The sequence below is a fragment of the Oncorhynchus masou genome, chromosome 28 (genome assembly GCF_036934945.1).
Source record: "Oncorhynchus masou masou isolate Uvic2021 chromosome 28, UVic_Omas_1.1, whole genome shotgun sequence".
NCBI lineage: Eukaryota > Metazoa > Chordata > Actinopteri > Salmoniformes > Salmonidae > Oncorhynchus > Oncorhynchus masou.
In genome coordinates, this window is record NC_088239.1 from 36,093,875 (window position 1) to 36,238,053 (window position 144,179).

General features: G+C 42.7%; 3 protein-coding genes, 1 long non-coding RNA gene, 7 other non-coding genes and 1 pseudogene across 16 annotated transcripts; 3 read left to right on the top strand and 9 right to left on the bottom strand.

Moving 5' to 3' along the window:
- Positions 1 to 35,528: 35,528 nt before the first annotated feature.
- LOC135516977 (poly(A) RNA polymerase, mitochondrial-like) lies at positions 35,529 to 52,720 on the bottom strand (annotated as a pseudogene).
- A 2,813-nt stretch (positions 52,721 to 55,533) lies between these two features.
- Positions 55,534 to 64,341, top strand: LOC135517539 (mitogen-activated protein kinase kinase kinase 8-like). Its single transcript, XM_064941937.1, has 8 exons — positions 55,534 to 55,950; positions 56,344 to 56,727; positions 56,953 to 57,126; positions 57,707 to 57,968; positions 58,580 to 58,686; positions 60,213 to 60,365; positions 61,834 to 62,080; positions 62,311 to 64,341. The coding sequence occupies exons 2-8, from the start codon at positions 56,374 to 56,376 to the stop codon at positions 62,439 to 62,441; spliced, it is 1,428 nt and encodes a 475-aa protein (XP_064798009.1). The 5' UTR covers positions 55,534 to 55,950; positions 56,344 to 56,373; the 3' UTR covers positions 62,442 to 64,341.
- On the bottom strand, positions 59,027 to 61,820 carry LOC135517540 (uncharacterized). Its single transcript, XR_010452044.1, has 3 exons — positions 61,791 to 61,820; positions 60,905 to 60,975; positions 59,027 to 59,210 (listed from the first exon to the last, which is right to left on the bottom strand). It is a non-coding gene; the product is annotated as an uncharacterized LOC135517540 (long non-coding RNA).
- Positions 64,342 to 83,615: 19,274 nt separating the features above from the next.
- On the bottom strand, positions 83,616 to 83,687 carry trnat-ugu (transfer RNA threonine (anticodon UGU)). Its single transcript has one exon. It is a non-coding gene; the product is annotated as a tRNA-Thr (tRNA).
- A 2,123-nt stretch (positions 83,688 to 85,810) lies between these two features.
- trnaa-ugc (transfer RNA alanine (anticodon UGC)) lies at positions 85,811 to 85,882 on the bottom strand. Its single transcript has one exon. It is a non-coding gene; the product is annotated as a tRNA-Ala (tRNA).
- A 1,308-nt stretch (positions 85,883 to 87,190) lies between these two features.
- trnat-ugu (transfer RNA threonine (anticodon UGU)) lies at positions 87,191 to 87,262 on the bottom strand. The gene has a single exon. It is a non-coding gene; the product is annotated as a tRNA-Thr (tRNA).
- Positions 87,263 to 87,644: 382 nt separating this feature from the next.
- trnaa-ugc (transfer RNA alanine (anticodon UGC)) lies at positions 87,645 to 87,716 on the bottom strand. The gene has a single exon. It is a non-coding gene; the product is annotated as a tRNA-Ala (tRNA).
- Positions 87,717 to 89,027: 1,311 nt separating this feature from the next.
- On the bottom strand, positions 89,028 to 89,099 carry trnat-ugu (transfer RNA threonine (anticodon UGU)). The gene has a single exon. It is a non-coding gene; the product is annotated as a tRNA-Thr (tRNA).
- A 382-nt stretch (positions 89,100 to 89,481) lies between these two features.
- trnaa-cgc (transfer RNA alanine (anticodon CGC)) lies at positions 89,482 to 89,553 on the bottom strand. The gene has a single exon. It is a non-coding gene; the product is annotated as a tRNA-Ala (tRNA).
- Positions 89,554 to 90,384: 831 nt separating this feature from the next.
- Positions 90,385 to 90,456, top strand: trnaa-cgc (transfer RNA alanine (anticodon CGC)). The gene has a single exon. It is a non-coding gene; the product is annotated as a tRNA-Ala (tRNA).
- Positions 90,457 to 117,248: 26,792 nt separating this feature from the next.
- On the top strand, positions 117,249 to 133,346 carry LOC135517541 (uncharacterized). 6 transcript variants are annotated; one of them, XM_064941940.1, is made up of 11 exons: positions 117,249 to 117,351; positions 117,573 to 118,037; positions 118,132 to 118,206; positions 118,569 to 118,839; positions 122,488 to 122,646; positions 122,876 to 123,043; positions 125,896 to 125,947; positions 126,167 to 126,356; positions 126,472 to 126,508; positions 126,785 to 127,029; positions 127,226 to 129,080. In XM_064941940.1, exons 5-11 carry the CDS (start codon positions 122,545 to 122,547, stop codon positions 128,352 to 128,354), a joined length of 1,923 nt encoding a protein of 640 aa, XP_064798012.1. In that variant the 5' UTR covers positions 117,249 to 117,351; positions 117,573 to 118,037; positions 118,132 to 118,206; positions 118,569 to 118,839; positions 122,488 to 122,544; the 3' UTR covers positions 128,355 to 129,080. The 6 variants fall into 6 exon arrangements, with proteins under 6 accessions (XP_064798012.1, XP_064798013.1, XP_064798014.1 ...); XM_064941941.1 differs by having other exon boundaries at positions 117,767 to 118,037; XM_064941942.1 differs by having other exon boundaries at positions 117,249 to 118,037; positions 118,644 to 118,839.
- Positions 133,347 to 137,828: 4,482 nt separating this feature from the next.
- LOC135518464 (uncharacterized) lies at positions 137,829 to 139,166 on the bottom strand. Its single transcript, XM_064943639.1, has 4 exons — positions 139,041 to 139,166; positions 138,812 to 138,909; positions 138,185 to 138,669; positions 137,829 to 138,076 (listed from the first exon to the last, which is right to left on the bottom strand). The coding sequence occupies exons 2-4, from the start codon at positions 138,880 to 138,882 to the stop codon at positions 137,829 to 137,831; spliced, it is 804 nt and encodes a 267-aa protein (XP_064799711.1). The 5' UTR covers positions 138,883 to 138,909; positions 139,041 to 139,166.
- Between the last annotated feature and the right edge of the window lie 5,013 nt (positions 139,167 to 144,179).

The window sequence follows — 144,179 nt, forward strand, 5'->3', positions numbered from 1 at the left end:
AAGTTGTCAGTAAAGTCACCATGGCACAATGTGTGATGAAGTACATTTTCTCTTGATTTCCCACCCCTGCAGGTCACCCAACCAAAGGACAGTTCTAGCAATAGCACTTGCAAAAATATTACAAAGTAAAATGTTTAGCCTCCCACCTACGTTCACTGCATCGAAGCCTCCTAATTCTTTACTCTAAAAAATAATAACAAGACATGACAACCCAACCAAAGGCGCCTCCTGGCGCACTTGCAAAAATATCTTGCTAGGTACTGATGACCACGGCCCCGGCGCATGTAAATCTTTTGTTACCTTCCTATTGGAACCCCATATTAACCAAGCACATGCCTTATTGATCCTTATGACGCAATCATCAGTCAGGGGGAATATAATGCTTAGGAACATTAATTTAGATAAAATACACATCTTAAAAATATTAATTCTACATTATAAAGCTGAGAGAAAATGTTGCCATTTTATGCAAATTTCCTGCAATTCGACTCATTTCGACATGGCTAATGCCCATGAAATGGCTACCCAGTTAAGTTCACTGTTGAGGTGTTCTTCTCTTCACCACAGTCCTCCTACAGACCTATACCACAACTCTGGAACAGTGCTCCTTCAGTCCTTCCACAGAGCAAAACAACATCCATGTTTGGAGAAGTTAGATTCCATCAGGATCAGCATAGAGAAAAACAACAAACTCTTTAAGACATTTTGGCTTGCCTTCCATGCCCTCTGTCTTTACCTTTGCAAACCAAAGCACATGCATTCATTGTAGCTCAACAAAAAATAACATTGTCATATTTTCCTCCCGAAAAGTGATTTAATGTTCAATTGAGCCTGAAAACCCTGGTGGGCTTTTGTTTTTCTATTCTCACACAGCACGTCTCCCACTCGCTCCCTAACTCATACCTCTCCCTCTATCTGGTTCCTGCAGGTCATGGTGTTGTGAGATAAATTGAGGCTTTGTGGTACACTTGACCTGCAAGATACTGTGAGTGTTGTGGGGGTCACAATGGAAGTGCATTTCATGCTAAGCGATAGCCCCTGTGTGTTAAATGACAAGCTTCCATAATTGCAGAGCATCACCTGTGTTCAAATAGTATTTCTTTTCTTTCAAATACTTCAGATGTGTGTGTTTGAGTTTGCATGTCGCAAACCCTACCTGATATGGCACTCCAGGCATGCTCAATTAAACGTTGTAAGTTGTTTGAAAGAGACAAAAAAAGTATTTGAACCCAGGCCTGCTGCTGCAGAGAGTACAGAGCCAGACTACTACTCACAGTTATAAACCTCCACATCTGGCATGTAGAGGGAGGACAAGGACTCACTGGTCTAGACTGGCCGGGGGGGTGCAGATAGGCTGACACTATAATTAGTCACCCCAAGGATACTGGGAAAAGCAAATAGCGACCTGGGAGAGTCCTAAGAGTTCCTAAGAGGCCAGGCGGACAGAGTGTCTCCCTCCTTCTATCAAAGGAAAACATGGTGTGTGTCCCAAATGGCACCCTATTCCCTACATAGTGTACTACTTGTAACCACTAGCAATATGGCTCTGGCCAAAGTAGTGCACTAATAGGGTGCCATTTGGGACACAGAAATGGTAAAAGTTAGGGAGAAAACGGACAGAGGGAGGAATCCCAACCATGTCTCATGTGTACTGTACCTTGGCTCTAACCCATATGGGTCATCAATTTACTGTATGTGTGCTTTTTGTCAGCCCATACGGAGTGAACAATGCCCCTAACTACTTTTGACCAGAGCTATGGGCCGTAGTTAAAAGTAGTGCATTGTAAAGGGAATAGGGTGCCATTTTGGCCACACCCTGTGAGTGACGGGAGAAAGGGTCTATGGGGCGACTACCTGGGCTCTGTCTAGCAACACTATATATGTTGGATGACCACATGTCCCAGATTGTGCAGGACAGTCCCGCATTTGGCCCTTTGTCCCGCAACAAAGGGTATGATATAAGGTTATGATACTGATGATAAACACATAATTTTGCACGCCCAATTTTTCAGTTTTTGATTTGTTAAAAAAGTTTGAAATATCCAATAAATGTCGTTCCACTTCATGATTGTGTCCCACTTGTTGTTGATTTTTCACAAAAAAATACAGTTTTATATCTTTATGTTTGAAGCCTGAAATGTGGCAAAAGGTTGCAAAGTTCAAGGGGGCCGAATACTTTCGCAAGGCACTGTAGACTTTTTTTCCCTAATGTTGGATTAATTGTACGTTTGTTTATTCCATGTGTAACTCTGTTGTTGTTTGTGTCGCACTGCTTTGCTTTATCTTGACCAGGTCGCAGTTGTAAATGAGAACTTATTTTCAACTGGCCTACCTGGTTAAATAAAGGTGAAATAATTTTTTTAAATAAAAAATACTATAAATTCCACCCTCTAACCCTTAAAGATTTCCTTAAAAGGTTTAAATGTTTTTTGTTTTTCTCTCAGCATGGTACAGACTATTATTGCATATGCACTATGCAGAAATCGGTCCGCCATTTCCTGGTCGTTAAAATATATATTTTTGCCTAATTTCAGTTTATGTGACAAAACAAGCAAGTGTAGAGAGTCATATGGGCCATCTAAACCGCTGTATTTTCCATAAGCAAAATATTGTATTTTCAGCTGTTTAAAGCTTGTGTACAAAAGCAGAAGTAAAATACGCAAAAATGTAACATATGAATTGGTGGCATAGAAATAGTGCACATAGAACAGTTCTACCGCTTCTTAGACTTGCTTTGACAATGACAGATCTATAATACATATTTCTATGTGAATTTTGTTGGGTTGCCCAAAAAGTCCATGTGAGTTGATTTATGTCTGACTGTTGTTGAGTATTATGGTAGTGATCTCTGTAATTATTATGTTAGTGAGCCTTCACCATTAAATGGTCTTCATCTGTCCACCCTGTTGGGTGTTGGAGTGAGGGGGTGTTACCAACCATCACAATAGAATTGACTCGCTTATGTTGTGTTGCCCTAGTCAGTGCTGTATCGAGTTCTCTCATCACATGTCAGTGGTGCCTTAGTACACTGTGGGGCTGAAAGGCTGGGCTTCACCAGCTCACCACCCTCCACCCTGGTTCGGGCCTGGGGATCGGGGGCTGTGCCTATTACCAACTAGGACAGGGGTGACATCACTCACAGCACAAACATCATTTTAAACATCAGTTAGCTCCCTTTTCTCTCCCTTTCTCCTTCTTCTCTCCTTTGTCTCCCTCCTAATGTTATTATGTTGCCCCATCTTTCCCTCCTATATCTCACTTTCTATGTATCTTTAAATGTTTGACCCATGTGGATACCGACATGCATATTCAACCACATACACTATATATACAAAAGTATGTGGACACCCCTTCAAATACGTGTATTTGGCTATTTCAGCCTCACCTGTTGCTGACGTGTATAAATCGAGCACACCGCCATGCAATCTCCATAGACATACATTGACAGTAGAATGGCCTTACTGAAGATCTCAGTGACTTTCAACGTGGCACCCTCATAGGAGTGCCTCTGGAAGCAACGTCAGCACAACAACTGCTTGTAGGGAGATTCATGAAATGGGTTTCCATTGCCGAGCAGCTGCACACAAGCCTAAGATCACCATTCATAATGCCAAGCGCTGGCTGGAGTGGTGTAAAGGTTGCTGCCATTGGACTCTTGAGCAGTGGAAATGTGTTCTCTGGAGTGATGAATCGCGCTTCACCATCTGGCAGTCTGAAGGACGAATCTGGGTTTGGTGGGTGCCAGGAGAACGCTACCTGCCCCAATGCATAGTGCCAACTGTAAAATTTGGTGAAGTAGGAATAGGGGTCTGGGGCTATTTTTCATGGTTCATACATGGGAAATCTTAATGCTACAGCATACAATGACATTCTAGACAATTCTGTGCTTGCAACTTTGTGGCAACAGTTTGGGGAAGGCCCTTTCCTGTTTCAGCATGACAATACCACCGTGCACAAAGCGAGGTCCATACAGAAATTGTTTGTCGAGATCGGTGTGGAAAAACTTGACTGGCCTGCTCAGAACCCTGACCTCAACCCCATTGAACACCTTTGGGATGAATTGAAACGCAGACTGCGAGCCAGGCCTAATCGCCCAACATCAGCGTTCGACCTCACTAATGCTCTTTTGGTTGCAGTCCCTGCAGAAATGTATTGTTCTAACATCTAGTGGAAAGCCTCCCCAGAAGAGTGGAGGTTGTTATAGCAGCAAAAAGGGGACCAACACCATATTAATGCACATGATTTTGGAATGAGCTGTTCAATGAGCAGGTGTCCACAAACAGTACATGGCGAAAGGTATCTCTCCATCAGCATATGAAATAAAGCTGACGACATAACTCAATGAAAGGTCACAAACACACAGCTACATCTCATTGGACTTTTGCTTAGTTAAGTCCAGCTCCCATCCATCCACTCCAGCCATGGGTATGTGAACACACACCCACATAGTTGGGGTTTTCCCACCCAGATGCCAGTGGGGCATAACAGCCCTGTACCACTTCAATCTGCCTTTGGAAAACTCTGACTAGACTGTATCATCAAATCTGAGCCAAGCAGGACCACCAACATAGTGCTTGGCCTTCCTTTGTAGTCCAGTTTAGTGGTTTATACTCCCCCATTTACTGAGAACTACAGGGTTTTCTGTCCGGTGGTTTACTGGGCTTCTTACGTCTGCGGCAAACAGTGTAAAAGACCTTTGAAAACGTTGAAACTTACACCAAATCAATGTTTTGATTGTAAGGTTAAATATGGTAAAAGGACATTTCATTGAGAACTTCATCTTGTCTCTGTTATGTAGTGTTATGTGGGTGATGCGCCAAGCACAATGTTGCAGGTCAATAAAAAGACAAAGAAATGGCCAAAGACAATGATGCCATTGAAGTATCCAAATTAGCTTAACAAAGCAAGAGCTCTCTCTCTCACTCTCTTTCTCATTCTACCCCCTCTCGCGTCTTCTCTCTCTCTATTAATTAGGGTCTCCACAGGTTGTTGTCAACAACTGCTCTTCATTACAGTTAAACTGTGACTTTTAACTGTGTATCCCCGCCTCCCTCACACTGGACAGAATCTACGACCACACATACACACAATCTACGACCAGATACACCCATTCCCTCCCTGTGGGAGCGGAGCCAGCAGCGATTCCAAGCCACATTCCCAAAGATAAAGTAATGGGGAAAAGAGAGAGTCCTATCTGAGCCTTGTGATACCACCACTACAAACAGAGTGGTGATAACAAAATACTATAAATGCTAGAGCTCCAGACAGACAGACAGACAGACAGACAGACAGACAGACAGACAGACAGACAGACAGACAGACAGACAGACAGACAGACAGACAGACAGACATAAGCATCCTCTGTTGTTCTGCAAACCAGTCTGTCAATCACATTTTTCCTGATTTTTAAACCTTGTTGACTTGTGACTTTGACTTACTGACTTAAGCCATTTTCCTCTTTGAGGTTTGTAGGTCATTCTCAAACTTCCTCTTTCACTTAACTTGCGACATCACAGACATTCTATTTGGTTCAACTCACTCCTATGTAGGTTTGAGAGACTGTAGGAGTAATGCTGGGTTGTAGGACAGTCTGATACAGTAATTACTGTTCTTAGAAGAGCACACCTCCTCCACAACATTACTCATTTAAATATGACTGATGACTAGGAGAGTTCATGCAAAGTGCTTCTGAGCCCTCAGTTGAAAACACAATCTCAGCCGGACATTGAACCTTCAACCATGTGATAATGACAAAAAGTGCATCCCAAATGGCACCCTATTGCCTATTTAGTGCACTACTGCAGGGCCTATAGGGCCGCCGGCCAAAGGTAGTGCACTATATAGGGAATAGGGTGCCATTTGGGACATAGTCAAAGGCAAGTTACCCTAATCACTGTTCTGTTCCACTCTCCACCAGCCTCCCCATCACCCCGACCCCTTAACCCTCTATCTCCTCCAAAAACAAGCCACCCAGCCATCCATAACAAACAATGTTGTGCTCCTTATTTGGGTGGAAAATCAGATCAAGGTTGTGATTTGGGCCTCTGATAAGTTAGAAATGAGTGAAGTTGTCCCAGAGGTAGAGCATGTACTGCAGGAGTAATGCATTGCTAAGGGACAAACAGCCCTGATTCATATCATATCTGACACTTCAGCTCATGCGTTCATTCACTCACTGTTAGGCTACATCCCAAATGGCATCCTATTCCCTTATATAGGGCTATCAGTCCTGGTCAAAAGTAGTGCACTACATAGGGAACAGGGTGCCATTTGGGAAGCATGCTTAGTCTGAAAACAATTTCATAAGCCTATAGTCAGCTAGTGACAAAAATAGACAATCTGAAAGGGTCTGTAGTGTCACACACACGCCCACACACACACATGCACTTTCTCTATATATTTATGCCCCAAGGGGTCAGGGTATAATCTCGGGGGCAGGGTGGTCACTCTCATGGGTCATTGCTCAGAGAATCCCCAGGCCTCACAATACTAATTCTGGGGCGAACAGGGTCACTTGTTTGTGTGCTTGAGCAATGACACACATTACACTAATCTGAGCTTTACGAACCAACAAAACAAACAAACAAAGGTACTTTTTAATGAGAAAATGTGGTGGGTGTCTTTGTATAAGTCGTGTTTGAAGTAGTAATTAAAAGAGATTTTAGTCCTATTTAGTCTGCAGCCGATAAGGAAAATAAACGGAGAGCTGCAGCTCAGATCTCAAATCAAGCTCATTGGCAGAAGGCTGGACCTCAAACCCAAACCACACATCATAGATTTAAAAGTCCACGATTGTATGCACATGATTATATATGTATGCTGCTATATGCAGAGCACCAGGATTAAAGTGTGCGATTAAAATATGTGACTAGGCAGGTAATGGTATGTATACATTCACACAAACACATACAGACTCACAAACATTTTGTTATGCTTGTGAGTCTGTATGTGTTTGTGTGAATGTACACATACCATTAATCCCAAATGGCACCCTTATTCTAAAATGGATTAAGTTATTTTTTCCCTCATCAATCTACACACAATACCCCATAATGACAGAGCTTGCTTTGAGACTCGAAATTGAACTCTGGTGTATCCTGTTCCATTGATGTTTCTACAACTTGAGTCCACCTATGGTAAATTCAATTGATTGGACAGGATTTGGAAAGGCACACACCTGTCTATATAAGGTCCCACAGTTGACAGTGCATGTCAGTGCAAAAACCAAGCCATGAGGTCGAAGAAATTGTACGTAGAGCTCCGAGACAGGATTGTGACGAGGGCACAGATCGGGGGAAGGGTACCAAAACATTCCTGCAGCATTGAAGGTCCCCAAGAGCACAGTGGCCTCCATCATTCTTAATTTGAAGAAGTTTGGAACCACCAAGACTCTTCCTAGAGCTGGCCACCTGTGTAAAAACTGTGCAATCGGGGGAGAAAGGACTTGGTCAGCGACGTGGCCAAGAACCCAATGGTCACTTTGACAGAGCTCTAGAGTTCCTCTGTGGAGATGGGAGAACCTTCCAGAAGAAAAACCATCTCTGCAGCACTCCACCAATCAGGACTTTATAGTGGAGACCGGGTTCTGGACAGATGGATGCCACTCCTCAGTAAAAGGCACATAACAGCCCGCTTGGAGTTTGCCAAAAGGTACCTAAAGACTCTTAAACCATGTGAAACAAGATTCTCTGGTCTGATGAAACTAAGATTGAACTGCTGTAGAGCACTCAGGACCTCAGACTGGGACGAAGGTTCACATTCCAATGCAACAACAACCCTATGCAGACAGCCAAGACAACGCAGGAGTGGCTTCGAGACATGTCTCTGAATGTCCTTGAGTGGCCCAGCCAGAGCCCGGACTTGACCCCAATCGAACATGTCTGGAGAAAGCTGTGCAGCGACGCACCCCATCCAACCTGAGAGGATCTGCAGAAACGAATGGGACAAACTCCCCAAATACAGGTGTGCCAAGCTTGTGGTGTCAAACCCAAGAAGACCTGAGGCTGTAATCACTGCCAAAGGTGTTTCAACAAAGTACTGATTAAATGGTCTGAATACTTATGTAAATGTGATATTTAAGTTGTTGTTTTTTTGAATAATTTTTTTAACATTTCTAAAAACCTGTTTTTGCTTTGTTATTGTGGGGGTATTGTGTGTAGATTGAGGAGGGGGGAAAACAATTTAATCACTTTTAGAAAGAGGCTGTAACGTAACAAAATGTGAAAAAAGTCAAGGGGTCTGAACTTTCCAAATGCACTGTATACTGTATACTGTCTGTATACATGTACGCACGCACTACGACGCACTGTATCTCTTCTGTATCCAGTAATGTCTGATATAATAAAATATAGTATGAATATGAGTATATGAATATGAGTATGAATGAGTATGAATATATGAAATAAAATATAGTATGGAGAAGCGATAGTAAACAGTCACCTCACCGCAGGATGTGTCCCAAATGGCACTCTATTTCTATAAATAGTGCAATGCTTTTGACCAGGGCCCATAGGGTTCTGGTCGAAGGTAGTGCACTATATAGGGAATAGGGTGCCATTTGGGATGAAACTATAGTCTGAGTTCAGTGAGAGGACATAGATAATGAACCAGCTGCTCACTCCTCAAATCAACCCACTGTATACTGCTCACTTACTTCTCAACTCTTATCTCTCAAAGTGTAGGGGTCTCTGAGGAACTAGACACTTTCTTTCACTTTATCTTCCCTCCTCTCTCTCCCCTTCTCTTCCTCCCCCTCTTTCTCTTTTCCCCGTCCCCTTCTCTCGCTCTCCTCTCCATCTTCTCACTCTACCCCTCTCACTCTCTATCACCCCCCTCTCTCTCTGTAATAAAACCAGATTTGTAGGGCAGGAACAGAGGACTGGGAGGTTTTTGGTGCTCTGGAAATCCTCAGCAGCCAGATAAGAAGAAAAAAACTCTCCCTCTATTTATTCCTTCCTTTCTTCAGCACACACCCATGTTTTAATTTGCTGGCCAGTGGAATGGAAGCTGGAGAGAGTGTGAATGGGACAGGCTGCAGAGAGAGGTGATTTACATGTAACCGAAAATTGTGCAAGTTATTCCCATTCACATCTGGCTTATAGCTCACTGCAACACAGTAATACTTTAACATCAGAAGGACATTTAGACTGCCACCAGTAATACAGCAGTGTAAACTCCTCAGAGGAGGAAGGGGAGGACCATCCTCCTCAGTGAAATGTCATAAAAATAGAAATAGTGAAATATTAAAGTTATCCTTTTTAGATAAAGCTATACTATATTCATATGTCACCAAATAATGTATTAAAATACACTGTTTTACAATTAAGGTCTACAGTAACTTCAACAGCTCTGTCTGGGGTAGCACCATGGTGTACCCGAAGGACAGCTAGCTTCCGTCCTCCTCTGGGTACATTGACTTCAATACAAAATGTATGAGGCTCGTGGGCCTCACCCCCTTCCATAGACATACATGGTAATTATGACCCCTTCCGGAGGACGTCTTCCAACCAATCAATGCTTTGTGTAGTATGAACTGACATGTTGTCCATCCAATCATAGAATTAGGATCAGAGAATTAACCTAGTTTTGTATTGGGATTGTGCCACAGAGCATTATGGGGGTCCTATGTGTTGAGAAGCTTGGTGACATTGTTGGATAGAGATTAAGAGTGAAGATTGATAGTTGAGCATTTTTTAGATATTAAATTCAAATTAGTTTTTTCAAATACAGGAGACTGAGGAAGTATATTATAAATTGCTTTCTTGGTTTTAGAACTTTATTTTTGTGTCCAGTTAGTGCAATTTATTGAAGTAGCATTAGCTAGCAGCGTGAGGGAGCAGTTTTCTCCGCCAGAATGACTAACGGTACTGATAATGTTGTGGACATTTTGTTCATTCTCTGGGGTACACGGAAAAGGTGCGAATTAAAACCGAGGGTCAACCTCTGCCTGAGATTAGTTTCATGAAGAAGGATGAAAAGGTGAGGGCGTTCAGTACCAATTGGTATCAAAAGTATAGCTGGTCAACAGGGAGCCTTTCATCAAGCCATCTGTATTGCTGGCCTTGCTTGCTCTTTGGAAAGGCTGAGCCTTGAGGGAAAGGGGGGCAGCAGGTAGCCTAGTGGTTAGTGTGTTGGGCCAGTAAATGAAAGGTTGTTGGATCAAATCCCAAAGCTGACAACTTTAAAATCTGTTTTTCTGCCTGATAGGCCATCATTGTAAATTAGATTGTGTTCTTAACTGACTTGTCTAGTTAAATAAAGGATACATAAATAAACAAACAAAGAAAATGCTGTGACATGAAGAACATCAATCATTCAGGTAAATGGCATCACAAAAGCAGGGAGCATATAAACGCGCACATCCGATTCAAGTTTCTGGGAAAAAGCCACATCGATCATGTAATGGACGAAGGGCTGCGTATTCAAATTGCACAACACAATGAGAAAGTAAGAAAAAACAGGGATGTACTCAAGTGGATTATCTACACCACTGCATTTTTGGGAATGAAAGAATTCAAATCAAATTGATTTATAAAGCCCTTCTTACATCAGCTGATATATCAAAGTGCTCTACAGAAACCCATCCTAAAACCCCAAACAGCAAGCAATGCAGGTGTAGAAGCACGGTGGCTAGGAAAAACTCCCAAGAAAGGCCAAAACCTAGGAAGAAACCTAGAGAGGAACCTGGTTATGAGGGGTGGCCAGTCCTCTTCTGGCTGTGCCCGGGTGGAGATGTTCAAATGTTCAGAAATGACCAGTATGGTCAAATAATAATAATCACAGTAGTTGTCGAGGGTGCACCTCAGGAGTAAATGTCAGTTGGCTTTTCATAGCCGATCATTGAGAGTATCTCTCTATTAGTTTTTAGAGGACACGACCAGAGGGAAAGTTCCGCAACTACAATGAGCTTGCAGAGGTAATAGCGCGTTATGATGTGTTACTTGCTGAACATATGGAACTTTCTACTGTCTTTTCTGGTACTTTGAAATCAATTCAGAATGATTTGATAGCTTCCACTCGCATCATCCATTAAAAGTGAGATTAAAAGAGAGGTGGATGCGGCGCCGTTTTTCGAGTGGCAAATAGATGAAACCACAGACATCAGCTGTTGCTCGCAGTTGTCAGTTATCGCCAGATTTGTGGATGATCAGGGCTTTTTTCAGGAGCGTGTCTTGGGCTACTTTGATGTGTGAAGTTGGGCGAGATGCGTAGTCTGTGTTTGACTTTGTGAATTCTGAGATGTCTGAGTTGAACTTCATGGAGAAACGTGTTGCCCAAACCTATGATGGTGCTGCTGTAATGGCTTCTGCCTTAAAATGGCCTGCAGGTAAAAGTAAGAGAAGTAGCTCAGAGTGCCACTTTTTGTGCATTGCTATGCACACCGGCTCAATTTAGTTTTGAGTCAGAGCACCAAGTTCATTCCCAAAGTTAAGGTTTTCTTTGCGACACTGGGCGGCTTCACCACTTTTTTTTGCAAGTCGACAAAGCATGCATTTTTTGCAAGCATGACAAAGGATCCAGAGATCATGCACAGGAGGAAGTGCCTGCAGGGTACTCAGGATGTAAGGCATACCTACAAGGCACTGTATGACTCAATTCAGGATAACTGCAAGTCTCAGAGAGCACAGAGGTACAAAAGCCTGGACAGCATGTGATTCCTGGAGTTGTTAGATGGTAGTAAATTTGGTTAATTCAAGAGGAAATTCCCAGATGATGCTCTGACAAGCCTATTGCAGACCTATGGCAATTTCTTTGATCAGGAAAGACTGAAAAACAGAGCTGCAAGTGTTTTACTGTGACGAGGAGATTGAAGGGAACATTGCAAAGCTGAGTGACACAATCCTGCACTATAAGAGCAGTGGACTTGATGAAGCGATGCCTGAGCTGTACAGGCTCATGTGCCTTGTTGCTACTATGGGCGCAACAACAGCTGGGGTGGAGCATAGTTTCTCCTGCCTCAAGTGGCTGAAGAGCTACTCTCGGAACACTATGGGACAAGAGAGACTGAGGAACCTTGCAATCCTATCCATTAGGGGTGAAACGGTTCACAAAACTCACGGTTCGGTACGATATGGTACAGTGGTGTCACGGTTCGGTACGGGTTCGATACATCGACAAAATAAATGCCTGAGAAATATGTAATTTGTATTTAGATTTTCCATTTATTATAATAGTTATCATGGGTAGCTTGAATTCCCAGGAGCATATGGAAACAAGGGGACAACAAAAAAGCAGTGCCTGCCTTACAACATGAAATAAAATAGTCATTTAAAACATAACTTCAGCAAGAGTTCATAGTCCCGCAGCATATATGACAATTAAGTCACATAGCAGTGTCTTAAACAAAACAGGACCACTTGAGACTGGTTACTTGAAAAAAAAATGGAAAAAAAATCAGATTTTCACATTTGTCTTTAAGAAGATTAGTCTATCCACATTATCTGCAGTGAGCATAGACAGGCTTGCTGTGACAATATCAGCCGCTGTGGAGAAATACCCTCTCGCTAGGGACAGAGGTCCCAGGCACAGCCAGGTATCGCCTTGCTAACATGGCAACATGAGGGTATATTAACTCTTTTGGTCTTCCACCATGTAAGTGGATCAACATCCAGGGGAATACAGTCCACTTCACCTCCTCCTCAATGACCTTGACATTTGACTTGGTTCCCTTCTCCTGGGTCGTGAACAACTCCCCAAAAAGCTCAGCCATGGCAGACTTCTTTCCTGGAGGAGAACCCCTGTCGTCTGCCGTCTCTGGAGAGGGGTTGGCTCCTGTGGTATCTGTGGCTTGACCCGGCAGAATTCAATTAGATGAAAATGACTATCTCTGAAGTGGCTTTAAAAATATGATTTGTTGTTAGAAATATATATCAAACACTATTATTACAATTATTACTTTATAATTAATTGTTAAATCACTAATTAATAAAATGAATTGTTAAATCACTAATTAATAAAATAATAAATGTCACATTAACAAAATGAATACAATACCTGTTGTATATTGGTCACAATCTCTGCTGTGAGGTCATCGTAGACTCTCAGACGAGCAGCAGCATCCAGATGCAGTAGGGACTTGAACCGGGGGTCCAGAGCGGTGCTCTTGTGTAAGAAGTCTTGGACACCAGGGTCAGCATATCTAGGCTCCAGATTAACTCTGACAGTAGTCTTGACATCCCTTATTGCAGGTTCATCTTCATCAGATGTCACCATTGATTTCAGGATCATTGTTTTCATAGGCAGGACCATGGAAACTGATGGAATGCTCTCAGTGCATGTCAGTGTTGAGACTGTTTTGAGAGGTTTGCACACTTTGATAACTTCCTCCGCTAGTCTTATGTCATTATCAGACAAAGTCACAATATCTTTGGCATTCCTCCACACAGCTTGATCAGTCAGTGTAGAATACACCGCAACTTTCTTCTCAAGGTATCTCTCAACCATGTCATGGCTTTAATTCCATCTAGTAGGAACATGTTGGATTAGTTTGTGGTTTGGCAGCTCCAGCATCTCCTGTTTTGTCTTGAAAACAGGTGCAGCAGTTGTGCTTTTGTGAAAGGATACCACCTTCCTGATCTTTGCTAGGAGGCGAGAGATTGGATTCACTGACATTGCTTTTTGAGATGCTAGATGAATAACGTGAGCAAAGCATCCTATCTGTGGCCCCAATCTAGCTAGTGCAACTGCATTTAAAATATTTCTAGCATTGTCAGTGGTCACAGGAATTGTTACATTATCCCTCTCCAACTTCCACACTGCAACTACTTCCCTTAGCTCTTCCCCCAACTTTACACGGTGTCACTCTTAACGTGTTTGAAAAACATGGCTTTTTATCTCCCACTCTGCCGTAATGAAATGAGCCGTTACAATAAGGTAGCTCTAGACGTCCAACTGTACTGTCCGTTGTTAGAGCAACAGACCGCGTTTCTGACAATTCGCTCTCAGGGTGTTCTTTAGTTTTTTTTTTGTAAGGCAGGTATTAATGTCTGGGCAAAATGTGTATGGGAAGGAATAGTGAAGCGCGGCCCGACCACTTTAAACATATTTCTGAACCTCTACCACAATTCTGAATTCTCTACCACAGATGAGGGTCTCATATCTGCCGCTATGAATTATTTTGCTATCGCTGCGTTGAAGGCTGTGGGGAGAAGTGGTTGTCGTTTCATTTTTTCACCTAGTCATACCGATTGGCCCTTTGGGGTGATGTCGGCGCAAATGAGTAGTCATGTCACCCGAATAGGCTATTTGCAATGAACAGAGCCTACATGTTGCAAAGGTTTTATCCAACACTCGTTGGCAACCCCTGTTGTAGTTTACAGGGAAACCAAAATGTTCCCAGACGACAGACCTGAATGATACTGGGGCGTCTTCTAGTTCTGGCTCGCCAATGCTTGCCATGTTGCTCCTTTGCATTTAGCTAACTGCTAATTCCTTCATAAACTAATTGCTGCTACGACGGTCTCTCAGCTCTGTTCTCGCTGGAGTGAAATAACTAATGACTAAACAACTATTTTTTTTAAAGACAACTTTACAACTTTTTTCCCACGTTCATTTATACGCCATTGGTTTATGCAATAATATTTTGTTTTACAATTAAATATACAGATATTTTCTAGCTATAATATATGATTAATGTATTGTTCGGTTAGCAGTGCGTACCTAACCGTGCACCGTGGACCCTGTACCGAACAGTTCAATATGAATACGCATACAGTTTCACCTCTACTATCCATAGAGAATTCTTAAATCACTGCATACAAATCCTCACTATTACGAGAAGGCCATCGAACAGTTTGTCAACCAGACTATGAGAAGGACTTCATCTTTAAAGTAAGGCTTTCACATGTTTTCCCCCATTATAATGACATTTACATTAGTTTAATTGTTAATGAAATTATGTTACCAATTTTGAATTGATATTCATTTTAATTTTGTTTTCAACAGTAATTCCCCCATGCTCCACCCATGGCCCTCTGAAGAACTAAACAGACCTGTGCCCTCTGGAGATCAGAAAAGCCATTAACCCCTTTGAAGAACTGAACAGTCTGTGCCCATCTGAAGAACTGAACAGTCTGTGCCCATCTGAAGAACTGAATCCCCTGGTTATTCCCCATTTCCCATATGCTCTTTCATCCACTGGAACATTGAATGTTTCCTGCCCAAGCACTGTGAGTAACCCTATACATTTTCTTTCTTTATTATGTAGAGTCAATCACATACACGATCACATTATTACACATCAATATGATTTTACTCCTTGCTTGGACAAACTCATTCTTAGCGCTTTTGTCTAACCGTGTGTTATTGTTTTTTGTCTTCCCAGTCAAATCCTGTCCTGCCCTTAGTGGAGGAGTTGGGCTCTTCTCCAACACCATCCATCCATCCATCCATCCATCCATCCATCCATGATGAACCTTTTTCTGCACTGAAGCCTCTGAACACCTCAACCCTGTCCTGCACTGAAGTAAAGCCTTTGAACAGCATTTGAATTTTACTTAAATGTCTTAATTAAACGTTTTAGGTACAAATAATTTGTCTTTGATGATTTTTTAAATGTACTTTGTTGTTCGGTCCGCAGCTATACCATGGGTATTCTATCCTCCTCAATTATTAAAGTCACAAGCCTCCACTACAATACAGTAATAGTAATGCCATCAACACAGTATTGGTAATGCCATCAATACACTAATGGTATAAATAAATGTACAGAACATTGCTACTTATATTATAAAATCATAAATATCTCAGATGTAGTTATGGAGCTGTCTATGTGATTTATTTAGAATGCATTGTTTTAAATGATAATGACCCAAACGAAGCCAGGCGGGCGGGTTGTCGACTTTGATGCCTCGCTCAATTAGAACGTGTCTCTATTTTTGCGTTTTATTGCTGACCCTGTAGTCACACAGAACAATACAACTGTTGTCATTATTCACTTTTTATTCGCATTTGAATTGGAAGAGGTATTTAAGTGTTAAGGGGTTTACCATGCATGCTAAATTAGACCATTTCATCCACTTATGGAAACACAACATTGCTATCAGCAAAGATAAAATTGGAGATATGGACTATCCTACTTGCATACAGTCAGTGCTCTGCCTGTCCCATTCTTTCCACCTGCATCGCTCTGCTTGCTCCGCCCGCCCGCCCGCTTCTGGTGAGTCTTTTTGTTTTACTGTACATTCATGTCATGAAAAGGTCTGTCATTAAAGATATTAGTTAGCGCTTTCAAATCTCACCCCGTTTCTGAACACAAAAAAAATGAAAAGAAAAGCCTCCTTTAAATCCATCCACTTTCTGTCTTTTACGGTAATTTGAATTGGAAAGATGGAAATCTATCTCAAAGATCAGTGTGGTTATTAGAGAGGAACAGGACATTCTCTGTCTATGTTCCAAATGGCGGCACACCTATTCCCTTTATAGTGCACTACTTTTGACCAGGTGCTTTGGTCAAAAGTAGTGCACTATAAAGGGAATAGGGTGCCATTTGGGACACAACTTCTATTACCGCAGTGTGAATACTAGGGTTTACCCTACCGACTGTGTGCCTCCAGTATCCAAAATATCAAAGCGGTTTTTGTAATTACTATTTCAAGTATTTCAAGGGACTCAACCATTTCCCCAATCTCCTCCTCTCCTCCACACAAGTTATTCTCTAGAACTTCAAAGTCGGTAATATTATTTAACCCAGCTTTTCGTCTCCGTTCAACAAAAGGGGAGCAGAAAGAAATCAAACCAAGGACAAGAAGACAGAGTATGCATCCAAAATGGCACCATATTCTCTATATTGGCCCTGGCCAAAGTAGTGCACTATAGAGTGAATAGGGTACCATTATAGATGAGACCAGTGTGCAAGAGTAGCAGATTATGTGGTGCAGTGGTGGAAAAAGTACCGAATTGTCATACTTAAGTAAAAATAAAGATACCTTAACAGAAAATGGGTCAACTAAAAGGAAAGGTCACCCAGTAAAATCTTACCTGATTAAAGGTCTAAAAGTATTTGGTTTTAAATATACTTAAGTATCAAAACTAAATGTAATTGCTAAAATATACTTAAGTATCAACATTTAAATATTTGTTTCGTGAAGAAACTCGAAACAACAAATTTCAAATTCCTTATATTAAGCAAACCAGATGGCACAATTATTATTATTTTTTATATATATATATATATCCAGGGGCACACTCCAACACTCAGACATTATTTATAAAAGAAGCATGGGTTTGGTGAGTCCGCCAGATCAGACACAATGACCAGGGATGTTCTCTTGATAAATGTGTGAATTACACTATTTTCCTGTCCTGCTAAGCATTCAAAATGTAACGAGTACCTTTGGGTGTCAGGAAAAAAATTATGGAGTAAAAAGTACATACTTTTCTTTAGGAATGTAGTGAAGTAAAAGTTATCAATAATATAAATAGTAAAGTACAGATACCCCCAAAAACTACTTAATTAGTACTGTCAAGTATTTTTTACTTAAGTACTTTATACCACTGATGTGGTGGAACACTGAGATAACTGATCTAACAGATCTGTCAGACGCATCACAAAAGATGCATTTACCCTCTGGTCAAAAGTAGTGCACTATGTAGGAAATAGGAGGTAATTTGGGACTCTCAATGTGATAATGTGACATGATGCAGTAATCAGGTTCACAAACAAACAAAAGAAGAAGATAGTGATGGATGATGGGTAAAATAACGACATTGTGGGATTGAAGAATAGAATAGGAGGAAATAATGTCAGACTTATTCACTGACTGAAACATCACCATCAGAACTCATTTGAGCAGGGTCTATTACCCAGGACTCATTGTGGATTCCGTTCAAAGCACAGTGGGATGAAATAGAGAGAGAGAGAGAGTATCCTACCCCAGTCATAACCGAAGGAGAAACATCTAACGAGGCAAGGAGAAGAAAGTCAATCAACTCCAGCAAACATTCTTCATCAGAACTAACCAAGGACTCCCTGGAAAACAGTGGCAATTGTTACCGAGTGGACGATCCTGGCAAAAAAAAAGAAAGATCCAAACTGTAGTACTGATTTCCTCCTCTTACTCTTCTGCAGTTCTCTGTGTCTGTCTTGTGTGTCTGCTGAGTTGTGTACTGTACAGATGGGGAGGATCTGGAATTCTGGATACAGTAAAGGCGCCCACATAGTAGGTTCAATTTGCTCCTCACAAAACTCGGCTAGGCAAAGCAAACGTCTGTGCCTCGCATAATCCCTTAAAAGACCTTCACTTGAAGATTATATGTTTGTCCCTCTTTAGAAGCCGTAGCAACAACATATAGTGGCATGCAAAAGTGCTCACCGACCTTGGCATTTTTCCTATTTTGTTGCCTTACAACCTGGAATTAAAATGTTTTTGGGGGGATTTGTATCATTTGATTTACACAACACTTTGTCTACCAGTCTACAGTTTACCACTTTGAAGATGCAAAATATTTTTAATTGTGAAACAAACAAGAGATAAAACAAAAAAACATAACTTGAGCATGCATAACTATTCACCCCCTCCCCAAGTCAATACTTTGTAGAGCCACCTTTTGCAAAAAATATAGCTGTAAGTCTCTTGGGGTATGTCACTATAAGCTTGGCACATCTAGCCACTGGGATTTCTGCCCATTCTTCAAGGCAAAACTGTTCCAGCTCCTTCAAGTTGGATGGGTTCCGCTGATGTACAGCAATCTTTAAGCCATACCACAGATTCTCAATTGGATTGAGGTCTGGCCTTTGACTAGGCCATTCCAAGACATTTAAATGTTTCCCCTTAAACCACTCGAGTGTTGCTTTAGCAGTATGCTTAGGGTCATTGTCTTACTGGAAGGCGAACCTCCGTCCCAGTCTCAAATCTCTGGAAGACTGAAACAGATTTCCCCTCAAGAATTTTCCTGTATTTAGCACCCTCCATCATTCCTTCAATTCTGCCCAGTTTCAAATCAAATCAAATTTATTTATATAGCCCTTCGTACATCAGCTGATATCTCAAATTGCTGTACAGAAACCCAGCCTAAAACCCCAAACAGCAAGCAATGCAGGTGTAGAAGCACGGTGGTTAGGAAAAACTCCCTAGAAAGGCCAAAACCTAGGAAGAAACCTAGAGAGGAACCAGGCTATGTGGGGTGGCCAGTCCTCTTCTGGCTGTGCCGGATGGAGATTATAACAGAACATGGCCAAGATGTTCAAATGTTCATAAATGACCAGCATGGTCAAATAATAATAAGGCAGAACAGTTGAAACTGGAGCAGCAGCACGGCCGGGTGGACTGGGGACAGCAAGGAGTCATCATGTCAGGTAGTCCTGGGGCATGGTCCTAGGGCTCAGGTCCTCCGAGACAGAGAAAGAGAGAGAGAAGGAGAGAATTAGAGAACGTACACTTAGATTCACACAGGACACTGAATTGGACAGGAGAAGTACTCCAGATATAACAAACTGACCCAGCCCCCCGACACATAAACTACTGCAGCATAAATACTGGAGGCTGAGACAGGAGGGGTCAGGAGACACTGTGGCCCCATCCGAGGACACCCCCGGACAGGGCCAAACAGGAAGGATATAACCCCACCCACTTTGCCAAAGCACAGCCCCCACACCACTAGAGGGATATCTTCAACCACCAACTTACCATCCTGAGACAAGGCTGAGTATAGCCCACAAAGATCTCCGCCATGGCACAACCCAAGGTGGGGAGCCAACCCAGACAGGATGACCACATCAGTGAATCAACCCACTCAGGTGACGCACCCCTTCCAGGGACGGCATGAGAGAGCCCCAGCAAGCCAGTGACTCAGCCCTTGTAATAGGGTTAGAGGCAGAGAATCCCAGTAGAAAGAGGGGAACGGGCCAGGCAGAGACAGCAAGGGCGGTTCGTTGCTCCAGAGCCTTTCCGTTCACCTTCCCACTCCTGGGCCAGACTACACTCAATCATATGACCCACTGAAGAGATGAGTCTTCAGTAAAGACTTAAAGGTTGAGACCGAGTTTGCGTCTCTGACATGGGTTGGCAGACCGTTCCATAAAAATGGAGCTCTATAGGAGAAAGCCCTGCCTCCAGCTGTTTGCTTAGAAATTCTAGGGACAATTAGGAGGCCTGCGTCTTGTGACCGTAGCGTACGTGTAGGTATGTACGGCAAGACCAAATCAGAGAGATAGGTAGGAGCAAGCCCATGTAATGCTTTGTAGGTTAGCAGTAACACCTTGAAATCAGCCCTTGCTTTGACAGGAAGCCAGTGTAGGGAGGCTAGCACTGGAGTAATATGATCAAAATTTTGGGTTCTAGTCAGGATTCTAGCAGCCGTATTTAGCACTAACTGAAGTTTATTTAGTGCTTTATACGGGGAGCCGGAAAGTAGAGCATTGCAGTAGTCTAACCTAGAAGTGACAAAAGCATGGATTAATTTTTCTGCATCATTTTTGGACAGAAAGTTTCTGATTTTTGCAATGTTACGTAGATGGAAAACAATCTGTCCTTGAGATGGTCTTGATATGTTCTTCAAAAGAGAGATCAGGGTCCAGAGTAACGCCGAGGTCCTTCACAGTTTTATTTGAGACGAATGTACAACCATTAAGATTAATTGTCAGATTCAACAGAAGATCTCTTTGTTTCTTGGGACCTAGAACAAGCATCTCTGTTTTGTCCGAGTTTAAAAGTAGAAATTTTGCAGCCATCCACTTCCTTATGTCTGAAACACATGCTTCTAGCAAGGGAAATTTTGGGGCTTCACCATGTTTCATTGAAATGTACAGCTGTGTGTCATCCGCATAGCAGTGAAAGTTAACATTATGTTTTCGAATAACATCCCCAAGAGGTAAAATATATAGTGAAAACAATAGTGGTCCTAAAACGGAACCTTGAGGAACACCGAAATTTACAGTTGATTTGTCAGAGGACAAACCATTCACAGAGACAAACTGATATCTTTCCGACAGATAAGATCTAAACCAGGCCAGAACTTGTCCGTGTAGACCAATTTGGGTTTCCAATCTCTCCAAAAGAATGTGGTGATTGATGGTATCAAAAGCAGCACTAAGGTCTAGGAGCACGAGGACAGATGCAGAGCCTCGGTCCGATGCCATTAAAATGTAATTTATCACCTTCACAAGTGCCGTCTCAGTGCTATGATGGGGTCTAAAACCAGACTGAAGCATTTCGTATACATTGTTTGTCTTCAGGAAGGCAGTGAGTTGCTGCGCAACAGCCTTTTCTAAAATTTTTGAGAGGAATGGAAGATTCGATATAGGCCGATCGTTTTTTATATTTTCTAGGTCAAGGTTTGGCTTTTTCAAGAGAGGCTTTATTACTGCCACTTTTAGTGAGTTTGGTACACATCCGGTGGATAGAGAGCCGTTTATTATGTTCAACATAGGAGGGCCAAGCACAGGAAGCAGCTCTTTCAGTAGTTTAGTTGGAATAGGGTCCAGTATGCAGCTTGAAGGTTTAGAGGCCATGATTATTTTCATCATTGTGTCAAGAGATATAGTACTAAAACACTTGAGTGTCTCTCTTGATCCTAGGTCCTGGCAGAGTTGTGCAGACTCAGGACAATTGAGCTTTGAAGGAATACGCAGATTTGAAGAGGAGTCTAATTTGCTTTCTAATAATCATAATTTTTTCCTCAAAGAAGTTCATGAATTTATCACTGCTAAAGTGAAAGTCCCTGCCGATGAAAAACATCCCCACAGCATGATGCTGCCACCACCCTGCTTCACTGTGAGGATGGTGTTCTCGGGGTGATGGGAGGTTTTGGGTTTGCACCAGACAGCGTTTTTCTGTGTCTAAGACCAAACGTGTTTGCTTATTTTTTTCTTTAAACCTCTTAGGGATCCCTTATACCCTACTGCCGTTCGAATCCCATTAACGGGATTGATTTGACAACATCCAGTGAAATTGCAGTGCACCAAATTCAAAAACAGAAATACTCATTAAAAAATGTCATAAAACATACAAGTGTTATACATCAAAATAAAGCTTAACTTTTTGTGTCAGATTTCAAAAAGGCTTTACGGCAAAAGCAGACCATGAGATTATCTGAGGACAGCACCCCACATACAAACACATGAAAATCAGATTTCAACCAGGCAGGTGCGCGACAAAAGACAGAATAGCTATATAATTAATGCCTTTGAAGATCTTCTTCTGTTGGCACTCCAAAATGTCCAGAAACATCACAAATGGTCATTTTGTTCGATAATGTGCTTCTTTTTGTCCCCAAAATATCAATTTATTTGGCGCATTTGATTCAGAAATACTTTGTAGGCATGTTGGGTGAGTTGTATCTAATAAGTTACCTGTAAACTTGGTCCAAACATTTCAAACAACGTTCCTAATCCAACCTTAGGTACCCTAAAATGTAAATAATCTATCAAATTTATGACGGAATGAACTGTTTCTAATACCGGATAAAAACAACGTGAAGCGTGATCCAGGCCACGCGTGCCAAAAGACTTGAGTCCATCTGAGGGACACATGGAAAGAATAGGACTACTTCTTAATTTCTCAAAAGAAGAACATCAGCCAATTTCTAAATATTGTTGTTAAATATCTAGTGGAAGCCATAGGAACTGCAACCAGTTTCCTAAAAAAAAGGGATTTCCCATAGAAAACTAATGGAAAACACACTGACCTCAAAAACATTTTTCCCTGGATGGATTGTGCTCGGGGTTTTGCCTGCCAAATCAGTTCTGTTATGCTCACAGACATTATTCAAACAGTTTTAGAAACTTCGGAGTGTTTTCTATCCAAATCTACTAGTAATATGCATATCCTAGTTTCTCGGCCTGAGAAGCAGGCAGTTTACTTTGGGCACGCTTTTCATCCGGACGTGAAAATACTGCCCCCTAGCCCGAAGAGGTTTTAAGCAATGGCTTTTTTTCTGGCCACTCTTCCGTAAAGCACAGCTCTGTGGAGTGTACCGTCTTAAAGTGGTCCTATGGACAGATGCTCCAATCTCCACTGTGGAGCTTTGCAGCTCCTTCAGGGTTATCCTTGGTCTCTTTGTTGCCTCTCTGATTAATGCCCTCCTTGCCTGGTCCATGAGTTGTGGTGGGCAGCCCTCTCTTGGCAGGTTTGCTGTGGTCATAATAAAAAAATTCATAAAACATACAAATGTTATACATCAAAATAAAGTTTATCTTCCTGTTAATCCAGCCGCTGCCATATTTAAATAATTGATTTAATGGTGCACTGTGGGATGTTCAAAGTTTCGGATATTTTTTTATAACCCAACCCTGAATTGTACTTCTCAACAACTTTGTCTCTGACCTGTTTGGAGAGCTCCTTGGTCTTCATGGTGCCGCTTGCTTGGTGGTGCCGCTTGCTTAGTGATGTTGCAGGCTCTGGCCTTTCAGAACAGGTGTGTGTATATATACTGAGATCATGTGACAGATCATGTGACACTTAGATTGCACACAGATGGACTTTATTTAACTAATTATGTGACTTTTGAAGGTAATCTGGTTGCACCAGATCTTATTTAGGGGCTTTATAGCAAAGGGGGTGAATACACATGCATGCACCACTTTTCCTTTTTTAATTTTTTAAAATGTATTTTTAAACAAGTCATTTTTTTCATGTCACTTCACCAATTTTGACTATTTTATGTGTGTCTGTTACATGAAATCCAAATAAAAATATTTTTAAATTACAGTTTGCAATGCAACAAAATAGGACAAACACCAAGGGGAATTAATACTTTTGCAAGGCACTGTAGCCAGTATACACTTCCTCAAAATAATCAGAATTAATCTACAAGAAATCCGTAAATAACTGACATTTTTGCCAAGCACGTCTTAGTCGCACAATTTTACATCTAACTACGTTGTATAATATGTTCTGTGCAGTATTTCTCAAGTGAAAAAATGTGCATGAAAACTTGTTGAATGACAACAAACACTTAATTGAAGAATCTTGTCCATTGTTCCCACTCCTACTAGGAGTAGTACCAAAGATTTGTATAACTTACCCATGATAGACCACAGCTTGTCGTTTCCAATGGAAGCAAATTAATCATAGTGCGCAGAACAAGCAAGGAGGTGGGCAAGCCAAGCACGAGCTAGCAAGATCCTATTGGTGCGTTCTAGCATGTATTTACATATGTCCTTTAGCCTGTGTAGTGCACGTGCGCAATAACTAAATTCGCCCTTGCACTCATTCTAAAGAGCGCAATGTCTTAAAACTTTGGCAAAGGGTAAAGTCTACCAAACTTAGTCCGCTCTGTTTGTAAAAGATTCTCGTTTTGGAAACAGAAAACTGTATTGAGGTCAATTGTTTCATAGTTGCCAAAATTAGCAAAGTGTAGGCCAAAATCCATTTTGGTCCATCTTCTCCCACTGCCGGCCACTGGGCTCCTCTCATCACCAAATTTGGTTGTAAGTGGATACGCCAACGGGATGCTGAACATTTATACATCTGGTGAAATATCTGGCTCATTGTTCTATCTGTGGTAGTACTGTTGATCAATTACCAACGAATGGGCGTAAATTTCAGCTACCGAACTTCGAGTTGCCTCACGAAACAAACGTGTGCGTGCAAACAGCCAGAAAAAAAACCTGCCGAACACCATAACAAACAAAAACATAAAAACTGTCTTGTTATAATAACCTTTCCAATGTTATCTGCCCATCCGTTCACTCTCACACCATTCAATTCGGACAGGCTAGAACAAATAGACAGAGTGACAGACAAACAAATGGGACAGATTTTTGAAAGAGGTCCATTTATTTCACACACAACCGTTAGTTAGGCACCCCTCTTCCAATATCCCCACCCCATCTACCCCCCTTCACTCTAATTGCATCTGAGTTAACAGTGTAGGTAGGCGAGGGGTGGAACATTCCAGAGTAGTAAGATAACTTCACTCTAGGGCTCCTTTCTCTCCAAATGAAAGGCGTGTGGAATGTTGTGCCAGAGCTCTGACAGGTAGAGAAGAAGAGGAGCAGTACGGGGAGAGGGAAGAGAAGTGGGGTGCTGTTACACTACCACGATACAAAACACATGTGCTCCTCCTCCCCCACCTCCTTCTCAACCCACCTCATCCCCTGCTCCACTTCCTTCTCAACCTCCTCCCCCTTCTCCACCATCCTCCTCCTCCTCACCCCACCCTCCTACCCCTCATCCTCGCCCTCTCCTCATCCCCCCCTCAGCTCCCTGCTCCCCTGTTAGGGTCTAGGAGCTGAATAAAGGCATTAAAGAGTTTGTCTAAAGCCTGACTGCACCAAATGCCCCAAATGCCTATTTAATCAAAAGAAAATAAACCTGGCCACATTCAAATATTGGGTAAATCAACCTGCCCATATTGGCTGAGCCGCAGAATTATAACCTGCTGTCTGAGGTTTAGGTATGGAGACTCAGGGTGCTTCTGAAACGGCACCCTATTACCTATATAATGGACTACTTTTGACCAGAGCTCACATAAAAGTAGTGTACTAAATAGGGAATAGGGTGCCATTTGGGATGCAACCATGGAGTCATGCTTCTGGCCTGGTCTGTGTCTTCAGGCCCCCGCTCCTGTTACCTAAACACACTGAGGAAGGAAGAGACACACCCAGACCCAGCACTGGGGATGAATGGCTTACCATAGATACACATATCACCTGGAAGGAAATTAACTAAAAAAGAAAAGGTTATACTGTTTTATCAAGTTACATGTTTGAAACAACAAATTCTGATAAGTTGCGTCAGATTTAGGCAGAGTAAGAACTTCATAAGCTTAAATTGTTAGGTGTAAGGACAGGCCCATTACTCCGTAGTAGTACAACACTCAGGCTACCTCTTTGGAAAGTTGTGCAAAGAAAGCCCTACTAAGTTATGTTGTTGAAACCTATGTTGTTGTGTTGTCAGGTATAAGAATAAGGACATCTCCTGACAAGGTTAATTGAATAAACATGGTATAATGGCCAAACTTCCCCAGAGTCACAAGGTCAGCCAGGTCATGGGGTCAGCATCCTCAAGGTCGCGTGGCATGCAGTAACCCATGGTTACACACACAGCCTGTTGTTTATTATGGACCACATTACTAATGCCATTTAAATTAGCCTGTCTATCACCCCCCCAGCCCGAAGCAGACCGTCCCGCGTCACTGTCCTTCTTCCCATCTTGAGGGCCCCTTAAAACAGGCCATCATTGTCTGGCGCTCTAGAGAAAGACGGTCTGCGTCTGTGTTTTCACTCCTCTGGGGTGGGGTTCATTAGGCTGTCAGACAGACAGGCGGACAGTAATGTGACCCAGCAACCCAGCCAGCCAATGGAGCTATGGGAGCATGGGACAGCTCAGATGGAGGGATGGGGGAAGGATGGAGAGCACAGAGCAGCTCCACCGGAGGACCAACAGAGATTACTCTTCCTAATAGGGTTCATTAAGGTAACACGATAGCTCTGTCTGCGTATAGTAGTAGAGGAAGAGGAGAGTAGGCTATGCAAAGAATCAGCATGATGTTGATGTTGTTTTCCTGGCTCAGTCCTGGGCCACGTTGCGAATTCCAGAATCCAAATACTTGGTAACAGGAGCTGCATTGTGAGCAGCTGAAGCCCTGCAGCTGATGGTTGGGATAGGATGGACTGTTTGTATGGGTCTCCAAAATGTTCTGTCTGGCCACATAAAGTCTTAGCACAACTTTTCAAAGCAGTAGCTGTGGGCTACCACAGTAGCTAGCTCCACCTAGGACATCACAGGATCACAGACCTGATTCTCCAGCACAGCCTGTCACGCTTGAAGCCCAATAAGTCTTGTCACTGGGACTGGGCTGCTGCCACAGATGCCCATTTAATGAGCCACTAACATCTTTAAGGAGTGCTGATCTACAATCAGTTTCACCTTTCAGATCATAATAAATAAGATTACACTGAGTATACTATAACATTAAGAACACCTGCTCTTTCCATGACATAGACTGACCAGGTGAATCCAGGTGAAGGCTATGATCCCTTATTGATGTCACTTGTTAAATCCACTTTAATCTGTGTAGATGAATGGGGAGGGGATAGGTCAAAGAAGGATGTTTAAGCCTTGAGACATAGATTGTGTATGTGGGCCATTCAGAGTGTAAATGGGCAAGACAAAAGTATCAGCGTGTCGTTGATCTAGAGGATATTAGACGTGGAGGTGAAGAAGAAGAACAAGGATGTATCTGGGGAAAGAGGAGAATGACTTGTGAACATCATTTAACAGTCATTTACTTCGTATTTTCATACTCTCGGTTCTGTCAGCCAATCAGGTCTTGTAGAGTGGACACAAAACATATTACACTGTGGGGGAGTGACCAATGATCAATTACTGTATCTACACCACTGAGACAATGCACAGCTGACAATAGTTATGTCTCCCAGACAGAAAAGCCACCCTACTACTGACAAAGGCTGTGAAAACAGCTTCAGACAGGGCCTCTTTCGTACCACACCCACCCTTACTGCTCTGTTCTGTCTGAGCTAAGCTGATCAAGATAAGAAGTGCATGTCTACACACACAGACCCACACACACACAGATGTACGTATGCATACACAGGCACAAACCTGTTGATGCACACACAGACAGACACACACACACTCACAGCTCTTAATGCACACAGCCAGAACTAGACGTGGGACAATTTTGTCTTGAGCGGATGGTCGGGGGGCCGGAACAAAATTCCAAATCATTTGTAGACTGCAAATTGACCGATAGAAGCTCAAACAGACATGTTTGACTAAAACATAATTTCAAACCTTGCTTATATCATGTGTCTCTCTACTAATTGTGGGAAAACTTGGGAACACATTTCTTAAATTAAAATCACTTGGGGCTGATTTCCTGGTGTTTTTACAGTATTTTATGTGCAACAATGAAAATGCTAAAAAAAGTATCTTTTTGTAATTTGTTTTGCTCAGAAAACTTTGTGGGTCAAATGAAATCACCCCCAGGCCAAATTTGCCTTGCGGGGTGCCAGTTAGGGAATCCTGGCCTATAGCCTAGTTCTACTCTATGCTATACACACTCAGCCATGCATTGAACAGACTTTTTGTGAAAAGTAATTGAGTTATATTACTAGCCTAAATTATGACTATCCAATCTACTTATCACATTATGAAAGTAGTATTCACCCACCTTGGCATTTGTCCTATTTTATTGCCTTACAACCTGGAATTAACATGGATTTTTTTGGGGGGGTTGAATCATTTTATTTACACAACACGTCTACCACTTTGAAGATGCAAAATATTTTTTCTTGTGAAACAAACAAGAAATAATACAAAAAAACAGAAAACTTGAGTGTGCATAACTATTCAACCCCCAAAAGTCAATACTTTGTAGAGCCACCTTTTGCAGAAATTACATCTGCAAGTCTCTTAGGGTATGTCTCTATAGGCTTGGCACATCTAGCCACTGGGATTTTTGCCCATTCTTCAAGGCAAAACTGGTCCAGCTCCTCCAAGTTGGATGGGTCCTGCTGGTGTACAGCAATCTTTCAGCCATACCACAGATTCTCAATTGGATTGAGGTCTGGTCTTTGACTAGGCCATTCCAAGACATTTAAATGTTTCCCCTTAAACCACTCGAGTGTTGCTTTAGCAGTATGCTTAGGGTCATTGTCTTACTGAAAGGCGAACCTCCGCCCCAGTCCTCAAGAATTTCCCTGTATTTAGCACCATCCATTATTCCTTCAATTCTGACCAGTTTCCCAGTCCCTGCCGACGAAAAACATCCCCACAGCATGATGCTGCCACCCATTCTTCACTGTAGGGATGGTGTTCTCAGGGTGATGGGAGGTGTTGGGTTTGCACCAGACATAGTGTTTTCCTTGATGGCCAAAAAGCTACATTTTAGTCTCATCTGACCAGAGTACCTTCTTCCATATGTTTGGGGATTCTCCCACATGCCTTTTGGTGAACACCAAATGGGTTTGCTTATTTTTTTCTTAAAACAATGGCTTTTTTTCTGGCCACCCTTCCGTAAAAGCTCAGCTCTGTGAAGTGTACAGCTTAAAGTTGTCCTGTGGACAGATACTCCAATTTCCACTGTGGAGTTTTTCAGCTCCTTCAGGGTTATCTTTGGTTTCTTTGTTGCCTCTCTGATTAATGCCCTCCTTGTCTGGTCCGTGAGTTTTGGTTGGCAGGTTTGTTGTGGTGCCATATTAATAATGGATTTAATGGTGCTCTGTGGGATGTTCAAAGTTTCTGATATTTTTTATAACCCAACCCTGATCTATACTTCTCCACAACTTTGTCCCTGACCTGTTTGGAGAGCTCCTTGGTCTTCATGGTGCCGCTTGTTTGGTGGTGCCCCTTGCTTAGTGGTCTAGGGACTTTCAGAACAGGTATATATATACTGAGATCATGTGACAGATCATGTGACACTTAGATTGCACACAGGTGGACTTTATTTAACTAATTATGTGACTTTCAAAGGTAATTCTTTGCACCAGATTTAGGGGCTTATTTAGGGGCTTCATAGCAAAGGAGGTGAATACATATGCACGTACCACTTTTTTGTTTTTGAATTTTTCGAAACATTAAAAAAAAATCAATTTCACATCACCAATTTGGACTATTTTGTGTATGTACGTTACATGAAATTCAAATAAAAATCAATTTAAATTACAGGTTGTAATGCAACAAAATAGGAAAAACGCCAAGGGGGATGAATACTTTTGCAAGGCACTGTAGGTTTTGCAAGGCACTGTAGGCAAATGCAATGATGCATGGAATGCCTTATTATAATGGTGAATTTTTATGGGGAGAGTTTAGCTTCCTTAAACTAGAAACTCATGTGCCGTCAATGCACTCTACCACATGGTATTGCAGAGCAGCTAACTAACAGCCCCTTGTTATTCAAAGTACTATAACTCTCTACCCTCATTCTGCTGGTCTAAAGAGGAGTTGAGTAAAAGGCTGTGTGTTTGGCTAATTGAAGTGATATGGTACAACAGAAATTAGGTTAACAGGATGAATAGGTTTCAGAAAGGCTATATTTGGTGTGGTGGTAATTATGTCCCCTGATTGTGGCAGTCAGATGGTCTTAAAGCCTGGTAGGGCAATGGGAGGTGGAAATGGGGTATGTGTGTAGGGGAGCCAGGAGTTAGGCTCTCTCACAGCTGATATGGCTAGTTCTGGCTGCTAACGAAAGAGAGGGAGGATTTTGGGGGGTGCTGATCATCTCTTTGGCATAGAGCCATACTCCATCGGTCTCCATCTACCTACCCTCAGCCCAGGTACAGACTGCTCCAGCCTCCCTGGATGCATCATGGATCCTGACAGTGTCCAGTGCCAACCACATAAAGGCCCACACTGGACACACAGAGCTTTGCTTTGAGACCATCCAGGGGGGACCAAACAGTTGGCTTTAATAGGGCATCCACATGGACAGTGCAGTAGCCTACCAGTCCCAGTCCTTATCCCAAACAGTGCTGGATTTAACCAGACAGGATGTACAGTAACAACGTTGTACAAACGTTGCCATCTCATCCTTTTCAAGTGAGCAGCTGACCCCTACAGTATAAGAAGCCCATCCCCAGGCCAGCCTCCCAGCTATGGAAACGAGACGACTGGAGGGAGGAATGGACATTGAGAATGCGTCCCAAATGGCACCCTATCCCCTTTATAGTGCATTACATTTGATCAAGATCCTTGTAAAAAGAAGTGAACTATATAGGCAATAGGGTGCCATTTGTGAAGCAAACCAAGTTTTCTGAAGGGTGTGTTAACATGGGAAGGACTCACCCCTTGTCCTTCATTCCGGTGGGGTTGGAGGGTATATGGTACAATGGAATTGGGTATGTCTGTGCATGGCGTAGGACCGCAATCCAGTTGTTTTATTAATTAAAGCCATACAGATATTATATCAATAGAGGATCCATGGCCCATAGCCTACTGAAATGGGGGAATTCTCACTCATCCATCCTAGGTGTGCTATAACGGATATAAAGGATGTGCAAACCACCATAGTGCCAACATTCAATTGAATCATCAACCCTGTGCCAGGCACCAATTAGGCAGCAGATCACCCTGAACCCTGACCTGAAACAATGGATATTCTGGTACAGTACAGTGACACTGAGGCTTCCCCTTACTCCACACACTGCTTACATTATTGGGCCAGTTGCTTCCCCATTCTGCTTTCTTTGGGGTTTTCCGATATGTAAACTGTGATAGCTTGTTTTTGTCAGACCTGGCAGATTTCAGTGACTGAAAGTGGAAGCCTGACGTGCCACTGTAACTACAGTGAATGTAGGATAACTCTAGAGGAGAGATACACACACTGATAATCTCAAGGGACTTGAGCGTGTGTCAGGATCATTCCTGCTCCAACTATACTACTCCCACGTGAAAGAGTGAGAGAGATAGAGGGGAGAGAGAGAGGCACATATAGAAAGAGGGGAAAAGGGAGAGGGAGAGAAAGAGAGGGTGTTGGGATTTTGTCAACTCTGCTTATGTTGACGGATAAATGGTTGTAGTGAGATTGGGGGAACTACACTGATACACTGCCCGGGATAGTTGTCCCTAAACTTACGGAAGCTGCATGGTGTTATAACCTCTCACAATGTTGTCAGGACAATTCATGGAACTGGGAGGGGAAGTGATTGGAGATTACTTTCCCCACTTATGCACTGGTCCTAAATGGCGCCCTTGTCCTACTTTTAACCAGAGACCTATGGGCCCTGGTCAAAAGTAGTGCACTATATTGGGGATAGGATGTCATTTGGAACATACCATATGTGTGGAGCCTGGGGAGGTACGTGCTAGTAGCATGGATCAGATGGTTTGCTAAAAGAGCATGTAAAAGTGGTCTGAGAGATAAGGCCCCCTGGAAAGACCGCACTCAACGAGCGGTATAAGGCCATAAGCAAACAAGAAATTGCTCATCCAGAAGCGGCGCTCCTAGTGGCCGGGGACTTAACTGCAGTAAAACTTAAATCCGTTTTACCTCATTTCTACCAGCATGTCACATGTGCAACCAGAGGAAAAACAACTCTAGATAGACCATCTTTACTCCACAAACCGAGGCACATGCAAAGCTCTCCCTCCCCTCCCTTTGTCAAATCTGACCATAATTCTTCTATCCTCCTCATTCCTGCTTACAAGTAAAAACTAAAGCAGGAAGTACCAGTGACTCGCTCAATACGGAACGCGGATGCTTCGCAACAGAACTGTTTTGCTAGCATAGACTGGAATGTGTTCTGCGATTCATTCAACGGCATTGAGGAGTATACCACCTCAGTCACCACAGATGACGTAATCTCAATCGCACTCCACACTGCCCTTACCCACCTGGACAAAAGGAACACCTATGTGAGAATGCTATACATTGACTACAGCTCAGCGTTCAACACCATAGTGCCCACAAAGCTCATCGCTAAGCTAAGGACACTGGAACTAAACACCTCCCTCTGCAACTGGATCCTGGGCTTCCTGATGGGCTGCCCCCAGGTGATAACGGTAGGCAACAACACATCTGCCATGCTGATCCTCAAAACTGGGGCCCCTCAGGGGTGCGTGCTTAGTCCCCTCCTGTACTCCATGTTCCCTGTTCAACAAACTATCATGGTCCAAACACACCAAGACAGTCATGAAGAGGGCAGGACAACACTTTTTCCCCCTCAGGAGAAAATATTTGGCAGGGGTCCCCAGATCCTTAAAAGATTCTACAGCTGCACCATTGAGAGCATCCTGACCAGTTGCATCACCGCCTGGTATGGTAACTGCTCAGCATCCGACCGTAAGGCGCTACAGAGGGTAGTGCCTATGGCCCAGTACATCACTGGGGCCAAGCTTCCTGCCATCCAGGACCTATATACTAGGCGGTGTCAAAAATTGTCAAGGACTCCAGCCACCCATCATAGACTGTTCTCTCTGCTACCGTACGACAAGTGGTACCGGAGCGCCAAGTCTAGGTTCAAAAGGCTCCTTAACAACTTCTTCCCCCAAGCCATAAGACTGCTGAACAATTAAACAAGTGGCCTCCGAACGATTTACATTGACACCCCCCTGCTACCTGCTGTTTATTAACTATGCATAGTCACTTTACCCCTACCTACATGTACAAATGACATTGACTAACATTGACTCGGTACCGGCACCCCCTGTATATAGCCTCGTTATTGTTATTTTGTGTTTTATTTTATTTTTTACTTTAGTTTAATTAGTAAATATTTTCTTAATCAACTATGCAGTTCAATAAATAGAGTTAAGGGCTTATAAGTAAGCATTTCACGGTAAGGTCCACCTGTTGTATTCAGCGCATGTGACAAATAAAATTTGATTTGAAATATAGGTATGTAACCTAAATGGCACCCTATTCCCTATATAGTGCACTGCTTTTGAAAGGTAGTGCTGGTGCACTATATTGGTGATAGGATTACATTTGGCGGACACGACTTGGAACGCTGGAATGTTTTCTTCTAGCAAAATAGAATTACCATAAGAAATGGCCTTCCTCGGTCCACTATTTCACGGCAGGTTTTAAAACGCTCAAGTGCAGAGTTGTAAAAGTAGAATTCCAAATCCAAGACCAAGACCATTTTTATATCTTCTTTATCCTTAGTTTCTTTTTTATGCAATCCCTCCCATTTTATAAACCCCTCAAGCCACCTTTGTAAATTCTTTCAAGGCTCTGAAGGGGGAGAGACTTGGAGCCAAGGAAAAGCCCCAGCAACATAAACTATAATCAGACCTTGATTCAACTATATGAAATCAATCCAAATACGCTTCCTGGGCTTGATTGAGCTTGCCTGGCGCAATAGAACCAAAATAATAGTCGCAAAACTGAAACCCCCTCCTAGCTGTCACTTCAGGCATGCTAAAGCAAATGCTGAAAGCACTTGAAAGAGTTCAACTTTATTTGAACCCAGGTCTGACAAGGTCCACAGCGCCTTTGTCTCTAAAACCGCCAGAATTCCTCTGAGTGTTGGCTCATAAATCAGATCCTATGGTTTGCTGCCCGGAGACACTGAGGATGGGGGTCAACGCAAGCAGGTTAGCCAAACACACCCCTGGAGAGGTGCTAGACCCACTTCAGGAGGAGTGCCCCTCAGCAGAGAGCGAGGGTGTGTCCCAAATGGCCCATGGGGCGCTGGTCAAAAGCAGTGCACTGTAAAGGGAATAGGGTGCCATTTGAGACAGAGACACTCGGGTGGGCTAGATACTCATCTCTGGTACGGAAGAACTGTTACATAACATAGGTAGACATTTAGAGAAGGTATAACATTACTTTTACCCTGACCTTGCCACCTCTCTCTACAGGAAGTCTTGGTTCATATCCACAAACGGTCAAAACCTAGGATTGTATTACACATGAATACCTACAGTACCTACCTAGTGATAAATACAAGAGTAGAGTTTGTCATGTTAAATCATTGTTCCCTTGTATGAATAAATGCCTAATAGTAAACCATAGCCATATTTAGGTACAGGACAGAATCAGATCAGTTCTGTTCTACATAATTCATTTATTTTAGAGTGTTTGGTACAGTTGCACCCTCCTGAACCAACCTCTGACACACAAGCGCTCTCTTAACCTCGTTACTCAGAGGGTAGGGGTAGAGAAGAAATATTTAAAGCCATCATATAATGTAATGTATGTTTTTTGAGGCGGCAGCGGGCGCTCCTCTCCTTCCCGTCGCTGTGCCCCCGTGGCAGAGGAGGAACTTTTCAAACTGGATCCCTTCACCCCCTGACCTCATGCTGCATAGAGTGGAATAACAGCTGTGGGGCCACCACACACTCCTGCTCCTGAACCACCTTCTCCTGGGACGCTCGCTGCTAAAGCCACTCATACACGCATATTCTGTCACTCGCTCAAAGACAAACACTCGCTCACTCTCTCAAATATACCCAAACTTTTGCTCCCTCAAACATACGAGCACAAATGGAAAGACCGACAGTAGTACCTTTATGGTTTGAAGAACTGCAAAGGAGGCATAAACTTACCATAAGTGGGAAAGGCACTCATTCCTTCTCCCTAACGGCAAACTATTCAGTGGTAGGGTTCATTCACAGAGAGTGCTTAGGTGGCAAGAAGTTTTGATTAAAAAAATAACTTACATTATCTTGGCCTTGTGTACTCCGTTCACTGAACTTATCATTAAGGTTTGGGTTGGAAATGCCTAGTGCCAAATTGGCAATAAAGGATTATGAGCAGATCTGGAAATAAAGTTAAGGCTCTTGTCTCTTTCTTTCAGTCTCCACCGAGAAAACTAAAGACTTGTGTTTAAAATGGAATGTGCCTACTCTCTATCCAAATATTTGACATGTTAGTTCAACGAGTAGCCGGGAAGAGGTCCATCCATTTTACAGACTAACCACACCGCTGGCTCCTCTCTCCTCCAGACAACTGACTTGATGAGCAACGGTATGGACTGTTTAAATATGGACTGACTAGCAAGGATGCATCGTTGTTTTTGGACAGTTGACGGTAAAAGTTGAATCTTGAAATAACAAATGTCAGACTGTTCATTATCCACCACACATTTCAAAATACTGTTTTCATTTTGGTATAAAAGTCAATTTTGTGACACTGATTTAATGAAAAACATCTGAAAACATTTGATGTAACGTAAACAAACTAAAAGATGTATAGTCAGATGCTAGAAGTTAATATCTTCTTTCAGTACATTATTTGCAAAGGTTGGCATGGAGAGTAAATAAGTCCTTTCTTATCAAGAGCATCTGGTCACGGAAACATTTATACCCCATTTCACACAATCATGCCAATCCAAACCATACTGCGCCAGCTTCTATATTTTCGTCAGGACAGTTCCAGCTACCATAGCGGATGTCTAAACAGGCCAGCTCAGTACAGCTTGGCTCGGCTCATAAGTCCACTAATGTGATGTCTTTAAGGGTAGGACTTTAAGTGCGTGTTGCCCTTGGACTTATACCTCACCAGTGCCATCTAGTGGTGATGGTCTGCAAAACCGTGTGCAGAGTGCACAGTATGAGTGATCTACAAATCATTTTGCAACCCAATTGACTACTGATCGAGATAAGTGATTCTGCATCTTGCCTGGGCTCAGACTGATCCCCACAAACACAATGAATCTTCTCCTCTAGCTCTTCTTCCTCGTGGTGTTGATACTGTTGCCCGTCTTCTTCTCCTCCCTGTTCTTTAGAGACTCCAGCAGGCTCTTGATCCTCTTGCTGGCCGGTTCCCTCTTCCCCTTCTTACGATCCTTAACCTCGGCCGCCTGGGAGACGGAGTGCATGAGGAGCACAGCCAAGCCCCAGGGAGCATTGTTCCCGGTACCGGTCCCGTTACTGCCCAGGCTGTGCGGTACTTTGAACTCCCGCTGCTGCATCATCCAGGCGCTCTCCCGACTCAACGCCACAAAGTGCTCCGGCTGTGTTCTGTTAACGTGCTGACTGACGTTCAGCGCTGGCTTGAAGGGGTTCTGGATGCGAAGGGAGAGACCTCAGGTTTGTTCTGCTCTCTGCCCTGTGAGAGAGCGAGCAAAGAGAAGAGTGAGGGTGAACGTAAGAGATAAAAAGAGGGTGGGAGTGAGAAAGAGAGGGGTGACAAAACATAAAAACACACTGGCTTTATAAATGGTCCATCTATCTTAGGCGTTGTTGCTGTTATGTAGGCCACCTGGACCCAGTTATCTCATCTCTTCATTCGCTAGCAGGCTCTGTCCCAAATGGCGCTCTATTCCCTACTACTTTTAAATCAGGCTCCATAGGGCTCTGGTCAAAAGTAGTGCAGTGTGTAGGGAATAGGGTGCCATTTGGGACGCAAATAGTGTCAGCCTAGCTGTGGTGAACGGGCCTGGGGGCAGCACCAGCAGGGTAGACACAGGTTCAATCATCAATCATACCACAACATCACTAGCCTGGTCCAAGATCTGTTTCTGCCATCTTGCTAACTCTTTGGTGATTCCAGTGTCCTAGGCTAGACCATTGCTGCTTTGGAAAAGTAGTGCACTATATTGAATTGGGTTCCATTTGTGACTCTGTACTATTCTGTAACTGTCACACAGACAATAAAAACCTCGGTAAAAGATCTATCTCTAGAGCCCTCCAAGGTTCCATGCAAACAACAGATGCACCTGGGTTCAACTAGCATTTGTTCTCTTTTAAACGCTTTAGCTGCGCCTGATTGACCTTGCCTGACGCAATGGAAACAATGAAATAGTCCCAAAGGTGTAAACGCCTCAAATCTAAAACCCCAGGCAAGCTCAATTGTACCCCTCAAAGTATTTGAAATAAATCAAATACTATTTGAACCCAGGGCATGCATGGCATGCAATACCTAAATACTCTATCCCCTAAGCCGGGGGTTGTAAAAAGGCTGAATGGATGGAGAAACAGAGATGGAGCCTCCAGCTCCATGGGATGGAGAGATGACCATGGACCATAAAGCCATCAGTCAGGGCAGAGGGAGAGTGCCAGGAGAGAGAGGGAAAGGGGTAGAGAGAGGAGAGAGAGGGTAAGAGGGCAGGAGAGTGAGAGGGCCAGGGAGAGAGGTAGAGAGGGAGGGAGAGGGGCAGGAGAAGGAAAGAGAGAGGAAAAAGGTAAAGGTGCAGGAGAGCGAGAGGAGAGCGAGAGGGTAAGACTGCCAGGGAGAGGGAGGTAGAGAGGGAGGAGGACAGGAGAGGGCCAGCTCTGACTGCTGATAGCTACTTTGAGGAAAAATGTACTTACTATGACATGTGGTTGTCCCACATAGCTATCTTAAGATGAATGCACTAACTAAGACGTTCTGGATAAGAGCAACCTGCTAAATGACTACAATGTAAAATGGTAGGACACAGAAGACAGGGAATAGGAGAGTGTGGGAGAAGAGGGAGACGGGAGAGACGCAGTACACAGTAAAGATGATTAATGGTGGTTTCTCTACTGGTGAAAGATTATATGCAGAGGCCATGACCACAAGTCTTCCTACAGGCCTTCCTTTAATACTTCAGTCCTGACCCTGGGTTCTCTCTCACACACACACACACACACACACACACACACACACACACACACACACACACACACACACACACACACACACACACACACACACACACACACACACACACACACACACACACACACACACACACACACACACACACACACACACACACACACACACACACCTCACCCTGGGTTAACGTCCTTACAATATTTTTACTCTTAGGGGCCATGAGGAGATGATGTACAACAGAGGCCTGCATCCTAAATGGCACCCGATTCCCTATGGGCCCGGGTCAAAAGTAGCTCACTATATAGTAGGGATGTAACGATTACACATCAGCCTGCGATTCAAATGTTTAAGATAAGACTGCTTTGGTCCACAGACCCCAGATTATTTTTCAAACATGAATCGCCGATAAACTAACATGTTTTGCTCATATTACTTTCTTTCGACCTTGAGACAACACCTAATCCTTTGTGATAACTGATGCGTCTTTTCCTTCAGTGTCAAACTAAAAGCATGCAACTGTGTTGACAGTCATTGATTTATACTGAACACGGCTAAAATGTGGAGAAAAAAAGTTCACCAGAATCTTCCAAAACGGTCAAAACCCTTCGATTTTGAGATGGGGGTGAAATCCAAAATGGTGCTATATATTAATTGGTTATGTCATAGTTCATTTGTAAATGATGAATATTGATACATTGCTAGCTCAAACACTATCTGCTAAATGTACAAGTTAATTAGTGGGTGATGGTGATTTCAGAACCAAAGGCTACATAGTCCCCCTGAATCTGATAGTGGGGTGGTAAAATGCCTTGTCTCCCCCTATGGGTCAGATCAGGTACATACATAGTATACACCATAGACAAACATAATTTACACACACAAGTCAGCTCAGACCGATCCAGCTCAGAGGATTAGCTCATGAGCTCCATCAGCATCAGACTTATATTTAGAATGGAAAATGAGTGTGTTTATGCAACAAATGTTAGTGCATCGAATCATATCATATCGATTCATTCTCTAATCAAAGAGAATCGCACGGAATCATTTCAAACTAAAATGTATCGTTCCTGTATCATATCGGAGCCCATCTATCTAGATACATATTGAATCGTCTTGAAAGGGAAAGATGCACATCCCTACTAAACAGAGAATAGGGTGCCATTTGGGACAACCTTGGCCTGCAAAGGAATTAAATGAAAAACAAACTGGGTGAACTGTAACTAAATGAACACGTACGTGTCTAAGATTGAATAAACGTGTTGATTATGTTTTCTTATCGAGTGTGATGAACTGCTGATTGTGTTCATTGGAGATGGGTAGAGGGGAGGAGCAACTATCAATCACACAGTCCTCTAACAGCTGTAGTCTAAGCTGGCACGGAGAGACATTCGTGCGATGCTGGTGTGTGTGTGTGTGTGTTTGATCCACCAAAAACCCACTTTATTACCAACAGCTTCCCCTCTTGGCTCTCAGCCCTGCGACTAGGGAGAGCTAGCCAATGAAAGATCTCAAACGCCGTTAGCGAACTCTCCAATCTGGTTCTGATAGTATCTGCAGTCCTTTTTTCCCCGCCAATTATAAACTACGACCATGAAACAATGGCAATTATGCACAGGGGTGAAAGTGCTGCTGGATTCCCTTCTGAAAGGATTGGCAATTTACAGTTTACAGATAAAAGGGTTCCAGAGAAGGCTATTTCTGTTTAAAGCTCTCAGCGCAGCACCCTCATCTTGTGTCCAATCAACATAGAATGACTTGGCACTAATGAAATCAGAATGGGCTGTGTGTGCCTGTTACCTTTCTGCTGTGCATGGACATGCGGTCGAATGTGAAGGTTCCGTAGAACTCAAAGAACTCCTGCAGCAGTTGCTCTGAAAGGAATCCCAAAGAGTATGATAACAAATACCACATTTATAATGATCAATAAACCCGTTTTAATGTGGAAATAAAACGTATACAAAATATTAGTATGTATGCTCTGGTTAAGGGACAGGGGCTCAGACCTCAAGAGGCCGATAAACAAACTTGGGAACCACTGCACCTTCTTGCTCCATGTGTGAATTAATTGTAATGTCTGCATACCATGGTCATCTATGGCAGTGGTTCCCAACCTTTTTATAGGCCCATACCCCTTCAAATATTCAACCTCCAGCTGGTACCCCCTCTAGCACCAGGGTCAGCGCACTCTCAAATGTTGTTTTTTTGCCATCATTGTAAGCCTGCCACACACACACATACAATATATTTATTAAACATAAGAATGAATGTGAGTTGTGGTCACGACCCGGCTCGTGGGAAGTGACAAAGAGCTCTTATAGGACCAGGGAACAAATAATAATATATTCATAATCAATAATTTTGCTCTTTATTTAGCCATCTTACTTATAAAACCTTATTTGTTCATCAAAAATGGTGAATAACTCACCACAGGTTAATGAGAAGGGTGTACTTGAAATGATACACATAACTCTACAATGTTGGATTGTATTGGAAAGTCTCAGTCTTAAATCATTCTCTACACACAGTCTGTGCCTGTATTTCATTTTAGTGAGGACAGAGAATCCACTCTCACATAGTTACATGGTTGCAAAGGGCATCAGAGTCTTAACAGTGTAATTTGCCAAGGCAAGAAACTCTGAGTGCAGCCATATTCAGAAATCTGACAGTGGCTTCTGATTAAATTACATTTTCACAGAACTGCTTGTAGCAATTTCGATGAGGTTCTCTTGTTCAGCTATTGGTAAGTGGATTGGAGGCAGGGCATGAAAGGGATAACGAATCTAGTTGTTTGTGTCGTCCGTTTCAGGAAAGTAGCCCACTCCGATGCATCGCTATATCACATTTGACATTGTTCGTAAGCTGGAGTTCATTTGCACACAAAAAAATCATACAATGAAGGAAAGACCTGTGTGTTGTCCTTGTTAATGCAGACAGAAAATAGCTCCAACTTCTTAATCATAGCCTCAATTTTGTCCCGCACATTGAATATAGTTGGGGAGAGTCCCTGTTATCCTAGATTCAGATCATTCAGGTGAGAAAAAACATCACCCAGATAGGCCGGTCCGGTGGGAAACTCGTCATCATGCAAGCGGTCAGACAAGTGAAAATTATGGTCAGTAAAAAAAACTAAGTTTGTCTCAATTTTTTTTTCCCAATACTTTGCCCCTTGATAACCAGCGCACCTCTGTATGTTGTTAAAGTGTTACATGGTCGCTGCCCATATCATTGCATAATGCAGAAAATATACGAGACTTCAGGCACCTTGCTAAACTAAGTTAACCATTTTCACTGTAGTGTCCAAAACGTCTTTCAAGCTGTCTGGCATTCCCTTGGCAGCAAGAGCCTCTCGGTGGATGCTGCAGTCTACCCAAGTGGCGTCGGGAGCAACTACTTGCACGTGCGTTACCACTCCACTATGTCTCCCTGTCATGGCTTTTGCACCATCAGTACAGATACCAACACATCTTTACCACCAAAGTCCATTTGATGTCACAAAGCTGTACAGTATTTAAAAAATATCCTCTCATGTTGTCCTGGTTTCCAGAAGAGAATGTCTTCCTTAATTGACACCCCATAAATGTAACGGACATATGCCAGGAGCTGTGCCAGGTCCGCCACGTCTGTTGACTCATCCAGCTGTCACGCATATAACTCACTGGCTTGTATGCGAAGCAGTAATTGTTTCAAAACATCTCCTGCCATGTCACTGATGCGTTGTGAAACAGTGTTGTTTGATGAAGGAATTGTCTGTATAGTTTAGGTGGCCTTTTCTCCAAGCATTGTCCCAGCCATATCCATGGCAGCAGGAATAATAAAGTCCTCCACAAAAGTTTGGGGCTTGCCTGTCCTAGCCACTCGGTACCTTACCATAGAAGACGCTTCTAGCCTCTTCTTATTAATGGTATCTGTTGCTTTTATACGTTTTACTACTCGGAAGTCGTCTTTATTCTCGCACAAACTCTCCTGGCTTATTTTTCAAATCGTCATGTTTCGTTTCTAAATGTCTGCACAAGAGTGAAGGTTTCCCGCGAGAGAGTAACGGTTAATGTGATTGGATGTTCATTTTTTGACAAGGCTACCTGTATGTGACATTGTGTTGTTACTTCGCTGAACACTAGATGGTTTCATTTTATTTTTGGCAGTGAAACGAAGCTACTCAGGCGAGAGAGAAAAAAGTCACCCAAATGTATGGAAAATATAAATGTACTGTTTGAAAATGTGAAGATTTAAAAATATATATTATTATGAATTGTTTTGAATGGGATTCACTTTTTTATTTGGCGTACCACCGACGGCATTGCGCGTACACCAGTTTGGGAATACCTGATCTAAGGTAATTATTCAATTGGTCCAAAATAGATTCCCAACCATGTGGAGACCAACAATTATTCTCATCAGCAGCCTACACTTTAGCCTAATGCACCAAATGTATTTGCCTATCTTAAGGACATTATCAACAAATATTTAACTTATTGTCTTTTATCAACATTATATGGGAATAAGAAAACGTAGCCTATTTGCAAACAAAGTAGCAATTTTCATTCGCTATAGCAAAACATGCAACAAAGTCAATTCTGAGGATATGGCTTTTGCAAGCTCCAACATCTCTCTTGAAAAAGTTGCCAATCCCAAAATGCGTGCATTCATTAAAACATGTAAAGAACAGAGGAGCAGTCTGGTAATTAAAAATAAATATGCCAATCTGTTCTGAACATATTGTAGGAGCTGGGTGAAGACGTTAAAGTTGTTCTGGCTGATATATTCTTTTTCAGATGGCTGTCTATCCTGTCTTTCCGTTTATAATGTAATGCTAAATTGCAGAATATATTGTTGTCTGCAAAGAACGTCCAAGTGGGGTATTGGCACACTGTTTTTTCAAGCATAATTTCAATATTGTGTATTTGACCCATTTTTATAACCTCTGATGATCAGGGATTGAGAAAAGTGAAGAATCACTGATCTACAAATACTATTCCCTGCCAAATAATAGGCTTTGTGCAATAAAGATTCATATTCATATTCATTTCGGCGATTCCCCCCCCCCCACAAAACACTCATGCACAACCAGACATTGAAAGATTAGAGACCGCTTGTGTCAATTAGAGACCGCTTGTGTCATTTTCTAAGATTTTCTGCCTGCAGCAAACCTAGTGGTTAATGCTGGAAATACCAGACAAAGACAACAAAACCCACAAAAAAAACTCCCAAAACGTGGCCCTAGCTAAGGGCCCACCTAATGTCTCCATGTTGTCCTGCACTTGTATTTTAGTGAAGTCGCTGACAAACGTGCAGTCGGTTCCCCCGATGACACTCTTCTCCAGAGGGCCTTGTAGGAGAGGGGGGGGGTCAGAGGGGGAACATAATGTTAATGACATGGTACACACATACACTACACACAAGGTAAATGACTTGTATTCAGACCCCTTCCCCTTTTCCACATGTTGTTACGTTACAGCCTTATTCTAAAATGGATGAAAAAATAAATAAATCCTCAATCTACACACAATACCCCATAATGACAAAGTGAAAACAGGTTTTTAGACATTTTTGCAAATGTAAAAAAACTGAATGTAAATATCACATTTTCACAAGTATTCAGACCCTTTACTCAGTACTTTGTTGAAGCACCTTAGGCAGTGATTACAGCCGAGTCTTCTTGGGTATGACGCTACAAGCTTACGTAACGTAACATAACGTAGTAAAAGTCAAGGGGTCTGAATACTTTCCAAATGCACTGTAGCTCGGGCCTTGTAGGGGAAAGAGGGGAGCACAAGGTAGATTACATACAACATATGTTTATGTACACAGCGATGATGTCCATAAACAAAACAAAGATGGATGGTGTCACAAAAAACAGACAAGCAAAGAGAGAGAGGGAGAAGATAGAGAGATTTCAAACAAAACTGGGATGGATAGAGCAAAAAAAGAGGAAGAGGTCAAATAAGAGAGTGAGGGCGATTACAAACTGGAAAAGGTGAGCGAGAGGTAGAGGGAGGGAACATAAAGGAGGAAGAGACAGTAAACAGAGTAGAGCTGGGGGATATGGACAAAATACATATTGTAATAAATTGCCTGAATTGATGTGATAATGATAAATAGAACAATATGTTTATAACATTAATGTGCACAATATTCTAAAAAAAGTATCCTTTAATCTTCCCATAGTGTCCAATTTTACAAATTTTACAGCGAAAACACAACATATATTTATGTTGGATCACCACCAAATCCAAAAAAACACAGCCATTTTTCCCAGCCAAAGATAGTCACAAACCTTTGATAATCTTCATCTCATATACACATATGACATCCTGTTACACAATAGATTTATGTTTTGTTCGATAATATGCATATTTATATCCACAAATCTCGGTTTACATTGATGCCATGTTCAGAAATGCCTCCAAAATATCCGGAGTAATTACAGAGAGCTTCGCCAGATAACAGAAATACTCATCATAAACTTTGACGAAGATTCATGTTTTACATATAATTAAAGATACACTGTTTCTTTAACCTCTTGGAACTCCCCATCCCGGATCCGGGATCGTGACTAAAGCCTCAGGCTCATTAGCATAACGCAACGTTAACGATTTCTGAAAATCGCAAATAAAATTAAAATAATGCGTCTGCTCTCAAGCTTAGCCTTTTCTCAACAACACTGTCATCTCAGATTTTCAAAATATGCTTTTGAACCATAGAAATTGACTAATTTGTGTAAGAGTATGCAAAGCTAGCATAGCATTTTGAGTAGCATTTAGCACGCAACATTTTCACAAAAACCAGATAACCAAATAAATAAAATCATTTACCTTTGAAGAGCTTCTGATGTTTTCAATGAGGAGACTCTCAGTTACATACCAAATGTGCAGTTTTTCCTGAAAGCGTCTGTGTGTAGGAGAAATCGTTCCGTTTTCTACATTGCGTCTGGCTACCGAAACGACCCGAAAATTCAGTCACCTACAACGTAAAACTTTTTCCGGATTAACTACATAATATCGACCGAAACATGGCAAACGTTGTTTGGAATCAATCCTCAAGGTGTTTTTTCACATATCTCTTCATTGATATGCAGTTCGTTCCTCTCTGTATCCCATGGAAAAATACTGGCAGCTGAGTTTTGCGCACCAATTTCGGCGCAGGACACCGGGCGGACACCTGGTAAATGTGGTCAATCTTCCAATGATCTGCCTACAAATACGTCACAATGCTGCAGACACCTTGGGGAAACGACAGAAAGGGCAGGCTCATTCCTCTCGCATTCACAGCCATATAAGGAGACAATGGAAAACAGAGCCTCAAAAATCCTGCTCATTTCCTGGATGCCGTCTCATCTTGGTTTTGCCTGAAGTTCACGTTCTAGGGCACGCACAGAAAATATCTTGGTAGTTCTGGACACGTCAGAGTGTTTTCTTTCGAAAGCTATCAATTATATGCATAGTCGAGCATCTTTTTGTGACAAAATATCTTGTTTAAAACGGGAACGTTTTTCATCCAAAAATGAAATAGCGCCCCCAGAGCATCAACCGGTTAATGCAACTGCTGTGTCAGATTTTTTTTAAACGTTATGAAAAAAGCATACCATGCAATAATCTAAAACGGCGCTAAGACATAAATATATTTCTCCGCCATGTTGGAGTCAACAGAAATACGAAATTACATCATAAATATTCCCTTAACTTTGATGATCTTTCATCAGAATGCAGTGCAAGGAGTCCTAGTTCCACAATAAATCGTTGTTTTGTTCCATAATGTCCATTACTAGTGTCCAATTAGCTGCTTTTGCTAGCACTGTCAATGTCGAAAAGCTGGTGCTGGACGAAAACTTCAAAAAGTTATATTCCAGGTCGAATAAACTGGTCAAACTAAGTAGAGAATCAATCTTCAGGATGTTATTGTCATATATATGCAATAACGTTCCAACCGGAGCATTCCTTTTTGTCTACAGAGTCATGGAACGCAGGCGATATCAACAGTAATGTGCGCAACCAGGAACTGGCATTCTGACAGATCACTGACTCAATCCCCTCCCATCCGGTCATACATCACACTAGAGGCTTCATTCCACATTCTACTGACTGTTGACATCTAGTGGAAGGCATAGGAAATGCAAACATATCCATATCTAGTTTGGATGTGAATAGGCGATGACTTGAAATTCAACCAGACCCAGAATTTCCACTTCCTGTTTGGAAATTTGCCTGCCCTATGAGTTCTGTTATACTCACAGACATAATTCAAACAGTTTTAGAAACTTCAGAGTGTTTTCTATCCAATAGTAAAAATAATATGCATATATTAGCATCTAGGACAGAGTAGGATGCAGTTCACTATGGGCACGCAATTCATCCAAAGTGAAAATGCTGCCCCCTATCCCTAACAGGTTTTAAACTGCTACTACTAAACTCAGCAAAAAAAGAAACGTCCTCTCGCTGTCAACTGCGTTTATTTTCAGCAAAGTTAATGTGTAAATATTTGTATGAACATAAGATTCAACAACTGAGACATAAACTGAACAAGTTCCACAGACATGTGACTAACAGAAATTGAATAATGTGTCCCTGAACAAAGGTGGGGGTCAAAATCAAAAGTAACAGTCAGCATCTGGTGTGGCCACCAGCTGCATTTTAAGTACTGCAGTGCAGCTCCTCCTCATGGACTGCACCGGATTTGCCAGTTCTTGCTGTGAGATGTTACCCAACTCTTCCACCAAGGCACCCGCAAGTTTCTGGGGGGAATGGCCCTAGCCCTCCCCATTCCGATCCAACAGGTCCCAGACGTACTCAATGGGATTGAGATCCGGGCTCTTCGCTGGCCATGGCAGAACACTGACATTCCTGTTTTGCAGGAAATCACGCACAGAACGAGCAGTATGGCTGGTGGCAATGTCATGCTGGAGGGCCATGTCAGGATGAGCCTGCAGGAAGGGTATCACATGAGGGAGGAGGATGGCTTCCCTGTAACGCACAGCATTGAGATTGCCTGCAATGACAACAAGCTCAGTCCGATGAGGCTGTGACATACCGCCCCAGGCCATGACGGACCCTCCACCTCTAAATTGATCCCGCTCCAGAGTACAGGCCTCAGTGTAACGCTCATTCCTTCGACGATAAATGCGAATCCGCTCATCACCCCTGGTGAGAAAAACCGAGACTCGTCAGTGAAGAGCACTTTTTGCCAGTCCTGTCTGGTCCAGCGACGGTGGGTTTGTGCCCATAGGCTACGTTGTTGCCGGTGATGTCTGGTGAGGACCTGCCTTACAACAGGCCTATAAGCCCCCAGTACAGCCTCTCTCAGCCTATTGCGGACAGTCTGAGCACTCATGGAGGGATTGTGCATTCCTGATGTAACTCGGGCAGTTGTTGTTGCCATTCTGTACCTGTCCCGAAGGTGTGATGTTCGGATATACCGATCCTGTGCAGGTGTTGTTATACGTGGACGATCAGCTGTCCGTCCTGTCTCCCTGTAGCGCTGTCTTAGGCGTCTCACAGTATGGACATTGCAATTTATTGCCCTGGCCAAATCTGCAGTCCATGCCTCCTTCACGCAGATGAGCAGGGAACCTGGTCATCTTTCTTTTGGTGTTTTTCAGAGTCAGTAGAAAGGCCTCTTTAGTGTCCTAAGTTTTCATAACTGTGACCTTAATTGCCTACCGTCTGTAAGCTGTTTGTGTCTTAATGACCGTTCCACAGGTGCATGTTCATTAATTGTTTATGGTTCATTGAACAAGCATGGGAAACGGTGTTTAAAGACATTATAATGAAGAGCTGTGACGTTATTTGGATTTTTTAAAATATCTTTGAAAGGCAGGGTCCTGAAAAAGGGACGTTTCTTTTTTTGCTGAGTTTAGTTTGATGGTTGTAGCCATCAATTGTGCCATTACGAATCACCCATATTAACAAACGTATTTCATGTCAAAATTATCGCAGGCATTTCAAACACATTTCTGTAGTATAGACTACTTCTCAAAAATGAACAATATCAGCAACATTCTTGCGATAAGTGATCGCTCTGGATCATTTTCAGCTTATCGTCCCAGCTCTAATAGAGGGAGCCAATACAGTTCATCATGAGGAAAAGAGAGCGAGAGAGAGAGAGAAAAAGTGAGAGTCCTGAACAGAATCCTTGACCATGTCAGCTGAGGGTAGTAGAAGAGATTGGTTGTGTGTGTATGTGTGTGTGTGTGCACAAGGTTAAATAGTGCTAGGAGGGTCAAAGCCCTCTGCCAGAGTGATAGGGCCTTTATTGTGATGAAGGCCCTATGATGCCTGGGATAGTGTCTCTGTCTGGGCTAAGATGGTGGGAGGGGGGATAGATTGCTTTTGGAATGCAATTATTTGAGAGCCAAGGTGACAAGGGAAGCAGGAGTACGAGCGGTGGGAAGAGAAGCATGACTGGACTACACCAACACAGATATTTTTGTTGCCAATTAGGATCAGCAATCAGATCTATTCAATAAATAATAATTTAATAACCCAATTGCCACTCGCTCAGTGGTCCATTGCTACCGGCTGAACATTTCCAAATTTCTGAATAAAACTAGGAAGTGTAGCAATGCAAGACTACTACCTGCCAGCTCTTTGAGATGATACTGATAGTATAGATTGTTGTTAAAAGAAGTTGCTGCTCAGTGCTCCATTTTTCGCTAACTGCTTTGAGGCAGTCCATGGTGGGCAGTATGGGCTTGCTTGTGGGTGTGGGTGTGTGCGTCTGTGTCTACCTGCTAGTTCCTTGAGGTGGTCCAGGGTGAGAAGTATAGGAACAGTCCTCCTTTGCAGGAAGAACAGGACCGTGACAGTGAGAGAGAAATTGGTGATCCAGGCATAGAGCTGGTGATACTGTGGGCCCAGGCAGGCCCAGCACTGAACACTGAACACCAAGCAACGCACCCGCCGATCCAGCCGCCCATACAGGTACAGAAACTCAGAGCTCTTCATCGCCACCCTGCGGACACATACAGAATGACAGTCAAGACACAGTGCAGTACGCATTCACTGTAGCTGAAACACTTGATACAATCTGGGATTTTTGAATTGATGTTTCTGACACATTCATTTCTATCACCATTCCTAAGCATTTAATATGATGATGATACACAAAGAATGGTAGTCAAGACAACATATAGGATATTAAAGCAGAATAACCTCATTATCTGAGAGACTTGATACTGTCTGGGACTTTTGAATTGAACAACATTTATAACATGCTAGAAGCAGAGAAAATGGAAAAAGTCAGTGGCACACACTATCCACCAGGGGGCAACATTTAGCTGGACATCGTAATTCTCACTTACAAAATACACCTCTGTTTTGCAAGGATGACAAACTGTGTATAACCATACTCTTCAATGTTTTTAACATAAACACACAGTCAGGGTGTCTCCACTCTACCCTACTCGATTTCATTACAAACTGAGGCGTGGATGTGTTTGTTTCTAATCATTAGCAGGTGTGTGTATCTGGCTGCTTCATTCTCAGGCTAAATTTAGAGACCACAGAAACCCTTAGTCCCAAGGAAAGAAGAAGTGAAACACATGACCCATCGATCTTCTGCGCTCTCTCCCTTTCTCTCCTGCTCTCTCTCCTACGCAACTCGAGTTTCAGTTTGCTTTGTGCAACACCAGTAGGTTTTGAAAGGCAACAGAGTTTCTATGACGCATTAGAGCAAAATGACAAACAGCAACTGACATTTAAACGGTGACTATTAGTTATGTGGACAGGTGAACTTTAAACAACTTCAACAATTCAAAATCCTAATAAATTGGTCACTTATATAGAAGTAGAACTAGGCAGGCAGAAGTATGTTTGTAGGCTTTAATGATTCACAATTGTTTAACAGGAACAGGTCAAGCTTTATAGAAGGCTTTCTGATATAATCATACTGATGATGTATTTGAGACGAATTACACCAATAAAGGAGTTTGCTCAATGACTCTTCAATGTGTGTGTGTGTGTGTGTGTCTGCGTGCTACCGTGCATGCGTGCGTGTCTGTCAGCATGTGTGTATCTGTGGAAACAAGTCCATATGTGTGTCTTTGTCTTACCTATTGTTGGCTGTGAGGTCACACTGGAACCCCAATGGTCGGTGGGTGAAGCGGACCAGGGGACAGCGAGCGTTGAGGATCTTCTGCGCCCCGACACAGCCGGCTCCCAAACTGGTCTACACACTCCCCAATCACAGACAGGATACTCTGGGTCGCCGCCCGCTCAGACGCAGACCTCTTTGTCTGGTACCTGCTTTTGGCCGGGCAGATGGGACAAGACCATTTATTGAACAGCATTTTTAATTACGGAAACATAGGCTCTAAATGCATAGGATCACAGTGAGTATGCGAGTGAAGATGGCGGGACAAGGCTGAAAAAGATATGCCGACGGCGTATACACGAAAATACACGAAAGTGCATAACCCTGCATCTTTCAATCTCCTAGGCCTTTGAGTACATTTTTGGAAGTCAGAGTGGCACTCAACATTCACATAGAAAAGATACAACTTTGACAAGCTCTGCAAGCGCTCTTCATACACGAGGGTCTTACATTTCTACTGAACAGCCTTGTCTACAGAAGAGGAAGTGGTGATTTGTGGCACTGCGTGCATCTCTCACCTCTTTTTTTATCAGCCTGTTGTTTACCCAGAGAGTGAGAGAGAGAGAGAGAGAGAGAGAGAGAGAGAGGGAGAGATAGAGAGACTGATAAGGACCTCAGGCTCAGTGGGCTTCCCCCTCGTCTCCCTCTCTGAACAAATGTTCTACAGCACAACAACAGAGTGACAGTAGTGGTCTGGTTTAACAAGTTGCTTGATCTCCTCTCGTACATGAGTTCTTGTAAAGATGTAAACAAAAGGACATGTAATTAAAAGGAGAGTGTATGCAGCAGAAACACGAGACCAATCTCTCAACAGCTGTTTTATGATATGTAAACAACCCTAGGTCAAAATTGGTAATTAAAGGAAGAGACCCCTTGGAGTGAGTTTCCTAAAGCTTTGTAGGACTAGGCATATATTGTCCATATGATCAGTGCTATAAAGCTCTTGGGAAACACCCCTAAAATGATTCTATCTTAACCCTTCAGACTTGTGGAAATTGTCAAATATGGGTTGGGAAAATATGGGTTGGGAACTATAAAAACATATGCATGACCATGGTAGCAATTGAAAGAGAACCAAAGGTGACAACAGTTCACCTGACAAGACTGAATCCAAACATTACACTGTTATGTGTAATCCAAACATTACACTGTTATGTGTAATCCAAACATTACACTGTTATGTGTAATCCAAACATTACACTGTTATGTTATGTGCATTTTACATTTACTGTACTTTTCGCAGCATTTGTCAATAACGAAATCTGAAAATACTCTGGATTTATTCAGTAATATAATAAGAATATTCATGGTAATGTTGGGGTAGGTGTAACATAAGAAAAAAATATTACAAGGCTTTTAATGAGAGGTCTAACTGGTGTCTCCAAGTGGCCACACGCCTCTCCAAACTGTGACAGTTCCTACGTAATTTCCATACACGTTTATGACTCAAGGAAAGAGCCTTCAACAATAAGGTGCTTTGCATGTGAGGAACTGAAGCAAGCACACTTGTCGTTTTTTGTTTGGAACACATCTCTGCCACACCATCACAAAATTACTGTTGTTGTTTATGCAATCCAAAAACTCTCCATTATAAAATGGAAATCTGGATCAGATTGAGCATCATTTGAAAGCTTGTTGTATTACCAGCTACGTTATATAAAAAAACAATTTTACAGTGTTAGGCTTTCACAAGGCTCTTCACACAGATGTGGGTCATCCTTGTAACTGTACATCAAACATAGTGATCATATGTATCATTGTTGATATTGTTAAATGACAGTTTTCAAATGCACATTTGGACTGATGCACGTGCGGTTTGCTTTTACAACATCAAAGTGGTATTTATTATAATCTTCAACGTCTCATCCTTCATGTCTCATCCTCACTCAGAGAACAAAATATTTCCAAAAGTAGCATATTTTTGTTGTGCATGGAACACACGTTTCGAACGGCTGTCAGTTGAATCCCATACAGCGCTATAAAGGGACGTTATATATACAGTATGTTACAGTATAGCCAGTAAGTTCCAATTTAGGCACTTATCAGTGACCAAGAATTGTAGGAGATTAACTTAAAAACTCTCTCCACTGTCAAGAGGGGGGCCGCTAAAATGTTTTGCTTCACTTACGGCCCCCCAAAAGACTAGGGCTGGCTCTGACTGTGGCCCCTCATGATGAGTTCAGATTTTCTGTGGCCACCACCCCCATCAATGTTGCCCACCCCTTGTATAAAGGGTTAAAATGTCCTTCTCCTTTAGATTCCTACCTGGACTTAGTTCAATAACAAAACTGTTTTTGTTTTCCGTTGCAAGACCTTTTGCTACGTTGTGCCCTACTGAACATGACCCTGATGTGGTTCCTCCATCCCCATCCTCACCTTAAGATTCCTTCCATTGATGTCATCCAGGTCGTGAAACATGTCTAGTTCACAGCCCAGCTTCCGGAAGCTGTTCATGGAGGAGGGCAGAATGTTGCATTCTGGGAAATATGCAGCAGCTATGTCGTTCAGCAGCGAGCAGACCAGGAAGCGCAGACATTCTCTTCTGTTAGCTGGTATGTCTCTGTAAGGGAGGTGATTTGTTGGTCTGAGATAAAGAGAAGACAGACACAGCGTTCTCATTGGAATGAAAAATATTTGTGCTTAAAGCAAGGGATCTCTTGAAATCTCTATAATTTATATTCAACTTTGTCTTGGTATAAATGTTTGTGACCTAAATTAGCAATAAAGCTGACATTGTACCTATGTGTGTTCCCAGGGACATCATATATGTTGCTATGTTAATCTGCATTCTAGCAATCTTAATTTAGTCAGTTAGACAACTTCAGACAGCCTAGTATTTTAGAAACGAGTCCATGTCGACTTACACTGTCCTCTTTGGACAATCTCTGTATGAGGTCGTTGATGAGGATGGTTGTCTGTGGTTGGCACTGACTGGCAGACTAGCGGTTAGACAGGTCTACAGGACCCGTTTTTTTGAGGGACAGCAATCTGGACTCGAAAGGCACTGTAGCTTCATAGTCGATGCTGGGTATAATGTTCATTTCATGTAGTGAAGTGAGGCTCTCCTTGCTGGTAAACTCCACCAGTTATCTTTGACAACCTCCTTTCAATAATCATTAAAGATAGAGCTTTTTTTAAATGTTAGTTAGATTTTATTTTTTGTTTGACACAGATGAAAAAATAATACAATAATTAATATTGAGGACAATTGACATTATAGATTGTTGTTCTTACATAATCGTACACATTTTTGCACATTTAGCAGAATGTGTTCATAAATATATAAAATATACTTTGCAAGCGTTCTTAAAATTATGTACACATTATATGGTCGATTAGTCCAGCTGTATACAGTATATTTGATGTAGCAACTTCCTTCCATTTTCAGAAAAACTGTTTTTTTGGCAACTGCTAGGGCCAGGGTTACACTTGTTTTTGTGGCTGTTCAGTCCAAAACCTCCAGATGTTTTTCACAATCCCATACCATATGTAGATAAGTCCCCTCTTCAGATGAACATCTGCAGCAGCAGGCGTCTGTGGGCTTCAGACCGACCCTGTGAAGCTTACTAGGAGTCGAATGGTAAAGGTGTATCGTTTTCGATTGTGTTAGCTTTAGAGACATCTGCCGAAAACCTCATTCCATTCTGCCTTGGTGATTTCACGGCCTGGAGTCAGATGATATTACTCCAAGGTTCACTCTATAGACTCCAGGAGTTTTATTTGATAGATGGTGGGAAAACGATTGGAACCATTTCCCTGTTTGACCGCTAGGTTTTATGGGTATTATGACACCTGCACTGTGGGGCTGTATGGAGCCTGAATTGCTTAGAAATAGTTCCATTGGCGGTAACTGTGGCACTGGCCCCCGAAATACAGGGTTTTGATCCATCATATAAAGTGGGGGCTAAATCCATCGGACTCCAGGGCTTTAAAAAGGAAACCCCACTCCACCCTATCAAATGCATTCTCAGCATCCAGGGGCAGAGCTATGGCAGGGGTTTGGCAGGTCCTCATAGCCCATTTTATATACTTTTATTTGTTTGCTATCAGCGCCGTACCGGTGTTGGAAAAAGCCAACCTGATCAGGGTAAACCGGGTTGCTTATAAAGCGTTATAGTCTTTTTTGTTAAGACTTTAGACAATATCATTAGGTCACAGTTTAGTATTGAGAGGGGGTGGTAATTACCACATTGTGTAGGAGAAAAGATAGATCTCCTTATAAATTACTCCCTTAACAATACAATATTTTGAATTAATTTAATTATGTACAGTTATTTTTGGATATGCTATTTCCCATCATACCGTAGTTACATACAAACAGCATTGCTTTTGTTTCCATACATTCGTGTTGATTTGTAGATTCATATCTTAGCACAACTGAAATACTTACATAGCTTATATAAAATGTGTTGATATTTCCATGTCTGGATAAATACTTCAGTAACTTTTTGTTGTTGGTTTTAGCAGGGCAGCTGATTAGGACAGATCTCTCTGCCTGCTCTATCCTCGCTTCTTGTAATGTGTAAAAATATTTGTCTCCCTCCTTTAGTTCCAAAATCAAAAAAACAGACCGACACTTCCGTCTTTGACATGGAAATGTAGGCCTAATCCATCTAGGTAACTACACAGATGCCATGCTAGTATGGTGTTTTCGCGAGCTACTTGCCACAACTTTGTGGCCCCTATGTCTTTAATGTTGAGCATGATCAGCTAAACTACATACATTAACAAGTGGCAGGGAGCTTGAACTGGAGTAGTCTTGGGGCAACTGCCAGCTAGCTAGCTAACGTTACCTACAATGAATGGCTAGCTCATGTTACTTACAGGATGCGTCTCTATCGTTGGATGAAAAACATACCGATTTCATGTTTCTTTTTGAGTACATTGGTCTTCCTAGCAGCAGTACTAGTTCCGATCTTTCTTTGAAAGCATGAATCTAGTTATTGGAAGCGTTTTGAGAGGCTACCGCTTCCTCTCATACATAACCTACACGCCAAAGGAGGACACCATTGATGCCCTGAGAGTGGCATTAAAGCGCATAAGCGTGTTCCCCCTGTTCAGAGACGGCTCAAACAGAACAAAGAAGGCTCAGTCAACTGTAATATTAAAATTGGGTTTTTACTCATGTGCAATACCAAACTGATCAATTTAATTGTTTGTATTGAAATGACTTTGTTTGCTCTCTGTAATGCAACCACCTGCGTTTAGTTTCATTACACTTCTATCACTTAAGTAATTTCTCATATAACTGTTATTGAACTTCAACAACACGAGACATTGCGAAACACAGTATTGTTATTGACGCACATAGAGCGCAAGGATTGAAAAATCGGAGAAGGGTTAAATTGCGTTCCTGTATGTGGGAATTAATGCACAATCATGTTGGATGCCAGCAACGGATTAACCCCGCCGGGGCGCAAACGGTAGATAGCTAGCCATACACCAGTACGTTAGACAGTGTCCTTCGTCCCGCTTGTTGGGCACTGGTTTCCCCCAGTTCTGTTTTAACGACGGTAAAGGAAGCTTTTTAGTAGTCGGGAGCGGACACTGGGTGCTAGCTTAACCAGCTGGAGTATAATGAAAGACTGCCCACATGCAGCAGGAACGCCCCGAATTGCTGGCTGCAGTTTCACACTATTGGAATATACCGAACTATTCTATTGAATCTGATGAACGGCAAGTCTTTCTCTGAGCTTCTGAGCTGAATACGTTCGCCTATGGAAAACAAATATTACGGGGAAATTAAGGAACATGAAAAAGAAAAACGGAAGTACAAAGGAACCCTATGACTGTAACACACAGCATTCGCATAGTTTTTCATTAATACAGCACTACACCTGCACACGGAGACTGATATGGACTTCCTCTGTTGACAACTTCCTCACTGGTGAGGGTCGGTAGGCTTCAATGAGCAATAGAGTTGACTGCATACAGACGCAAGAATGGAGTGAGCGCAGTCAGACCTGACCCTAAGTTATTACAAAGACTCAGGTAATCATTTGATATTACGCTTTTATAAACTAATCCTGATTCGCCTTATTTGCTTGCAACCTTAGTTTTCCAAAACGTGTCAATTAATTTAGTTGCACTTCTTCTTCACTTGGTTACAATGAGAACACATCATGTGATTTAGGAGAAGTGGAAATTTAGCCCTGTTATGTTTTCATCACTTTATTAAGGCTTCTGAAGTCCCTAACATGAGGGTGCAATTTCACCAGAGGCTTCCCAGCTAATTGTGAAATTACCTTTATCTGCAAGGAAAATGGGTTCATCTATAGATTAGATTCCCCCCCCCCCCCCTTTGCTCTGCTTCCCCAACAAGCTGTACCAGGATCAGAATAACAAAGGATCTTTCCATCATGGAATCTCAACTTTCCATTTCAGAAACCATTTTGGAGCAGTGAATCAAACAAGATGGATTACAAATATGACAATGCTGGAATAGAACTCCTGCTGGCTCACATGAACATAGAGGACATCATCGACGTGGTGGAACATCTCTACCACACCAAGGAAGAGGAAAAAGAGGCTGGGGCGTCGTTTGCGGAGGGTCTCTCTCAGGAGGAGATGGACGAGAACGAGGAGACAGTGGATGATTCGTGGGGCGAAGTGATAGGAGGGTCCCAGGGGACACAGCAGGGGAACAGTGGTGGCAGGGTAAGGTACGGGACGGTGTCGGACTTGCTCTCTTTCGTCAACCAGATCTCTAACATGCAGCCAGAAGTATTGCAGCACCTGCCGGAGGAGATGGGTGTGTTACTGAACAAGGTGAGACTTCAGGACATTGGTTAGTCTTTTGAGCAGACTATGTTGATGGATTCTGCTCACAAAGGGACTCCTAGTGTTAGATATGACACTGCATGTGTGTGTCTCTGTCTGTGTTTGTCTGTTCATGGGTAGAGTTAAGAAGAGTATACTTCTTTGTACAGGGTTTTAACTGCCTTTACTGGGTCAGAAGCACCTCTCACACTGTATTTCACTACTTCTGTGCAGAAACACATGGGGATGAAGAAGGGTCACTATCGCATCGATTCAGATGTGTTACTGTTTCCATGGAAGTGGACCTATAAGACTCCTGGCTCCGGCGGCCATGTTCCAAAGGGCTCTTTTGGGAAAGTCCACTTGGCTCAGGATGCCATAACCAGGAAGAGAATGGCATGCAAACTGGTGAGTCAATGAGCCCCGTGCTGGAATGTCTGGCATGTTTGCAGAATACATTTCTCGAAGCAACCAGTTCGTTAGGACAAAAACCCATGTCAAAGCATCATGTCGCATGTCAAGTCAGTCAGGCCTTTGCACACAGACACTTTGAAACTTGCAACAACACTATGCAAGAAGATCATTGTTTTCACTGTGACACAAAAAAGCCAGCATTGCATATGGATGGAAACTGAAAGTATTTGGCTGCCTACCCCACAGGAAACTCAACAGAAACCCCCCACAGTAACAGCTCTGGTTTCAGACAATAACAAATGCAGTGGGAAAGAATCAAACGGCATTATAGAATATCACCATATCACCACATGTTTTCCCCGCTAAAGTTCTCATTTGATATCTATGTTTTCATTTTGAGCTTAATGATTAGGCCTGCAGTTATTCACCTGGGGTGAGGATAGCATTGATATTATGTCAGCCCACAAATAGTTACACATGATGAGAGTGGCTTCCTGGTCTGGTTATTCAATAGTCATTGGAAAGTTTACATACTAAAGACTTGGTGCCTTAATGGTTATATCCATGCTCCTAGATCCCCATGGAACACTTCAAACCAGCCGATGTGGAGATCCAGGCACGGTTCCGTCATGAGAACATTGCAGAGCTCTATGGTGCTCTCCTCTGGGACCAAAACATCCACCTGTTCATGGAAGCCGGCGAGGGAGGGTCGGTTCTGGAGAAATTGGACAGCTGTGGCCCCATGAGGGAGTTTGAGATAATCTGGGTCACCAAGCAAGTCCTCCGGGGCTTGGAGTACCTACACTCTCACAATGTCATCCACCACGACATCAAACGTGAGTAAGAGCCCAAAACAAATGTTGAAAAACACACATTAGTAGACAGAGACTAGCGTAAGAGTACGCGTAAGAGGGAGAAGAAGAGTAATAGGCATACAGCCTCTACTTTTACCAGGGTTTAAAAACCTAGGGTTTCTAAGAATTCTAGCCCCAAATACAGCAGAAATGGAACCCAGGTATGTCTACACATACACGCACGCTAGTGTGTTTGGGGCCTGTGACTGTCATCAGCCACTTTACATGTTTACACTTTACATCATCTACTAAGGGCTTTAGAGTAGACTGCAGCTTAAAGAAACGGCTTCATAGGAAACTCAGCCGCTGACACCTTAAGAAACCACGGCGCTCCCTCTATAATGTACTTCTCATTTCCTTTGAATGTATGTACAGTTCTCATCACATAGACTATTATAGAATAAGTATTGACCTTTGAAAGTAGATTGACTAATAACATAGCACTGTAGCTAGTTAGTCCACACTATATTTGCTTCTGGGTTCTGAGACTATACTGTATCTTGCAACAAGGTTCTTTAGCTATGTATGACATGGCTGAACTACGCAGCTTTTATGGTGAATCTCACTCTCCCTCCCTCCCCCTCGCTCTTCAGCCAGCAACATCGTCCTGATGTCAGACAAAGCGGTTCTGGTAGATTTTGGCCTGACGGTACAGATGACAGAGAAAGTATACACCCCTAGGGATCTACGAGGCACAGAGGTGAGTGATTCTGCTGCTCCCTTTTTTTCTCTTCAACACCCTCAGGCCTATGACATGACAACAAAATACACCCTCGGGTCTATGCCATGACCTAGAGGTTTGGGGTCAATTCGTTTTCAATTCAGTCAATCAACATTTTTTAAATTGGAATTTCAGGTTTCGGAATTGAAATGGAATTGACCCGAACCATGATGACCTATGACATGACAAACAACAAGAGCAATGAATTGGAAGAACCATCCTACTCCAGTTAATCCATGAGAAGTTAAATAAGTGTGTTTAACTAGAAGGAAAAAATGCTGTTTCTAGTTTTGGGATTGAGATCACGCAATGCCTCAGCACAGTCTGATAATGATTTATTCAGAAGACAAGTCAGTGCTCCTCTCACAGTGTCTCAGTCAAAAAAAGGTGCAATGAAATCACATCAAACATGAAGAGATTGTAACGGTTTTCTTCTTCCTCTGATGAGGAGTATGAGAGATCGGACCAATGCACAGCGTGGTAAGTGTCCATAATATATTTTACTGAAATATAATTGAACACAGAAAACAAGAGAAAATAAATGAAAACCGAAACAGCTCTGTATGGTGAAACACAGAAAATAACTACACACAAATCATAGTGGAAAAACAGGCTGCCTAAGTATGGTTCTCAATCAGAGACAATGATTGACAGCTGCCTCTGATTGGGAACCATACCAGGCCAAACGCACGGAAATACAAACATAGAACAAAACATAGAATGCCCACCCCATCTCATGCCCTGACCAACCTAAAATAGAGACATAAAAAAAGGAACTAAGGTCAGGACGTGAGAGAGATCTTGTACGGTGGACTATTGATTGCTGTGTGTAATGTATAGGCTACAGAGTTTTACATAGGCTACAAAAGGCTGCATAGGCTACAAAATGTACAGTGCTTAAGGTTGAATGCCTTTGAACAGTAGCATTTTCAGATTCAAATGTAGTTAGGAACAGGAGGAACAGGAGGATCAGGAAAGGGAGGGTCTTAAGAAAGATCATAGTGATTGCCTCATCTATATTTTCCCAATTCACTCCACTACCCTCTGTGGTAACCTATACCCTTGGTGACAGAGTGGGAAAGTCCCAGAGCAGAGAGCTAGACACCCCGCACAGCATTAATAACAGGGAGGGAAAGGGCTACCAAACAGACAGCTAGCCAAAGGAGTGGAGCTGCTGAGGCTGCTGGAAATTCCAGTTGACAGACCATATCTCAAGTACCATATTAGCTATACAGTACAGAGCCTAACATAAGCCCAGCTGCTCTTAGGGTTCTTGTATTATTACATAGTCATAGAGACACTGTGCATTATCAGAGAACTCTTCTCTTTGCTTTTTTCATGTTGTGATTGTTATTATTATCACTGGCTTCATGACGACATAACAAAAAATGACATTTGATAAAGAAAAATGTTGTGTACTTTCCAAACACTTATTTTCTTCTTCTACAATTGGGATTATGCCGTTGACCCTGTGAGTAACAGTTGTCTTGTGTTTTCTTCCCCAGATGTATATGAGCCCGGAGGTGGTTCTTTGTCGAGGACACAACACCAAGACAGATATCTACAGCCTGGGCACCACCATCATCCATATGCAGACTGGCAACCCACCCTGGGTCAGGAGATACCCACGCACCGCCTACCCATCCTACCTCTACATAGTAAGTACCACCCTACCTATCTCCCTCCCTACCCATCCTACCTCTACATAGTAAGTACCACCCTACCTATCTCCCTCCCTACCCATCCTACCTCTACATAGTAAGTACCACCCTACCTATCTCCCTCCCTACCCATCCTACCTCTACATAGTAAGTACCACCCTACCTATCTCCCTCCCTACCCATCCTACCTCTACATAGTAAGTACCACCCTACCTATCTCCCTCCCTACCCATCCTACCTCTACATAGTAAGTACCACCCTACCTATCTCCCTCCCTACCCATCCTACCTCTACATAGTAAGTACCACCCTACCTATCTCCCTCCCTACCCATCCTACCTCTACATAGTAAGCATATCCTGACAGTTCACAAATGACTTCTGTACACTTCCAATATATGCATAGAAATTGACAGAACACATATGGAGCTGTGTAGCTGAATCTGTTTTTGCATGGGACATAATCAGTGACAACTCCACCAAGTATTAACGAAAAGTGGATGGATGAAGTGTATAGACGAGTGAATGGTGAACTTACAGGCCTTCCTCTTGCTTCACTGACAGGGCCGAAGGAGGATAAACCCCTCGCCTGTTTGTGGCCAGTTATACCTTGAAACAGACAAATGCAGTTTGACTTACATTCACTGAAGATCAAACAAACTGTTTATGATAGAGGTAGGTCAGAGGCAAAGTGGACTATACCTAGTAGAATTTCATTAACACCTGTTTTGCTGCACCCACCCAAAAGTCACATTTTTCCATGACCCTGTACAGATTTCCACGGCATAGACCTAGATTCTTGCAACATTTTTTTTTCTTCTCAAATGTCACGAGAGGCAGGTCCCTTAACGTGACTTTGTCTTCATCCTAAATGGCACCCTATTCCCTATTATAGTGCACTACCTTTGACCAAAGCCTTATGGGCCCTGGTCAAAGTAGTGCACTATGTAGGGAATAAGTTGCCATTTGGGAGGCAGCCTCTGTCTATGACACGTTAGTAGTTTACTCCCTCGGTCTCAGTACAGTAGTTCCGTTTTTACTTTTAACAGTGTTTTTCCATGATCATGTTCCTGATTTGAATATGTCCTGTTTCTCTTTTTGAAGCGTTATTTATCTCTGCTTGAAGGAAGGACTTACTTCCTCATTCTCCACTGTCATAGGGATGCCCTTTCTTGTACACCAAACTTATTTTACAAGATATTACACTCAATAGATGGAGCCGTCAGATAGCATAGAGGTGCAGATTCAATGCAGGATAACTTTTAGTTTCACCCTACCAGAAACTGTATTTAACAAGATTGGAAGAAAGCATCGAGGAGTAGATTCGATCAGTTGTTTTTTCTTCAAATACTTTAGCTGTGCTTGATTGAACTTGCCTGGTGCAATAGTCCCAAAAGTGCAAACGCCCATCCATCTAAACTCACCTTACCTGGAGACCTCTGATCATATCTTCCTCTCTCCCCTCAGATCCACAAGCAGGCCCCTCCCCTGGAGGACATAGCGGAGGACTGCAGTGGTGTCATGCGGTCCTTCCTAGAGACAGCCCTGGAGAGGAACCCTGCCAAGCGCAGCTCTGCAGCCAAGCTCCTGAGGGACGAGGCCATCAACCCTCCCAGAGAGGAACAGCCACGCTGCTGGAGCCTGGACTCAGCCCTGGTGGAGGCCTCCCACCCTCTACTGAGGCAGCATAGCCAGCAGCCTGACACCACACAGGGTAGGGACTTCTATATTTTACTGTTCTCTATCATTGTTGTTCCCTAAAATAAACTGTTTTATATACTGTTCCTCACAGGGTTGGGACTTTTAGGGATATGCTAATAAACTGTACATATGATATGTTTTCAAGTGCATGTTTCTCTGATATTCAAATGACAGAGTACACACTCACAAATTTGCATATGAGGGCACCTATTAATACAACAACAATTCTCTTTCTCTTCACAGAATCCTCATTGTACTCTGAGCCTGAGGACTCTGCCCACCTGAGGAGAAAGGGATCCCTGTACATCGACTTGGGGGCAATGGCTGGATACTATAATCTAGTGAGAGGTCCCCCTGCCACAGAGTATGGCTAACCCTGAGCCTAACCTCTGAAGGAAATTTGTATTTCCTTCAGAGGTAAAGATATCAGAGATAACTGTTACCTTTCACCTAGCCTGGTACTGGTGAACTGTTAGGTCAGAGACTCTCAAGAAGTTGAGTTCGGGACTCATGAAGACTCAACGGAGAAGGTGTGACTGATGCTTTTGGAAAGAGATACCAGAAGGACAGAAAATTGGATAGAGACAGTAAATAGCCTGCACTTCAATGGCGCTGGACTCGTGTGATGAAATTGACCAATGTCTGAAGAGTGGTTTCTGTAGCTGCCTTAATTTGCCATCTCTCAACAATGCAGCGGTTCATTGGATGTAAGAGATGTGTTACTCAGTAACACTGTGTTTCACTGGCTAACAGTGGAATCAGTGACATCTTGTGGGATGTTCTGTAGATACATGATATACTGTATAAGCATCTTATACAAGTTTGTTTCTTAAAGAAATGCATCTGAATGGGTCTTGTGATTGAGACGTCATTCTATTATTTTGTGTCAATATGAAAACTATGATTTCTGACCTGAAACTTATTTGTGTTTGTTCCTAAGGAATATGAGAAGTGATTTTGCGAATTGCTATGCAAGTTACACCATGTACATGACTGATTAATTTGTTACTTTATTTGTGTGATCATTGTTCTTTACCTGTTGGGTATGCAGTTTTCTTTCATAGTGAATAAAAATATAAATGCCACTTGCAACAATTTCAAAGATTTTACTGAGTTTACAATAAGGAAATAAGTCAATTGAAATAAATTCATTCGACCCTAATCTATGATTTCACATGACTGGGAATACAGATATGCATCTGTTGGTCACAGATACCTTAAAAAAGGTAGGGGGCGTGGATCAGAAAACCAAGCCGTATCTGGTGTGAACCACCATTTTCCTCATAAAGCGCGGCACATCTCCTTCGCATAGAGTTGATCAGACTGTCGATTGTGGCCCTTGGAATGTTGTCCTACCCCTTCAATGGCTGTGCGAAGTTGCTGGATGTTGGTGGGAACTGGAATACGCTGCTGTACACGTCGATCCAAAGCATCCCAAACATGCTGAATGGGTGACATATCTGGTGAATATGCAGGCCATGGAAGGAGTTGGACATTTTCAGCAGAATTGTGTAGAGATCCTTGCGACATGGGGCCGTGCGTTATCATACTGAAACATGAGGTGATTGCTGCAGATGAATGGCACGACAATGAGACTCAGGATCTCGTCACGGTATCTCTGCATTCAAGTTGCCAACAATTCGTCCACACAACGCCGTACACGTGGTCTGCGGTTGTCAGGCCGGTTGGACGTACTGCCAAATTCTCTAAATTAGTGTTGGAGGCGGCTTATAATAGAAAAATTAACATCAAATTATTGGGCAACAGCTCTGGTGGACATTCCTACAGTCAGCATGCCAACTGCGTGCTCCCTCAAAACTTGAGACATCTGTGGAATTGTGTTGTGTCACAAAACTGCACATTTTAGAGTGGCCTTTTATTGTCCCCAGCACAAGGTGCACCTGTGTAATGATCATGCTGATTAATTAGCTTCTTGATATGACACACCTGTCCGATTGGATAGATTATCTTGGCAAAGGAGAAATGCTCGCTAACAGTAATGTAAACAAATTTGTGCACAAAATTTGAGAGAAATAAACTTATTGTGCCAATGAAAAATTACAGAATCTTTTATTTCAGCTCATGAAACCAATACCTTACATGCTGCGTTCAAGTATATCCAATGAGATGACCAGTGCTGTTTTGTACACACATTAATTTCAATATAGCATTTTGTTAATTTTCTTCAGACTTTGTCTCATACACTACTTATTTCTGTCATGTTAGTTGAATAAAATGTCATATCATTAACCTGAATTAAATGAAAAGCCAACACGTGTTTTAATCACATTTATATGAATTTATGACATAATGTATTCTTGACCATATGAAGAGCTAGATAAAACAGTTGGTGTATCTCTTTCTATGAGTGAGTATAGGGGGAGTGGGAGGAGGGGGGAAGTTTTCATGTGTACCTCTTTTTCTCTGTGATCATGTTTTGGATGAATAATAATCTGTCCAAAAATCATCACAGAGCAGTCAGTCAGCTCATACACACAAACTCACGTAGATACTGTACTAGTTCGTACTCTTGAAAACGTAAAAAAATTGCAAATTGCTATGATAAAGTTTGCATACTATTTCAATTACAACTCTGCCTTCAACCACTACATAGGAGGGCATCCATTCAGCATGTTCAAATGCTTCTGTTACATAACGACAGTATCTGTCTCTGTCATCATAGGTAGTTTTGTGTATGAACACTTCTTAGATAGCATCCGAGCTCCATTTGCTTCTGATCAGGAAGCATGTTGCTTCCATAGCGTAGTCTCATTGGTATCATAGTAACAGTGGGTGGGCAGGACTGGTAGGTTGGGGGTGGTTGACAACCAGGTATTCCTTGACCTCAGTTATTACTAACACTGATAACTATGTATGGCTGAGATCCAGAATATACATAGGGCCTGCAGCAGAATCATCAGAAGAGGAGGAGAGGAGAGGAGATGAGAGGGGTAGGCTCATTAATTGATTTACAAATAGATTTCAGGACCGAGGGTATTCAGAACTAGATATTCCCTGACCTCAGCTATGACTAACACTATGACATTTGATGACCAAATATGTCTGTAGGAATAGATGAGGATAACACTTAGCTGCATACCTGCTGTAGCATCATCAGTTTATTTACTAATAGATCTCAGGCAAGTCCCTTTGAATTTCACCCTCTCCCACATATAGGCACTACTTTTAACCATAGCATTATAGGCCCTGGTCAAAAGTAGTGCACTAAAGGATAGGTTGCCATTTGGGATGAAGCCACAGTGTGAGTGTGAAAAGGACGTGCATGCCTGGATCAGATAAAATAACAAATAGCTCACACCAAGCCCACATAGGGTTTCACTTGAGGTGGAATTAATGTTCTAGAGAGAGTAATACACATATATACAAAAGTATGTGGACCCCTTCAAATTAGTGGATTCGGCTATTTCAGCCACACCGTTGCTGATGGGTATAAAATTGAGCACACCGCCATGCAGTCTCTATAGACAAACATTGGCAGTGGAATGGCCCATACCGAAGAGCTCAGAGACGTTCAATGTGGCACCGTCATAGGATGCAACCTTTCCAACATGTCAGTTCATCACATTTCTGTCCAGCTTGAGCTTGTTTGTCCCAGATTCACCAAGAGTGGCAAACATTTGCAAACTTCTGCCAAACATTTTGTGACACAATATTTGGTGAAACATTATTTTTGTGATTAATAACAGGATAAATTACACATCTGACTAAAGAGTGATCTGTTCTTGCAATTTGTCATCTATGTGTCACGCCCTGACCTCTTTCACCTGTTCCTGTGATTGTCTCCACCCCCTCCAGGTGCCACTTATTTTCCCCAGTGTATTTATCCCTGTGTTTCCTGTCTCTCTGTGTTTCTTTGTCTTGTATGTTGAGTCAAGTCAACCAGTGTGTTTTGCCCCATACTCCTTTTGCTATTCTCCTTTTTCTAGTCCTCCTGGTTTTTGACCCTTGCCTGTTTCTGGGATCTGTAACTGCGAACTGGCCATGACAGACCCAGCAGACTTGGACCAACTCTCCCACGCTGTCTCCCTGCAGGGAGCCACCATTATGAGACATGAGGAGTTGGTCCAGGCCCTTTTTGGAAGGGCTCAGGTCCTTGACGGAATGCCACGACCATGAGTTAATGGCTATTATGGAGCCAATCAGGGAGTTATCTACCTGCCACCTCAGAAAAACCCCAATCACCCAGTAATTTTCCCCCTATCTGTGGTGAGTTTGTATAGCCTATCCTGGCTCCCCGAGAACCCCGCTTACCACCTCTGGAGCGATGTTCGGGGAATCCTGGTACCTGCCGGGGTTTTCTCTCAGTGATTGCTTATTTTTGCGTTACAGCCATCTTCGTTTCCTTCAGACAGATCGAAGATAGTGTATATTATTATGCTAATGTCGGGAAGGGCGCTCTCCTGGGCTATGGCAGTTTGGGAGCAACAATCTGCCATATGTGGTCATCTGGAGGAATTCATGGCAGAAGTGAGAAAGGTATTTGAGTCTTCGGTTTCTGTGAAAAAGGGCCAGTAAACTGCTTGACTTACGTCAAATCTCCCGTAGTGTGGCAGACTAAGTGGTTGATTTTCACACGTTGGCTGCCGAGAGTGCCTGGAATCCGGAGTCTCTTTTCTGCACGGATTATCTGAGGAGGTAAAGGATGCGGTACTGTAGCTGCTCGGGAATTGACGATAGATCTCCACTCCCTTGGCACCATTAAAATTGATAGATGCTTAAGGGAACGCAAGAGTGAGAGGTCTGGTCTCATGCACACTCGTCCACCCGCTATGGCGCGTTCACCTCCAAGGGAATCTGGAAGTTTCCGAAGGCAGCTCTGCTGAGAGGATTTGAAGCCACCCAAGCCCCCTCAAATCTACGACGGGTGAGTTGGATACTCCTGAGCCTATGCAGTTGGGAAAGAGAGGTTATCAGTTGCGGAATGCTCACGAAGCAGGAATAGTAACTGTTGTCTGTACTGTGGCGGGGCAGGACATTTTATAGCTACCTGCTCTATTAGGAAACCCTTGTCTCTAGTGGATACCAGTACTATTGTGAGTCATGCTGGGAGTTCCATAATTCCCATCACCCGCACACCTTTTTGCTCTTGTGCTGTGGGGAGATGTTATGAGAAATTCGTTATCAATGTTCATAAACTTCGATCAATCTACTCAGTCTGCAACCCAGAGTTTGTAAGATTCTGGTTGAATGAAACAGACAAGAGTCCCAGTTTACAATAGTCAAAATGTTTATTCACGAGTACTCTGAAATCCATTATACAAAGACATCCACCTTATATCTTGCTCCTTAGTTCCACACAAACAGTAGGTATCCTATGCACATACATGCACACAAACAGTAGGTGAGTTGTATCCTTCTCCAGAGTTCTCACCACTGTGTATCACTACCCAGCCGACGTTCTGCCCCTGAACAGGCAGTTAACCCACTGTTCCTAGGCTGTCATTGAAAATAAGAATTTGTTCTTAACTGACTTGCCTAGTAAAATAAAGGTAAAATTAAATCCAATCAACATTTTTATTGAGAGTTGACCACCAGAAGATGCTTGATTCCAATCCAGCCAATATCTGATTCCTAGCTTTGAACTCATCAGGCACTCCCCTTTGAACACTAATGCCTAATTCCTCCTGCAACTGTGAAAGGGGGAAGTCTGGATGTAATGGGGATACAGATAATGCAGTTCAGTGCAACTGTCATTGTCTGGCTTTGCTGCCTTCGTGAACAGCTTTACCATACAGGCCATTCCCCTGGGTGAATTAATTCCATCGAGTGAACACTGAGGTGTGGCGCAGGCATAACATTCTTCTTTAGCTACTGATCTAGCTGTATACTGAATCCATTCCAACCATAAATTGGAATCCCCAAACCCAGTCTCCACCTCAATCACTTCCAGGATCTTTCATCTGAACTATCTGCACCGGTCCTTGGCTCTGGATGACTACACTGGTAATATCTGTTTTGTCAGGGGAACTGCTTGGACTCTGACTGGCCGTAGATCTATCACCGACTCTAACCTCTTTTATCCGGAATGGTACCGTAGTGTCAACTAAAACATGGTCAAAACCAACATACCATAACCCGAGATCCTCTTTCTTTTTTAATGGTAATTCGTACCTTTATGCAATACTTCCCTTGCTCCGGATTAGTCAAAACCCCTCACCTTTACTATACTCCATCTGTTTCCATATTGGGTGTGTGGATTTACATAGCCTTCTCTCTGTGTGAGCTATGACCTGATTCCATGAATTACACGGGGACCTGCACAGATATCTTCCATAAAGGCCCATAGTTATAGACTGCCAAGGGGTCAGAGACCACATTTGGTCTATAGAACTCAACTGAGACATCCTTCCTTTGCTCTACTCTCACTTCTCTTTTTCTCCCAGATTAAGTGACCTTTTGTACTTTGGTATTACAAAATCCTCATCTTCTAAACTATGGGTCAAGTTACCACCTTCTGCCTTCTCGGGTGGGTCATGGTGTATTAGGAATATGGCTCCCACAATCAGACAGCTCAGACCGACCAGAACCCATGTAAAGCCCCACCCCTTCCCGGAGAACATATCATCAGCTAGAGGCCAACCCATACTTTCACTTCTATGAACGCACACAGGGAGGATAGGGCGGGTTAGGGAATATTCGTTAGAGAGCTAACCTCTGAACCTTATTGGTATTCGGTTCTTCTCCTAACTCTGATTGTTCTACAGTGTCAGTGTGTCTTACCCTCCCTCAATGTGTGATATGAACCCAGGTAGCTCTTTCAGCTATTCTCACTGCAAAGGCTGTCAATAGGAGCACTTGGTATGGCCCCTCCCACTGTGGCTGCTTCCAGTCCTTTTTCTTTAGTGATTGGACCCAGTCTCCTGGCCAAATCTTGTGTGTAACCTCCTGTAGTTCTCCTGTTGGGCATACAATCTTTGACATACAGGTTTGGTTAATGAACAACCTCATGTGTTCAGCCATACTATTCTCTACTTCTATATCTGCTTGTTCCAATCGTCCTAATTCTGGCATTCTGTGGGGTCTACCAAATACTTATAGTCATTAACACAATAGGTAAGCACTGTATCCAATTTTTTCCTGTACTCATGTGTTTTTCTAAGCTTGCTTTCTGTCTACTCTGGTGATTATTCTGTGCACAAATAACACATCTGGAACACTTTCTTTTAAAGTAATTTGTGATCCCGTATGCTACAAAGTGCTTTCTTATTATTTCCACCATCCCCACAGTTGATACATGGCTCTGCCCATGTATCAATATTGCTGCATATCTAAACAATGACTTAGGTAGTATGGGCAACTTATCCTTGTACCAAATCTCTTCTGAATCCCTCTATTCCTGTCTTAGGGTGTGCGACTCTTCTAATGCCCTTGCTACATCCCTCTGTGTCCATGCCCTATAGACTTCTATCGTGTCTGGTTATGTTCCGTCCCCAGCTATGAGGTTGGGTAAGGTTATGAGTGGGAATTGGGGTATCTTCTCATCGTCATCTAACTATTGTGTCACTTCAGTTCTCTCAATCCTGGCTTATGAGATTCTAACCTTCATAACGCTCCAGGTCTCCTGCTCCTCACTCCTAGTCTCTCCCTGTCATTCTCCTCAAATTCCTTCTGCTCTCTATCTTGCTCACTTCCTGCCCCCCCCCCCCCCCCTCCTACTTATACTCCCAAACCATCAAGGTCACCTTAGGGCCCAGCATAGGGCGGGGGAGCCCTTCTCCTTCTGCCTTTTCTATTATATCAATTTCACAGCCTTGTTGTATTACATTTCTTACACTGCATACTGCATTGACCACCTAAGGGAAAATACAACCTTGCAAGATTACTAAACATTGCTTAAGCCAAAATAGTGAGTTTAAAAATAACCTTATGACAGTTTGTTATAATCCCACCTTCGCCCCATTTTTAACCCATAATTCTCCGTGAGAGTATTGTATAAAATATACTACTACTGGTCAAAAGGTAAAACAAAGTTTCAAATAACATAATCAGATCAAAATCACTACTCTGAAACCCTCCAAGGAAATGATTGTACCCGTTTGGCCATGGGAGAGACTTAAGGAAGTCTACCCTTAGTCAAAGGTTATGCCCTTCTCATTGGTTCAAATTACAAATATGTCAAAACTATAAACTCCATCATAATTATGAATGACACAAATTACCTTAACATCAGTATTACAAATTACCTTAAATTCATTATCCAAATGGCCCTCCCCTGAGGCTAATCAGACCAAAGGAAAGCCATGATAGGGGTCAAAAGTCATACCAAAAGTCATACCACCCAGAACATTCCTTTATCAAAATAATTCACGTGTTTTAATTAACTCAGAAAATAAAACTTCTAGAATTCTGTGTGTGTGTACCCCTTTAAGATATCGTGGCTCTAGGAAAAGTGGAAATCTCATACCCAAAAACAAACATTTCCAGGCCTTTTCAATTTGGTAGGAATATGCCTTTCGCACTCGCTCCCTTCAAGATTATAGCCACAAAACATTCCAAAGAGAGACAATGAAGCACTCTGTCACGCCCTAACCTTAGAGCCATTTTATTTCTCTATTCGGTTACGTCAGGGTGTGATGTGGGCTGGGCATTCTGTTCTATTTTCTATGTTTTGTATTTCTTTGTTTTGGCTGGATATGGTTCTCAATCAGGGACAGCTGTCTATCATTGTCTCTGATTGGGAACCATACTTAGGCAGCCCTTTTCCCACCTCTCTGTGGGTAGTTGACTTGTGTTAGTGGCACTTAGCCCTCGTAAGCTTCACGGTTGTTTCTTGTTTCGTTGGTGTCATTCCAAATAAAAGGGAAATGTACGCTCACCATGCTGCACCTTGGTCCCCTTCCAACGACGGCCGTGATGACGGACGTTTTTCCCAGAAAAAAAACACAACCACTTGGTCAGCATTTCATTACACTACACCGATTCAGAAACCCAAACATTGACCACAAACAAAACCTAATGATAATTCCATTGTACTCCATCCAATCATTAGTTTTACATTTCCTCAATGGTTATATGTACTTAATTGAACATGCGCTACCCTTGGATACAATACTGTACTTCAAATCTATGAAATTCCCCTAATTAACATATTACTTGACTGCTTTACAACATTAAAACACAACAATAATCAGAAACTATCACGAATCGAAATAGTTTAAACTATTTAGACCTGAATTCCTTAAAGCCAAATATATAGCCCAGTGAGCACAATTAACTCATCTATTCTTACCAGTAGGTGAAAATATAACCCCTACTCAAACAACGTTCTGCTTAACTTACCTCTATAGATTAACTTTTTTTTCCAACTTCTTCTTCTCTTTCGGCTTCACACTTATGAAATGTCCAAGACTTAACAGTAAAATGTAATTCGCCAAATGTATAACCTAACTCAGTCAATCCATAAGAATAAAAAAAAAACATTTTGGTGGGCACAAACTACCTATCTGCATTAGATTTAGGTAACTGTCTCTTCTGTGATTCAGTTATTTAAATACGACTCCTATCCTCAATACGTTATTCCAGCAGACCATTTGGGCAACAGACAACGTATTACATCAAAATCGCCTGGCAAAACATATCAATAGTTGAATTACAATCAAACCCAGATTTTAGTCTTGGTGCATAGGCTGGGAAATGAACCCGGGTCCCCCGCGTGGTCAGCAAGAATTATACCACAAATCAGGTACGTACTACCGAGACAATTCCCAGAAAATAGCCCTAATTTCAAGGTCCAAGTGTTTCTCCGTAGATGATTCTCCTTACTCTCTCTCGTTGTCTCTGCCTCTATTTCTCTCTGCATGTCCCCTTATCTTTTTTCCTTTCCTCTCTTGACTTTTTTCACTCTCAATGAAGATCCTGGCTATGTACAAGACCCTATGTATAAGACGTTGGACACATCATAGGTGTCATAGATTATGATGTCACAGGGGTTAGAGGTCAGGGGTCACTGGGTCCACTGTGTTTGACTCTCCCCTTTAGAAGGGGCTGTCTTTAAAAGAGTACCAACTAGCAACACCAACCAAGAACAGCTTAAGATTCCTCTGTTGGCCAGTCATCAGCTGCACTTTGTTTAGTTTCCTGTCTGTCATTTGTTGCCATTGTAAAGGTAGTTCCTTATTGAATGCAATACAATCAGGATGTTGCAAGACCCAGTAACTGCATGTCTGTGTTTCACGCCGCAAAAGTTGTTTTAACTTCATGTTCATTTACTTGAAACATGGATATATTACACAAATACCATTTTCGGCACTACTTAAAGTAGGAGTCAAATGTAATGCCCTATATAAAATGTGTAAGCCCGATATTCCCCACACATTTGTTGCAGTATCACATTGTGTTTTCACTCAAACTGAAAAATCATCATAAAATTATGCAGACTCAATGACTTAGGGAAAATATTCTAAATAGAATGTGACGATTTCAAGTGGTTTTCTTTATACCGTCTTGATGATTAAAGGGACAATCTGGCATTTGAAAAACAAAGTGGTTAACCCGCCACTAGTTTTGGTAAACCACTCTCAAATTCATAAAAAGAGCTATGGACGCAAGGACTGATCCATGAGAAGAAAAAAAAGAGTTTTAACCAAGGTTAGAAGCAAAAAAGTGTTAGCTTACAATTGCAGTAGTAAAACAAGGTTATATTTAGAGTTATAAATGGGGTTCATTAGTCTTCTTTTTTTAGCCACCAGGTAGCAGCAAAGTACTATCTGAATTTACTCTACAATAGCACCTGCAGTGTAGCCGAGGCCTACATTTTCTGACAATCTATACCAGAGGAGGCTGGTGTGGGGAGGACAGCTTATAATAATGGCTGGAATGGACTCAAGGTTTGCTGTGTTTCAAACAATTCCATTGATTCTGTTCCAGTCATTACTATGAGCCTGTTTTCCCCATTTTAAAAAGTGCCACCAGCCACTATTGATCTGTACCTATTCCATTCAGGACAACTTCAAATCATGGGCTCTTATCAGGGGCGGACTGGGACAAGAATTCAGCCCTGGCATTTTATCCACACCACTTTCACGCCGCCAACTCAACTTTTTGTTTGCCTCCATGTTGTGCTGTCTATCTGTCTCAGCATCTTCTCCGCTGTCACTCTGTGCTTCTTCTTGTTTGGTCTGTCTGCTTAAGCTGTTATAAAAGCCAAGCAAACGACTTTGGCTATATTGCAAATGAGTGCTGTAATATGTCTTCCCCTGAATGAACACCTACCCTAACTGTTAACTACTATTACAGGGCTCCAGACTAACCTTGTCCCCTATTGTCACTGGTCCCACTAACTTCTACAGTTGGTGGCAAGCGAGTAATCATCTTATGAAGACATTTACAGTGCTTTATTAAGTAGTATAATAGCTAGACAGAGGTATTCAAACTATTGTTTTATCTAACACGTCCAAGCTGGAATGCATGATTTAAGATATTTTTTGTGATTGTCAAGAACTATGGGTTTACAAGAAGACTATAGTAGCTATAGTTAACTGTCAAAATAGGATAATTCACTTTCATGTTTGACTAAATAATGGTTTTAGCCGCCCAAAAAAATAGGATGTTTTGGGTGAGGTGACAATGTAGAATGTGCTCTTTCTACCTCTACCCTTTTTTTTTTTAATCATTGGCTGTCAGGTCTCTTTGCTGATGCCACGTTTGACTTAGGCTGAGCTCACTCAAGCTCACATTCAATCAAAAAATTGTCTGTTGCACACTGATCAGACAAAGTCTCATTATAGATTAGTATATAACAGACATTTTACAAAAATCCACACCCCAAAATCTTAACCGGCCAATGGCCAACAGCCATGTCACGTTTTTCATTTTTATTATATCAAATCAAATTTTATTTGTCACATACACATGGTTAGCAGATGTTAATGCGAGTGTAGCGAAATGCTTGTGCTTCTAGTTCCGACAATGCAGTAATAACCAACATGTAATCTAACTAAAAATTCCAAAACTAATTTCTTATACACAGTAAGGGGATAAAGAATGTGTACATAAATATGAGTGATGGTGCAGAGCAGCATAGGCAAGATACAGTAGATGGTATCGAGTACAGTATATACATATGAGATGAGTATGTAAACAAAGTGGCATAGTTAAAGTGGCTAGTGATACATGTATTACATAAATGCAGTAGATGATATAGAGTACAGTATATACGTATACATATGAGATGAATAATGTAGGGTATGTAAACATTATATTAGGTAGCATTGTTTTAAAGTGGCTAGTGATATATTTTACATTTCCCATCAATTCCCATTATTAAAGTGGCTGGAGTTGAGTCAGTGTGTTGGCAGCAGCCACTCAATGTTAGTGGTGGCTGTTTAACAGTCTGATGGCCTTGAGATAGAAGCTGTTTTTCAGTCTCTCGGTCCCAGCTTTGATGCACCTGTACTGACCTCGCCTTCTGGATGATAGCGGGGTGAACAGGCAGTGGCTCAGGTGGTTGTCCTTGATCTTTATGGCCTTCCTGTAACATCGGGTGGTGTAGGTATCCTGGAGGGCAGGTAGTTTGCCCCCGGTGATGCGTTGTGCAGACCTCAATACCCTCTGGAGAGCCTTACGGTTGTGGGCGGAGCAGTTGCCGTACAGGCGGTGATACAGCCCGCCAGGATGCCCTCGATTGTGCATCTGTAGAAGTTTGAGTGCTTTTGGTGACACGCCGAATTTCTTCAGCCTCCTGAGGTTGAAGAGGCGCTGCTGCGCCTTCTTCACGATGCTGTCTGTGTGGGTGGACCAATTCAGTTTGTCTGTGATGTGTATGCCGAGGAACTTAACTTACTACCCTCTCCACTACTGTTCCATCGATGTGGATAGGGGGGTGTTCCCTCTGCTGTTTCCTGAAGTCCACAATTATCCCCTTAGTTTTGTTGACGTTGAGTATGAGGTTATTGTCCTGACACCACACTCCGAGGGCCCTCACCTCCTCACTGTAGGCTGTCTCGTTGTTGTTGGTAATCAAGCCTACCACTGTTGTGTCGTCCGCAAACTTGATGATTGAGTTGGAGGCGTGCATGGCCGCGCAGTCGTGGGTGAACAGGGAGTACAGGAGAGGGCTCAGAACGCACCCTTGTGGGGCCCCAGTGTTGAGGATCAGCGGGGTGATGTTGTTGCCTACCCTCACCACCTGGGGGCGTTCCGTCAGGAAGTCCAGTACCCAGTTGCACAGGGAGGGGTCGAGACCCAGGGTCTCGAGCTTGATGACGAGCTTGGAGGGCACTATGGTGTTAAATGCCGAGCTGTAGTCGATGAACAGCATTCTCACATAGGTATTCCTCTTGAACAGATGGGTTAGGGCAGTGTGGTTGAGATTGCATCGTCTGTGGACCTATTTGGGCGGTAAGCAAATTGGAGTGGGTCTAGTGTGTCAGGTAGGGTGGAGGTGATATGGTCCTTGACTAGTCTCTCAAAGCACTTCATGATGACGGAAGTGAGTGCTACGGGGCGATAGTCGTTTAGCCCAGTTACCTTAGCTTTCTTGGGAACAGGAACAATGGTGGCCCTCTTGAAGCATGTGGGAACAGCAGACTGCGATAGGGATTGATTGAATATGTCCGTAAACACACCAGCCAGCTGGTCCGCGCATGCTCTGAGGGCGCAGCTGGGGATGCCGTCTGGGCCTGCAGCCTTGCGAGGGTTAACAAGTTTAAATGTTTTACTCACCTCGGCTGCAGTGAGGAGAGGCCGCATGTTTTGGTTGCAGGCTGTGTCAGTGGCACTGTATTGTCCTCAAAGCGAGCAAAAAAGTTATTTAGTCTGCCTGGGAGCAAGACATCCTGGTCCGTGATGGGGCTGGTTTTCTTTTTGTAATCCGTGATTGACTGTAGACCCTGCCACATAACTCTTGTGTCTGAGCCATTGAATTGAGATTCTACTTTGTCTCTATACTGACGCTTAGCTTGTTTGATTGCCTTGGAGGGAATAGCTACACTGTTTGTATTCAGTCATATTTCCGGTCACCTTGCCCTGATTAAATGCAGTGGTTCGCTTTCAGTTTCACGCAAATTCTGCCATCACTCCACGGTTTCTGGTTTGGGAATGTTTTAATCGTTGCTATGGGAACGACATCTTCAACGCACGTTATAATGAACTCTCACACCGAATCAGCGTATTCGTCAATGTTGTTGTCTGACGCAATACGAAACATATCCCAGTCCAGTTAAGGCGATGGACTTGAAATCCATTAGGATCTTCCTGCGCAGGTTTGAACTCTGCCGACAATGAAAAATACATTGTTTGACCCCTCCTGAGGTGGAAGTTTAGTTCTGTTTCTCATACCAATCACATCCTCTCAGATCTCCACAAGTACATAGGGATTAGTTGTCCATTTGGGATAGGACTGCAGGCCATCTATCCCACCTCACACCTTTACACACCTGGTTATCCAGCCTTCTAGCTCTATAGGCCACAGTAGCATAGGTTACAGGTTTGTAGTCAAGCCACAGATTTCAGATGAGATCCCATGATAGACTCAACAATACAACAACATGATTCTCATGAATAACCATTGAGCCATTTGCTAAGATTTCCCCCATTTTGACATGTGGACCTGTTGTCACTCTTACCCTGATGGATAGCTCCAGACACTTTTTTTTTTTTGGTCCTATCTGAGGCATTTTTAAATTCATGTCAAAATGGCCATATTCTGAAGACACTCTTGGGGATAGTGAGACGCTAGCGTCTCAAGTGGCCAATTGCCCCGGGAAATGCAGAGTGCCAAATTCAAATAAAACGCTACAAAACTCAAACATTCATTAAATCACACATGCAGGATACTCAATTAAAGCTTCACTCGTTGTGAATCCTGCCAACAAGTCAGATTTAAAAAAATCTTTTCGGTGAAAGCATGAGAAGCTATTATCTGATAGCATGCACCCACCTGAACCAGTTGTAAACAAAAGAACTAGCGTAGCAGGCGCTACACAACTCTGAAATAAAATATAAAACATGCATTACCTTTGACGAGCTTCATTATTGGCACTTCAATATGTCCCATAAACATCACAATTGGTCCTTTTTTTCGATTAATTCCGTTCATGTATACCCAAAATGTCCATTTATAAAGCAGGTTTGATCCGGAAAAAACAGCTTGCCAAAACACAACGTCACTACAAAACATTTCAAAAGTTGCCTATAAACTTTGCCAAAATATTTCAAACTACTTTTGTAATACAACTTTAGGTATTTTAAAACGTTAATAAATCAATCAAATTGTAGACGGGGCAATCTGTATTCAATAGAGCAAGTAAACAAAACATGCACCTTTTTCCCTCTTGCGTAACTCTCAACAGTGTCACGTTGTTCCAGGATGTGCTTCTTCTTTGCACCAATGATTAACTTCAACCCAATTCCAAAGACTGGTGACATCCTGTGGAAGTCGTAGGAACTGTAAAATGGTCACTATCAAATATCCCTTGGCAAAGACAACTGAGGGGACGGTCAAAGGCAAAAAAATATCAAAATTCTGAACAGTTTTTCTTTGGGGTTTTGTCTGACTATAACATAATTTATGTTATAGTCAGACATGATTGAACCAGTTTTAAATTTCAGAGTTTTCTATCCACACCTACTAATCATATGCATATAATATTTTCCTGGCATTAGTAGCAGGAAGTTGAAATTGTGCAAGCTATTTATCCAAAAGTGAAAATGCTGACCCCTATCCTTAAAAGGTTAGATGCCAAAAATGTTGTGCTTCTAAGTCAAACTGTTTTGTTATATTTCAGTCTTCTGTGAAGTCTTTAAAGTGTAATATTGGAATGCAAACTCAGAATTTAATACATTTCAACTCTATATCTGACATGGTACATGTGTCTTAATTGTTTTAAACATATACCCATGTGTGTGAGGTGTGTACTTTTTTCAAAGTAGATTTGTTTAATAAAACTACCAAGAAACTGACAGCGATTTAGCCCACTGCAGTAAATTAAAGGATTTTTAAGCCTTAAGACAATTGAGACATTTATTTTATATTTAACTTTTATTTACTTTTTACAATCGCTTACACACTAAAAGTGGTACTTGAGGCACACTCAGTGAAACCATTAACTCATGTACCTAATATTTAGACCAAGTCTGCAAAACTGAAAGCACATTATCTGCTTTACACTCAGTTTGCAATTGTAAAACAATATTTTTGCCAAACACTAAACATAGTTCTCTACATTAGACACATCATTCATAACTAACAGGTCTTGTGTTTCATTTGGAAAACACTGCCATTCAAAATGCCACACTCATTTACCGATTACCTACACCTGTGAAAACACTTATAGCTAATTTCTGCACTTAGAAATCAGAGTTTAGCACCATAAATAGGCTTCGGGTTGGCTTTCTTGATTTGGACAACAATGGAGGCCAATTTTGGAGCAAGAGAGTAAGAGGGGGACGAGGACAAAGACTCTGGTGACATAGACGAGGGGCATGCCAGGGCTGGATACTGCTACTGGGCTGCTACTTCCCCCGCTGTATAGCCAGAGAGAACATGAGGTGCTGTGGTCAGCCCCAATTAGGAGACAGGATGCACACTGTTTTTTTCTTCATAGTGACAAGCATATGTTTATCTTGTACTGTTTGTTTTGTCTGTTACTGTTCATCACGAAAATAGAATGTATTTAAATAAATCAATTGTATTTTTTCCCCCTTGCATTTCTGTTTATAGTGTAAATATAGAATATGTATACATACTGTATACATTTGTGCACATTCATGTACGTTGGCGTGTATAAGAGCTAATCATTTTGGTCTGTGTGGAGTTTTGATGCAAAAACACCATTTTGAGAAGAGTTCAAATAGTTTTGAATTAAGTGTTTGGTTTTGCAAGAGATGTCTGACATTTTGGGGTTGTGTGTGTGTGTAGAGTCTAGAGAAAAGGAACTATAGTTTCAGAAATCATATGTAAGCAATTGTCAAACTGTAACTAGGCAGTTCAGTTCAGAACAAATTCTTATTTACAATGACGGCCTACCCCGGCCAAACCCGGACGACGCTGGGCCAATTATGCGCTATCCTATGGGCGGATGTGATACAGCATGGATTTAAACCAGGGACTGAAGTGACAGCTCTTGCGCTGAGATGCAGTGCCTTAGACGGCTGCCAAACTCGGGAGCCCAAGACATGGATTGTGTAAGTGTGCCATTCAGAGGGTGAATGTGCAAGACAAAAGATTTCAGGGCTTTTGAACAAGGTATGGTTGTACAGTAGGTGCTAGGCTCACCAGTTTGAGTGTGTCAAGAACTGCAACACTGCTGGGTTTTTCAAACTCAACAGGTTCCTGTGTGTATTAAGAATGGTCCACAACCCAAAGGACATCCAGCCAACTTGACACTTGTGGGATGCATTGGAATTAACAGGGGCCAGCGTCCCTGTGGAGTGCTTTCAACACCTTGTAGAGTCCATGCCTCAATGAATTCAGGTCGTTCTGAGGGCAAAAGGGGTGCAACTCAATATTAGAAAGGTGTTCCAAATGATTTGTACACTCAGTGTACACGTAATTTACCTGAATGTTTTTTAATAAAACAAGCACAGGTTTATTGACTCTTGTTACTATTGTACCATAATAGAGTACCACAGAATGAGTCATAATACCCATTAAAAACTAGGGAACTGGTTCCAATTGTTTTTACACCATTTATTTTTCCCATAGAGGATTTTAGAAACACTTAAAACAAGGGCTGTGTTTCTTGTGGGCTTACCCTGGCGTGATGTTTTGATAACCTTGTAGTACAAGGTGACTTTCAATATATTTGCCTGTATTTATCCCCACAAAATGAAATGCTAATTATCTGCTAATGCCATGAGGATCTGGACGAGACTGCTGAATCGAGGCAAAGGTAAGAATCTCTGGATGAACTAATGCACTTTTCTAAATGTACTGTAGTAATAAAACTGCAAAATTAATTTAAATAGTCAAGTTTTAAATTGACACAATACCTGTTAGCAAAGATGGAGCTTGAGATGACGTGCAGGAGCTTGCAGGGATTTTCTAGTTTTGTATAATGTCTACTTTGATGGTAATTAGAGTAATTTGAGCTGAATATATTGATAAGTAATCTTGTCCAAGAGATTTACATGGTTATCAAAATGTCACGCCAGGGTAAGCAAACACAAAACACGGCCCTTAGTTTAAGTGTTTCTAAAAATCCATTATGGGAAAAATGAATTTTGGACGAACAACTAGAACCATTTTCCTGTTTGACAGCTAGGTTTTATGGGTATAATGACACCTCCACTGTAATCTACTTTAGCACCGACTGTGGCGGGTAGCATTTTCGCTTATATACAACGACAAGAATTTCTGCCAATGTTCTTTATTGTCCCTTAAGTTCAAGTACAGTACCCGTCAAAAGTTTGGATACACCGACTCATTCAAGTTACATTGTAGAGTAATAGTGAAGGGAAAGGGGGATACCTAGTCAGTTGTACAACTGAATACCTTCAATTGAAATGTGTCTCAGCATTTAGCCCAACCCCTCTGAATCAGAGGTGCGGGGGGCTGCCATAATCGACATCCATGTCTTCGGCGCCCGGGGAACACTGGGTTAACTGCCTTGCTCAGGATGACAGATTTTTACCTTGTTAGCTCAGGGATTCGATCCAGCGACCTTTCAGTTACTGGCCCAATGCTCTAAGACATCAGAACTATGAAATAACACATATGGAACCATGTGTTAACCAAAAGTGTTGAACAAATTAAAATATATTTTCTATTTGAGATTCTTCAAAGTATCTACCCTTTGCCTTGACAGCAGCTTTGCACACTCAGATGTAGTCTCCCCTGAACAGTTGATGTCACGTGAAATAAATACAAATACATTTCACCTTTATTTAACCAGGTAAGTTAGTTGAGAACAAGTTTTTATTTGCAACTGCGACCTGGCCAAGATAAAGCAAAGCAGTTTGACACATGGAGTAAACAAACACAATCAATAATACAGTAGAAAAATCTATATAAAGCATGTGGAAATGAGGTAGGATAAGAGAGGTAAAGGCAATACGTAGGCCATGGTGGCAAAGTAAATACAATTTAGCAATTAAACACTTGAATTGTGGATGTGCAGAAGATGAATGTGCAAGTTGAGATACTGGGGTGCAAAGGAGCAAGACACATACAGTATGAGGATGAGGTAGATTGGATGCATTATTTACAGATGAGCTATGTACAGGTGCAGTGATCTGTGAGCTTCTCTGACAGCTGGTGCTTAAAGCTAGTGAGGGAGGTAGGAGTCTCCAGCTTCAGAGATTTTTGCAGTTCGTTCCAGTCATTGGCAGCAGAACACTGGAAGGAGAGGCAACCAAAGGAAGAATTGGCTTTGGGGGTGACCAGTGAGATTCTCCTGTTGGAGCGTGTGCTATGGGTGGGTGCTGCTATGGTGACCAGTGAGCTGAGATAAGGTGGGCTTTACCTAGCAGAGACTTGTAGATGACCTGGAGCCAGTGGGTTTGGCGACGATTATGAAGCGAGGGCCAGCCAACGAGAGCATATAGGTTGCAGTGGTGGGTAGTAAATGGGGCTTTTGGATTGGAGATGCTTAATGTGAGTCTGGAAGGAGAGTTTACAGTCTAACCTGACATCTAGGTATTTGTAGTCCACATAATCTAAGTCAGAACCGTCCAGAGTAGTGATGCTGAACGGGCGGACAGGTGCGGGCAGCGATCGGTTGAAGAGCATGCATTTAGTTTTACTTTCATTTAAGAGCAGTTGGAGGCCACGGAAGGAGAGTTGTATGGCATTGAAGCTCATCTGGAGGTTAGTTAGTGTCCAAAGTGTCCAAAGAAGGGTCAGAGGTATACAGGTATACTATGATATATTTATACAGGTATACTATGACCAATAAGCATACTAAATACTCAATTCATGTCACAGTACAGTTAGTGCGAGTATTCGAACACAGCTAAGGCCAAATCAGGAAGTGCAGTCACCTTTTAATCCTGAATGACAATTGTCTTGCCTCATAGAGCTAGATAAATCTTCTTAGGGCTGATCGATATGACAACAGCCAGTGAAAGTACAGGGCGCCAAATTCAAAAGAACAGAAATCTCATAATTAAAATTCCTCAGACATACAAGTATTTCACACCATTTTAAAGATACACTTCTTGTTAATCCCACCACGGTGCCCGATTTCAAATAGGCTTTACGGCAAAAGCAACAAACAATTATGTTAGGTCAGAGCCAAGTCACAGAAAAACAGTCATTTTTCCAGCCAAAGAGGAGAAAATCTGAAAGTGATTAATTCTCTATAACCTTTGCTCTTCATCAGATGACACTCATAGGACTTCATGTTACACAATACATGTATGTTTTGTTCGATAAAGTTCATAATTATCAAAAGAATCTCAGTATACTTTGGAGCTTTGTTCCAAAAACATCCGGTGATTTTGCAGAGAGCCACATCAATTTACAGAAATACTCATAATAAATGTTGATGAAAATAAAATTTATGCACAGAATTAAAGATATATATATCTGCTTAATGCAACCGCTGTGTCAGATTTGAAAAAACCTTTACGGAAAAAGCAAACCATGCAATAATCTGAGTATGGCGCTCAGAGCCCAAACAAGCCAAAAAGATATCCGCCATATTGTACAGTCAACAGAAGTCAGAAAACATAAATATTCACTTACCTTTGATCTTCATCAGGATGCACTCCCAGGAATCCCAGTTCCACAATAAATGTTTGTTTTGTTCGATAATGTCCATTTATGTCCAAATAGCTACTTTTGTCAGCGAGTTTTGTAAACAAATCCAATCTCACGAAGCGTGTTCACTAGGAGCAGACGAAATGTCAAAGTTCCGTTACAGTCCGTAGAAACATGTCAAACGATGTATAGAATCAATCTTTAGGATGTTGTTAAAATAAATCTTCAATAATGTTCCAACTGGAGAATTCCTTTGTCTGTAGAATTGCGATGGAACAGAGCTCGCCCTCATGTGAACGAGCGTCACAAGCTCAAGGCATTCTGCCAGACCTCTGACTCATTCCCCTCTCATTCGCCCTCACTTCATAGTAGAAGTATCAAACAGGTTCTAAAGACTGTTGGCATCTAGTGGAAGCCTGTTGACATCTAGGAAGTGCAACATGACCAATATCCCACTGGGTCTTCAATAGGGAATGAGTTGAAAAATGACCAACCTCAGATTTCCCACTTTCTGGTAGGATTTTTCTCAGGTTTTTGCCTGCCATATGTGTTCTGTTATCCATAAACGTCGAACAAGGCTTGAACCCAAGATTGAACCCATGTGCTTCAGTTTACAAAAACAGATGACTTTGCACATCTATTTCCTTCTTAAAATGTCTACATTCTGGAAAGTAGAGTTGTGCAAAAGCTAATTTCACAACTAAATATACTCATCAGAGAATTTGGGGATTAACTTCAGAGCGCATGCATTTCAAGTATTAGCTCTACCGTAGAGGCACATCCCCTTACTATATAATTAGCAGTGTTGCCATTTTGAGAAAACTTTTTTTTTCTTCAAAGTCATCCAGTGAAAGTACCATCCCATGGTACCAGCTATCTTTCAGTAAGGCACAGATGGGATTTGAACCCATGATCTTCGGTTTACAAGACCGACGCCTTACCGCTTGGCCACTATGCCACTCAATGCTGAAATATATTTATCAACATTCTGGAAAGTAGTAGTTGTGTAATGTGAATTTGGCATACAAATAACATCTCTGTTTCCTGTGAGAATTTCAACATTCTGGAAAGTAGAAGTTGAGTAATGTGAATTTGGCACACAAATACTCAGTGGAGAACATACAAGCAAGTATGGACAGTCATTAACCCATGAACTTCGGTTTTTGAAAATGATGCAATACAAGTTGGCAATGTGCCACTTCTGTTCCATAAATGTAAGAACAGGGATTGAACACATGTTCTTCAGATTACAAGAGCAAATTATTTACATCTCTGTTTCCTGTTGAGAATTTCAACATCCTGGAAAGTAGGAGATGGGCCATTGAAAATATTTCAGTGGAGAAGCTTTTGAACCCAGGAAAAGCATGCGCTCTACCACTGAGCTACATCCCCTTTCTCTGAAAAAAAAATTTTTAAATTTCACCTATAATTAACCAGGTAAGCCAGTTGAGAACAAGTTTTCATATTCAATTGCGACCTGGCCAAAGATAAAGCAAAGCAGCGCAACACAAACAACAACACAGAGTTACAGATGGAATAAACAAGCGTACAGTCAATAACACAATAGAAGAAAAAAAGAAAGTCTATATACAGTGCGTGCAAATGGAGGTAAGGCAATAAATAGGCCATAGTAGCAAAGTATTTACAATTTAGCAAATTAACACTGGAGTGATAGATGAGCAGATGATGATGTGCAAGTAGAAATACTGGTGTGCAAAGAGCAGAAAGTATATTCAAACAATATGGGGATGAGGTAGGTAGATTGGGTGGGCTATTTACAGATGGGCTTTTACAGCTGCAGCGATCAGTTAGCTGCTCAGATAGCCGATGTTTAAAGTTAGCGGTGTTGCCAACACCTCAGTAAGGAAAGTAGCTATTGGCTGTGAGGAATAACATACAAAAGTGAGTAAAATAAATTCAGCGAAGATGGAAGAGACCAAAAGTGAGTAAAATAAAAATGTCTGCAAGTATTCAGAGGGGTCTGAATACTTCAATGAAGCGACTATGTCGCTAAGTTGGCAACACTGAAAGTTAGTGAGGGAAATGTCTCCAGCTTCAGCGATTTTTGCAATTCGTTCCAGTCATTGTCAGCAGAGAACTTGAAGGAAAGCGGAAAAAGGAGGTGTTGGATTTGGGGATGACCAGTGAGATATACCTGCTGGAGCGCTTGCTACGGGTGGGTGTTGTTATCGTGACCAGTGATTTGAGATAAGGCGCAGCTTTACCTAGCATAGACTAAAAAGATGACCTGGAACCAGTGGGTCTGGCGATGAATATGTAGCGAGGGCCAGCCGACTAGAGCATACAGGTCGTAGTGGCCATATCAATACAATTGACCCTTTCTTTACACTGTTCTAATGAAAGTACATTTCCATAATATCATCTAGCTTCCATAAACGTTGAACAAGGCTTGAACCCAGGATTGAACCCATGTGCTTCAGTTTACAAAAACAGATGACTTTGCACATCTATTTCCTTCTTAAAATGTCTACATTCTGGAAAGTAGAGTTGTGCAAAAGCTAATTTCACAACTAAATATACTCATCAGAGAATTTGGGGATTAACTTCAGAGCGCATGCATTTCAAGTATTAGCTCTACCGTAGAGGCACATCCCCTTACTATATAAAAGCAGTGTTGCCATTTTGAGAAAACGTTTTTTTTTTCTCAGAGTCACAGTGTGTACCATTGTACCAGCTATCTTTCAGTAAGGCACAGATGGGATTTGAACCCATGATTATTTTCATTTTATTCAACATGCGATTTTCAAAAAGTTGTGTAAATTAACATCTCTGTTTCCTGTGAAATTTCAACATTCTGGAAAGTAAAGTACCAGTCCCATGGTACCAAATCTTTCAGTGGAGAACAGATGGGATGGACAGTCATTAACCCATGAACTTCGGTTTTTGAAAATGATGCAATACAAGTTGGCAACCGTGCCACTTCTGTTCCATAAATGTAAGAACAGGGATTGAACACATGTTCTTCAGATTACAAGAGCAAATTATTTAGCACATCTCTGTTTCCTGTTGAGAATTTCAACATCCTGGAAAGTAGGAGATGGGCCATTGAAAATATTTTAGTGGAGAAGCTGGGGTTTGAACCCAGGACCTCATACATGCAAAGCATGCGCTCTACCACTGAGCTACATCCCCTTTCTCTGAAAGAAAAAATTCTAATTTTTTTACATTTCACCTATAATTAACCAGGTAAGCCAGTTGAGAACAAGTTTTCATATTCAATTGCGACCTGGCCAAGATAAAGCAAAGCAGCGCAACACAAACAACAACACAGAGTTACAGATGGAATAAACAAGCGTACAGTCAATAACACAATAGAAGAAAAAAAGAAAGTCTATATACAGTGCGTGCAAATGGAGGTAAGGCAATAAATAGGCCATAGTAGCAAAGTATTTACAATTTAGCAAATTAACACTGGAGTGATAGATGAGCAGATGATGATGTGCAAGTAGAAATACTGGTGTGCAAAGAGCAGAAAGTATATTCAAACAATATGGGGATGAGGTAGGTAGATTGGGTGGGCTATTTACAGATGGGCTTTGTACAGCTGCAGCGATCAGTTAGCTGCTCAGATAGCCGATGTTTAAAGTTAGCGGTGTTGCCAACACCTCAGTAAGGAAAGTAGCTATTGGCTGTGAGGAATAACATTGTGGAAGAGACCAAAAGTGAGTAAAATAAAAATGTCTGCAAGTATTCAGAGGGGTCTGAATACTTGCTAAATACAGCGACTAAGTCGCTAAGTTGGCAACACTGAAAGTTAGTGAGGGAAATGTCTCCAGCTTCAGATTTTTGCAATTCGTTCCAGTCATTGTCAGCAGAGAACTGGAAGGAAAGGCGGAAAAAGGAGGTGTTGGATTTGGGGATGACCAGTGAGATATACCTGCTGGAGCGCTTGCTACGGGTGGGTGTTGTTATCGTGACCAGTGATTTGAGATAAGGCGCAGCTTTACCTAGCATAGACTAAAAAGATGACCTGGAACCAGTGGGTCTGGCGATGAATATGTAGCGAGGGCCAGCCGACTAGAGCATACAGGTCGTAGTGGCCATATCAATACAATTGACCCTTTCTTTACACTGTTCTAATGAAAGTACATTTCCATAATATCATCTAGCTTCCATAAACGTCGAACAAGGCTTGAACCCAAGATTGAACCCATGTGCTTCAGTTTACAAAAACAGATGACTTTGCACATCTATTTCCTTCTTAAAATGTCTACATTCTGGAAAGTAGAGTTGTGCAAAAGCTAATTTCACAACTAAATATACTCATCAGAGAATTTGGGGATTAACTTCAGAGCGCATGCATTTTCAAGTATTAGCTCTACCTTAGAGGCACATCCCCTTACTATATAATTAGCAGTGTTGCCATTTTGAGAAAACGTTTTTTTTCTTCAAAGTCATCCAGTGAATGTACCATCCCATGGTACCAGCTATCTTTCAGTAAGGCACAGATGGGATTTGAACCCATGATCTTCGGTTTACAAGACCGACGCCTTACCGCTTGGCCACTATGCCACTCAATGCTGAAATATATTTATCAACATTCTGGAAAGTAGTAGTTGTGTAATGTGAATTTGGCATACAAATAACATCTCTGTTTCCTGTGAGAATTTCAACATTCTGGAAAGTAGAAGTTGAGTAATGTGAATTTGGCACACAAATACTCAGTGGAGAACATACAAGCAAGTATGGACAGTCATTAACCCATGAACTTCGGTTTTTGAAAATGATGCAATACAAGTTGGCAACCGTGCCACTTCTGTTCCATAAATGTAAGAACAGGGATTGAACACATGTTCTTCAGATTACAAGAGCAAATTATTTAGCACATCTCTGTTTCCTGTTGAGAATTTCAACATCCTGGAAAGTAGGAGATGGGCCATTGAAAATATTTTAGTGGAGAAGCTGGGGTTTGAACCCAGGACCTCATACATGCAAAGCATGCGCTCTACCACTGAGCTACATCCCCTTTCTCTGAAAGAAAAAATTCTAATTTTTTTAAATTTCACCTATAATTAACCAGGTAAGCCAGTTGAGAACAAGTTTTCATATTCAATTGCGACCTGGCCAAGATAAAGCAAAGCAGCGCAACACAAACAACAACACAGAGTTACAGATGGAATAAACAAGCGTACAGTCAATAACACAATAGAAGAAAAAAAAGAAAGTCTATATACAGTGCGTGCAAATGGAGGTAAGGCAATAAATAGGCCATAGTAGCAAAGTATTTACAATTTAGCAAATTAACACTGGAGTGATAGATGAGCAGATGATGATGTGCAAGTAGAAATACTGGTGTGCAAAGAGCAGAAAGTATATTCAAACAATATGGGGATGAGGTAGGTAGATTGGGTGGGCTATTTACAGATGGGCTTTGTACAGCTGCAGCGATCAGTTAGCTGCTCAGATAGCCGATGTTTAAAGTTAGCGGTGTTGCCAACACCTCAGTAAGGAAAGTAGCTATTGGCTGTGAGGAATAACATTGTGGAAGAGACCAAAAGTGAGTAAAATAAAAATGTCTGCAAGTATTCAGAGGGGTCTGAATACTTGCTAAATACAGCGACTAAGTCGCTAAGTTGGCAACACTGAAAGTTAGTGAGGGAAATGTCTCCAGCTTCAGCGATTTTTGCAATTCGTTCCAGTCATTGTCAGCAGAGAACTGGAAGGAAAGGCGGAAAAAGGAGGTGTTGGATTTGGGGATGACCAGTGAGATATACCTGCTGGAGCGCTTGCTACGGGTGGGTGTTGTTATCGTGACCAGTGATTTGAGATAAGGCGCAGCTTTACCTAGCATAGACTAAAAAGATGACCTGGAACCAGTGGGTCTGGCGATGAATATGTAGCGAGGGCCAGCCGACTAGAGCATACAGGTCGTAGTGGCCATATCAATACAATTGACCCTTTCTTTACACTGTTCTAATGAAAGTACATTTCCATAATATCATCTAGCTTCCATAAACGTCGAACAAGGCTTGAACCCAGGATTGAACCCATGTGCTTCAGTTTACAAAAACAGATGACTTTGCACATCTATTTCCTTCTTAAAATGTCTACATTCTGGAAAGTAGAGTTTGTGCAAAAGCTAATTTCACAACTAAATATACTCATCAGAGAATTTGGGGATTAACTTCAGAGCGCATGCATTTCAAGTATTAGCTCTAACGTAGAGGCACTTCACCTTACTATTTAATTAGCAGGGTTGCCATTTTGAGGAAACTTTTTTATTCTTCAAAGTCATCCATTGAATGAACCATCCCATGGTACCAGCTATCTTTCAGTAAGGCACAGATGGGATTTGAACCCATGATCTTCGGTTTACAAGACCGACGCCTTACCGCTTGGCCACTATGCCACTCAATGCTGGAATATATTTATCAACATTCTGGAAAGTAGTAGTTGTGTAATGTGAATTTGGCATACAAATAACATCTCTGTTTCCTGTGAGAATTTCAACATTCTGGAAAGTAGAAGTTGAGTAATGTGAATTTGGCACACAAATACTCAGTGGAGAACATACAAGCAAGTATGGACAGTCATTAACCCATGAACTTCGGTTTTTGAAAATGATGCAATACAAGTTGGCAACCGTGCCACTTCTGTTCCATAAATGTAAGAACAGGGATTGAACACATGTTCTTCAGATTACAAGAGCAAATTATTTAGCGCATCTCTGTTTCCTGTTGAGAATTTCAACATCCTGGAAAGTAGGAGATGGGCCATTGAAAATATTTTAGTGGAGAAGCTGGGGTTTGAACCCAGGACCTCATACATGCGAAGCATGCGCTCTACCACTGAGCTACATCCCCTTTCCCAGAAAGAAAAAATTCTAATAGCCCCTCTAATCGTTTGCACAAGCAATTAATACAGAACAGAAAGTAGGTTGATTCTAGAAGTTCAGTTCTTCGGATTGGTTCAGGCTCAGGCTGGGGTGTAGTCTTCCGTCATTGGCTCAGTTGTCTGTCCGTCATCGTAGAATCCCTCCATGCCTGTTCTCAGTCACACAATGTTCAGCTAGAAAAAGGAGGTTATGTGTGTGCGCTGGTTTGTCTCCAAGTCAAGGTTGTCTCTCCCTATTCTGTTTCTCCCTGCCAATGTGTGTAGGAGTCTTATCTGTATGTCCTCGGTAGTTAGTGTGTAATGTGTGTGCGTTCGTGTCCTCACTGGATGTTGTGGCCGAACTGAAGGCTAGCACCTGTGGCTAGGATGTATCCTATTTTGACAGTGTTGTGGATGATTTAAGTGAGTCTGTGAAAATACGTTGCTATGTGTTTAAGTTACAGCAAGGCAATAGCAGTAAGTTGGTCACCTGCATAAGATGGTCACCTGCATAAGAATTAACATTTCTTTACACACTCCAGTGTTAATTTGCTAAATTGTAAATACTTTGCTACTATGGCCTATTTATTGCCTTACCTCCATTTGCACGCACTGTATATAGACTTTCTTTTTTTTCTTCTATTGTGTTATTGACTGTACGCTTGTTTATTCCATCTGTAACTCTGTGTTGTTGTTTGTGTTGCGCTGCTTTGCTTTATCTTGACCAGGTCGCAGGTGAATATTAAAACTTGTTCTCAACTGGCTTACCTGGTTAATTATAGGTTAAATTTTAAAAAATAAGATTTTTTCTTTCAGAGAAAGGGGATGTAGCTCAGTGGTAGAACGTATGCTTCGCATGTATGAGGTCCTGGGTTCAATCCCCAGCTTCTCCACTAAAATGTTTGCAATGGCCCATCTCCTACTTTCCAGGATGTTGAAATTCTCAACAGGAAACAGAGATGTGCTAAGTAATCTGAAGAACTTGTGTTCAATCCCTGTTCTTACATTTATGGAACAGAAGTGGCATGGTTGCCAACTTGTATTGCATCATTTTCAAAAACTGAAGTTCATGGGTTAATGACTGTCCATACTTGCTTGTATGTTCTCCACTGAATATTTGTGTGCCAAATTCACATTACTCAACTCCTACTTTCCAGAATGTTGAAATTCTCACAGGAAACAGAGATGTTATTTGTATGCCAGATTCACATTACACAACTACTACTTTCCAGAATGTTGATAAATATATTTCAGCATTGAGTGGCATAGTGGCCACATTTTAAGAAGGAAATAGATGTGCAAAGTCATCAGTTTTTGTAAACTGAAGCACATGGGTTCAATCCTGGGTTCAAGCCTTGTTCGAAGTTTATGGAAGCTAGATGATATTATGGAAATGTACTTTCATTAGAACAGTGTAAAGAAAGGGTCAATTGTATTGATATGGCCACTACGACCTCTATGCTCTAGTCGGCTGGCCCTCGCTACATATTCATCGCCAGACCCACTGGTTCCAGGTCATCTTTTTAGTCTATGCTAGGTAAAGCTCCGCCTTATCTCAGCTCACTGGTCACGATAACAACACCCACCACTCGAAACAATAAATACTGGTGTATTAGCTACGTTTCCGTTTTTTTGGACAATAATGTGATGAGACAACAAATAAATAAGTAAACAACAGCCGACACCAATGATGAGCAATACATAACATTGTAAATAAGAATGTGTTCTTAACTGACTTGCCTAGTTAAATAAGGTTAAATCGGGGGGATCACGTGACCCTTGAACGAGATTGCCCCATGAACTAAGAGCTCCGCACAAGTAGTTTCCAATTCCTAATCTTACCTCCACCCCAAGTTCAAACTCATTTAGCTTTAGTAAGAAAAAGTCATGGCGGCTACAAAAGGCGACACTACAGGTGACATTTTTACCCGGACTCGAGCATTAGCGACGGAAAAAGCCTCCAAGAAGAAGCTAGCTTCAGAAAAGACTAGCGCCATTAGCCAGGAGCAAGAGGACCCGCTCCCCCCCGAGGTACAACGAATGCCAACCTCGCACTCTGTCGAAGACATCCTTTCTGAGTTGAGATCCCAACGTACAGAACTAAACACCAAATTAGATGCCATTAACTCTCAGCTCAGCGCGATCGGGGGCAAGGTGACAATCCTGGAAAACGCTTTGCCTGACATCAACAACAAGATAACCATAAATGCGGGGTGCCTGGACGAGGCAGAGGGGCGAATCCTATCCATGGAAAACTTATTGACAGATGCCATGGAAACAATAGCATATGCTAAAAAGAAAATTGAAAAACAGGGGGCGAAGGAATAATTGTGTTCTATTCAATCTGGGTGAAAAAGAAGAGGGAAACATGCCACTGATGCGCTACCTGCAAGACAAACTTCCAGAGTGGCTCCACCTGTCCACCGATAGGCCTATAGAACTAGAGAGAGAGAGAGAGAGAGAGAGAGAGAGAGAGAGAGAGAGAGAGAGCTCACCGAGCACTGAGGCCCCCACCAGCAGCCAGACAACCACCGTGCCCAATCACCATACGTTTCCTGAGATTCACCGACAAGGAACGAGTCCAACAGGCGGCAAAAAACAACACCATCACAGTGGGAAACGCCAAACTCGCTTTACACCAGGACCTGTCAGCTAGAATACGCCGAAAGCGCCGAGAGTTTGACGAAGTGAAGAAATACTCAATTGACAGAGGCATCTTCAGGGGATTTAAATACCCAAACGAGCTCAGGATTCTTCACCAAGGAGTCTTGCGACACTTCAAAACTCCCGAAGAGGCAAAACGTTTTTTGAAAGACAATCCTGGTCAATGAGAAATGGACCAATGACTAAATGCGGTTAATGCCATTACTAAAGGAGGTAAGACAACATATAGCCGATATCCAAAGACTCACCCCCTAAATGTCATTATAGCCATCCAATTTATATTTATTTTCCTTTAACTGAGAGGGATGGGCTCTATAGCCTAACCTAGGCCTACTAATGTTTCAGCCTACTTTTATTTCCCTGTTTTTTTTGTTGCTATTATTACTTGGGGTTCCCTATGTCCCTTGGGGGAGGTATATGTAGGCTATTGATTTTATATTTCTCCCCTCTTTTAGCGTGGTCTGGACAAGGGCAACTGTGTCATTTACTCAATGCGGGGTGGAGAGGATGAGGCATTTCTTTGGTGGGGAGAGGGAGACGTTGCTAACTGTTCCCGGTTTTTGTTTTATTCGGAACACAGAATTGAGACTGAGCGGGGGGGTTATAGATCCAACGGGATGTGTCGAGGGCTGGAAAAACCTTGGATCATTGCTATTCCAACTTCCGCGATGCATATTAAGCCCTGCCCCGCCCTTCTTTCGGAAAAGCTGACCACGACTCCATTTTGCTGATCCCTGCCTACAGACAGAAACTAAAACAAGAAGCTCCCGCGCTGAGGTCTGTTCAACGCTGGTCCGACCAATCTGATTCCACAATCCAAGACTGCTTCCATCACGTGGACTGGGATATGTTCCGTATTGCGTCAGACGACAACATTGACGAATATGCTGATTCGGTGTGCGAGTTCATTAGAACGTGCGTTGAAGATGTCGTTCCCATAGCAATGATTAAAACATTCCCAAACCAGAAACCGTGGATTGATGGCAGCATTCACGTGAAACTGAAAGCGCGAACCACTGCTTTTAATCAGGGCAAGGTGACTGGAAACATGAATGAATACAAACAGTGTAACTATTCCCTCCGCAAGGCAATCAAACAAGCTAAGCGACAGTATAGAGACAAAGTAGAATCTCAATTCAACGGCTCAGACACAAGAGGTATGTGGCAGGGTCTACAGTCAATCACGGATTACAAAAAGAAAACCAGCACCGTCACGGACCAGGATGTCTTGTTCCCAGGCAGACTAAATAACTTTTTTGCCCGCTTTGAGGACAATACAGTGCCACTGACACTGCCCGCAACTAAAACATGCGGACTCTCCTTCACTGCAGCCGACAAGAGGAAAACATTTAAACGTGTCAACCCTCGCAAGGCTGCAGGCCCAGACGGCATCCCCAGCCGCGCCCTCAGAGCATGCGCAGACCAGCTGGCTGGTGTGTTTACGGACATATTCAATCAATCCCTATCCCAGTCTGTTGTTCCCACATGCTTCAAGAGGGCCACCATTGTTCCTGTTCCCAAGAAAGCTAGTACATTAATGGGAAGAGTGTTGAGCAGAGTGTTGTTCTCAGAGAGGATGGTGTTGAGGTGGATATGACACATTTAACAGGACAGGTCATGACAGCCCTCAGTGGCACTGTTTTGAACTTCAGCAATAAGGAGGAAAATGAACCCGACAAGAGGGAACTGCTTTGTGTTGTTGCTGACCACATGAAGATGCTTGAAGCTTGTAAAAGTACCGAGGAGATGCTAAAACAAGGAGAGAGTAACCTAAATATCAAAGGTGCCAAATCTAGTCTTCGTCTGTCAACACAAAGTACGGACAGACTACTCACTGAGGAGTTTCAGACCAAGGCCATTGAATCGATCCGGGAGATCGTTAAAAGATTCAGGGGTTGTACATCATGTTGTTCTGGCACTACATCATCTAGTCTAACTCCTAGGATAGGTGAGATCAGAGACCTTATGATTGACCCTGAGGCTTCTGAGTTGGTAAGTACCTTTGTTTCAGACATAGACTGGGTAAGATTGTCCATCAGGGCATCCTGCTCCCCTGCACAGGGTGAGCAGATCCTTCTTGAAAACCATCAAAGTAAGATCTGGTCTTACACTGTTGGTTGTTACTACGACATGAAAAATACGCTGAAGAGGCTTCTTACCTGTCCAGAAAAAGGGGATCTCGCAAGTACATTTGTGGAGAGCACAAAAGATTCTTTCACAATGGTTCCAACTTTGTGCCTGGACGTCGGTCATTCCAGTAATGGTGAGGCTGACACATCAGACTCCATTTTTTGTAAACCACTTTTAATAACCCCCTCATCTATGAATGAACAAAAAGGACAAAGTGAGACCCCAAAACCTCTCTTGGCTCTCAAAAAGTATTTGCAAGACCAAGTCCTCCTTGACACCACAAAAGCGATTGCCAGCCAGGTTCTAGTCTTGTATAAGACTGAGGTGATGGAGAAGTTCTCATCTTCTGTTGGAGAGTGTGATTCTGAAGAGTCTCTGGAGGCCATTCTATTTGTGGATGGCATCATGTCTGACTTGAATGATTTCACCAGTTCTTGTTCCGCCTCACCATCTGAGTTGTTAGACAGTGAACAATGTCTCTCCCATCTCACTTTTCCACTTGGTCTGCAGGACAGCACCACCAACAGTGAATCTACCCAGAGTCTTCCAGTTATAAATATGACGAAACTCTCCAGTGTGTCTTTCCAGACAAAGACTAGAAAGGCAGTGAGTGAAGCTCTGAGATCTGTCAACCCCTTTACAAACAGCTTACTGGGAGACTCTGAAGCATCTAAATTACTGGACACTTTTGTAACAGATGTGGAGACTATTGTTCAGTCCATGCAGGCACATGAATCTGAAATTCTCAGAATTTCAAAAGTGAGCACCCTTTCTGCTGCTCGTATTATATATCATAGATTTCGAGAAATGCTGAGGCGTTTTCTCACTTCCTGCCAAGACTCTGTAAAGGTCATCGATGGTGTTACACCAATATATGATGAGACTCTCAAACAGGCTCCTAGTGAAAGTTTAGATTCTCAGGTGACTTGTAATAGGGATTCTCTTGAAATCCAAGCGGACCTTCAAACCTGTACCAAGGAGGTCATTAGTCAGATCCTCACTGTGTATCACTCTGAGGAATCCATGGAGGAATGCCTCTCTAGCCTAAAAGGAGATACAGAAGACCTGTCCAAGCTTTTGGATGCCGTTGTTTCTCAGATTGACGTCCTTGCCGCCTCCAAATCATATTTATCTGTTGATGACTATGCTGTCAATACACAGGACAATTTGCATGGTGAGATCAACAATGATGAGGAGGAGGCATCCTCTAGAAGTCTTAAATCCAAAGCCTTTGACAAACTATGTACTGATGAATTTCAAACTAAAGCCTCACATATGGCTGGTGGGATCCTTCAATCAGGGTTAATTGGTATTGTAAATACCAGCCTTGATGGTAGAAGTGCAGACATTTGTGCAGAGTCCAGTAATGATGGTGATGATAGAGATGTCAAAATCCTTCAGAAGAGTGGAACTCCATCTTTATTCACCTCTTCTCTGCACACCAATTCTGCAGCATCCAACATCGTCAGAAGCATCACTAAAGACGTTAATAGCTTCACCCAGATGACTAAAATGTCTGATGCTTCAGTGTCTGGCCAGTTAGAGAGATCCCTGTCAGCTTCAACCCTTCCTGTCAGTGTTCACAACGGGGCCAATGTGAAAGGAAAGATCATTTGGCCAGGCACTGTTAACCTGTTCAACAATGTGTTCACCAAGGTCAAGGATTTTTTTGCCCAGCAACAACCGGTCCTCCTAGACAATGTGGTTGAGGCCCCCAAACATGCCGAATCCATATGCAGAACAGCTACTTCTACACAAATGATTTACAGTGTACATGAAGGCAGCCAGACCAGCATGGCAAATTATTCCAAAGCCTTAATTAGTCAGACTCTGATGACAATCCAGAGGAGAGTGTCTATGTCAGAGAGGATGAGCACCTCAGAGAAAGGCCTCTTGACTCGTTCCATCGTGGGCTCCATGTTGGAGGATGTTGACATGGTGAGAACTGATAGACACGAGATACACCGGCCATCCTCCTCAAAGTCCTCCCTGTCCATCACCTCTGCAATGACCAGAGGGTCTCAGAGTGATTTTACAAATTCTCTTCCAGGCACTCCAGTCCCCAATGAGTGGCCTGTTGAAATATATTGTCCTATCATTAGGAGTTCGGTCATTGATATGAGTGACTCCTCAACTCATTCACAAGGGTCAACAAATTACAGAAGGCAAGCCATCTCTGCCATAGTTGACACTGTTATGGAGGTCATTCCAAGAGAAGATACGGAACACATAGCCACTGCAGATGATGTCACTTCTTTTACAAGAAGACTTGCGAGACTCAGCCCCAGGGACGGTCTTCAGAACTTCTCACATGAGCTCACTGACAAAGTTTATGAGCTCATAAAAAGTCACAACACCCCCCAGTTTCTTTTTGTGCCAGCTGGCAAGAGCGTGTCTGACTCTATTCTTTTGAAGCTGAAGACAGGATTGAATGCTTCTGAAGAATCCAGGGAGTTCCCATCTGACCTTGTGTACTCCTTTGGTACAGAGTCAATAAAACGTCTGCTACAGCAGATTCTCTTCTGGCTTCCTCCACCATCACAAGGATCCGATTTCTGCCAAACTATCATCTCTGATGGTTCTCTGCAGGAAACAAGTCAGCTTATCCCGAACTCTTCTGCCACCTCTATTAGTTCCACACAGGTTTACTGTGACACAAAGAGCCTTTTCACCAATATAATGGTCAATCAGGTCATGGATACCTGTTCTGTGGCCTCCAATTCATCAGAAGAATTATCAGAGTTGATGAACATAATCAATGGGTTGTCCCCAACTGATGCTGGAACACTTGACTCTGACAGCCCGGCTCTCATGACCACTAGCCGTCAGTCTAGTGCCAAATCATTTCCTAAACCCTCTCTCTCTGGCAGCAGCACACACAATGGTGGAACTGTGCATATTCAAGTTTTAGGAGAGGTGGAATCCAAGATGGACAACAAAGATCTGGAGATGTCTAGTGTCTCTGTGCATCCATCAACTTCATCAGCCATGGACTCTGATACACATGCATTATTTGACTCCACTAGCAATGACTACACCTCTTTGGTACTTTTACTGATTGTTAGATTGCTGTCAATGATCACCCCTATCACATTACTGGAATCCTCCGACATTGGTGAAACATCAAGAGTTCTCACAAAGAGGATTCTGTCTGAGTTCTGTGGCACCTCAGGCCCTGAACAAACTCAAGCCTACCCCCAGAATCTGAAAATCAAAGAGATTTTCAAGGCTGTCTACATGGGGCTTCTTCAAGAATTCGGGTCAGAGAAGATGCTCCAGGTTGCAATGAAGTCAACGGATTATGCATTTGACGATGCCCTGGTCAAATCATTAACTAGGGAACTACTAGCTAAATGCAATGAGGCTAGCTCTTCACCTCCCTCCATGACCCAGTTGTCATCACACAATGCACTTGGCAGTGACGAGGTAGGTCATTCTGGGCTTCCAACAAATGGTAGAAAGGAAAAGAAGAGAGGAAGATTCAGCGCTCTCTGTGGACTCATCCCAAAGGTACATATGTCATCAAAATACAAATTATAAAGATTATTTTTATTCATTACGTACAGTATGATGGTAAACACTGATACCCTTTGTGTGCAATTTCTCCTACTGTATAAATGACTGTTTGTTACCCAGTGTACAAAGAAGGACAACAAGAAGGACCACTGCACTCCAACACCTTCCCAGAACCAGACCCCTGCCGTCAGTGAAACAGGTAAGTCAATACACTCAAATGTGTACTGAACAAAAATATAAACGCAACATGCAACAATTTCAAAGATTTTATTGAGTTTCAGAAAAATGGAAAGCAGTCAATTGAAATACACTCATTAGGCCCTTATCTATGGATTTCACATGACTGGGAATACAGATATGCATATGTTCATCACAGATACCTTAAAAAAAAGGTAGGGGCGTGGATCAGAAAACCAGTCAGTATCTGGTGTGATCACCATTTGCCTCATGCAGCGTGTCACTTCTCCTTCGCATAGAGTTGATCAGGCTGTTGATTGTGGCCTATGGAATGTTGTCCCACTCCTCTTCAATAGCTGTGCGAAGTTGTTGAATATTGGTGGGAACTGGAACACGCTGTTGAACACGTCAATCCAGAGCATCACAAACATGCTAAATGGGTGACATGTCTGGTGAGTATGCAGGCCTTTCGACATGGGTCCATGCCTTATCATGCTGAAACATGAGGTGATGGCGGTGGATGAATGGCACGACAATGGGCCTAAGGATCTCGTGACGGTATCTCTGTGCATTCAAATTGCCATTGATAAAATGCAATTGTGTTCGTTGTCCGTAGATTATGCCTGCACACACCATAACCCTACAGCCAACATGACGCCATATACTTGGTCTGTGGTTGTGAGGCCGGTTGGACATACTGCCAAATTCTCTAAAACGACATCGAAGGCGACTTATGGTAAAGAAATAAACATTCAATTCTCTGGCCACAGCTCTGGTGGACATTCCTGCAGTCAGCATGCCAATTGCACGCTCCCTCAAAACAAGTCATCCAGCGTTTTTCCTTGCTCCTATTTTTCTCAGTCTCTGTCTCTGAGACATCTGTGGCATTGTGTGGTGTGACAAAACTGCACATTTTAGCGTGGCCTTTTATTGACCCCAGCACGAGTAGGAATGATTTCATATAGATCAGCTACTGTGATGTATAAAAGTGATGTATAAAAGACATGCATGTGGAAGAACTCAGTGAGACTTGAAAGAGTTAATGAACTCACCTTTGCCTCAGCCAGCTCCCTCTCAATGTCATTCCGCTTGGAGGGGTCACTCAGGTAGTCCACAAAGTCGTTATAGGTATGGATGAATTTGGTCTCGTCCTATGACAATGAAAATAGCATCTTAGTGAACAGAACACATTTCCCCTCAGGGATGCTCTAATTCCCTTGAAAGAGAATGAGTTAGTGAGTTACCATGTGGTTGGCCTGAACCAAAGCGCCCAGGAGGACCTTTCCCGCCACAAACAGATGGTTCCTGCTCAGGGTGGAACCAAGCAGGGTCTAGGAAAGAGGGAAGAGTTAGGGTGAGACATCTTCCTCTGGGAGACAGAACAAGAAATCACAGAGAGAAAAAGAAAAGTGGGTCCACTCACAGTGAAGGCCTGGCGCAGTGAGACGAGCCTCAGGGCTATGTCCTCCACTCTCTTGGTGGTAAGGTAGAGGCTGTGAAAAGGGAGGGAATGGAGCACGTCAACCATTAGAGTCAATGGGGGATAACAGCATTATGACCACTATCCTTCAGCATCTGACAAGCCCAGACGACACAGACATTTAGAGGAACTCACTTTAGCAGAGGAACCTCCCTCTCCTCAGGCAGCAGGTCCTCCTCCCAGCCCTACGACAAAACAAGCATTCAAAATCAATGACCAATGCAATGACATAAAACAATCGGTCAATGGAAGGATCTTAATGATCCTAGTCAATAGTATGTGTGTGTAACGTCTGACCTCATACCAGTTGTGGCCCTCAGGCTCTGGGCCAGTGAACTGCTGAGTGGTGGGCGTAGAGAAGGAGGCAGCCTCCGACCACGCTGAAGAGGAGAGAAGCCCGTCCAGGCCCATGTGGAGAGTGGCGTACACCACTGAGACATCAGTCTGCTGCTCAAAACACACACAACACACCTGTTTACCACACACACGTTATTAGAAAACACACCAAATCTAATGTAAAAATGCCCAGTAATGTCCAGACACAAATGCCCAGTAAGAGTCTATTTACATAGGAAATCGTTTATTTACCTGGTAGCAGCTAAGCATCACGTCCACAGACGTCTCGTGGCGGAGGTGAGACGCATAGTGGGTCACCCTGCCAGCCACACGCTGACAGAGAGAATACATGTTAAGGCCAAATGGAAAAAGTGAAGAAAAAACTAATCTAATACTATTTCAGTAGTATTTACTTCTTACCTGGATCCAAGTGTTGGACTGCACTTTGGTGGCACAGTAGGGGATGCCCTCAGGACTAAGCCTGGCTGTGGCACACACCAGTTGAGTCTCCAGGCCTCTCACCCTACTCACGTGGTGCATCCTCACCACCACCTGCTGTTGAGATAAACAACAAGACAACATCAACAAAACCACTTCAGCAATGGCTGTGACACATTTCATCAAGATCAAATGACTGACAATGTAGATTAGGATTAGGTAGTTACAAAGACACATACCTGGGATCCCCCACACATGTAGGTGATGATGGGGCTGATGAACTGGAAAGTTCTCCAAGCTTTAACCACCGGACCGGCATTGTTCTGCACATTACAATACATTCATGTTGGAAATAGTAAACATTGTAACCGTGATGTGACTGTGTGTGTGTGGGGGTCCATGTTTGTGTCCGTACTCTGAGGTGTGTTTGAATATGAATGAGCAGCAGTGTTGTGATGTGTCCTATCCCGTCCTTCCAGAGGGATCTTTCTTGGCCTCATCACATGTCTCAGTGGCTGGGTGTTTGGAGGGAGGAGGACACCACCACGGGACAGACCCCACAGTCATCGCTAGAGATCGAACTTCAGACTCCCTCCAAAACCACTGAATCCCTCAACACACAAAGAGATTACGGTGCACACCCTTAGAGGAAGTCGGAACAGGATAACTCCCTCCAAACTCACAAAGACACAGAGGAGGAGGAACTATCCAACACCCAGTGAGAGAGAACAAGTCAGAAAGAGGAGGTGGAAGAGGCATTAGATAGAGGAGGAGGTTACCCCAAAGGCCATTCCTCCTGTTCATGTGAGCAAGAAAGAGCAGAATGCTTCTGATCAGCCAAATGGCAGGTAGAGGGAGAGGTCATAGTGATTCACACCAACAGAGAAAGACAACCCACACAACCTCTTGGATGAGATGAACCACACAGAGGTAGAGGCAGAGGGCCTTCAGGGCTAGCCAGTCAGCCTGCCTGCTCTGATCCTCAAGTCAATTGTATTTAAATTCATGTTCATTGAAGATTTTTATTCAAGAATTGACAAGTCCCATTTATTTAATGATCATTTTTCACTGTTTTCAACCCTCAAGAACCAGGGTGAGTCTGGGTCACCCTTTTCCTGGGCAAACACAACTTGCATATCATCATAGACTAGGCCGAAACGTTAAACTTTTAACCTTGCCTGAATAAAACAATGCATTTTTTTTATAGTGAGCAAGAGTTGCGCTATTTCCTTTTCTATGATGATTCAAATTTTTGGTTGCACCTCAACTCAACAATAGTTGAGCGCCCTCTGTTTTTTTGTTGTCAAATAATACATTTGTTTTTAAATGTACAAGTAATTTATTAAAAGCATTAAAATTGGGATGTTTCCCACTTATTTACACAACCTACTCCACACTTGCAAAGTGAAAGTTTATAGAAAAGTTCTGAAATTAAGTAGTAAACAGAAGAAAAGCAGAATTGAGTCCAATTATAATTTAATGGTCTATGGTTCAATCCCATTTCTGAAGGTCTGATGAATAATTAATATTGTTCCTCCTCTTCCTTGTGGCAGGCGCAGCAGCACACTGCCCTCCAAAGCCTGCAAAATAATCGCCGGACTGCCCCTTTCCTAGCTCTGCATGGAACATCCAGTGTCACGTCCTTGGTGACGTGTGGGGTGACATCCGAGATGACCACAGCAACATCCCCTGGAAATGGAAAAAAGAGGAACAGAATGTAAACAAATGCAAACCGTAGCTTCTTAACACTGGCCAGTTGAAAGGTTCTACTAAGATGTCATGACAAACGACACCTGTCAGAGTGCTCTCTAAGTGTTACTCACCTGCTTGGATGTCAGCTGGCAGAGTGGCGGAGACGGCCATCGTGAGAGTCCTTTCTTCAGGTGTGACGTCCACAACCTCCAAGAGGGAAGAGATGGGCTCTGCCTCTGTATTAGGGGTGATGTCCACCACATTCAGGTGGGAAGAAGCCGGGTCTGCCTCCGTGTTACTGGTGATGTCTTCAACATTCAGGTGGAAGAAGCCGGATCTGCCTCTGTGTTAGGGGTGATGTCAACAACATTCAGGTGGAAAGAAGCCGGATCTGCCTCTCTGTTAGAGGTGATGTCAACAACCTTCAGTTGGGAAGAAGCGGGATCTGCCTCTGTCTTACGGGTGATGTCCACAACCTTCAGGTGGGAAGAAGCCGGGTCTGCCTCCGTGTTACTGGTGATGTCTACAACATTCAGGTGGGAAGAAGCCGGGTCTGCCTCCGTGTTACTGGTGATGTCTACAACATTCAGGTGGGAAGAAGCCGGGTCTGCCTCTGTGTTAGAGGTGATGTCCACAACATTCAGTTGGGAAGAAGCCGGGTCTGCCTCCGTGTTACTGGTGATGTCTTCAACATTCTGGAAGAACAACATGTCAGGTCAGGGGAAGAAGCCGGATCTGCCTCCTGTTAGAGGTGATGTCAACAACCTTGTTACTGGTGATGTCTTACAACATTCAGGTGGGAAGAAGCCGGGTCTGCCTCCGTGTTACTGGTGATACATTTATATTTACATTTAAGTCATTTATCAGACGCTCTTATCCAGAGCGACTTACAAATTGGTGAATTCACCTTCTGACATCCAGTGGAACAGCCACTTTACAATAGTGCATCTAAATCATTTAAGGGGGGGTGAGAAGGATTACTTATCCTATCCTAGGTATTCCTTGAAGAGGTGGGGTTTCAGGTGTCTCCGGAAGGTGGTGATTGACTCCGCTGTCCTGGCGTCGTGAGGGAGTTTGTTCCACCATTGGGGGGCCAGAGCAGCGAACAGTTTTGACTGGGCTGAGCGGGAACTGTACTTCCTCAGTGGTAGGGAGGCGAGCAGGCCAGAGGTGGATGAACGCAGTGCCCTTGTTTGGGTGTAGGGCCTGATCAGAGCCTGGAGGTACTGCGGTGCCGTTCCCCTCACAGCTCCGTAGGCAAGCACCATGGTCTTGTAGCGGATGCGAGCTTCAACTGGAAACCAGTGGAGAGAGCGGAGGAGCGGGGTGACGTGAGAGAACTTGGGAAGGTTGAACACCAGACGGGCTGCGGCGTTCTGGATGAGTTGTAGGGGTTTAATGGCACAGGCAGGGAGCCCAGCCAACAGCGAGTTGCAGTAATCCAGACGGGAGATGACAAGTGCCTGGATTAGGACCTGCGCCGCTTCCTGTGTGAGGCAGGGTCGTACTCTGCGGATGTTGTAGAGCATGAACCTACAGGAACGGGCCACCGCCATGATGTTAGTTGAGAACGACAGGGTGTTGTCCAGGATCACGCCAAGGTTCTTAGCGCTCTGGGAGGAGGACACAATGGAGTTGTCAACCGTGATGGCGAGATCATGGAACGGGCAGTCCTTCCCCGGGAGGAAGAGCAGCTCCGTCTTGCCGAGGTTCAGCTTGAGGTGGTGATCCGTCATCCACACTGATATGTCTGCCAGACATGCAGAGATGCGATTCGCCACCTGGTCATCAGAAGGGGGAAAGGAGAAGATTAATTGTGTGTTGTCTGCATAGCAATGATAGGAGAGACCATGTGAGGTTATGACAGAGCCAAGTGACTTGGTGTATAGCGAGAATAGGAGAGGGCCTAGAACAGAGCCCTGGGGGACACCAGTGGTGAGAGCGCGTGGCGAGGAGACAGATTCTCGCCACGCCACCTGGTAGGAGCGACCTGTCAGGTAGGATGCAATCCAAGCGTGGGCCGCGCCGGAGATGCCCAACTCGGAGAGGGTGGAGAGGAGGATCTGATGGTTCACAGTATCGAAGGCAGCCGATAGGTCTAGAAGGATGAGAGCAGAGGAGAGAGAGTTAGCTTTAGCAGTGCGGAGCGCCTCCGTGATACAGAGAAGAGCAGTCTCAGTTGAATGACTAGTCTTGAAACCTGACTGATTTGGATCAAGAAGGTCATTCTGAGAGAGATAGCGGGAGAGCTGGCCAAGGACGGCACGTTCAAGAGTTTTGGAGAGAAAAGAAAGAATGGATACTGGTCTGTAGTTGTTGACATCGGAGGGATCGAGTGTAGGTTTTTTCAGAAGGGGTGCAACTCTCGCTCTCTTGAAGACGGAAGGGACGTAGCCAGCGGTCAGTGATGAGTTGATGAGCGAGGTGAGGTAAGGGAGAAGGTCTCCGGAAATGGTCTGGAGAAGAGAGGAGGGGATAGGGTCAAGCAGGCAGGTTGTTGGGCGGCCGGCCGTCACAAAAAGCGAGATTTCATCTGGAGAGAGAGGGGAGAAAGAGGTCAGAGCACAGGGTAGGGCAGTGTGAGCAGAACCAGCGGTGTCGTTTGACTTAGCAAACGAGGATCGGATGTCGTCGACCTTCTTTTCAAAATGGTTGACGAAGTCATCTGCAGAGAGGGAGGAGGGGGGGAGGGGAGGAGGATTCAGGAGGGAGGAGAAGGTGGCAAAGAGCTTCCTAGGGTTAGAGGCAGATGCTTGGAATTTAGAGTGGTAGAAAGTGGCTTTAGCAGCAGAGACAGAGGAGGAAAATGTAGAGAGGAGGGAGTGAAAGGATGCCAGGTCCGCAGGGAGGCGAGTTTCCTCCATTTCCTCCATTTCCGCCTCTGTGTTAGAGGTGATGTCAACAACCTTCAGTTGGGGAGCCTGTGTTAGAGGTGATGTCTTCAACATTCAGGTGGGAAGAAGCCGGGTCTGCCTCTGTGTTAGAGGTGATGTCAACAACCTTCAGTTGGGAAGAAGCCGGGTCTGCCTCTGTGTTAGAGGTGATGTCAACAACCTTCAGTTGGGAAGAAGCCGGGTCTGCCTCTGTGTTACTGGTGATGTCTACAACATTCAGGTGGGAAGAAGCCGGGTCTGCCTCCGTGTTACTGGTGATGTCTACAACATTCAGGTGGGAATAAGCCGGGTCTGCCTCCGTGTTACTGGTGATGTCTACAACATTCAGGTGGGAAGAAGCCGGGTCTGCCTCCGTGTTACTGGTGATGTCTTCAACATTCAGGTGGAAAGAAGCCGGATTTGCCTCTGTGTTAGAGGTGATGTCAACAACCTTCAGTTGGGAAGAAGCCGGTTCTGCCTCTGTGTTAGAGGTGATGTCCACAACATTCAGGTGGGAAGAAGGCGGATCTGCCTCCGTGTTACTGGTGATGTCTTCAACATTCAGGTGGAAAGAAGCCGGATCTGCCTCCGTGTTACTGGTGATGTCAACAACCTTCAGTCTGGAAGAAGCCGGATCTGCCTCTGTCTTACGGGTGATGTCCACAACCTCCAGGTGGGAAGAATCCTGATCTGCCTCTCTGTTAGGGGTGATGTCCACAACCTCCAGGTGGGAAGAAGCCGGGTCTGTGTTATGGGTGACAACAACAATCCTGATGAGCTCTACTACTACAAGGCACCAAGATGTCATCAGAGCAGGTGTCTGTCAGAGTGCTCTCTATCATTGCTACTCACCTGCTTGGATGTCAGCTGGTAGTGTGGTGGAAACGGCCACTGCGAGGACAGGGGGAACTGGTAGGGTGGCTGCAGGGGGCTGGAAGCAGCTCTGCACCTCGTCCGCCACAAAGGCACAGACAGAGCTCATATAAAAAGGGCTCTGCAGGTCATCGGTGGAGAAGGACTGACTGATTCTCCCGAGGATCGACTGCACAGAGTCAAAAGCAGCAGCCCAGGAGAAAGGGATGTGAGGGGAAGGGTCCTTTAACATGCAGGATAGCTTCTCCACTACGGCCGCCACCATGCCCACGGCCATCCCGCTTATTAGGATTGGGTGCTCTGAATGGCCTTCCTCTGGCTGAAGCCACAGGGCCAGGAGGAGCCTGGGCACCACCTCCACCACCACCTGAGATGGGCTGAGCAGGTTGCTATGGGGCTCATTGGACTGCTCGCCCAGAATGCTCCTCACAGCTCTTTCCACGATGCTGTGGACCTTAGGATCGCTGAAATCAACAAAAAGGAGAAGACAAAGCTAAACGATGTGCAATGTGCTCACAGAGAACACTGTCTTAGTCTGTTTCTGCATTGTTACAGATGTGTAGATAAATGGATCAAGTCATATGCAGGGCAGTACATGGAACTCACATGTCAGCTGGCGAGGTGGGGTGCATGGAGCGGCGGAACTTGCAGAAAGCCTCATGCTCTATGTTCATCATTTTTAGGCAAGTGTTTACTTCCCAGGCCTGCAGTATGAAACAGGAAGTCCCATTAGTGTAATTTCACAACAGATCTATTCTGCTGTGCTAACTCGTTGTTGAAAGGCCAGTAAAGAGCTCACTAACTTGTAGTATGTCTCTAACTCTCATTCTCTTACCAGCCGAGCGAGGTTGTTTCCTTCCTGCAGGGTTTCCTTCCACACCCTTCAAATAAAACACAGAGTAATTCAAGTGTCCTGGATTCTGATTTTTCTGTTGTTTATTTTACCCACACCTCCTGGAGTGCTGCTGGTGGCAGGGAATGGCAGTGAAGGTGAGTGCTGACGTGGTACTCACCTCTCCCTAAGGGATTTTTTGCTCTGAGACACCAGCCAGTTGCTCATGTGCTCCGTGGTGACATGGGGCGGGACCTGGCCTTGACCCTGGAGCAGCAGATGGTGGACCATGAGCTTCTTCTGCAAGATGAGGTAAGGTGTGAGACCGTGCCACGAAATACCATATCATATGCTTTCAGAAGGGCCTCACGCAACATTTCACAACTGCTCATGCCTCACAATTTGCAAGTGATATTAAGAACTCTTATGATCACCTTCTCTAAACTGTCTTGAAATACAACTCTCTTTCTGTTGTTTATGTTTTTGTGGGATGAATCTTACCTGTTTATTGTAATATGTTTCCTCCCAGCAGGCCTGCAGAGTCTGAAAATAAAGGCTGCTTCTGCAGAATTCCTTTGAAGATAATGAAAATAATGATGCTTTATTATGCACCGGCATTTACAGTATGCTAAAATTAATTTCTCCTAAGATTACCTTTGTGGGACCATAAGTGAACTCCGGAATGCACCAGACCCTATCCATGGTAAGATGGGGAAGAAATGCAGCGCTATAGATATACGGGATGCTCTAGAGATAACAGGAATGACTTAAAGTCGCGAATGATCAATGACTGTGGAGTCGTCCAATATGCTGCACTCAGAATTGAGTTGTAGGCGATGTTTGGCGCAAAATAGATGTTTACATTCTATTGCCATGGAGAAATGGAATGTGTAGAACCTGTATAAATGGGTAAGCTTCTATGTCTTTATTTCGTGAAACATTAAACTCTTTATTATGTCATAATGTGTTTTTGAGGACGTGGGAGCCCGTCCCGATTCATAACGCGATTATCCAGGTTCATGTTGGTTAGACCTAATAATCCAACCTTGGTTTACAAGTTAAATACATTGTTTATATATGCCTATACAAATCTATCGACCACATCCATTTAAAGCAATGATTGTCAATTGAAAATGTGGTTGTTGTGTTCTCCTGTTGTGCGTCTTGAATGTCAGTCTCCTTAAACACATTATTCCAATATTTCTGAGCTCTGAATTGACACAATGAACACTTTTGCAAAGATATTCTGTTAAAAATAAGAGTATGAATGACAATAAACGTATGACTTGGATTGTATGCATAATAGTGTCGTAAACAATATCTCTCAGCGTGGGAACTTTTGGTGTTGGAAAGTATCCGTTAAAAGTCTCCATGGCACGTATCACTTCGTTGTCTTGTTGGTAATAGTAAAAATGCAAGACAGTCCGCATTGTAATGGTCTAACAGGTGTTTTTCATTTTGTTTCTCACGTTAAACAGACATTTGAGAACGGAATTGCTTACAGTTGTACCTACGACCTCAACACCCAATCTCACGCGCAAATACTCACATTCAGACTCATATATACAGCTGTCCTTCTCTCCCCTTCCGTTCTTTGGTCTCTATTTTTTACATTTGTCAGAGAAAATGACCATTTTCGTGGTGTTGCTTTGTGCACTGACTTTACTGAACTCTGGAGAAAACGAACATTGCCGCTGGGTGAGGACATCTGACAGTGTGCTCTCCCGTTCATTAGACATTTTGTCTGCAGGAACTCGCTCTTTTTCACTCGGTCCACTCGTCCAAGTGCCGATGTATTTGTGGCCTGATGTGAACAGTACGAATTTGTGTCACTACCAAGGTCTAATGGTTTTAATTGACTGTTTTGTATTGTCGGGAAACTCACTTGTAGAATTCGCTTGCAGTAGGTCTCTTTTTTAATGATTTTAAATCAAGATCTGGTTTTGGTATTTTTCATTTAAATGTACGCAGTCAAACATTGAAGGGGTTAGGATTTGGGCTAAATCAACTGATGCTGATGTAATTGTGCTTTCTGAAACCTGGCTCAGCAAGTCTATTTTTGTGGTTACAATGTTTATCGCACTGATCGGGTTAAGAAAGGTGGGGGTGTGGCTATATTTGTAAAAACTAAATTCCCTGTAAGTGTGGCAAAGTCTGAAGCTATATGTAAACAGTTGGAATTTCTTGCTTTGAATATTGAGGTTTCAAAAGGTCTCTCTATAACTGTTATAGACCCCCCTGTGTTCTTGGTGATGCATTTTCTTCTTTGACACACCTTATGTCTAAACTTCTTTTCAGTGAAATGATCTTGATTGGTGATCTCAACTGGTGTTGGTTAAAGCCGGTGTCTGATGATTTAAAAATGTTTTGTAATTCTATGAATCTTACCCAGTTGATTAACTCACCCACTCGCCCAAATCTTAAATGCCCAGATCAATCTACCTTGATTTATTTGATATTTACAAATGTTCCACATAATTATTCTGCGTTTGGTGTTTTTTGTAATGATTTAAGTGACCATTGTGCTGTTGTTGCTGTTAGAAATACTAAGGTTCTTAGAACAAACCCACGTTTTATTCGTAATAGAAATTTGAAGTGTTTTAATGAGCAGGCTTTCTTTCATGATTTGTTTTATTTTGACTGGAGCAGATTGTGTTTATCCCTGATGTGAAAACTGCCTGGAAATTCTTTCACGATGGTTTTTTCCAAATAGTAAACAAACATGCCCCATTCCGCAGGTTCAGGGTTAAAGGGCAAGTTAATCCATGGTTTTCTTCTGAGCTGTTTTGTATTATTCACAACCGTAATCTCGCCTGGGCTAAAGAAAGGAAATAATGTTCTGATACTGATTGGCTTATTTTTAGGCAGTTAAGAAACAAGTGTTCTTTTCTTCTCAGGAAGGCCAAATCTGAATATTTTATGTCTGTTACCACTGATAACCTGAATGACCCTGTCACGTCCTGACCTAAGTTCCTTTTTCTATGTCTCTATTTTAGTTTGGTCAGAGCGTGAGTTGGGGAGGGCATTCTATGTTTTGTTCTGTGTGTTAGATTTCTATGTGTTTGGCCTGGTATAGTTCCCAATCAGAGGCAGCTGTCAATCGTTGTCTCTGATTGAGAACCATACTTAGGCAGCCTGTTTTCCCACTATGGGTTGTGGTTTGTTGTTTTCTGTTTTGTGTGTATTGCACCTTGCAGAACTGTTTGTTTGTCGTGTTGTTGTTTTTGGTTCAAGTATTCGTATTTATTAAAAGTATTATGAATACTTACGACGCTGAACCTTGGTCCTCTTCTCATTCTCCCGACGACAATCATTACAGACCCTAGAAAGTTTTGGAAGGCTATTAAGTCTATGTCTGGTAACAGTAACGTTAATGAATTACCGTCATGTGTTTTGAAGGACTCTGTTGCTGTATATGACAAAACTGAATTGTTTCAATGAGCACTTTGTATCATCTGGTAGGCTGTTTGATTCAGTGTTCTCTGTCTCTGTACAACCCTGTGTGGATGAACCAGTGAGAGCTGGTCAAACCTTTAGCTTTTTGCCATTCTCAGTGCAGGTGGTACATAATGCCCAGAAATCTTTTGATCAGAGAACCTGCAGGTCCTGATCTTTTGGATCCCTGCTTTTTAAATCTGGCAGCTGATGTCATAGCTGAACCACTTACATATCTGTTCAATCTAACCCTGGAATGTAGTGAAATTCCAAAGATCTGGAAATCAGCATTTGTCCTACCACTTTTAAAAGGGAGAGATCCAACTCTTTTAAATAATTATAGGCCAATCTCAAAGCTGTCATCCCTGGTGAAAATACTTGAAACCCTTGTGAGTGAACAGCTAAAATAGTTTTTATTTACTAACTCAATTACAGCAGCCATGAAAGTTTTAAATGATATCGCTGAAGCCCTTGACAAAAAACAGCACTGTGTCTCACTTTTTATTGATCTCTCTAAGGCTTTTGATACAGTTGATCATGCTATAGTAAGGCAGAGATTGTTGAGTGTAGGTCTTTCAGAGCATGCAGTTGCATGGTTTGCTAACTATCTGTCTGATAGAACTCAGTACACTCAATTTGATGGGCTTATGTCTGTTAAATTGTCTGTCTTTAATGGTGTGCCCCAAGGCTCTGTACTTGGTCCTCTCTTATTCACTATATATATAAATTATTTAGAAAATAATGTCCACAATGCACAACTTAATTTTTATGCTGATGATACTGTTATTTACTGTTGTGCCGGGCTCCGGGCAGCCGAGCGGAAATGGAAGAAAACTCGCCTCCCTGCGGACCTGGCATCCTTTCACTCCCTCCTCTCTACATTTTCCTCCTCTGTCTCTGCTGCTAAAGCCACTTTCTACCACTCTAAATTCCAAGCATCTGCCTCTAACCCTAGGAAGCTCTTTGCCACCTTCTCCTCCCTCCTGAATCCTCCTCCCCCCCCCCTCCCTCTCTGCAGATGACTTCGTCAACCATTTTGAAAAGAAGGTCGACGACATCCGATCCTCGTTTGCTAAGTCAAATGACACCGCTGGTTCTGCTCACACTGCCCTACCCTGTGCTCTGACCTCTTTCTCCCCTCTCTCTCCAGATGAAATCTCGCTTCTTGTGACGGCCGGCCGCCCAACAACCTGCCCGCTTGACCCTATCCCCTCCTCTCTTCTCCAGACCATTTCCGGAGACCTTCTCCCTTACCTCACCTCGCTCATCAACTCATCCCTGACCGCTGGCTACGTCCCTTCCGTCTTCAAGAGAGCGAGAGTTGCACCCCTTCTGAAAAAACCTACACTCGATCCCTCCGATGGCCAGCTCTCCCGCTATCTCTCTCAGAATGACCTTCTTGATCCAAATCAGTCAGGTTTCAAGACTAGTCATTCAACTGAGACTGCTCTTCTCTGTATCACGGAGGCGCTCCGCACTGCTAAAGCTAACTCTCTCTCCTCTGCTCTCATCCTTCTAGACCTATCGGCTGCCTTCGATACTGTGAACCATCAGATCCTCCTCTCCACCCTCTCCGAGTTGGGCATCTTGGCCCAGGCTTGGATTGCGTCCTACCTGACAGGTCGCTCCTACCAGGTGGCGTGGCGAGAATCTGTCTCCTCACCACGCGCTCTCACCACTGGTGTCCCCCAGGGCTCTGTTCTAGGCCCTCTCCTATTCTCGCTATACACCAAGTCACTTGGCTCTGTCATAACCTCACATGGTCTCTCCTATCATTGCTATGCAGACGACACACAATTAATCTTCTCCTTTCCCCCTTCTGATGACCAGACACACTAAATCGCATCTCTGCATGTCTGGCAGACATATCAGTGTGGATGACGGATCACCACCTCAAGCTGAACCTCGGCAAGACGGAGCTGCTCTTCCTCCCGGGGAAGGACTGCCCGTTCCATGATCTCGCCATCACGGTTGACAACTCCATTGTGTCCTCCTCCCAGAGCGCTAAGAACCTTGGCGTGATCCTGGACAACACCCTGTCGTTCTCAACTAACATCAAGGCGGTGGCCCGTTCCTGTAGGTTCATGCTCTACAACATCCGCAGAGTACGACCCTGCCTCACACAGGAAGCGGCGCAGGTCCTAATCCAGGCACTTGTCATCTCCCGTCTGGATTACTGCAACTCGCTGGCTGGGCTCCCTGCCTGTGCCATTAAACCCCGACAACTCATCCAGAACGCCGCAGCCCGTCTGGTGTTCAACCTTCCCAAGTTCTCTCACGTCACCCCGCTCCTCCGCTCTCTCCACTGGCTTCCAGTTGAAGCTCGCATCCGCTACAAGACCATGGTGCTTGCCTACGGAGCTGTGAGGGGAACGGCACCGCAGTACCTCCAGGCTCTGATCAGGCCCTACACCCAAACAAGGGCACTGCGTTCATCCACCTCTGGCCTGCTTGCCTCCCTACCACTGAGGAAGTACAGTTCCCGCTCAGCCCAGTCAAAACTGTTCGCTGCTCTGGCCCCCCAATGGTGGAACAAACTCCCTCACGACGCCAGGACAGCGGAGTCAATCACCACCTTCCGGAGACACCTGAAACCCCACCTCTTTAAGGAATACCTAGGATAGGATAAAGTAATCCTTCTCACCCCCCCCCCTTAAATGATTTAGATGCACTATTGTAAAGTGGCTGTTCCACTGGATGTCATAAGGTGAATTCACCAATTTGTAAGTCGCTCTGGATAAGAGCGTCTGCCAAATGACTTAAATGTAAAATGTAATGTAAATGTCTCTTACAAAAGCTTCCCAGAACTTGCCAACTGCTTTTTATACTGTTCAACATACCTTGTGTCAATTGAAGCTTATCCTCAATACTGACAAAACTAAACTAATGGTGTTTTCTAATGCAAGAAATAGACCTTTCACCTATTACTACCTGTCAGGGCAAGGAGATTGAGGTTGTAACCTCATATAAATATCTTGGAATTTTAATTGATGACGGCTTCTCTTTTAAATTGCATATTCAACAACTTACAAAATAATTGAAGCTGAAATTTGGATTTTATTTTAGGAATAAGGTCTGTTTTTCTTTTGAAGCCAGAAGGAGGCTAGTACCAGCTACATTTATGCCTTTACTAGACTATGGGGATATTTTATATATGAATGCTTCCGCTCAGTGTTTGAGATCAATTGACATCCTTTACCATGGCACTGTGAGATTTATTTTAAACTGCAAAACCCTTACGCACCACTGCACTTTGTATACCAGGGTTGGCTGGCCTTCTCTCTAGTCACTCGTAGGCTCAGTCACTGGTATACTTTTATTTACATAGCCGTTTCGGGTTTACTATCTTTTTATTTGGGCATTTTTATTGTTCAGAAATGTGGTGGATCCTCTCTTCGTTCGCTGGACTTTATCCTACTAACTGTTCCAAATGTCCAAACTGAATTTGGTAAAAGGGCTTTTATGTGCTCTGCTCCATCGTCTTGGAACGCCTTACAAAATACTTTTAAACTGGAAGAACTTGTCCCGATTGGTATTTTTAAATCACTGATGAATGATCTTGAGATTGATTCCCTGACTTGTCAATGTTTTTAATTTGCTGTTTTTGATTTTGTTATACTCTTGTGAATTCTATGGTTTTTACTAGATTACTTGTTGTTTTTGATGTTGTTTGTCTGTAATTTTTGTAATGACTTGGTGCTGCCTATCTTGGCCAGGACGCTCTTGAAAAAGAGGTTAAATAAAGGTTAAATAAAATAAATATTGTACAGACACACTAAAGCTGTACAGTGTAGTTTGATAAGTCTGTTTCAATTATTTGCAGATGTATTCCCTATTATTTACTAATTGAAAGATGTAACATTTGAAATGAATGTGGCAGAACAGTTTAGCATAGAGTTCCTGTGGGTGTCTTCTCCTTCAGTCTTTTTGCCTCCTCGACCTCATTTCTCATTACATGGAATTTCCCCAGTGCCATCTTCACATGAGATGGCCGCTGTCTACTGTCATGTGGTGCTAAAAGACAGATATCGCTATGCCGATATCGCTGCTGTCCATGGTCCTGAAATATACAATCTCGGCTATTTGCATATGTACGACCGTCCAAACTTGACCCCACACATTGATGCTAATCTCTCACACTTTTGAACATTGCACAACCTGCAACAAGACACTGAAAGAGCATTTTATTCCAAGTGTGTTTGTGTTTGAATAAAGACCCGAAGAAATAAATCAATGTGTGGATGTTGATTGGACAATGTATATGTTCTTTGCAGAAGCACATTTTTTTTGCATTCCCTGTAGCGTGTATTTTACTGGAGTATGATCAGATTGCTTTGTTTATACCAGAATTAAGATTTGGTCTGAGAAACTATGCCGATTACAGCATGATAGCTATTTTTTTAAACAAGGCAATGTATAAATGACCCCCTTGAGTCGCTCATTTATCACTTTCTTGCAGATATACAGTGCCTTCAGAAAGTGTTCATACCCCTTAACTTTTTCCTCATTCTGTTTTCTTACGCCTGAATTCCAAATGCATAAAATTATATAAGAGAAACAAGTCCATTGTTACTTAAGACAAGAATGTCAGTCAAAACGGAAATATTCAAGAACTTTTAAAGTTTCTTCTCGTGAAGTTGCAAAAACCATGAAGCGCTACGATGAAACTGGCTCTCATGAGGAAGACCCAGAGTTACCATTGCTGCAGAGGATAAGTTCAGTAGAGGTAACTGCACCTCAGATTGGAGCCCAAATAAATGCTTCACAAAGTTCAAGAAACAAACACATGTCAACATGCACTGTTCAGAGGAGACTGCGTGAATCAGGCCTTCATGGTCGAATTGTTCCATTGAAACCACTACTAAAGGACGGACACCAATAATAAGAAGAGACTTGCTTGGGCCAAGAAACACGAGCAATGGACCGTTAGACTGGTGGAAATCTGTCCTTTGGTCTGATGAGTCCAAATTTGAGATCTTTGCCCTTCAATGTGTGTGTGTAAAGAATAAAGTATGTTTAGTTGGGTCTACTCTTCATTATAAAACTGTTTGTTGAATGGTTTAAAATCCATCAGAAGCTGAATAAGTATTGACGGGGACAGAGCTTGTTTTGCCAAGGAAAGTGAAAAGGACTGAGGGAAAGTAAAATGGAAAATACATGGAAAGGAACATGGAAGAACCTCAAAGAACATTGCATTTTCAAGATCATGTAACATCAAACATAACATCAAAATGCATCTTATATTCCTGCCCTTACAGAAAAACCACATAATTTCAATTGACATTTTATGTGAAAACATGTTTTGGAACACAACGTGATCACATTTTCACATGTGTAGTTTAATGTAATCACATGTTGCTTTACATGTTATCACATTATCTTCACATAAGATTACATGAAAACATGTTTTTGGAACACTTCCCGTGATCACATGTGAAATTAATGTGGTTTTTCCCTAAACGCCCTTGAATTCCACACTCAAGGATCTTACTAATGTTTTAAATGCACATGTCTGATTGTGCATGTGTAATTGTTTGAAAACAAAGTCACTAAAAACAGACACACATTTATTATTTATCCCCCCCCCCATTTGTTTAAGTATTTGTCTTAATGAATCTAAATGGTATTTTCTACATACTTTCGCGTCAGCAGTCCATCAGGCCAATAGATGGCGCTGTTGCACTGTTGTAGCAGGAGAAACAGCAAGTTCTGGCCAAGCGCTCACCATTCTGCAGAATAAGGACCAGAACTTTACAGAGGTAAACTGTGTCTGTTCTTTTACTATTACAGGTATGTAACAGAACCTCAAACGTTCAAATATATACACAATATGTAATAACATGCTATTTAACAACTTTGTCCAGATATTATCACGTTAGGAAAGGTTTTGTTTTGGCTTTGTGTCGAACTGAGTGAGAGAAGAATGTGATTTACATTGAGTGAGAGTATATGTTAGCTTGATGCTAGCTGAGGTAAAAAAAAAAAACATTTACGAGTCACAGAGACTATGTTTACTCAGTAGCTTACTTGTACTGGATTTTGTCTAGGAGATTTTTTTAATCAAGAATCCGTTTGTTAGGGATTTCTGAGTTGGTTTTAGATGTTATTGGTTGTTTTGTGTAAAATTGTGCTCACTAGCTGGTAAAGTGGCCGAGCACGCTCAGTCTGGTGGACTTTTAGTGCATTCAGTGAGAGAGACGATTTTCTGGAGGTGCCACTATCTTAAAGCTGAATGTAATTATTGTCACTTTTCTATAGAGGTAGCAGTATATAGAGAAACATTCAGTTATTTATGTTTTCATATATAGGTGTTTCTATTGTATGAACACATTGTGGTTTTCATGTGAAACCATACACTAAGACAGGGTTATTTGTGGAACATTTTTGAATTCTGCTTTAGGTAAAGTGCATTCATGTTGTGTAATTTAAAGTGTGCACTTGTTTGATGTGAATATTTTCAAAGTACTAACAAGAAAATAGACAATTGAACAAGAAAAAAAAACATTCTTCAGAATAAAGAAAGCGCCAGAACTTTGCAGACTAAACTTGTGTCCGTTCTTTTTACTATTGCAGGCCACCTCAGCTACACATGTACTCTGTCTGCACACGCATCCACGCATGCACATACACACGGACAAACACACACTAATGTTCTCTCTCTTGTGTTTGTCAGCAGTTCATCGTGGCCCTGTTGTTCGCCTCCTTCACCAAAGCTCTGTCAGGGACCTACATGAAGAGTGCCATCACTCAGAGAAACACTTTGACCTGTCCAGCTCTCTCATCGGACTCATAGACGGCAGCTTTTGAGATGGGTATCAACAATAACATTGAGTTGCTTGAGAATTCATGTAGTAAAAACCAGATACAGACTACAGTATGATCGATTTTTCTTGTGGTTCAATCAGAGTCTGCTCTCAATACTGTCCAGTTTTATAGTTGTTCCTATTAATTGATTGACTGACGTTTGTCCATGACTCTACTGTCAACCTCTAACATTGTTTTATTTGATGCTGTGTTGTTGCAGCCTGGTATCCAAACTGATACGCCATTTTTAGTTTAAAAAATAACTGTGTTTATAATTTGCGATTCCTGACTACTGTAGTGTTGTGGTTTCTTGCAGGTAACCTGCTGTTCCTGGCTGTGGTCAGCCATTTGGGTTCCACTGGATGCTCAAGGGAATTCACCAATTTGTAAGTCGCTCTGGATAAGAGCGTCTGCTAAATGACTTAAATGTCAGCCATTTGGGGGCGAAGCTGCACCGGCCCAGGCTCATTGCTATGGGCTGTTTCCTCATGGCTGTAGGATCCTTCCTCACAGGCCTGCCACACTTCTTCATGGGACGGTAAAACAACTGAAATTAAACTTGTACTTGTAGAGATACTCCAATGCGGAGGATAGTTTCACTTTAGAAATAAAGAAATGTATCCAGTTTTTGATTAATCTCAGGTAACTCAAACTAAAGTCTTGCGTAATTGGTCAGCTGCTTGATTATGTTTTGGGGCCATACATGTTAAGAGAAGGGATTAAGAGATGCTATAACTGAAGTGGTAATGTTGGACCCAGGTGCAGAGAAGAGACCAGAAGATGAAGCAGTGGTTCCAACCAGTGTCTCCACTGCTCAAGGGCCCACTTAACTGCCAAAAGCTCCCAGTTGTATACATCGTAGTTGCCTTCCGCTGGCGAGACCTGCTTGGAGTGAAAGGAGCATGGGTGCAGTTTCTTGTCCTCCTTGTTCCACTGTGAAAGGACCACACCAGCTCCGGTGTCCGGGGCGTCCACCTCTACCACAAAGGGACGAGTAGGATCAGGATGAACGAGGATGGGTTTGGAGGTGAAACGTCCCTTGAGCTCTATGAATGCCCTGTCAGCCTCGGGATTCCTGCAAAAACCTGCTTGAGTGAGGTGGGACAGGGCCGTAAATGTTCGGGGGGGTTTTGGAGAAGATCGGGATGTCGTCGAGGTGAACAAAGACGAACCGGTTCAACATATCCCTAAGAGTATCATTGATCAATGCCTGAAAGACTGCTGGTGAGTTCAATATTCCAAAGGTCATGGCTAAATACTCATTGACCACTAGGGGTGTTAAAGGACATTTTCCTCTCATCTCCCTGATTCTCTCCAGATTTTAAGCGTTGCGGAGGTCCAGTTTGGTGAAGAATTGGATTCTTAGTGCCAACTCCGAGGCGGCGGACATCGGGTAGGGGGTAACAATTCTTGATCGTAATCCTTTTCAGCCCTCTGTAATCGATTCAAGGACTGAAGTTTGGGTCAGAGACAGAGAGACAAGGGATGCGATTAGACATGCAGCCCAATTATGATATTTTTTCCACTAATTGGTCTTTTGACAAATCACATTAGATATTTTCGTATCAGCTCTTTTTCAGGGAATATCTGATTGGTCAAAATACCAAATACTCAAAAAAAATGACTGAATTGGGCTGCCTGTCTCAACGAATCCATAGAAACCTGGACATGCTCCAACTGAAATGTTCCCTCCTGTCAGTACTGATGTTGAATGGCATTAAATACACTTTTTTTGTTCTCTCCCATCCCCTGTAGGGTTGTTGAACATGAGTGGAAATGAAACTCCAGCACACTGGTAGCACTAAAGATGTGTGAGTATAACTTTTCCAGGTGAGTTGAACCTGCCTGTGGGTGCAGTGGGGATATTCCTGGGAGGTCTACTGATGAAGAGGTATAAGCTTGGCATTGTGTCTGGATCCCAGATGTCTTTCGTCATCTCCTTCATGGCCTACCTCCTCCTCCCTCTGCAGTCTGGCACTAAGTGTGACAACGTTCAGGTGGCTGGTCTGACCCTGTCCTATAACGGGTAAATATGACATCTGATTGGTTGGTTGGTGGGTTGATAAAAACAAAAGTTTTGATCAGTGGAATATGAGGGAGAGTTTGAACAAAACACACATGGGCTTGTGCCGGGGCTCCCTCTTGTGGGAATATACAGTATGGTTGTTACTGAGCCAGGATTCCTGGCTGTTTTGTCACTGTGCCTGTGTCAATGATAGTTCAGCAACAATTATTTAAACATCATTATTACCAGCCATTTTCTCTGTCCCCCGGGTCCCCTGGTGTACGATGGCAGCCTGTTGTCAGAATGTAACAGAGACTGCTCCTGCTTGGCTGGGAAGTGGGACCCTGTGTGTTCAGACAACGGCATCACCTACACCCCCAGCCTCGCAGGCTGCTCCAGCTTTACAGGTTACGGCAAGAACACGGTACCAATACTATTAATGTACTGAGAGTACAAAACATTCACAGGGATGCCGGCCCATGTTGACTCCAATGGCTCCCACATTTGTGTCAAGTTGGCTGTATGTCTTTTGAGTGGTGGACCATTCTTGATACACACGGGAAACTGTTGAGCGTAAACAACCCAGCAGCGTTGCAGTTCTTGACACAAACTGGTACCCCTGGCACCTACTACCATGCCCCGTTGAAAGGCACGTAAATATTTTGTCTTGTCCATTCACCCTCTGAATGGCACACACACACAATCCATGTCTCAATTGTCTCAAGCTTTACAATATATTTTTTAAACCTTTCTCCTCCTCTTTATCTACACTGATTTAAGTGGATTTAACTAGTGACATCCATAAGGGATTATATCTTTAACCTGGATTCACCTGGTCAGCATATGTCATGGAAAGAGCAGGTGTTCTTAATGTTTTATACACTCAGTGTAACTCATGGCACTGACATGTACCACTGCATATACATTCAGAGAGTTTGGTATTTTTCCTGGAGGGCCACAACTTTCAACTGTTCTGCCTGCGGCTATGGAATCCTGACCTGTTCACCGGACGTGCTACCTGTCCCAGACCTATTATTTGACCATGCTGGTCATTTATGAACATTTGAACATCTTGGCCATGTTCTGTTATAATCTCCATCCGGCACAGCCAGAAGAGGACTGGCCACCCCTCATAGCCTGGTTCCTGTCTAGGTTTCTTCCTAGGTTTTGGCCTTTCTAGGGAGTTTTTCCAAGCCAACGTGCTTCAAGACCTGCATTGCTTGCTGTTTGGGGTTTTAGGCTGGGTTTCTGTACAGCACTTTGAGATATCAGCTGATGTACGAAGGGCTATATAAATACATTTGATTGGATTTAAATTTGTCCGTGATGTGTACGCCGAGGAACTTAACTTTCCACTTCTCCACTACTGTCCTGTTGATGTGGATAGGGAGGATGCTCCCTCTGCTGTTTCCTGAAGTCCACGATCATCTCCTTTGTTTTGTTGACGTTGAGTTTGAGGTTATTTTCCTGACACCACTCCCGAGGGTGTAGCATAAGAACAGCTTCATTGGCACAATGGACAATAACCTTGCACGATGTTCTAATCTAACATTCTAATCTATATCTGCTTAATATGTAAATTATGTCAGTGTTGGAGCCCCTGGCTATCCATGGGACAAAAAAAAAAAAAACAAGAATATGGTGCCGTCTGGTTTGCTTATTAATATAAGGAAATGTAAATTATTTATAGATTTATAAGTATCAAAAATGTATATTTAAAACCAAATACTTTTAGACTATTGCTCTAGTATTTTACTGGGTGACTTTAACTTTAAAGTAAAGATACATTAATAGAAAATGACTCAGTCATGTATGATAATTGGGTAATTTTTCCAACACTGCACAGGTTCTGTGTATAAGCGATTTAGTAATAACTTTTACCCAAAGCGACTTAGCTACGATCATGTTTGCTTCGTCACGCAAATTATTGTTCCGAGAGATACTGAATATGCCGCTGTTTAACGTTATTTTCGTTTGAGTTGGTTGATCAAGGACGCAAGACTCCATCTGCAACGAGTCGTATGTATCAACAATAGTTCGTTGTGGGACAAAGCAATGTCCATACACATGGGTGCTTCCGGGAATCGAACCCATAATTCTTGCGTTGCAAGCGCCATGCTGTACCAACTGCGCTACAGGACCACAGACAACAACAGCCAAGTTTACGTTTCTCAAGATTAGAATACTTGTGTTGTAGCTTCACAGTAACACGTGAGTTAACGTGCTAGCCACAGTAGCTAGCCAGGGCTACAGTTTGCACCCATGACATACTTGTGACATACAGTTAATTCACGTTTAGCTCATGTCATTTGTAATAACTGTCTCTCTGAAGTTAATTTTGCTGCCACCACGGTGAACCACGTGTATTTCTGCGTGCGCCACCATCTTTTCTCATTTCAACTATGACCCTTCGCCTCTGACCCAACAATACATGGCATGCTTCTGTCCTCGTTTATTCAAAACTGGTTCGTAGTCTCCCTCAAGAGTTCTTCTCAAATTACTGCATTTGATTTGTTATTTAAAAAAATGAATTTACCTTATTTAACGAGGCAAGTCAGTTAGGAACACATTCTTATTTACAATGTTATCTATTGCTCATCATTGGTGTCATTACTTATTTATTTGTTGTCTCATCACATTATTGTACAAAAAAACGGAAACGGAGCTAATACACCAGTATTTATTGTTTCGAGTGGTCTTTTTAGTGGTATGGGGATCCAGTATTGCGTCGCTGATTGCATTGATTGACAGATCTTCCCTGAAGTTGTTTTATTACGTCAAAGTGCATTCACATTATGACGTTGGCTGAGTTACCGTATAAAATGCGGTAGTTTATCTCTTTGGTAATCACTTGGTAAAGTTTTACATGATGGGAACATAGGCTCCAGCCATAGACTTTAACCATGGAGGATAATAAGGTAAGCCTATGAATTGCTAACAGAGAAGCCCCATGCAGTGGTGCAGGAACCGCTGCACCGTCTTTTTTTATGTTGCGGCAGGAACCACAGGGTACACAGTCCATGCCGATAGGGGTGCCGCAAGTAGTGGCAGCTGGTTGGCGGTGTGGGCTAACGTTAATGTGCCGCTAATATTATCATTTTTAATATTGTAAAAAAAATATGCATGAAAATAACCTATGGGACTTGTTATACATCAAACCGTGCTTCTACACCTGCATTGCTTGCTGTTTGGGGTTTTAGGCTGGGTTTCTGTACAGCGCTTTGAGATATCAGCTGATATACGAAGGGATCTATGAATTGATTTGATTTGAAATATGATCCTTGCAAAGATAAGAGCAGTAGGCTATTTATCATAATTCTACCTAAACTATAATAATAATAGGTGACTCCATAACATATTAATTACGAATCTTGATATCAGGCAATAGGATCTATGTGTATTTATAGCGAAAACCTGTTCTGTAAAAAAAATGTATATAATTGGCCATTATAAACTGGGTGTTTTGAGCCTTGAATGTTGATTGGCTGAAAGCTGTGGTATATCAGATCGTATACCACGGGTATGACAAAACATTTATTTTTACTTTTCTAATTAAGTTGGTAACCAGTTTATAATGACTGTGCGTTGTGTCATGTGTAAGAACAGCTCTTAGCTGTGGTATATTGTCCATATCCATGAGCATTTAAAGAATGGTCTAATTTCTTCCAGAGTTTAAACGAAGATGATCCACATGATCATCAAGGTTTGGAAGGTCAAGTCCAGAAAATGAAGAATGATATCCTGGGTTTAAACTATCCAGAAGATAGTGAAGTGAAGGATCCCCTGCCTCAGATCGAGCTCAAGGCTGTGACAAGGAGAAAAGTTAAGGTGAGAGACTAGACTGAGGAGAGAAAGGGAAATCTGGGGACTTACCTGTCCACACTTTAAACCTGTCCAATACGCCATATCACATGTTGTGAGGTTGGAGGATAAATTGTCCTTACAACAGACTTCCATCTCTTAATATTCAATCACCAATTGTTTACTGTAGCTCTTCTCAAAGGCCTGTATACCAACGGCAACATACAGTATGTCATTGACTGTATTGTCTTTTTAGACCAAGAGGAAGACCAGTGCCAACAGGTCCACAGTTGAACAGAGCACTGATACTGATGCAGCTGAGAGAGATTTTGTTGATAATCAGAATGATGAAGAAGAGGATGAGGTGAAGAAGGATCCTCTGCCTCAGATGGAGCAGGATGCCGTGAAGAGAAATAAAGTCAAGGTAAGGGAATAGATTGAGCAGAGATGTGGATATTTGTGATATCTTTCATATCTATAACCTGCCCCTACAGCATGTTGTTCTGAGGAAGGTAAATTGCCCATGCAATACCCTTTTATCTCCTAATAGTAAATCTAGGGCTGACCCCATTTGTTCGACAGTTTGGTCAATAGGCTGTTGGTTGACTGGGATTTCTTAAGTCGAGCAGCTGCAAAAGTTTTTTTTCTTCATGGTGCACATGGACACCTGTCTGATTTGCACCTGTCTCAGTTGACTAATCTATTGCCGAGGCCACAGGGATGGCACAGTCCATCACGCTAAGACGTGATACTGAAATTGTATATGGTTATATTATGTTAAAATAATGGTGCAACACTAATAAATCAAATATTATTTTATAACAAATGCGCTTTCTCCTGCATTGGATACGGTCGCTGTCCGTGGTTCTGAAACATAATCTTCAGTGCTCGGAGAATTGCCGCCCTTTCCTATGTTGCTATGTGCATAATAACAAAGTTAACCACTATATTGGGATTGAGAACAATGCTGCAGAGGCAGCAGCAGCAGCAGAGATGGGGAAACAGCCCTGGCCTTAGCCTAATTGTCTAAGAAAATTGAGGAGATAGGAAAACCCAACTAAATTAGGTCTATAATCAATACCCTAATTGTTAAATGTTACTGGCTTTGTAAATCATCCATATATATATTTCCAGTCAAAAGGTTTTTTCTTTATTTTTACTATTTTCTACATTGTAGAATAAGACATCAAAACTATGAAATAACACATATGGAATCATGTAGGTATCAAAAAAAATCTATTTTATATTTGAGATTCTTCAAAGTAGTCACCCTTTGCCTTAATCACAGCTTTGCACACTCTTGGCATTCTCTCAACCAGCTTCATGAGGTAGTCACCTGGAATGCATTTCATAAATTAACAGGAATTTAACAACTGCATAGGGATATGTTTTGGATGACTGGCTGCGAATGTTTATTGAATTGTTTTATTTCTGCCTTTTCTATTCCAGACATTCTGAAATTCACAAAGCATCCCATGTATGTAACTTTAGTCTTTCACTTTTCAATGATTGTTAAAAATTAAGTATTAAGTAAAGTAAGTAAAATTAAGTAAAGGAATTTCTTTCCTTCTTAATGCATTTGAGCCAATCAGTTGTGTTGTGACAAGGTAGGGTTGGTATACAGAAGATAGCCCTATTTGGTAAAAGACCAAGTCCATATTATGGCAAGAACAGCTCAAATAAGCAAAGACAAACAACAGTCCGTCATTACTTTAAGACATGAAGGTCATTCAATCCGGAAAATTTCAAGAACTTTGAACGTTTCATCAAGTGCAAAAACCATCAAGCGCTATGATGAAACTGGCTCTCATGAGGACCGCCACAGGAAAGGAAGACCCAGAGTTAACTCGGCTGCAGAGGATAGGTTCATCAGAGTGAACTGCACCTCACATTGCAGCCCAAATAAATGCTTCACAGAATTCAAGTCACAGACACATCTCAACATCAACTATTCAGAGGAGACTCGTGAATCAGGCCTTCATGGTCAAATTGCTGCGAAGAAAGCACTACTAAAGGACACCAATAAGAAGAAGAGACTTGCTTGGGCCAATAAACACGAGCAATGGACATTAGACTGGTGGAAATCTGTCCTTTGGTCTGATAAGTCCAAATTCCAACAATGTCTTTGTGAGAGTAGGTGTACAGATGATCTCCGCATGTGTGGTTCCCACCATGAAGCATGGAGGAGGTGTGATAATGTGGGGGGTGCTTTGTTGGTGACACTGTCTGTGATTTATTTAGAATTCAGGGCACACTTAACCAACATGGCTACCATAGTATTCTGCAGTGTTACGCCATCCCATCAGGTTTGCGTTTAGTGGGACTATCATTTGTTTTTCAACAGGACAATTACCCAACACATCTCCAGGCTGTGTAAGGGCTATTTGACCAAGAAGGAGAGTGATGGAGGGCTGCATCAGATGACCTGACATCCACAATCACCCAACCTCAACCCAATTGAGATGTTTTGGGATGAATTGGACAGCAGAGTGAAGGAAAAGCAGCCAATAAGTTCTCAGCATATGTGGGAACTCATCAAGACTGTTGGAAAAGCATTCCAGGTGAAGCTGGTTGAGAGAATGCCAAGAGTGTGCAAAGCTGCCATCAAGGCAAAGGATGGCTACTTTGAAGAATCTCAAATATAAAATATATTTAGATTTGTTTCACACTTTTTGGTACCTACATGATTCCATATGTGTTATTTCATAGTTTTGATGTCTTCACTACTATTTTACAATGTAGAAAATAGTAAAAATAAAAAAAGCCTTGAATGAGTAGGTGTGTCCAAACCTTTGACTGGTACTGTATACATATATACAGGAGTAAGACAGATATAGCTTCTGTTGCCTGTTTGAGTATTTGTTTAATAGCCTACTGATTCTGTGAGCACCAAGCCTCATGAACCGCCAAAATGTTGAATTAAGCAATTTCACAGATTCGGCTGTTTTTAATCTTTGCTATGCGTAATAATACAGTGTCACCATCGGGCTCTTTCTTGAGTCATTTGTGTGTCTTAATTATTTAATCAAACAGTGGGCTTAAAGCATCAGACAAGCTCAGTGCCTATGTAGGTGATTGTATTCAAACACATAGGGTGTGTCTGATATGGAAAAATACATTTTAACATTAGAACAGGAAGTCTCTCGGTCTATAAATAATTGATTTCGTCAGGGACAGCCCTATAATCATTCTTACCCTTGCTCTACTCAAAGGGCTGTATTGGAATGGCTTCATACAGTATCTACGTGTATATCATTGACTGTATTGTTTTTTTAGACCAAGAGGACCAAGAGAAACAAAGTGGAGCAGATTACTAATACAGATGCAGGTCATAAATTAAACTCTAATTTCACTGAATGTAATCCTTTTGCATGTAAATGTGATTTAGTATGGACATCTATTGAGCAGAGGACTAATAGCAGAGTGCATAATCCTTTCTTGGGTACTTAACTTCACAAAGTACACAAAATTGGCTAATACATACTTGCCTTAGAAGGATACATGTTTTCTGACTTCTTTACCTTGGTGAATGCTGCTTTGCACACAGGTCCCTCTACATCTGTGGAATTCTCTGGGATGGCAGTTCAGGGGACATCTCACCAGGGACAATCTAATGAAAAGATCCTAAGTGAGTGTGTCTCCAGGGCCTGTCAGACCAGGGCTCTTGACCTCCCGCCAATCGATCCGGATGCTTTCAACCCGATTATCATCCGGTTTCTGGAAAAACTTACTGAGGAGTATGTCCAAACTTCTATTGTAGTATTTGAATGCAATGTCATCTGAAGGATTTTATAAATTGTATGTGTGTTGGTGTGCCTTTTGGTGCTAAAAACATCTAATTATCTCCTGTAGGCAATGGAGGCAGTTAAGCATTGGCAGGATGGACCCTGTAAGTCCCTTAACCTTGAAAATGATTCATAGATATATTAATAGATGTTTCAAGAAAATTAGATACAAGCCTTTTCTCTATCTACAGTATCATCCACATTATCACAAACAGTTATATACAAAGAGCTTTTTAGTAGCCTACTGCTTTTCATGCTTTCCAATGTATGCCACTTTCATGATTCTCATGAACATATGTGAGATTGTTGGTATCTCTTTGAGGAGCTTGGTTTCAGAGCCCGGTTATGAGTAATCTACCTACACTGTTTCGGTCCTACAGGTGATGAGGGCATTGCTTGCAGAGATGTGCCTGCAGATTGTGCGGTTTGTATCTGAGGCCATCCTGGAGGTCATCATCCCTGCAATTTTCCGTTTTGTACGGATATACAGCCATGTGTCTCCAGTATCCGGCAAGTCTCTGACAGAATCAGAGAGATCCTCTAGCACAAACCTGAAGGTTCGCAAGAGAGGCAGCAGCAAATCCTCAAGGTCTTGCACGGCCAAATCAAGCTCCTCTCGTAATGGGTATGTTCAGTCATTCCTAAAGAAACCGGTTTCACCTAACTATTCATAACTCATTTTGTGAAAATATGTTTTGTTATCTGTGTAACAGTTTACTCTTAATGACCAATTTAATTGATTACTGAATTATGCATTGATGTGACTACCGTGTCTACTATTGATTATGGAATGTTGTATTGTTTGCTTTGTATTCTCAAAGGTCTCAGACAGTGTTGCCAAATACTCAGGGAGATGGTGAGTCTATTTCATCTGAGCCACTCAGTGACTTTTTTGGGATCACTGAGGACAGTCTCCTCACTGGTGTCCAGGATTCCTTCAAAAAGTCACTGAACAATGTCCTCTGTATCCAAAGAGAGGGCCAGGTAGACACTCAAAGTCTATCCCGGGTTATTGTTGGAGAAGTGTCAAAGAAGGTCAATTCCATAATCTCTGTGGCCATCCAAACTCCCATCTCTGGGCGAATGTCCCCTGTCATTTTTGCCAGTGGTGGTGTCTCCAGCACCAAGGTGGTTGAGGAGATGGTGTCTGGCATTTCCAACATACTTCAGATGTACATTAATGGGAAGAGTGTTGAGCAGAGTGTTGTTCTCATAGAGGATGGTGTTGAGGTGGATATGACACATTTAACAGGACAGGTCATGACAGCCCTCAGTGGCACTGTTTTGAACTTCAGCAATAAGGAGGAAAATGAACCCGACAAGAGGGAACTGCTTTGTGTTGTTGCTGACCACATGAAGATGCTTGAAGCTTGTAAAAGTCCCGAGGAGATGCTAAAACAAGGAGAGAGCAACCTAAATATCAAAGGTGCCAAATCTAGTCTTCGTCTGTCAACACAAAGTATGGACAGACTACTCACTGAGGAGTTTCAGACCAAGGCCATTGAATCGATCCGGGAGATCGTTAAAAGATTCAGGGGTTGTACATCATGTTGTTCTGGCACTACATCATCTAGTCCAACTCCTAGGATAGGTGAGATCAGAGACCTTATGATTGACCCTGAGGCTTCTGAGTTGGTAAGTACCTTTGTTTCAGACATGGACAATCTTACCCAGTCTATCAGGGCATCCTGCTCCCCTGCACAGGGTGAGCAGATCCTTCTTGAAAACCATCAAAGTAAGATCTGGTCTTACACTGTTGGTTGTTACTACGACATGAAAAATACGCTGAAGAGGCTTCTTACCTGTCCAGAAAAAGGGGATCTCGCAAGTACATTTGTGGAGAGCACAAAGATTCTTTCACAATGGTTCCAACTTTGTGCCTGGACGTCGGTCATTCCAGTAATGGTGAGGCTGACACATCAGACTCCATTTTTTGTAAACCACTTTTAATAACCCCCTCATCTATGAATGAACAAAAAGGACAAAGTGAGACCCCAAAACCTCTCTTGGCTCTCAAAAAGTATTTGCAAGACCAAGTCCTCCTTGACACCACAAAAGCGATTGCCAGCCAGGTTCTAGTCTTGTATAAGACTGAGGTGATGGAGAAGTTCTCATCTTCTGTTGGAGAGTGTGATTCTGAAGAGTCTCTGGAGGCCATTCTATTTGTGGATGGCATCATGTCTGACTTGAATGATTTCACCAGTTCTTGTTCCGCCTCACCATCTGAGTTGTTAGACAGTGAACAATGTCTCTCCCATCTCACTTTTCCACTTGGTCTGCAGGACAGCACCACCAACAGTGAATCTACCCAGAGTCTTCCAGTTATAAATATGACAAAACTCTCCAGTGTGTCTTTCCAGACAAAGGCTAGAAAGGCAGTGAGTGAAGCTCTGAGATCTGTCAACCCCTTTACAAACAGCTTACTGGGAGACTCTGAAGCATCTAAATTACTGGACACTTTTGTAACAGATGTGGAGACTATTGTTCAGTCCATGCAGGCACATGAATCTGAAATTCTCAGAATTTCAAAAGTGAGCACCCTTTCTGCTGCTCGTATTATATATCATAGATTTCGAGAAATGCTGAGGCGTTTTCTCACTTCCTGCCAAGACTCTGTAAAGGTCATCGATGGTGTTACACCAATATATGATGAGACTCTCAAACAGGCTCCTAGTGAAAGTTTAGATTCTCAGGTGACTTGTAATAGGGATTCTCTTGAAATCCAAGCGGACCTTCAAACCTGTACCAAGGAGGTCATTAGTCAGATCCTCACTGTGTATCACTCTGAGGAATCCATGGAGGAATGCCTCTCTAGCCTAAAAGGAGATACAGAAGACCTGTCCAAGCTTTTGGATGCCGTTGTTTCTCAGATTGACGTCCTTGCCGCCTCCAAATCATATTTATCTGTTGATGACTATGCTGTCAATACACAGGACAATTTGCATGGTGAGATCAACAATGATGAGGAGGAGGCATCCTCTAGAAGTCTTAAATCCAAAGCCTTTGACAAACTATGTACTGATGAATTTCAAACTAAAGCCTCACATATGGCTGGTGGGATCCTTCAATCAGGGTTAATTGGTATTGTAAATACCAGCCTTGATGGTAGAAGTGCAGACATTTGTGCAGAGTCCAGTAATGATGGTGATGATAGAGATGTCAAAATCCTTCAGAAGAGTGGAACTCCATCTTTATTCACCTCTTCTCTGCACACCAATTCTGCAGCATCCAACATCGTCAGAAGCATCACTAAAGACGTTAATAGCTTCACCCAGATGACTAAAATGTCTGATGCTTCAGTGTCTGGCCAGTTAGAGAGATCCCTGTCAGCTTCAACCCTTCCTGTCAGTGTTCACAACGGGGCCAATGTGAAAGGAAAGATCATTTGGCCAGGCACTGTTAACCTGTTCAACAATGTGTTCACCAAGGTCAAGGATTTTTTTGCCCAGCAACAACCGGTCCTCCTAGACAATGTGGTTGAGGCCCCCAAACATGCCGAATCCATATGCAGAACAGCTACTTCTACACAAATGATTTACAGTGTACATGAAGGCAGCCAGACCAGCATGGTAAATTATTCCAAAGCCTTAATTAGTCAGACTCTGATGACAATCCAGAGGAGAGTGTCTATGTCAGAGAGGATGAGCACCTCAGAGAAAGGCCTCTTGACTCGTTCCATCGTGGGCTCCATGTTGGAGGATGTTGACATGGTGAGAACTGATAGACACGAGATACACCGGCCATCCTCCTCAAAGTCCTCCCTGTCCATCACCTCTGCCATGACCAGAGGGTCTCAGAGTGATTTTACAAATTCTCTTCCAGGCACTCCAGTCCCCAATGAGTGGCCTGTTGAAATATATTGTCCTATCATTAGGAGTTCGGTCATTGATATGAGTGACTCCTCAACTCATTCACAAGGGTCAACAAATTACACAAGGCAAACCATCTCTGCCATAGTTGACACTGTTATGGAGGTCATTCCAAGAGAAGATACGGAACACATAGCCACTGCAGATGATGTCACTTCTTTTACAAGAAGACTTGCGAGACTCAGCCCCAGGGACGGTCTTCAGAACTTCTCACATGAGCTCACTGACAAAGTTTATGAGCTCATAAAAAGTCACAACACCCCCCAGGCTCTTTTTGTGCCAGCTGGCAAGAGCGTGTCTGACTCTATTCTTTTGAAGCTGAAGACAGGATTGAATGCTTCTGAAGAATCCAGGGAGTTCCCATCTGACCTTGTGTACTCCTTTGCTACGGAGTCAATAAAACGTCTGCTACAGCAGATTGTCTTCTGGCTTCCTCCACCATCACAAGGATCCGATTTCTGCCAAACTATCATCTCTGATGGTTCTCTGCAGGAAACAAGTCAGCTTATCCCGAACTCTTCTGCCACCTCCATTAGTTCCACACAGGTTTACTGTGACACAAAGAGCCTTTTCACCAATATAATGGTCAATCAGGTCATGGATACCTGTTCTGTGGCCTCCAATTCATCAGAAGAATTATCAGAGTTGATGAACATAATCAATGGGTTGTCCCCAACTGATGCTGGAACACTTGACTCTGACAGCCCGGCTCTCATGACCACTAGCCGTCAGTCTAGTGCCAAATCATTTCCTAAACCCTCTCTCTCTGGCAGCAGCACACACAATGGTGGAACTGTGCATATTCAAGTTTTAGGAGAGGTGGAATCCAAGATGGACAACAAAGATCTGGAGATGTCTAGTGTCTCTGTGCATCCATCAACTTCATCAGCCATGGACTCTGATACACATGCATTATTTGACTCCACTAGCAATGACTACACCTCTTTGGTACTTTTACTGATTGTTAGATTGCTGTCAATGATCACCCCTATCACATTACTGGAATCCTCCGACATTGGTGAAACATCAAGAGTTCTCACAAAGAGGATTCTGTCTGAGTTCTGTGGCACCTCAGGCCCTGAACAAACTCAAGCCTACCCCCAGAATCTGAAAATCAAAGAGATTTTCAAGGCTGTCTACATGGGGCTTCTTCAAGAATTCGGGTCAGAGAAGATGCTCCAGGTTGCAATGAAGTCAACGGATTATGCATTTGACGATGCCCTGGTCAAATCATTAACTAGGGAACTACTAGCTAAATGCAATGAGGCTAGCTCTTCACCTCCCTCCATGACCCAGTTGTCATCACACAATGCACTTGGCAGTGACGAGGTAGGTCATTCTGGGCTTCCAACAACTGGTAGAAAGGAAAAGAAGAGAGGAAGATTCAGCGCTCTCTGTGGACTCAACCCAAAGGTACATATGTCATCAAAATACAAATTATAAAGATTATTTTTATTCATTACGTACAGTATGATGGTAAACACTGATACCCTTTGTGTGCAATTTCTCCTACTGTATAAATGACTGTTTGTTACCCAGTGTACAAAGAAGGACAACAAGAAGAACCACTGCACTCCAACACCTTCCCAGAACCAGACCCCTGCCGTCAGTGAAACAGGTAAGTCAATACACTCAAATGTGTACTGAACAAAAATATAAACGCAACATGCAACAATTTCAAAGATTTTATTGAGTTTCAGTTCATATATGGAAAGCAGTCAATTGAAATATGCTCATTAGGCCCTTATCTATGGATTTCACATGACTGGGAATACAGATATGCATATGTTCATCACAGATACCTTAAAAAAAGGTAGGGGCGTGGATCAGAAAACCAGTCAGTATCTGGTGTGATCACCATTTGCCTCATGCAGCGTGTCACTTCTCCTTCGCATAGAGTTGATCAGGCTGTTGATTGTGGCCTATGGAATGTTGTCCCACTCCTCTTCAATAGCTGTGCGAAGTTGTTGAATATTGGTGGGAACTGGAACACGCTGTTGAACACGTCAATCCAGAGCATCACAAACATGCTAAATGGGTGACATGTCTGGTGAGTATGCAGGCCTTTCGACATGGGTCCATGCATTATCATGCTGAAACATGAGGTGATGGCGGTGGATGAATGGCACGACAATGGGCCTAAGGATCTCGTGACGGTATCTCTGTGTATTCAAATTGCCATTGATAAAATGCAATTATGTTCGTTGTCCGTAGATTATGCCTGCACACACCATAACCCTACAGCCAACATGACGCCATATACTTGGTCTGTGGTTGTGAGGCCGGTTGGACATACTGCCAAATTCTCTAAAACGACATTGAAGGCGGCTTATGGTAAAGAAATAAACATTCAATTCTCTGGCCACAGCTCTGGTGGACATTCCTGCAGTCAGCATGCCAATTGCACGCTCCCTCAAAACAAGTCAACCAGCGTTTTTCCTTGCTCCTATTTTTCTCAGTCTCTGTCTCTGAGACATCTGTGGCATTGTGTGGTGTGACAAAACTGCACATTTTAGCGTGGCCTTTTATTGACCCCAGCACGAGTTGCACCTTTGTAATGATCATGCTTTTTAACCCACAAGAGTCTAAGCCCTGTCTGGGCCGAGGAGTTTGTATCGGCCTTACTGCTATTTGCCCATACAAACGCATTGAATAACAGATTCACTACATGGAACTGAAGTGTCTGTCCTAAATCTGAGAGATATAAGAAAGTTGACAAATATATATTTATATTCATATGTATATATATCATTTTAAATGTTTTTATCACCTTCTTTTTGGCACTAAACAGTCTTAAGCCCTGGGGGGGCCTATGTAACACTTCTGCGTTAAATAGGCAGATTGAGACTGCGAGGCTACCTGCCGCCCTACATTTGTAAATAATGTAGAACATTACAATTTAAATAATAATAATGCAATAGTAATTCTTCACACCAACTAGGGTCAGTTAAAGAAAATGTTATATTTACATTTTTTTTTTTTCAGCTATTGTCAATGATCAAGAATCCTGCCGAACAGAGAGTGTATGCTCCACCAAGAAGAAACCAAGGAAGCGTTCGCTCATTTCCAGGATGTTTTCAGCTATAGGCAAAGCCTTGTCCAGTCCCTTTACTTCCTGCTATAAAAAGAAGAGCACCTAATCTATATTTCAAAATAAATATTTGAAATTAACATAATTGTATTAATTCTTCATGTTGAGTGTTTTTCATTATATATTATTGGATGATATAAAGGGTAGTAGTAGTAGTAGTAGTAGAAGTTGTATAGTTGACTATATTACTTTTACTTTTAAGATACATTTAAAAAAAATAAGAATAGTGTGTACTTCTAGGTACAGTTGAAGTCTGATGTTTACATACACCTTAACCAAATACATTTAAACTCAGTTTTTCACAATTCCTGACATTTAATCCTAGTAAAAAAATCCCTGTCTTAGGTCAGTATGGTCCCTGCAGTAGGACTACATGCTGGCCATGAGGTTCTCCAAGTGGTACTCCAGGAGGGTGGAGAGCTCAGTAACCAGAGACTCTGGGTTAAAGTACCAGGCCAGCTGCTGGCCAAACATGTCATCTAGCAGAGCCATCAGCCCGTCCTGAAGAGAACACCACACAACACATTGAAAATGGCTCTGAGTTACTAGCTTATCAAGAGGAGAGAGACAATTAGAAATACTCCCCCTAAAATGGCATTGAAACCTGGTTAACCATGAATAAGGAAGTAAACAGGAAGTAACCTCTTGACTCTTACATTGAGCAGCAGCAGGTATCTGTCAGCCTCTGGCTCCATGTTGGCAGCAGTGGGCAGGAAGGAGTACAGGAGAGCGTGCAGACGCTCCACGAACCCACCAGGGTGCTAAGGGAAACAAAGGAGGAGAAAAGAGGAGAGAAGAGAAGAGGCATTTAAGTGAAACTGCTAATAGAGAGAGATCAAAACATGTACCAGTGAGATGCTACTTACCACCATCAGGGACTTCTGAGCTGTCATCATCCCAAACAGCACCAGCTCAAAGAGGACATCTATCATGTTCACATGATGGATCTAGGACAAGAAAACACATTAGGAGAAAATAGGAATGATTTCATATAGATCAGCTACTGTGATGTATAAAAGTGATGTATAAAAGACATGCATGTGGAAGAACTCAGTGAGACTTGAAAGAGTTAATGAACTCACCTTTGCCTCAGCCAGCTCCCTCTCAATGTCATTCCGCTTGGAGGGGTCACTCAGGTAGTCCACAAAGTCGTTATAGGTACGGATGAATTTGGCCTCGTCCTATGACAATGAAAATAGCATCTTAGTGAACAGAACACATTTCCCCTCAGGGATGCTCTAATTCCCTTGAAAGAGAATGAGTTAGTGAGTTACCATGTGGTTGGCCTGAACCAAAGCGCCCAGGAGGACCTTTCCCGCCACAAACAGATGGTTCCTGCTCAGGGTGGAACCAAGCAGGGTCTAGGAAAGAGGGAAGAGTTAGGGTGAGACATCTTCCTCTAGGAGACAGAACAAGAAATCACAGAGAGAAAAAGAAAAGTGGGTCCACTCACAGTGAAGGCCTGGCGCAGGGAGACGAGCCTCAGGGCGATGTCCTCCACTCTCTTGGTGGTAAGGTAGAGGCTGTGAAAAGGGAGGGAATGGAGCACGTCAACCATTAGAGTCAATGGGGGATAACAGCATTATGACCACTATCCTTCAGCATCTGACAAGCCCAGACGACACAGACATTTAGAGGAACTCACTTTAGCAGAGGAACCTCCCTCTCCTCAGGCAGCAGGTCCTCCTCCCAGCCCTACGACAAAACAAGCATTCAAAATCAATGACCAATGCAATGACATAAAACAATCGGTCAATGGAAGGATCTTAATGATCCTAGTCAATAGTATGTGTGTGTAACGTCTGACCTCATACCAGTTGTGGCCCTCAGGCTCTGGGCCAGTGAACTGCTGAGTGGTGGGCGTAGAGAAGGAGGCAGCCTCCGACCACGCTGAAGAGGAGAGAAGCCCGTCCAGCCCCATGTGGAGAGTGGCGTACACCACTGAGACATCAGTCTGCTGCTCAAAACACACACAACACACCTGTTTACCACACACACGTTATTAGAAAACACACCAAATCTAATGTAAAAATGCCCAGTAATGTCTAGTCTATTTACATAGGAAATCGTTTATTTACCTGGTAGCAGCTAAGCATCACGTCCACAGACGTCTCGTGGCGGAGGTGAGACGCATAGTGGGTCACCCTGCCAGCCACACGCTGACAGAGAGAATACATGTTAAGGCCAAATGGAAAAAGTGAAGAAAAAACTAATCTAATACTATTTCAGTAGTATTTACTTCTTACCTGGATCCAAGTGTTGGACTGCACTTTGGTGGCACAGTAGGGGATGCCCTCAGGACTAAGCCTGGCTGTGGCACACACCAGTTGAGTCTCCAGGCCTCTCACCCTACTCACGTGGTGCATCCTCACCACCACCTGCTGTTGAGATAAACAACAAGACAACATCAACAAAACCACTTCAGCAATGGCTGTGACACATTTCATCAAGATCAAATGACTGACAATGTAGATTAGGATTAGCTAGTTACAAAGACACATACCTGGGATCCCCCACGCATGTAGGTGATGATGGGGCTGATGAACTGGAAAGTTCTCCAAGCTTTAACCACCGGACCGGCATTGTTCTGCACATTACAATACATTCATGTTGGAAACAGTAAACATTGTAACCGTGATGTGACTGTGTGTGTGTGGGGGTCCATGTTTGTGTCCGTACTCTGAGGTGTGTTTGAATATGAATGAGCAGCAGTGTTGTGATGTGTCTATCCCGTCCTTCCAGAGGGATCTTTCTTGGCCTCATCACATGTCTCAGTGGCTGGGTGTTTGGAGGGAGGAGGACACCACCACGGGACAGACCCCACAGTCATCGCTAGAAATCGAACTTCAGACTCCCTCCAAAACCACTGAACCCCTCAACACACAAAGAGATTACGGTGCACACCCTTAGAGGAAGTCGGAACAGGATAACTCCCTCCAAACTCACAAAGACACAGAGGAGGAGGAACTATCCAACACCCAGTGAGAGAGAACAAGTCAGAAAGAGGAGGTGGAAGAGGCGTTAGATAGAGGAGGAGGTTACCCCAGAGGCCATTCCTCCTGTTCATGTGAGCAAGAAAGAGCAGAATGCTTCTGATCAGCCAAATGGCAGGTAGAGGGAGAGGTCATAGTGATTCACACCAACAGAGAAAGACAACCCACACAACCTCTTGGATGAGATGAACCACACAGAGGTAGAGGCAGAGGGCCTTCAGGGCTAGCCAGTCAGCCTGCCTGCTCTGATCCTCAAGTCAATTGTATTTAAATTCATGTTCATTGAAGATTTTTATTCAAGAATTGACAAGTCCCATTTATTTAATGATCATTTTTCACTGTCTTCAACCCTCAAGAACCAGGGTGAGTCTGGGTCACCCTTTTCCTGGGCAAACACAACTTGCATATCATCATAGACTAGGCCGAAACGTTAAACTTTTAACCTTGCCTGAATAAAACAATGCATTTTTTTTATAGTGAGCAAGAGTTGCGCTATTTCCTTTTCTATGATGATTCAAATTTTTGGTTGCACCTCAACTCAACATTGGTTGAGCGCCCTCTGTTTTTTTGTTGTCAAATAATACATTTGTTTTTAAATGTACAAGTAAATTATTAAAAGCATTAAAATTGGGATGTTTCCCACTTATTTACACAACCTACTCCACACTTGCAAAGTGAAAGTTTATAGAAAAGTTCTGAAATTAAGTAGTAAACAGAAGAAAAGCAGAATTGAGTCCAATTATAATTTAATGGTCTATGGTTCAATCCCATTTCTGAAGGTCTGATGAATAATTAATATTGTTCCTCCTCTTCCTTGTGGCAGGCGCAGCAGCACACTGCCCTCCAAAGCCTGCAAAATAATCGCCGGACTGCCCCTTTCCTAGCTCTGCATGGAACATCCAGTGTCACGTCCTTGGTGACGTGTGGGGTGACATCCGAGATGACCACAGCAACATCCCCTGGAAATGGAAAAAAGAGGAACAGAATGTAAACAAATGCAAACCGTAGCTTCTTAACACTGGCCAGTTGAAAGGTTCTACTAAGATGTCATGACAAACGGCACCTGTCAGAGTGCTCTCTAAGTGTTACTCACCTGCTTGGATGTCAGCTGGCAGAGTGGTGGAGACGGCCATCGTGAGAGTCCTTTCTTCAGGTGTGACGTCCACAACCTCCAAGAGGGAAGAGATGGGCTCTGCCTCTGTATTAGGGGTGATGTCCACCACATTCAGGTGGGAAGAAGCCGGGTCTGCCTCTGTGTTACGGATCTGCCTCTGTGTTGGTGATGTCAACAACCTTCAGGTGGGAAGAAGCCGGATCTGCCTCTGTGTTAGGGGTGATGTCAACATTCAGGTGGGAAGAAGCCGGGTCTGCCTCTGTGTTACTGGTGGGGTGATGTCCGTGTTACTGGTGACAACATTCAGGTGGGAAGAAGCCGGATCTGCCTCTGTGTTAGGGGTGATGTCAACAACCTTCAGGTGGGAAGAAGCCGGATCTGCCTCTGGTGTGTTAGGTGGGGTGATGTCACAACCTTCACATTCAGGTGGAAAGAAGCCGGATCTGCCTCTGTGTTAGGGGTGATGTCAACAACCTTCAGTGGGGAAGAAGCCGGATCTGCCTCTGTGTTAGGGGTGATGTCCACAACCTTCAGTTGGGAAGAAGCCGGATCTGCCTCTGTGTTAGGGGTGATGTCCACAACCTCCAGGTGGGAAGAAGCCGGGTCTGTGTTATGGGTGACAACAACAATCCTGATGAGCTCTACTACTACAAGGCACCAAGATGTCATCAGAGCAGGTGTCTGTCAGAGTGCTCTCTATCATTGCTACTCACCTGCTTGGATGTCAGCTGGTAGTGTGGTGGAAACGGCCACCGCGAGGACAGGGGGAACTGGTAGGGTGGCTGCAGGGGGCTGGAAGCAGCTCTGCACCTCGTCCGCCACAAAGGCACAGACAGAGCTCATATAAAAAGGGCTCTGCAGGTCATCGGTGGAGAAGGACTGACTGATTCTCCCGAGGATCGACTGCACAGAGTCAAAAGCAGCAGCCCGGGAGAAAGGGATGTGAGGGGAAGGGTCCTTTAACATGCAGGATAGCTTCTCCACTACGGCCGCCACCATGCCCACGGCCATCCCGCTTATTAGGATTGGGTGCTCTGAATGGCCTTCCTCTGGCTGAAGCCACAGGGCCAGGAGGAGCCTGGGCACCACCTCCACCACCACCTGAGATGGGCTGAGCAGGTTGCTATGGGGCTCATTGGACTGCTCGCCCAGAATGCTCCTCACAGCTCTTTCCACGATGCTGTGGACCTTAGGATCGCTGAAATCAACAAAAAGGAGAAGACAAAGCTAAACGATGTGCAATGTGCTCACAGAGAACACTGTCTTAGTCTGTTTCTGCATAGTTACAGATGTGTAGATAAATGGATCAAGTCATATGCAGGGCAGTACATGGAACTCACATGTCAGCTGGCGAGGTGGGGTGCATGGAGCGGCGGAGCTTGCAGAAAGCCTCATGCTCTATGTTCATCATTTTTAGGCAAGTGTTTACTTCCCAGGCCTGCAGTATGAAACAGGAAGTCCCATTAGTGTAATTTCACAACAGATCTATTCTGCTGTGCTAACTCGTTGTTGAAAGGCCAGTAAAGAGCTCACTAACTTGTAGTATGTCTCTAACTCTCATTCTCTTACCAGCCGAGCGAGGTTGTTTCCTTCCTCCAGGGTTTCCTTCCACACCCTTCAAATAAAACACAGAGTAATTCAAGTGTCCTGGCTTCTGATTTTTCTGTTGTTTATTTTACCCACACCTCCTGGAGTGCTGCTGGTGGCAGGGAATGGCAGTGAAGGTGAGTGCTGACGTGGTACTCACCTCTCCCTAAGGGATTTTTTGCTCTGAGACACCAGCCAGTTGCTCATGTGCTCCGTGGTGACATGGGGCGGGACCTGGCCTTGACTCTGGAGCAGCAGATAGTGGACCATGAGCTTCTTCTGCAAGATGAGGTAAGGTGTGAGACCGTGCCACGAAATACCATATCATGTGCTTTCAGAAGGGCCTCACGCAACATTTCACAACTGCTCATGCCTCACAATTTGCAAGTGATATTAAGAACTCTTATGATCACCTTCTCTAAACTGTCTTGAAATACAACTCTCTTTCTGTTGTTTATGTTTTTGTGGGATGAATCTTACCTGTTTATTGTAATATGTTTCCTCCCAGCAGGCCTGCAGAGTCTGAAAATAAAGGCTGCTTCTACAGAATTCCTTTGAAGATAATGAAAATAATGATGCTTTGTTATGCACATTATGCACCGGCATTTACAGTATGCTAAAATTAATTTCTCCTAAGTTTACCTTTGTGGGACCATAAGTGAACTCCGGAATGCACCAGACCCTATCCATGGTAAGATGGGGAAGAAATGCAGCGCTATAGATATACGGGATGCTCTAGAGATAACAGGAATGACTTAAAGTCGCGAATGATCAATGACTGTGGAGTCGTCCAATATGCTGCACTTAGAATTGAGTTGTAGGCGATGTTTGGCGCAAAATAGAATGTTTACATTCTATTGCCATGGAGAAATGGAATGTGTAGAACCTGTATAAATGGGTAAGCTTCTATGTCTTTATTTCGTGAAACATTAAACTCTTTATTATGTCATAATGTGTTTTTGAGGACGTGGGAGCCCGTCCCGATTCATAACGCGATTATCCAGGTGCATGTTGGTTAGACCTACTAATCCAACCTTGGTTTACAAGTTAAATACATTGTTTATATATTAGTATTACTATCAAATTATTAACTTCCCCTCTTGACCTGGCTGATTTGAATTGGTCCTTGTGTGCAATTTGGTTTAATAATCTAGGGGAACCTATACAAATCTATCGACCACATCCATTTAAAGCAATGATTGTCAATTGAAAATGTGGTTGTTGTGTTCTCCTGTTGTGCGTCTTGAATGTCAGTCCCCTTAAACACATTATTCCAATATTTCTGAGCTCTGAATTGACACAATGAACACTTTTGCAAAGATATTCGGTTAAAAATAAGAGTATGAATGACAATAAACGTATGACTTGGATTGTATGCATAATAGTGTCGTAAACAATATCTCTCAGCGTGGGAACTTTTGGTGTTGGAAAGTATCCGTTAAAAGTCTCCATGGCACGTATCACTTCGTTGTCTTGTTGGTAATAGTAAAAATGCAAGACAGTCCGCATTGTAATGGTCTAACAGGTGTTTTTCATTTTGTTTCTCACATTAAACAGACATTTGAGAACGGAATTGCTTACAGTTGTACCTACGACCTCAACACCCAATCTTCTCACGCGCAAATACTCACATTCAGACTCATACATACAGCTGTCCTTCTCTCTCTCCCCTTCCGTTCTTTGGTCTCTATTTTTTACATTTGTCAGAGAAAATGACCATTTTCGTGGTGTTGCTTTGTGCACTGACTTTACTGAACTCTGGAGAAAACGAACATTGCCGCTGGGTGAGGACATCTGACAATGTCCTCTCCCGTTCATTAGACATTTTGTCTGCAGGAACTCGCTCTTTTTCACTCGGTCCACTCGTCCAAGTGCCGATGTATTTGTGGCCTGATGTGAACAGTACGAATTTGTGTCACTACCAAGGTCTAATGGTTTTAATTGACTGTTTTGTATTGTCGGGAAACTCACTTGTAGAATTCGCTTGCAGTAGGTCTCTTAAAAAAGAGAAGCCGTGCAAGGTTATTAAACCGAGGTGCCTAGTTATTCTTCTTTTGTTGATATCAGGTAACGTGCAACCTAACCCTGGCCCTGATATGCAATGTCTCCAAACCCTCTCTGATTTTAAATCAAGATCTGGTTTTGGTATTTTTCATTTAAATGTACGCAGCCTGGTGTCAAAAATTGATGGGGTTAGGATTTGGGCTAAATCAACTGATGCTGATGTAATTGTGCTTTCTGAAACCTGGCTCAGCAAGTCTGTTTTTGATAAATTTTGTGGTTACAATGTTTATCGCACTGATCGGGTTAAGAAAGGTGGGGTGTGGCTATATATGTAAAAACTAAATTCCCTGTAAGTGTGGCAAAGTCTGAAGCTATATGTTAACAGTTGGAATTTCTTGCTTTGAATATTGAGGTTTCAAAAGGTCTCTCTATAACTGTATAACTGTTATAGACCCCCTGTGTTCTTGGTGATGCATTTTCTTCTTTGACACACCTTATGTCTAAACTTCTTTACAGTGAAATGATCTTGATTGGTGATCTCAACTGGTGTTGGTTAAAGCCGGTGTCTGATGATTTAAAAATGTTTTGTAATTCTATGAATCTTACCCAGTTGATTAACTCACCCACTCGCCCAAATCTTAAATGCCCAGATCAATCTACCTTGATTTATTTGATATTGACAAATGTTCCACATAAATATTCTGCGGTTGGTGTTTTTTGTAATGATTTAAGTGACCATTGTGCTGTTGTTGCTGTTAGAAATACTAAGGTTCCTAGAACAAACCCATGTTTTATTTGTAAGAGAAATTTGAAGTGTTTTAATGAGCAGGCTTTCTTTCATGATTTGTTTTATTTTGACTGGAGCAGATTGAGTTTATCCCTGATGTGAAAACTGCCTGGAAATTCTTTCATTATGTTTTTTTTCCAAATAGTAAACAAACGTGCCCCATTCCGCAGGTTCAGGGTTAAAGGGCGGGTTACTCCATGGTTTTCTTCTGAGCTGTCTTGTATTATTCACAACCGTAATCAAGCCTGGGCTAAAGCAAGGAAATCATGTTCTGATGCTGATTGGCTTATTTTTAGGCAGTTACGAAACAAGTGTTCTTTTCTTCTCAGGAAGACCAAGTCTGAATATTTTATGTCTGTTACCACTGATAACCTGAATGACCCTGTCACGTCCTGACCTAGTTTTTTTATGTTTCAGAGCTAGTTAAGCATTCTATGTTTTGTTCTGTGTGTTAGGTAACAATAAGCTGTCAATCGTTGTCTCTGATTGTTAATGAATTGCACCTTGCAGAACTGTTCGTTTGTCGTGTTGTTGTTTTTTGTTCAAGTATTCGTATTTATTAAAAGTATTATTTGAAGCTGAACCTTGGTCCTCTTCTCCTTCTGACTGACAATGTTACAGACCCTAGAAAGTTTTGGAAGGCTATTAATATGACTGGTAACTGAATTAATGTGTTTTGACTCTGTTGCTGTATATGACAAAACTGAATTGTTTCAATGAGCACTTTGTATCATCTGGTAGGCTGTTGATTCAGTGTTCTCTGTCTCTGTACAACCCTGTGTGGATGAACCAGTGAGAGCTGGTCAAACTTTTAGCTTTTTGCCATTCTCAGTGCAGGTGGTACATAAAGCCCAGAAATCTTTAGATCAGAGAAAGCCTGCAGGTCCTGATGTTTTGGATCCCTCTTTTTAAATCTGGCAGCTGATTTCATAGCTGAACCACTTACATATCTGTTCAATCTAACCCTGGAATAGTGAAATTCCAAAGATCTGGAAATCAGCATTTGTCCTACCACTTTTAAAAGGGAGAGATCCAACTCTTTTAAATAACTATAGGCCAATCTCAAAGCTGTCACCCCTGGTGAAAATACTTGAAACCCTTGTGAGTGAACAGCTAAAATAGTTTTTATTTACTAACTCAATTACAGCAGCCATGAAGGTTTTAAATATATCACTGAAGCCCTTGACAAAAAACAGCACTGTGTCTCACTTTTTATTGATCTCTCTAAGGATTTTGATACAGTTGATGATCATGCTATACTAAGGCAGAGATTGTTGAGTGTAGGTCTTTCAGAGCATGCAGTTGCATGGTTTGCTAACTATCTGTCTGATAGATCTCAGTGCACTCAATTTGATGGGCTTATGTCTGTTAAAATGTCTGTCTTTAATGGTGTGCCCCAAGGCTCTGTACTTGATCCTCTCTTATTCACTATTTATATAAATGATTTAGAAAATAATGTCCAAAATGCGCAACTTCATTTTTATGCTGATGATACTGTTATTTACTGTTTGCCTCGTCTCTTACAAAAGCTTCCCAGAACTTGCAAACTGCTTTTTATACTGTTCAACATACCTTGTGTCAATTGAAGCTTATCCTCAATACTGACAAAACTTAACTAATGGTGTTTTCTAATGCAAGAAATAGACCTCCTTTCACCTATTACTACCTGTCAGGGCAAGGAGGTCGAGGTTGTAACCTCATATAAATATCTTGGAATTTTAATTGAAGATGGCCTCTCTTTTAAATTGTGAATATTCAACAACTTACAAAAAAATGTAAGCTGAAATTGGGATTTTATTTTAGGAAAAGGCCTGTTTTTCGGTTGAAGCCAGACTGAGGCTAGTATCAGATACATTTATGCCTTTACTAGACTATGGGGATATTTTATATATGAATGCTTCCACTCAGTGTTTGAGATCAATTGAGACACTCTTTACCATGGCACTGTGAGATTTATTTTAAAGTGCAAAACCCTTACGCACCACTGCACTTTGTATACCAGGGTTGGCTGGCCTTCTCTAGTCACTCGTAGGCTCATTCACTGGTATACTTTTATTTACAAAGCCATTTTGGGTTTACTACCTTTTTATTTGGCCATTTTTATTGTCCAGAAATTTGGTGGGTCCTCTCTTCGTTCGCTGGACTTTACCCTGCTTAACTGTTCCAAATGTCCAAACTGAATCTGGTAAAAGAGCTTTTATGTGCTCTGCGCCATTGTCTTGGAACACCTTATAAAATACTTTTAAACTGGAAGAACTTGTCCCGATTGGTATTTTTAAATCACTGATGAATGATCTTGAGACTGATTCCCTGACCTGTCAATGTTTTTA

Bases quoted from the DNA above. Each gene is read 5' to 3' on its own strand.
- LOC135517539 (XM_064941937.1), top strand. From the start codon at position 56,374: ATGGATTACAAATATGACAATGCTGGAATAGAACTCCTGCTGGCTCAC. The intron at 58,687-60,212 runs GTGAGTGATTCT...TTTCTTCCCCAG, and splicing joins GGGATCTACGAGGCACAGAG to ATGTATATGAGCCCGGAGGT. The intron at 60,366-61,833 runs GTAAGTACCACC...CTCTCCCCTCAG, and splicing joins ACCCATCCTACCTCTACATA to ATCCACAAGCAGGCCCCTCC.
- LOC135517541 (XM_064941938.1), top strand. The intron at 125,948-126,166 runs GTCATAAATTAA...CTTTGCACACAG, and splicing joins GATTACTAATACAGATGCAG to GTCCCTCTACATCTGTGGAA. The intron at 126,357-126,471 runs GTATGTCCAAAC...TATCTCCTGTAG, and splicing joins CTGGAAAAACTTACTGAGGA to GCAATGGAGGCAGTTAAGCA.
- LOC135518464 (XM_064943639.1), bottom strand. From the start codon at position 138,882: ATGATGAACATAGAGCATGAGGCTTTCTGCAAGCTCCGCCGCTCCATG. The intron at 138,670-138,811 runs GTGAGTTCCATG...TGTTGATTTCAG, and splicing joins CCCACCTCGCCAGCTGACAT to CGATCCTAAGGTCCACAGCA. The intron at 138,077-138,184 runs GTGAGTAGCAAT...CCCATAACACAG, and splicing joins ACCAGCTGACATCCAAGCAG to ACCCGGCTTCTTCCCACCTG.